Source organism: Pteropus medius, unplaced genomic scaffold, assembly GCF_902729225.1.
Source record: "Pteropus medius unplaced genomic scaffold, Ma_sr-lr_union100, whole genome shotgun sequence".
Taxonomy (NCBI): domain Eukaryota; kingdom Metazoa; phylum Chordata; class Mammalia; order Chiroptera; family Pteropodidae; genus Pteropus; species Pteropus medius.
Window position 1 is genome coordinate 288729 of NW_024342471.1, and position 135328 is coordinate 424056.

The following is a 135328-nucleotide window of genomic DNA, read 5'->3' on the forward strand; positions in this document are numbered from 1 at the left end:
CCTCTGAGAGGAGACCACACTGTCTGTGGAATGTTACTCCTTTTCTAATAAACTTTCCTTTTGACTCTTCCTCTGGCGTCTGTGTTGAATTTCTACACTCTCCGCCAAAGAATGTTCTCTCGGTGCAGGGCTTGGTCTCCCCACCAACTCGGGGAAATTTGCCCTGTCCTATATCTATTATATTGCCTCTGAGCAATTGATTCATTAAACAAATATCTATTAAGTGTATCTCTATTATGTTCCTATTGCTGCTGTAACAAATCACCACAAATTTAATAGCTTAAAATAACACAGATGTATTCTCTTAAAGCTCTAGAGGTCAGGAATTCAAATGGATCTCACGGGACTAAAATCAAAGTGTAAGCAGGGCTGTTTGCTTCAGGAGGCCTCAGGAGAGAATCTGTTTCTTTGCCTCTGCCAGCGTCTAGGGTCTGCCAGCATTCTTTGGCGCCTGGCCACATTACTCCAATCTCTGCTTTTGCCATCACATCGCTACACTCTTCCCTATTGGCCTTGTTACCTCTTTTTTAGAAAAACTTTTACAATTATATTGTAAAAACTTTTACAATTGGGGCCCATTCACACAATCCAGACTCAGCTCCCCATTTTAAGATCCTTAATTTAACCACATCTATACAGTCTTTTTGCCATTCAAGATAACATACTCAGAGGTTCCAAGGATTAGAATGTGGACATTTTGAAGGGTAATGATCGGGGTGGGGGGGAGTTATCAGCATCCCATAGCATCTTACATGGAATGCTCAGTTCTGGACACTGGAGATTTAACTGTAAAAAGGAGGGATGAACCTGTGACTTCAAGGAGTTTGCATTCTAATAAATAATAAATAAACATAAATAGTAAAATATTTAATTTCAGATCCTTATAAGTGCTCTGAAGACAATAAAGCAGGATAAGGGGCAGAGTTGGGGAAGGAAGATGCAGTGTTAAATAGGGCTGCCAAGGAAGGCCTCTCTGAAAAGGTGTCATTTGAACAGTTTTTTGAATAAGGAGAAAGACAGCTATAGTTAAATCTAGGAGATAAGTGTTTTTTGCAGATGAAGGAGCAATTATAAAGGCTCTAGAGCTAGAATAAGTTTTATATCTTCGAGCAAAAATATAAACAAAGGGAGAATAGTTGGCGACGGAACATGCAGTGTGTCTGTAGTAGGAGCTACAGATTGTGTAACATCTTGAAGGCCACCTGGTAAGAAGCATGGAGTTTATTCCAAGTGTGATGAAGAGTGATTGAAGGGTTGAAAGCAGAGGAATAACATGATTTGACTTAAGTTTTTAAGTTCAACTTCTGGTCATCAGTTTAAGTGAGAGGGGATGGTGGTTTAGATTACAGGTGTTGATTAGTAATGGAAATTGGGGTATAATTTACTATTAGCCCAATAGAATTTGCTACTGGGTTGGATATGGAAGGTGAAAGCAAGAAAAGAATTAGTAATATTTCCTAGGATTTTTGCCTGAGGACTTGGGTTAATGATACATGAAGATGAAATTATTGGATTAAGCTACTGTTATGGACTGAACGTTTGTGTCCCCCAAAAATGATATGTTGAAACCTTAACCCCAAAGTGAATGTATTTGGAGACAGAACCTGTAAGGAGGTGAAAGGTTAGACGAAGTCATAAGGGTGGGGCCCTGATCTGATAGGGCTGGCACCCTTAAAAAAGAGGAAGAGAAGAGACACCAGAGTGCTAGTTCCTCCCTGCTACTCCCATCTCCCTGTCTCTCTGCCACTTGCAGACGCAGCGAAGAGGTGGCCTTTTCAAGCCAGGAAGCGAGCTCCACCCAGAAACCAAACCTGCTGACTCCTTAACCGGGGAACCACCCATCTCCAGAATTCTGACAAAAGAAACTTCTGTTGTTTATGTAACTGACCTGTGATATTTAGTTATAGTGTCACAAGCTGACTAAGACAGCCTCAAACATTGACAGTGAAGATAATTCCATCTCTCGATTCCAGAGTGCTTCCTACTGGCTTATATGTCAGAGGCAAATACACAGGTATGAAATAAATGCCTCTGTGTTCATGACCTTGCAGAGAAATTTAGAGAACCTATTTTAGTATTGCTTGTGCTTTTGAAGTATAGTCATTTTGAGACTTCTTGAAGTAGATCAATAGTGAAGGAGTGGCTCATTTCCAGAAAGCTGACACCTAAAAATCTAGACATACAAACACATTAATGTGAGATGCTCATTTAAAATTATTTACTGCTTGTTTAAGTAATAATTCACTGTGGTGCATTTGAACAAGGATTTTATTTCCAAAATTTCAGACCAAGCTCAGTATTTCAGAAGTGCAGCAAGATATCTCTGAAGATGCATCTTCAAACAGCATAACAGGGATGGGTAGAGTCTTAGCTATTCTGCCCCCTTTAGCAAAGAAGTGCTGTTCAGAGCCAGAAAAATGACTTGTCAGACAGTTGCAAGTCGAACAATAACTGAATATTTAATGACCTAAAGGAATTTTAGGTATTGTAATGGTATCATGGCTATGTTATTTTTTTTTTAAAAAAAGCCTTTATCTTTTACAGATACACAAAATGATATAATGTCTAGAATTTGCTTTAAAATAATCCCACAGGAAGCTGTGGGGGAGAATGAAAGAAATAAGCTTTCCATGCATTGGAAACTGTGAAAGCTAGATGGTGATTAACTGGAGGGAAGGTCATCATACTGTTCTCTCTACTTTTGATTCTGTTTAAAATTTTCCATAATAAAAAGTTAGAAGATAGCCATCCTATTGTTAACTGTAGTCTGGAAAAGAACTCAGGACTCAGAAGCTCAGCTCAGTGCCCTGTTCTCTTTATCAGCCTTTTCCAAACTTGTATCATCTTTAAAAATACATATACACATGTTAAAAGATAATTTTCATAAAGAGGTAAAATGACTCACACATAGATAAAAAAGTGAATAAATTAAAGATTTTATTTACCTCATAAACAATGAGAGAACCAGATAGGAAAAGTTAAAAAACAGTTACGTTTCTGGATCAGGAGCATTAGATAAATGTTTAAATGGAAGTAATACTAGTGTTTCTACGAGAAGGGGAGAGAAGTCTATTGATCTTGTATGGGAGAGGACTGACTTTGCTCATCTATAGACAAGAATTATTCTGTATTTCCATTAGATGTCCACAACTGATAGAGTTGTAAAAAGGATCAAAGAAGATGAGAGACTAAAATCAGATAACCTGGAAAGTTGTCACCTAAACAATCATTGGTTTTCATTGAAGTACATATTTTTTCCTACATATATTTCTGTCAAGGAATAGCTATCAGTGATCCATGGAACCCACTTTGGGAAGTGACTTTAGAAGCTACTGCCTTTCTGTATGTGTGCCAATCACAGGAAACGAAAAGAAGGCAGATATTGAACTTGAATTCCAAGTACTGCTCATTTTATATATATTTAAACATTTTGAGAACTTACATATCCTCTATGGGTAGAAATTATTTAATATTTAATATTATTAAATGTTGATTTTTGGAGCAGTAGGTAGTAACTCCAGACTGGAAGAATAATAAACACTTTTTTTTATTTCCGCTGAGAAATATTGGCCTAAAACAAATGCCCACATGACCATAATTTTAAGTCAATCATTGTATATTTCCTGTACTTTTTAAACTTGGTTACCCTTTGAGAAATTGTTTCCTGCACAATGAAAATGATGCAATCTCCTTTCTGGAAAATGTTGGTGTCTATCAATACTAAAATCTCATTAGCAGACACTTTCCTGCTACTGAGAGCTGATGGGCAGCATAATTTGTATGATCCATATCCACATGATTTCTGGAAAATCCTATTAAGATAAAAGGGCTGAGAATTATGGAGTTGGCCTGGTTCCCAGTGTTGCCTAACTGAACTGAAGAGATGAATGTGGATACTAAAAGGAGAAAACAGTAGACACAGGTATGCTAAGGACTTGGGAGAAAACATCAGAGACAGATTTGTCACTGTTTTCAAAAGTGACATAAGAGTTCAAAGGGGACAAGTTTTGAAAGCCACAGGATGTAGAGAATGTTAAGATAGATTCTTCTAGTTTGTCATTCTGCTGCAAATTCACCATATTCTTTTCAAATATTCCTATCTTTTGTGTGTGTGATTTTTCCCTCTCTTAGGCAAGGAATACAAAGATTCTTAAACACACATGTATTTAACTTTCAGGAGTTATTCCATAGTGAGTAAAGCATGTCTTAGAAACAAAAGAACTACAATGTTCCATTATAACATTATCTCATATTCTAGCTTAGAAAAAAAGCCAGCCATGAAAAAACCGTGATTTGTCTTTCTACTCAAGAAGCTGCCCATCACCAGAACTTTATAGAGATGTGAAGAACTGAACGCCTGAAAAATTGTCTGCTTTTATTTTCTGTAATGAGCTGACTGGTGGACTTTACTCAGGTGCTACATGGAAGGTGAAAAGCAACCTTTATTTTCCTGGTTATAATAAGGCTATGGCCAAGAGATAAATTTATAATAACCTACAGAACCTTGGGAACATTCTGTTGTATTTATTACTGAGGACAGAGGTGGGATAGTAAAGGTCTCGTTCAATAGACTGAGAGTCTTTCTTTGAGCTTGACAGCTGCTGGATGGGTTCATTAAGAAAGAAAGGGCAAGTACCCAGGACAAGATCACATTAGCTACCCTGCTTCAGCTGTGAAGGGTTAATGTCCACCTGGGTTGCTGAGGTGCAAGGTCATGGTAAATGTCTTGTGTCTACTCGTACAGAACAGAACATTTCTTCAGCTGAGATTTTAAAAAAGCCAAGTGATCTGGTTTAGTGGTCAATTATATATTTTATGTGTTTCCAATCTAAGAAATAATGAGGTGCTTCAGTTTGGGGGCATGTGGCTTTAAAATAGTAGTTGGTAAAGAAACTGGAGAGGAATCGATCATTCTATTGTCGTCACATCAGAAGCGACAGCTGAGCGCTATGAGTGTTCTCGTAGTTTCTGTCCTGCCCTTGTCAATAGTGTTTGATTACATGAGAAAGTTTCAGTTGATAAGAATTAAAACAGACTCTTCAAACTGATAATTTTCTTTTAATGTTGAGTGTCAAAATCACAGAACATAAATATACATACACGCACCCATGCTCATCTCAATAAATTTGTAAAAAAGAAAACAAAGCAAGAAGAACCAACATTTTAATGAGTATTTCTGGGATTGTGCTCAATGAGACTCACGTCAGTAACTTCTAATGTCTCTAGTTCTGTAGATACTATATTAAGTTACATTTATTTTTCAGTTAACTATAAATCACAGTTAATCTTACATAAACTTCAATTCCATATATTTGCATATATACAAAATATTGTGTCTATATAGCATATATATATATATATATATATGTATATATGATATGTTATATATCTTATTATCTTATTACTGTTTTTTTCCTGGGCGTTCCAATGAACTGAGGTCTGGATGATTGAGGAGCTGTGTTTGGAAGCTAGCAAAAGACATCCCAAATGTGAAGACCTGAAATAAGACAAAGGATTACGTTATATTATATAAAGGAAGGCAAGGGAAACAGGTGATTTGGAGTTGGATGATGGCTTTATGGGCCTGGGGACCCAGGCTTCTTGTTTCTTGCTGCCTTCCTACCTTTATCTCTAGTCTCCATCCTCGTGTCACCTCATTGTCCCAAGATGACTGTTGGAGCTTTCTGAAGAAAAAAGGTGGGAAGGACAAAGAGTGGGCCTGCTAGCTTAGTCAGGGGTATTTAGAAGGGAGGGCCATGTGGAAGATGAGAGATGAAAGGAAGGGTTTTTTAAATACATAAAACACATACCAGTTGAGCAGCATAGTGTACTACATGAAATTTAACCATCGTTCCTGTTTTCCATGACCTGACAATGTTACATTTAATAAGAAAGGAACAAATACTTAAAAGATCTCTGTGATACGTATATTGAATATTATCTTTTAAAAATAATACTCGCTAATATACTAATATTGGAATTACCAGTGGAGGACATTGCCAAAGCACTCTCTACACAGACTAGGGTAGTCGTTCTAGTTTTGCACCAGTAAAAAAAGGGGATGCCTTATTGTTGTTTCCATCCCCTCTCATTCCAGTTGGACCCGATGTTTCTAAAGAAGTGACCACCATGAAGAAATTACTGTTTTCTAGTTTTGCCTTAGCCTAAGATCTATATAAATTTTGATAAGTGAACTTATCATAATATTTAATATTAAAATATCATATTATATATTATATTGTATATGGTATATAATACATATCCATATAATATTGTTGAGCAAATATATTTATAGTGAAAAACAAAGAGACTATATTATTATAGCTTATAAAGCCTGTATCATATTGAAGTATCAATATAAAAAAGCGCTTTCTAACCTTTTTAAAAAACTTTTAAAAAAATTCTATCAACCTTATCACTATCAACAAAATGAGAGAGGAGGGATGAAAATTCATTCAATTGTTACTTTTCCCAAGTTCATTTGCTTTTAATAAATTTGTGTGGTCCCCACACACATTGCTCATAAAGATATCCTCTTATTTTAGCAATTCCCAAAAGGTGTTGGCCACAACAATTTTCCAGTTTTCAAAAATGCTAACAGTTTTTTATTTGACATGTACATGCATATGTGACTTTCAGCCTTTAGTGATCAGGAATGATTCACAAGCAATATGCTGTTAATACTCATCTATAACATTTATAGGAGTGTCAAATAGTTGAACACATGTAGGAACACTACATGCATCTCTGTCTCACCTGCTAGACAAGGTGCTTGTAGGATGAGAATCTATTCCAGGATGTGCATCCAAGAGCAGTAATTTCCTTTCAGCATCACTTTTTAGATAGAGCTATCATTCCTGTCTAGGGTCAATTTATATACCTGAAGAACTACGTCTTGTTTTAAATGTCAAGAGCTTTTCCTCCTAATAGATGATTAGAGTCTAAACAAAACTGCAGTGTTTGAGGTCATTTCAATTCTGATTCTTAATCTCTAAAATCAGAGAGAGTGACATTTCATTATTGGCCAGTTTACTTTTGCTCATGGATTCTAAGTGTGGCTGTTTTTTTTAAGAATACTCCCCTCTGGAGGTTCCTGGTATACCTTTCTGTACACTGCATAAAGCGTATTTTTCTAGAATTTATTACCCATCCTTTTTCCATCACTCACCTTGGGAAATACTGTTATTTCTGGCATAAAGTTATATATAGCTGCTATAAAGTCAGTCTTTTGTTAATCAAAAAGAAGTTTTAGGTTCTATTCCTTACATGCATAGTACGAAATATTTTGTCTTAAAAATAGTATTAAATGAATGGCTATTGAAAGAGGCTATTCAATAACTGATGGTGAGATAATCAGTTATTTGAAAAATAAATTTTTACTTTAGTCTATATATATATATATCAGTAAGATTGGAATACTGTATGCCACTTAGAACAACAGAGTTATAATTTGTGAACACAATATGTGCCCATAATGTGTTGCCTGGGACTCTCTCTTCTCTTCACCTTTAGTCTATGACCCAGGCTGACAAAACAGCTACAGTTAGGACATCGTTGGCTGCTGTGCCAAGAACAAGTGAAACAGGAAGGATCTTGCATGGGCAATTAAACACTCCAATGCCCAATTCACAGTCATCACTTCTATTAACTCTTCATTGGCCAGAACTAGTCACATGGCCCTTGTGTTATTGTGATTTATAAGAACTATATATTTGGTCATTCAGATGACCAAATATATATTACTCATCTGTATTTGATCTTTTTCCACAGTTCCTAGCTCACAGCTCCCAAGTTCTTTGGAAATTCCTGAGCAATAACAGCAATGGGAGCGTCTTTTGTTATAATATTTGGTCTTTTGTCCCCAGTTCCTGAAAATGCCTTGAAGCTATAAAAGTAAAATAGGTATCTTCTTATTTATAACAAACTCCTTTCTACCACAACTGGGTTTATGTTAATGAGGTGACTTATGGAAATCACATAAGGATGGGAGCTGGTTACCAGGCATACCAACCATGAACGGGGGAAGGGGTGGAATTTTCAGTCCTACCTGATTTCCAGAAAGAGAAGAAGAGCTGGAAGTTGAAATAGCCACCAACATGCAATGATTTAATCAATCATGCTTACTCAATGAAGTCTCTATAAAAATCCAAAAAAAGAGAGAGTTTAGAGAGCTTTAGGGTTGGGAAACAAAAATGTTTCCATGTGCCACCATGCCGGGCTCCATACTCCTCAAGGACAGAAGCTCTTTGTTTGGCAAGCCTTGTGGATCTCTTCATTTGTCTGCTTATTTGAATCCTTTAATATCCTTTGTAATAAACCAATAATCTAGTGAGTAAATGAATTTCCTGAGTTCTGCTAGTGCTCTAGCAAATCAATCAAACCTGATTTGCAGGACAGGGCAAATTTCCCCGACTGAGGGCAGACTAAACCTTACACTGTGAGAAGACAGTCCTTTGGTGGAGAGTGTAGAGAGAATTCAACACACATGCCAAAGTTAGAGTCAAAAGGAAAGTTTATTAGAAAAGGGGTAACACTCCACAGACAGAGTATGGTCTCCTCTCAGAGGCAGAGAGTGAGAGGGACCTTGGGTGTTCAGGGATCAGTTTATATATCATTCTTTAGTTCTCATTTGCTTTAATATGAACATACAGTGAGGAAGGGCAAGAGTATGTAGCAGGAAAAAGTAAGAATATGTACAGTGAAAGCCCTGCTGGCAGTTCCCAGCCTTTAATCCATAGGTTCCCCATGGTTTTAGTTATAGGAAATGAACAATTTTATTTGCGTAGGGAGCCACTTAAAGACTCTTTTGTTCCTGTTTCCCCTTCCACAGATGTAGGGAAATGGGTTGTTGGCAATCCCAGCAGAAATCTTCCTTTGTTTTGCAGGTGTCCTCCTGGCCTGGCTGCAGGGCTGATCAGCATATTACAGTCTCTGAATGTAGCTTGATTAACATTTTAATTCACTTGCTTTCTCCCTACATTACAAGGAAGGGCTTGCGGGAACCTCTGATAGCCAGATGGTCACAAGCACAGATAACAAACTGGGTTTATGATTGGCTTCTGAACTGGAAGGAAGTTTTATGGGACTGGGCCATATATCTGTGGAATCTGATTCTATCTCTGAATAAATATTGCCAGAATTGCATTGAGTTGAATCGTAGGACACTCAGCTGGTGTCCTGACCCTTGCTTGGTGGTGTGGGGGGAAACGCCCCCATGCACACATTGGAATCGGGTATCAGAACCTAAGCAGCCCAGAATTAGCAGGGCCCCTTCCACAAAAGATCAGGGCACGTAATATTTCCATGTGCCTTGGAGGGATGAGCTGAATATGTTTGTTGAAGCAAATATTTGGCCCATTTTGCCTCCTGATGCAAAATAACATCATTCCCTTCCTAAGACAGAAAAATAGAAAGTCCCATTTAATAATGGCATTTGGCTTGGCGTCCAGGATCTCCTCTCTGTGATGTGTGGGAGTTTTGACGTCAGAGGTCATGCATGGAAATTTCTACATTAGTTTGGAATACGGCTTCTCTTTTTCTGGAAACCAATGAACTAAAAAAAGCAAGTTTCCTATTCTCTATAGTGGAATTACTCAGATTATGGAACGGCAGTGTCAAATATTTGAAATGAAAATTCTCAGACCCCATACTAGATCTACTAAATCAGAAATGCTGTGGGTAGGCCTGAAAAGTTATGCTTAAATCTCAGGTGATTCTGATAAAAGTTTGCTAGGAACCATCCTACATAGACAGTACACAGTGACAGAACAGGAACAGAATAGTCACTACAAAGGAGAAGAATGGAGACCTTCAGCAGGCACTTGTTTGTAGTAATTTTGAAGTCCTCTCTTGTTTTTTAATAAAACACATCTTGGTTCTTAATAGTCACACTTAAAATATACATATAATTTCAATTTTTGGACACTGTTCATAAGCAAAAATTTATATTTATATTCCCCAAATACAATTGAACTTTTTCAAAAAAATGATGCAGGTGAAGTCTTGCATTATGCTCTGATCACAATTTGTGAAATGGCAGAAGCACAAGCAAATGTTTTAAAAAATGTGCTGAGGGTCTACAGGATATGTGGCTTCTTAGTGCATACAAAATAACTGTTTGTTAACATCCTTTTAAATTGATCATTGGGAAGTGATGTTTTAAGCATTTAACATCCTGATGTGATAGTTCAAAACTTACATGTAGATGTTTTACTTTATTTTAGTTCTGTTTTTAGGAAATGAGTTGAGGATTGAGTGTTGGCTTTTAATGTATTATAATTTTCCTCATTTACATAATAGGAAATAGGTTCTCAATTTGCACAATTTCTGATTTTCAAGAATGGATTACTGATATTTAAGGGGGAGATGCTTGCATTTCTTTACCTTTTTACTCCTATGCTGCTCTTTATCTTCCTTTTGACTTCAGTGGACATATATGTTGGTCTTAAAATGTGGCCCTAAGTTCTCAGATACTAATTTCATTGAGAGTTGAAGCTTCTCTTCCCTTTGAATCTAGGTGGACTTGAGACCGCTTTGACAAAAACTAGAGAAAGCAGTGCTATGTGACTTCCGAGTCTGGGTTGTAAAAAGCCATGTAGCTTCTGCATTGTTTTCTAGAACATTTGCTCTTGGAGTGCTAAGCCATCATGTAAGAAGTGCAATCACCGGAGGCTGCCACACTGTGAGGCAGTCCTGATGACATGAGGAAACTTCAGGTAATAGGTACTCTGGATGGTAATTCCAGACATCCCAGCCAAGATGCCAGATATGTGAGTGATTAGTCTCTATATGATTCTGTCCCCAATCCATTCATGTCATATCATCTGAGGCCCCACATCACGGAATAGAGTCAAGTCATCCTTGCTTGCCTTGTCCAAATTCCTTACCTACAAAATCCATGAATAGAATGAAATCGATGTTACTTTATGTCATTAAATTTGAGATGGTGTGCTATGTAGCATCGGATAACTGGAACGGCATACCTTGGGCACAACAGCCATGTGTTTTTACTCTCTTCCCCAAGTCATCTTGTCTAGATGAAAGAATATAGTTAGCATCATGTTCTTATTTTGGTCTTGCTCTGAGATGGCTTACTTTATTCAGCTGTGTTAACAGGTAGTGTGAGGGCTGTGGCCCAGATTTGATCCTTACAAAGAACTGAGTTTGAAATGGCCTTTATCATTCAATCATCTTTTAAAATTTATATTTTATCAACTGATTTGGTAACCAGTAGCCCCTGCAGGCATTTAAAATCCTCAAATTTCTGGATTCTTTCTTTGGAGCAGCTTTTTTTCCTGTCTATAAACCAGCCAGGTCTTTATGAGCTTATTTATTTTTCTTGTAATAATTCACCCAGATGCAGCTAATAGTAGCCAACTTGTGCTACATATCTTGCTTTCCATTTCCTTTTCTTAGGGGTATATATTCATTAAGTATATGATCTGCCTTCCAAGTTTTTGCAAGTGACATGAATAATAATGGTTTTATCACTGCACAGATGAATTTTCATCCTTCTTGCCTTTGACAAAAGTTTTCCTACCACTCAACCCCCAACCAAATGCCCCAAATATTTTCCTTCCCTAATACTATTTTTTGAGTTAGTCAGGGTGGGTCGTATTATTCTTCAATAATAAAAACTTCAAAATTTCAGTGTCTTGAAACAACAAAAGTTTATACTTGCTCATGCTACATAGCCATTTTGGGCTGACGAGAGGTTAATGCTCCATGATGCCCACATTTGGGAACTCAGGCTGATGGAGCAGCCACTATTTGGAACTATTGCTGGTTATTATGACAAATGAAAAGAGAGCCCCAAAGGCTCTCAGTCCACAATTAAATTCTCTGTCCCAGAAGTGACACTTTACACTTCCACCGACGACTTTGGCTAGACCAGATATCATACTCTGATCTTACCAAGGGCAAATCAGGACATACAATCCTAAGACGGGTCTGGAAGACAGAGACCTATTTGTTCAAGAGCAATTATGAGTACCACAGTGCACGAAGATCAGTCCCAGATGGAGAATGACTTTATGACCTTGGGAGGGTTTTTCTAAATAAGACTGAAGAGCTCAAATCATCAGTAAAACTGTCAATATGACTACATTGTAAAATTTAAATTTCCACATGATAAAAGACCCATAGTTAAAGAAAAAGCATAGATTTCAGTTTTTGAAAATACTATGCATTAAGTTTACTAAAAACTTCACAAACACCTACACATGTGTTACCGAAATGGCAAGAAACTAATACATATTCTCAAGAAGCCGAGAAAGTAAACAACCACCCCCCACAAAAAAAACCCACCAAAAAACTCAAAACCAAATAAAAGCCCAACAAGCTGGTAAATGATACTGAAACTGAAGACTGCCCCCAAGACATCTACTAAGCCCTGTGCATGGAGAGTTTCAATGTTTGTGGAGGCATGGGGTGAGAAGACAAAGCCATGGAGACTCCTGCATAAAGGTAGGAACATGAAGGACCACGCCCTCAGTAAAAGGATAGTGGGGAAAAATATCCCCTCCTGCTAGGAAAATGGCCTGTTTCCACATACTGGATCTGGGATAATAGGATCCAGTAATTCATGACCAGTAGTTAGTGGTCAAATGATTTGCTGCCCATATTTATACTGAGTGATCTAAAATATGTCAATTCAAATCATCCTGCTGAAACAACTTATAGTTATTTTAAATATAACACACATATTTCTAAAGGCATCAAAGTGTTTATAAAACAATAGGAAGTAAACAGATCAAATATCGGGTGAGAGCCAGAGAGCAGAAGAGTAAGGAGAGTCCCAAAGCTACTTTTCCCCCGAGAGCATGTGCCAAACCCTGTATTGGAGCCCTATTTTAAGAGCCTCCTGGACGTCAGGGAAACAGTAGACAAATCATATCACTTTCAAGGTGAATACTCAAAAGGATGTTAATTCAGGATAGTGGAGAAGCTCAAGTAAACTCCTTGGCCCATCATCTCTCTCTTCAGAACACCCCCAGAACACTGTTTGTAAAGTCCTGCCTTGTTGCACGGCATGAAAAAGGGGACCTTTCCAGAACTTTGTGACCATTGCACATCCTTTCATCCCAGCATAAAGCTATGACTTCAAAGGACAAGACATTTAGCAGGGGAACCCAAAAGCAAAAATCCATCTAGCTAGAGGCAACTTGCCTGTCTAGGACTTGGCTTTAATCAAAACAAGGAATGGTAGTGGTGGTGGTGGGGGGGAGTGAAATAATAATAAGAGAATGGGGAGGAGGAAGAGGAGGAGGAAACAGAAGAAGACAAGGAAAATTAAGTTAAAAATGAAAACAAAGAGAAAGAAAGGAAGGGAGAGTGGGAGAGAGAGAAGGTGGGAGAGAAAGGAAGAAGAGAAAAAGAAAATGGAGACTGACTAACCACATGCTATTAATCACGCAGCTTTGAGGCTGACATTGGCATTATTTGTATGTGAAAAAATTTACCTTATACATGAATAAGGATCTGTGTCCAATGTATATAAGAAAATTCTATCAATCAATATCAACAAAAATCTAATATAAAAAATGGCCAACGACATGAGCAAGCATTTCAGAAAGAAGAAAAATAAGAGGCCAATAAACATATTAAAAGGTCATCAAAGTCATTATGTAATCAAACCCGCAAGTTCGTATGCCCAACACTCTATAAGATTGATCGCTAAAACACTGAATACGCAGTAAGGAAAGAGTTTATTTCAAGAGGCAGTCAAATGAGGAGAGAGGGAGAAAGCCCAAATATGCCTCCCCAATTCAAGATTCATGGCAGGTTTTTAGGGGGAACAGGTATGTGAAAGTGCTGAGGGGGCAAGTTTTAACTGGAGGATCTTGGAATTTGGTCATTTATGGCCTGGGGCTTCAGTACCACATCTTCCTGAACAATGGCCCCTTTGCTTCTGGTTATGTCTCTGTCCTTTGGTTCCTCAGGGCGGCTAGATGGGGTGGGCTTGGGGGACAAGATGTGTTCGGGGTGCAACTGGAGATCAAAATTCTCTCCTCTGCGCTGCTTCAGCCGCATGACTTGCGTTTTTGGTCTGTTGTCTCTGAAAAGCAACTACCTTGTTAGAAACAGGATAGGACCATTTTCAGCTGGCTCTGCAGTTACAACCAGTAGTCAGGGAAATGCAAAGTAAAGCCACAATGAAATAATTTTCACCCTTGTAAGAGGCATTCTCGTGAGTTGTCTGGGATATCCTGGTGTTTCACTAGACATCGGTGCTTGTAATGCTATAAACATTCCCTTCTAGTGCTTGGAATAATAGAAATGACTGTTTCCACCAGCCCCACACCTCATTGAAAATGAAGAGCCCCTGAAAAGGATAAAAACAGGAAATAAGACATGCTTCAAGTGATATTCTAAATTACATCTTAAAACAAATGAGAGCGAAGATCCAATCCAGTTGAGTATTTGGGGTTCTCGTTGCTTCATTCTAGCATCTCAAGTTTCCCTTGAGATGAAGGCGAGAGAAGAGTTCCCACGGTTTGGAAAAACTCCAAGGTTTGTGGAGATGGTGAGGCATTTTATTGGGATCTTAGGGAGGGTTGGAAGTGAATTAAGATTTTATTAAGCCTAGGGTAAAAAAAAAAAATCCCCCCCCCTTTTTGTCACTATGAAGGACAGTGCTCCAATACAACAGATGCCATCACATTGGCATATACCATCCTGATTACCAAACTAGCAGGTGGGGGTGGGGAGAGCTGGCACGCACAGCCTTTAGCAGGTTGAACAAAGCAGAGCTTCTTTTTTCATGTTATGCCCTCAGGACCTCGCTTTGTCACTGAACTAACTGAACAGAACCAAATGAGGGTTTGCTGTCCGATGGACAGCAAAGCCAAACACTCAACAATGAGGTTTGCAAAAGAAGAAACTAAAGCTGTTTTATTTGCAGGGTACCAAGCAAGGAGAACAAGAAGCTATCACTTAAAACCCAAACTCTCCGATGGTTTTTAATCAAGGGTTTTTAAAGGCAAAGACTGCGGGTTAGGGGTTAGGGGGGATAGGCTGACTGCAGAAGCCCTGGACGCCCAGGTTTTGACTGGAGAGCTTTGCAACTTGCCATTGATGGTAGGATATAAGAGTCTTCCTGCACAGTGAACCTTTTCTTTCTGAAAGGGGGCTGGTGTTCAAGGTCTGGCGGCGTCCCCATCCTTTGGCTCCGGAAGTGGGGTGGGGAAATCTCGGTTCCGGGTGCGGCTGGAAGGCGGGGTTTTCTGTTCTGCGCATGCTTCAGTTCCGTGACTTGCGGTTTCGGTCCCTCGTCTCCGAAAAGCAACCCAGAATCTCATTAAACAGACGGGACCGTAGGACCATTTTGAGCTGATTCTGCGGTTGCAACTTCACCGAGGCCTAGAGAGGAGTTTTACTGAAGGTACTGTCTTGAATAAACATCTTATGAGGTGTTTAAATGATGTAATTATCACGAATTAATAAAACTGTTCTAAACCACAACCACTTCTTTCAGTTCTCTCTACCAAGAGATTAATTATGTAGTGTGGGGACTATATAATAGTGTATTGGCTAAGATGGTACTCCGTATCAACTGTTGGGCTGCAATAGTAAAAAACGAGAGTAGAATTAATTTACTTAATTCAAACTTCTTTAAAAAGCAAATCCTCCTTTACTTTCCATCTTGCCAAAGCAATGGTTCTCAAACAATATCCTACATCAGAATCGCCTGGAAGGCTTGTTACACTGCACAGGGCTGTAGAGTTTCTGATTCAGCCCGACTGGGTTGGGGCCTGACATATTCATTTCTAACAAGTTTCCAGATGAAACTGATGCTGCTGCTCTGGGCCACACTTTAAGAAGCACTGGCCCTTATTTTGCTTAGTTTTATTTGGCCTGTTTAAGGTTCATTCTAGAATATTAAGTTGCCTCTTCATCAAAATTACATTAGCTGCAAGGTGCTAACAGTTACAATAATTATTAAAGTTGCAAATGAATGAATATGTAAATAAAAGATTATGGTTTTAGTATGTAAATTTTGATTCAGTTCTTAGCAACAATTAAGATTCCTTAGATCAAATTGAACAATGATTTTTAACTGAAAAATTGAGTTATATCTTACAGGATTCCCTTATCATATTAACAGAGTTTTGCATTCCAATAGCAAGTTTAATGTCTTTTTACCTATCACCACACTGATGCCAAAAGTAAGCATTTTTGCATTTTAGAAATAAACTGTGGATAAGTCAATGCCAATCCTAGTATTATAAAAGTTTTTTAAATTAAATTAAGGGGTAGGGAAGTGAGCTTGAAAGGGAAGGCAGCCAACATAGGGTGGGTTATAAACCAACTAACACTGTGGCCGAGTGAAGCCTGCAAAGTAGAACATGCACTTAAGGAGTCACCCACCAGAGGAGTGTGGGTTTGGGGATATTTATGCACCAGCTCCCTAAGTCCTTGGTTGAGGGCTGTTCTAGGGAGCCTTGCTTCCACGTTAGCATATTATACTCATGGAGAAGCAGGTACCTAGTTCAAGAGAAAATCCTCCTACAGGTGTAGGCATTTGGACATCAGCTGCTGAACACGTGGTGAGCAGCTTTAAGTGGAAGGTCCTAGATTGAAACCCGGGTCCGACAGGTGTCAAAGCCATTGCTTTCTGAATCATGTCTTACTAATGCTAATTTCTCCACGTGTTCCATGATTAAATGAAATTTTAGATTGAAACCACAAGGTCTTTGGGAATGGCACCTCCTTATATCCTCTCCAGAGCTAGATAAGACCCTTGAAGAATTAGCTATACATTTGACCTTAACGTTCCTTCTTAAAGCCAAAATATTTATAATCAGCTGAAATTCATATTGTGTAGACACTCTGTTTGCTGCCTGCCCCACTCATTTCATAAGCTCTTTTTCGCATGTATGTGCATGATCTAAATGTGGAAGGAAAATGATTCGCAACCTGTTTTGTGTACCAAGTCAAGAGCAAAGACACATACGGTGTAGAAGAAGCAGCTTTAGGCAGAGCTGAGCCAAGAGTGGTTTTATGCAAGTAGTTCTCATTCTTCTGCCTTTTTAATGTGGCATTGTTGCCTCCTCAACCCAAATTCTCGTGGCTTAGGTGTTGCTTTTCTTTGGCAGATAGCTACAAATGAAATTTCAAAATCTAAACATATGTTTGTTCACCTAATGTAATCAATCACCAGAGAACTAAATCTAGACTTTGGAATAAGTCTATTAATAATTGACGAATAACAGAATTGTCAAGATGTAGAAGGCAACACAGGAAGAAAATACAAACAATCTGAGATTGCAGTAACCCATGAACATGTTCACCCGGCTACTGTGTATCAGTGATTATGAACAACATGCTAAATCAGTACTTCAAAAGTCTATATATGACTATTACAGGTCAGGGGCAAATGATCAGGAGACTTTGGCTGATAATATTGCAGCATTTTCCAGGTAAGAAAACTTCTTTATTTTAAAATCATGTTTTAAAATTACCCCAAAACGTTCTATCAAAATAGGATCTTCTAGTTTCAATGTGGAATTTTTCATGTAGATACACGCTTAGTAAAGAGGGGAAAATTCTTGAGGCTGTGAGAAATCTTGAGTTTTTAAATTGTTTTAAATTATTCTAAGCCTGGGACTATCGAACAAGTGACTGAAAAAGCCAACGCTGTTTCCTCACTTGGTATTATGTGGCTAATTAATTTAACTATATTTAAAATAGTGATAAGATCTGATGACCCCATTTTTTTCTCTGAGTATGTCAGTGGGGGTTATGTTTATGGTGTGGGAAACAGCATTACATGCAAGTTAGCCGTCTTCCCTGGTCGAACCAGAACAGATTATTGCCTCAAATATTCCCATCCTGCTAGCTTTTTCCCGTATTATTCATTTTGATTACTGTTGTCTAAATGTTCACTTTAGATTTCATTTTTTCTATATAGCATTAATCTTTCAACTTTGATGTTTCATCTCTATTCCAAAGAGCTTTATCTCTCTTCCCAGGTTAGTTTTCCCTTGACTTTTGTATTTCAAAGTACAGGATGGTGGGTGTCATGATTTACGTTTTCTGCTTATAATAAAAATGAGACGAAATAACTCTAAAGAAGTATTTTATGTCTCAGCAGTACGAAAACAGTTTATTTGCTGTAGTCGTTCAGGCTCATCCATTTTACATTATAGCCATTAGTAAAGCCAGTGAATTTTGTGTGTGCTCATTGATGGTGATAAATTAAAGAAAAAAAGGCAGAAAATATCCAGGGTAAAGAATCTGCATTCTTTCCTGATTTCTTCTTTAGTCTAAAGCAAAATTACTCGAAATCACATTTCCATATGTAAATTAAGAGGAAATAAAACCTTTCTAACCAATTCATTCCCTGGCAAGAAGCATGAATTCACCCGCAAATCAGTGTAGGAGCCTGACAATGGGGTGAAGGTTGGAGCCTCCTCCAGACCCCTTTGGACTTGACTTTGTCTCAGATCTTCTCTAGAAACCAAATGAGCTGAAAAAATGCTGGAAGAGCCATGGGAGGGAAAAGTTGACTAACAGTGGAGAAGCTTAAAATTCTGCATCTTTCCAATCATCAATGTTTTGGGCCCCTTCAAAGTTTTCTGCTCTTGAAATGCCCCTTCTTGGGCCCACGTCTACTCTGTTCACCAGGTAATGTGGTTTGCCTATTAGTAATCTACTGAAGAAGACACCTTAGCCCCAATAGGTGTCTTTAACCAAAGAAATTTCAGGCCTGACAGGCTTATGGGATTGGTGTCTCTTAGCATTCCTTAGATCACAATGCTCATGTGACCACCTGTTCCATTTATGTACAGCCTTCCTCACCCCTTAACCCCCCTTAACTCATGCTAGTTAATTAATTTACCCACACTTATTAAGAATCTCTATGAGCTAGACTATACTGCATGCTGAGGTGAGCCAGACAAAGTTCCTGTCCACAGGAGCTGACATTCCAACGGATACACATGGAACCGGCCTCCATAAGGCTGGTGGGTTGCGCTGATGCAAAACGGACCCAAAACAGTTGGTCCGGTGGAAGCTTCCGAGAAGAGAGCAGAGGGGTGCAGCAAAGCAGATGGATGACCTCTGTAACCCTGGGAATTTGAGAAACTGTGGAATGTAGAAGGCTGTGGTGACTTCCAAGCTATAACCTGGAACATCTCGTGTGAATTACATAGTGCTCCAGTGAGTCTTCTCAGCCTGTGTCTGTACTGAGTGATTAAGGGACAGGACACAGATACTGTGGATAGGTTTATACTGCCACCTATTCACAAACTTCGATCATTCTCATTTGTTCAGCTTTAAAGCGGGGGAAGGGGAGGGAATATATATATTTTCACTTTCTCTGGAGAATGGTTCATGCTATTAACCACTTGAGAAGTTTTTATTGCAACATTAGGGATACTTACCTATCTAACATCTCAGTTCCTCTTTTGTTATGTAAGTTGCTGGATGACCCTTTGTCCCTCACCCTGTGTCATTGAGCTGATCATGTGGAACTAAGAATAGATTTTCTGCCAGGGTTGTGGTGGCTTTGCGTTGATATGATGAAGGGAAATCAGTGTGAAATCTCTTATTCTGATTCAGATGAAGACTGCAGAGAAACAGACCTCAGATAACCTGTTGTGACACAATGACAGGGCATTTTAAACACATTTATGAAATTTATGCACCTCTCCCTTCTACAAGTACAACTGAAGGTCATTCACAGTGACGGTTTTTATCTCTTTGCACTCAACTCTGACAACCACATTTTGGAGTTCTGGGGACATGGGCCACTTATGTAACCCAGTAGTTGCCTGGAGACATTTTTGGGTAAGACTTGGGATTCTAATATTATTGTGCCACCCCTTACTCCAGCAAAAGTCAAATAGTTGGAAACACCCAGAAGAACATAGTTTTCTATTGCAAATAGTCAAATAGTTGGAAACACCCAGAAGAACATAGTTTTCTATTGCAAACATGACAGGGACAGCAATTGTCAGCTTGTTACATTTTACATGGTCTGACCTGATTGGACTCAATTTTAAAAAGAACAGTAATTTGATTTTCTTACACATTAACTCAGTATATCCTTCTTAACCATGGTCTGCACGTATTTTATTATTGGTGGAAAATACTTCTACAATTTAGAAGTTTCATGATATTAGAAAAGGAAGCTATTCTCATTCTTGTTGCATCATTTATTGACAAATATCAGATGGTAAAAGTGATATCATTCTCTCTAATATTTGAGAAACAATATAAACTCACCAGTGGCATTTTCAGCATTCTTCTCATAAGGTGTAAATGTCACAGAATCATTCAGCTAGTTTGCAAAATGGGTAAGTAAGCTGCTTTTTGCTCTCGCTTTATGAAAAGCAGCTAATTGTCTCTTGTTTTTTAAGAATCATATGGGAAGAGATTTCATATCCCAGCTCTATTTTTTTCTTCCTCCTTCTCCTTGTCTCCCTCATCCTCTTCCCCTTTCTTTGTCACCTTCTTCCCCCTCCCCACCTCAAAGCTGTGGCTTCTTTATATACACACTCATACACACACACATGCACACACACTCACCATTTCAAGAGATTCATGGGTCTTCTGAAACCATTAAAAAATGAATGGTAAAATATAAGATTACAAAAGTCCTGGTATATTTTATATACACATATATTTTATATTTTAATGCTTAGAGTAAAAAATAATGTGGAGAAATTGGCACACAATATGATCATCTTATAGAACTTACAAAATATTAATTTGTTGTGTTCAGTCGGTGGGATTCAGTAACAGCGTGTGGCTAAAAAAGCTGGATGATGTGTGTCTTCCTTCAACTGAGTAGCCCCTCTTAGGGAGAGAGTGTATATCGCCTGCTTTTTTAATTAATTAATCTGAGGCCCTTGTTTGCTCTGAAGTGTGGGTCAGAAGCTCTGTTGAAGAGTCTCTGGCTTTACTACCTTTCCCCTACTTCCTTTACTCAGGCATCTTATTTTCCATCCTTTAGAAAAAAACAGTCGAACAGTTTGTTCAGCTGTTATGTCAGTCTTCATATTATTTTTCCAAAGTGGAGGTTTCAGAAGAGCACAGTCAATGGTTATCGTCAGCTTCTATTTTATATAAGATTTGGGCAAAAAACACAAATTGGGAATGGAGCCCAGAGGGGCTTAGGAAACTATTGGAACTATCTGACAAGGTTAGTTGTAATTGCTCTTTGGACTTTTTAGATAACATATATTTCCCCACTCCATTGATTTTATCTAATTTTGCCTAGGAATTGCATTTTGCACATTAGTTGACAAGTCTCTGCAATGTCATCCTCAGAGCAGAAAACAAGGTGTGTGGTGAAGCAAAAGCACACAGTTATTAACGTGATGGTGCCACCATGTGGACAAGTGTAAAGCTACTGCCTGGAGATACTAAGTGTTGAACCTTGCCTTAGAAGCAGGAATTGGACATTTAAAAATGCCCCTTCTGCCTCATAGACAGACACACACACACACACACACAGCTGATGCCTCGAAGCTCTGTGTGTGCTCTTTATAAAAACTTCCATTGTTTCCTCAGCTCTAAGTCAATATTAATGCCTCCCAAGGCCTGCATGCCAGTGGCTGCTATTAAAATCTTTTTCTTTCATTCTAATAATACACTTAGAGATGATTGGTAATAAAAACTCTCTTCAAGGCTTCTGCCTCTCCCCCTTCAAAACAGAGATCAAAGAGTCATGCTGCGAGGGTCAGTGGAGAAAAAAAGACTTCCAGCAGCAGAGCTTGTGGTATGACAGAAAATAATGACAATTATGATGTTCAAAGGAATTACAGAGAAATCACCCAGTAAAACTTCTTTATTATGCTTTTCAGGGGGCTGGATGTTTTTGCTTCATTATGTGAGGAAGGGTTAGATTACAGACCCTTAGCTGTTCCTCAAAGCAACATGAAGACAGAATTTCTTCTTCCGCTACAGGAAGTAGGCTTCAATTAAGACTTTGGAAGTTTGATTTATTTTGGTTATTTCATTACTAAATCACACTTCACTATGTTAACTAAAAATCTTGATCTCTCTGGAAGCAGAGTTAAACCTAGGTAATGAAAGGTAAATACTGGTTAGGTATGTATACTTGTCTTAGTGCTCCTAGCACTCATTAGAAATATAGGGCTGTACTTCCTTCCATTTAAATCAGTTAGTAATGAGGAGAAAAATAATCCCAAATAAATAGGAGATATAAATTTTGCTGAGAGGGAAGAGAACTTGTTCTCCTGTTAAGTTTTACTAGTGAAGTTTTGGTTCTTGGTTTTGGTAGTTTTCTTTGTGATACAAAAGAATCACAGAGAAAGGCATTTAAGATCAATAGTCAAAAATTCTTTAAGTCAAAAACTCCAGTCTCTGCCAAATAACATTTTTGAAGAAAATACTCAAACTGAAAAAGGAAATGATCTTCCTTCATCGTCATACTTTAATGGACAGAATTCAGTTTAAGGATTTTGAAAAAGAAAAAAACATTATAATTTTAAAAGTAATTGCCTGGAGCTAGTCTGACTTTATATACGTACATACACACACACACACACACACACACACACACAATAACAATAGGCAGTAGCCATAGTGTATCTTCTTAAATTAAAATCTAACTTTCATGCCTTTGTATACCCTCCAAGTGGCTTGGAGAAAGTGAAATGAATACTGTGTTCACACAAAAAACTTTAAGCAAATGTTTGTAGTGGCTGTATTTATAATTGCACCAAATTGGAAACATCTCAGATGTCTCTGATCTGGAGAATGGTTAAACAAACTGTGGTACCTTCTTACAGTGGAATATTATTCATCAACCAAAAGGAACAATCTACTGATGCCTGCCACAACGTGGATGAATCTCACATTCACTCTGCCAAGTGAAAGAAGCCAGGCTCAAAAGGCTACATGCTATATGATTCCATTTATGTGATATTGTTGTAAAGTAAATCTATAGGGACCAAAAAAAAAAAAAAAGATCAGTAGTTGTTAGGGGATTGGTGAAGGTCGAGTTTCACTACAATGGGAAATGGGGAATTTTTTCAGTATGGTGAACTGTATTAGATCTTGATTGTTTTGGCGGTTATGGGACTGTACGTTTGTCAAAGCTCACAAACTTTACACTCAAATGGGCAAATCTACTGTATGTTAATTATACCTTATTAAGAACAATGGCTTGAGAAATTCATTATTATCGTATTGCTAACTTTACATCTTAACAAATGTTAAAATGACCGCTTTTCCTTTATCTTTGTAAAGTAAGTTGCTTCATGGGAAAAATACAAGAATATATTCTCTTTTTAATTAAAATGGGAATGCCAAAGCTCTAGCTAAGCTTTTGAAATTTCAAAACTTTTCTTTTTTTTTTTTTTTTTTAATTCTAGATGGAAGCTGTATCCACGGATGCTCAGGAATGTTGCTGAGATAGACCTGTCGACTTCTGTTTTAGGGCAGAGAGTCAGCATGCCAATATGTGTTGGGGCTACCGCCATGCAGTGCATGGCTCATGTGGATGGAGAGCTTGCAACTGTGCGAGGTAGGTAGAAAGTCTTCACCCAGGACAGAAGTGGATACTATTTAGTGACTCACTTACCTGTGTGCATCAAGCAAACACTTCCCTGGCTGTTCTCACACTCACAAAAATTAAGTTCATTGACTCTGCCATCAAAATGCCTGATCTTGCACATCCTGCTTCTCTACTTTCTAGCTGTATGACTCTGGAAAAGATACGTTTTGTGTCTTGGTTTTATCAGGTGTAAAATGGGGATAAAAATAGTACCTCTCTCTTTGGGTTCCTGTGAGGATTAAATGAGTTCACACATATTAAGTGCTTAAAACAGCACCTGGCACAGAGTAGTGCCTCAATAAATTTTAATTATTTTATGAGTGTTAGTATTAACATCTCAGAAAATAGGGGTCTGAAAAATTGACTCACCCAAAGTTATACAGCTAGGTAGTGGCAGAGGTAGGATTCACTCTTGTGGCTACGTTATTTCAAAGCCCTTCCTGCCTCCCCCAAACCTACGTTATTCTCACAATGAAAGAGCAAATGCAGTGACCTGGTTGGTTGTGTTTTCTGCCATGATTTTGGGCCATTCTTCTTTTTTACAGATGGATTATATTCCCAGTCGAGCATTTCCAACTGGGGAGTGATGAGAAATCCAAATATGATGTAAAGAAATTCCTTATTAGGGCTAATTTATTAACTTTCCAGTTTCCTAGCAACTATGAACATTTGAGAGGGTATGCATGATGATCAGTCTCCCTACATTCTGCTTCAGAAACTCATATAAAAGTTGATAATGAATTCTATCTGACTTCTTGATGCTAAGCAGGGCAGGAAATTCAGGGCCAAAGAGCACACATTAAATACTATTTTTAAGCATTTTAGTTCTAAGAAATGAGGACCTTGTAGATTCACTTCCCTCCCTGAAACATCTTCCACAGCATTCTGCCAGGAGGAATATCAGCATGACACATGGTTGCTCTGAACAGACTTAGGTCAGTGCCTGGAGCCTCTTTAATTCTAGCACCACATGCAGATAAGTGGTCTTGGGCCCCAGCCATTTCTTTATGGTAATTCTGAAATATGGGCTGGGAGAATAGAAAAAAAAAGGCGGGGGAGGGGAAGAGAACTACTAAATGGATATCTGTCTATTTATAGTTAAGATAGTAGAGGCGTTCCCAAGCATGCCATAGGCAACAACCATTAAAACAAAAGCAAACAAATCCACATACAAAAACTAAAACTTGCCCGCTCTCAAATTTCTATAAAAAAATGAAAACAAATGGCAAACAAAAGAAAATTGAAAAAATATGACACTGCAAAGGGTTAATGCCCTTTCTGTGTAAATAGCTCTTATATTTGAGTAAGAATACATAACACAAAATAAATGAAAAAATGTAAGCGGAAAAAGACAAATAAGAAATTTATAAATAGACATTAAAATGGCCAATAAACATGAAAAGTATTCAATTTCACTAACAATCAAATAAAAGTCAATTATAGCCATATATTTCATTTTCTGAATATCAAATTAATATTTTAAAATTATACAGTATAATCAGGAAAGAAGGAAATGTACATTTTCAAAACTAATGGAAAAAGTGTAAAATGGAATATTTCTAGAAAATAATTTGGCACTGTGTATCAAAGCTTTAAAAATGTGAATTCTCTGTGATGCTGTAAATTCCTAAAAAAATTTTAGGAATTCGAAGAAAATATTATTTTGAGGAAAAACATTTCTGCAAGAAGATACATGCCTCTGTACTTTTAATATTGCAAAAAGGAGAGTGTATTAAAAATAAGATAATTTTTTAAAAATCAGATCATAGAAAGAATATAGTAGTATAGAGAGATGTGACAATATAATAATTTTTAAAAAGCAGTTACAAACAATAGTAAGGTCCTAACATACATTTATTTTATTTTAGACTAAAGACTAAGAATGCAGACTACATTTTACAAGTATTTATTTATAAACGATGGGATTACTCCTGACTTTATACTCTTATTTTTGGTCCATACTTATAAAATTTCCTTTGATTATTTTATGAGAAGGAAACAATAAAAACTAAATTTAAAAGAGAGAAAAAGGGAAAAAAAAGAACATGAAGAGAATGGAAATGACAGAGAGGAAGTAAAAGAAGGCAGTAAGCAGAGCTCACTTGGTAAAACACCCTGAGCCTGAAAAGTTATACACACACATATATAAAACTTTTTAGTTTGTCTGATTTTTGACAGGTGTCACTGTCCCCATTTTGTGGACAAAGAGCTGGAGTTCCAGAGAAAGCAGGGTTTCATAGCTAGCAAACGACAGGACTTACTCTCCGCCTCACTTCTGATGATGCCAAGATCAGTGCTCCTTATGTGTGGTGGGGGTGGTGTAGAAAGAAAAATAAGAAAGCTTACTTAGAAACTAGGTAGGGCTGCTTTATACAACATGAATTTCTCTGTGCACTTACCATGAGGCATTATTAAATACTTATTGTATCGTAGTATTCCTTTACATTTATTTATCAAACACTTATAAAGCAATTACCATGTTCCAGGCACTATTCTAAGTACAAGTATTAAAGCATTTAATCCTCAGAGCAGCCTCAAGACATAGTACTATTATTAAGTCCATTTTACACATGAGAAACTGAGGCCCACAGCAGATGAATAACTTGCCCAGGGTCACACAATTCATAAATAATAAAGATGGGATTAAGACCCATGCAGTCTGGCTCCAGAGTCTGGGCTCCGATGCATATGTGCAGCCTTTAATTTCCATAAAATCCTATAAAATATCATGAGGGGAAACCCATTAATCTGTGAGTTGTAATCTCCTAAAAGTAATTAATTTATATGCATACAAAACAGGTCCCCCAGAAGAGTGAGATACTTAGTAGACATTGGGATAAGGTGGAACAAGGAAAACAAAGGTGTGGTGACTCTGAGGGAATTGGCAATACCCTCAAGAATCTTAGATCCAGGATCTGGTACCTGTAAGGGCAGTGAAATCACAGTTTATGATTTAGATTTGTGGTAGCAACATCCTTCAAGGATTTCAACATTCTTACCGTTTTCTGTATTCCATGTACCCACCTATGGAGTTGATGGTCTATTTAATATTTAGATTAATGTTGAAATCCAATGGTAATTAGCTCATAACGAAGAGTATCCCTCAATTGGTATGTTTTGGTTGTGGGATGGATCGGCGATGTGGAAGGAAAGGGTGTGTATCTGGAGCAGATGCTGTTGGTGCCTGGGGTGTATTCCCTTGTCACTTACCATTTGTACCAGTACTGGCATCTTTTTGCCGGACATTTTCTCTGGCAACAGAATGACAAATGTCAGGTAGGATGGGTTGGGAGTGTGTTAGTGGGAGGACTGCTCAGCCAATGATATATAAGATCTAGTGAATAAATACCTGAGCTCTCTTTGATGAAGGTAGCTGAAGCATTTCCTTGTACTGTCACCCAGGGTTCCCAAATGGGATTAAGCCCCAATTGCCCTCAAGTTACCTGCCCATTAATACGCCCTTCATTGACTGCCCTCCTACTCCTTCAGTTTACCTTGTCATTCCCCCAAAAAGACTTGAACTTATATCTTTGTCCCATTGTTGGCTTTTGATAGGATGCAAACCAAGACAGTGTCTAACTGAAGATTATATATAGCTGCAGGCAAATTTAAGTAAGAGTGTGAGAATATTCACCTTTGGTAGAGACTGCTTTCTTTGCTCAAAACTCAGTAAATCAATATGGAATTATGCAGCAGATATTTCATTTACTCTGTTGTTTCAAAATATGGAAATTGTCTCAAGCAAACCTGATCCTTGGGGAGATTGTGAAATCTATGGACCTTGTTGTAGAGGGTTTTTTCCTCTACCTCCCTAATTATCTGGCCCTTAATCAAGGTTTCCTATATCCAGGATCTTGGCCTTTAGCTGGAAGGGGCCACGTTCAGAGGACAGGGGTTACTGAGCAGTTCTCTCTGGAGAAAGTATCCCCATCAGCCTAGTCAGTAAGTATGGGTGAGGGTTATTTAAATCCCCAGAGAATGGTCTGGCCTGAATAATTAAAATGAGCATCTAGAAAGTTCTGGAAGTTGCTACAGTACTGTAGTCTCACTTTCACAGTTGGCTCTCCCGACTGGATCACGGAGCTCTGTTTCGAAGATCTTCGGGCCTTTCTTCTCGCTATTGTGGGGCACTTCCTCAATTATAAACTGGGCCCAAGAACAGAGCTCTACTTTTTTACACAGCTACGTGGTTATAAAGTGACCAATGGAGCTACTCTTTTTTCAATTTCAAGATGGCCAAATAAAATACAGGGAGCCAGTTGTATGTGAATTTCAGATAAACAAAAATTATTTATAATTGGGTATCCTGTATGTTTATTTGCTATATCTGGCAGCCCTAGTTAAATAAGAGCTCTTACCGTTAGGGGTTCTTATGAGGATTACATGAGATAAATGCTAGGGAAATCTTCCCAAAATGGCTATGATTTTATTTGCCCCTCAGAATCTGGAGTCCCCCAAATCTTTTTCTTCTACACATGAAAAGCCACTTTCAGAAAAGTATACTCCATTAAGATCTTAGTGGGAATGCAGATTACTTTTTACTAAAGAGACACACACACACACACACACACACACACACACACACACACACACACATTTTTGCTAAACTTTATCCAGGAACCTTAAAAAATGGCTTTAGGGCCAGGCTGATAACAATGTCCAGATAAAAGCATCCAGAGAAGGTTGAAGTTAAGAAGACACCAATGCCAGCTCAGTGGTGGACACTAGCAGACCTGAGATTGCAGGTTCCATCAAAAGGGGGGCAGTTTGACAATCGCCAACTGTTGCCCCAAGGGAGTGAGGATGTGGGATGCCAAATCTTCAAAAATTTTAAGAGAAGCCAGAAACCTTTATTTTTATGTGCAATCTACTGGTTTTTAAATGTTGGCAAATAAATCAAAATTCTCTGAAACACTGTTTGGGGCAAAAAGGTATGGGCCAAAGCAAATACTTTTGTGGGCTACAACTGTCCCATGGGCTGTCCGGCTGGGACATCTGATTTATGTGAAAATTCACCACTAACTAGTTTCACTTCTTGTGGCAGGTCATTTTCACTCTCTAGGATTATGTTTCCTCAGTGATAGAGTGGGCTCTGCTGAAGCAAGATCAGTGATTTGCTTACCATGTCCCAAAGAGGCTGGGGTTGTTCCCAAGGGTCTCAGGAAAATTAGGTGTGTCGCTGAGCACTCAGCGACTTGTGTTGCATGTTGCAGTTCAAAAAAACAGTTCTTTAAAGAAAGAGTTCTGCTTCTAAGACAAAAACAAAGGAAGAAAGGCTCCACATGGGGAAAACTCAAAAAACAAAAACAAAATTCTCAACAGTAGTATTTAAAATTTTATCAAATACAAAAAGAGGTCATTCAAAGTAGAGAACTGACTTTCCTTATATTTCTGAAATCTCATCTCTATTCTCTATCTTCTATCTTTTATGCCAGCTCTTCTGTGTCAGGTGAAGTAAGCATTTGTGTGCCTTCGACTTTCATTTCTCATAGCTACATTCTTGGAATAGAGGAGAGCAAGCAGATAGGCATTTATCTCTGGATCTTCCTGAAAATACAAATAGATGTTTAATAAATGCTACATAAAATTTAAAAAGTGATAGTCCGTGGAAAATGATGATAGCCAACATTCGTTTAGCCATTAATGTGTGCCGGGCAATTTGAATTTATTAACTCATCTGTCCCTGACCACCATCTTACAGTGTGTGATCCCGAAGCTGTAAGGATCTTTCTCCAGCTCCTGTGGATGTGGAAATCGAGGCTTGGAGAGGTTAAGTACTTTCCCCACCGTTATCGATAATGTGCGCAAGGCTGTCTGTAATATCCTGGTCAGTTACTGATATATCCAATGTCATTAACTGCAGCAAATGCTATGCTATAGTCTTAGAGTATTAACTGTGAATGTTCTATGTTTTTACAGTTTTCTTCCTTCAGTTTTGAGAGGATGGAAGGAATAAGCTAAAGAATATGAAACTCATTGGGAAACGTGAAACTTTTGCAAAATTCAGGAGCAGAAATTAAGGGGTTTGAATTTTAAACAAATGAAAATTAAAACTCTTAGAACTCTTAAGCTAGAAAAAAAAAACTGGAAAACACCGAGTGGAGAGCAGTGTGCCATGCATCGTGTTACGAATAAGAGATTTATTGCAGTAGATGATTTAGTCAGCATTTTAATAATTGACAATTATAATATTTAAGCAGCCATATAAATGCTTCTACTTATAATGGCACATTCATTTGAAACTATTAGATTGTGTTTTTTTTTATATTTTAAGTTTTATCTTTCATATAAGCAAGGATGAATATAAAATAATTTCTATAAATAATTAAAATATTGAAGGACAAAGCAACAATAAAAATAAACGCTAGCAGTGTATAAAAGAAGTGGTCTTATTAGGTTAAATTTCTGTCTTGCCAGATAAGTAGAGCGCCTGTAACTTCTCAAAGAACCAATGAATAAAATGCCTACTATTCACTGAGGCTTTTAGGACATTATCGTAGAAATCTCTCTGGTTTTACACATAGCGGCTGTAATAAAATTTTATTTCATCCTCCATGGAACTATATTAGTTATTTTGCTCCATTTAAACATGGAAAGTGAAAAAGAAAGAGAAAAAGATTAAATATTCATTTATCCTTTTGCTTCTGACTTGTTATATGGACAAGTGCCACATGAGGGAGTGCTGGGACCTCAAATAGAGAAAAATTAAAACTCACCTAATGTGTTCCAGGAATGCTCAGCATATTAGCAAATTCTTATTAAACTGTCAAAAGAAAAAAAAAAGTTTTTAAAAGAAATTCCTGCCCCTGGATGCAATTAGAGGCTACCACACAGGATTCGATGGACCATAAAACCATTAAATCTAAACACTTTCTTTTTGAGCCTAAAAGGCCAGAACATTCCGAAGTGAAGTTTCGGGACCGAGCTGTGACTTGACCGCCTATTAAGGTGCAGGTGGAACAGATTGCAGAGTAGCACAAAGAGTCATACAGACCCCAAAGAACTGAATTAGAGTGTAGGCGAGAGCTTTAGCTGTTGAATTTTCTGGATTTTCCGAGATTAAGTGATCAACCTTAACATTGAGTGAAAGACCATTCAGCAAGAAAAATTGTCACTTCCTTTGCTCCAGACCCAAACGATGTATTTTTGAAAGCTTTATTGATTTATATATCTATATGTTCTACTAGGTGACTGAGTAGATATACGTTTCAGCATAACTATGAGGAAAATATCCCCATTATTCTTGATTTTACCTAAATCCAGGAAAAGCACCCAATTTGCTTTAAATGAAACTTTTACTCTTTCTGAAGTGAGTGTCTTTTATGCACCAGGAGCTTGAACTTTACATTCCTATCATTAATCCTCACAGCAGACCTTCAAGGTGATTATCGTTTATCATTTTCCTCACACTGACATGAAAGAGGACACCCTTGACCAAGGTCTAGAGCTGGTCAATGGTTAAGACAGGGTTTGAGTATTTAACTTTGGAGTCCAACCCAGTTATTTGTCTCTGTTTATTATTTCATCCATTTTTACTAAAATGAAACAAAAGTAGGAAGGAATAAAAGAAAGGACAGTTCACTCAAACCTTTTCCAAATTATATCAGTTAAACATTGGAAAGGTAATACCTCTTTGTATCATTGTAGTAAAAAAAAAAAAAATCAATTTACACCTTTTCTCACCTTTATTTTCAACCTACTTCAGCTGTTTTATGTTTTGAGCCTTCTTTTCCAGCAATCAAAAGTCAATGGATGTGCTCTTTCTGCATAGACTCGTGCACATTACGTATACATATACACGTACATGTATATATATTAAAAATTACGGACTTTACAAATATGCATAGATGTATTATATATAATGTATAATTCATATCTAACATTTTTTAAAAGATAGATTGTGTTTATTTTTTTAAATTTTTTATTTTATTTTATTTTTTAGGCAAGGCAACCCTTGGTTGACCTCACAGATTGCAAGGACCTTGTCAGCTTACAAGCCCTTATTTTTTAAATTTTTTAAATTTTACGCCTGTAGCACCTGATTTTCCTAGGTGGTCTTCCATCCAAGTACTAACTAGGCCCGACCCTGCTTAGCTTCCGAGATCAGACGAGATTGGGCTTGTTCAGGGTGGCATGGCTGTAGAGAGATTCAGGGTATAAATCACTTTGCAATGAGACAAACTTCAAATCAAAAATAGCTATTAAATTAGATTCTAGCTATGTAAAAGACCAACATTATATGTTATGATTTCTAAGATATTGCACAATAATTTAAGCTATTGGGCAGCTTTCTTGAGAGCATGAGATTGCTTATTCTCGAAATATTAGTGTTCCTGATGACTTAAAGTGTGACAGTGAGAAATCAGAAGCTCACGTGTATCCCAATGCTGAGGTTGTTAAACTGAGGGAAGTTGATCAAAGTCATCATGTGCAAACTTGATATTTCTTGAAACCCTTTTAAAAGGCATCTTACTTGTAGGGTGGTCTCCATGCGATCTGCCAGTTATGCCCGGACCAGACAACTCAATAAAATGGCAGAATAATAACCTGGAATCATTACAGTACAGCTAATATTTTAGTCTATTGCAGAGTTCTGCCCCAGAGATAAAGTGGAAGCAAGGAAGGGGAACTAAGATGTCATTGGGACTAACCGTTCCTTGAAAATATTCAGTAAAAAAAGAGTTCTTGCGATGTAGCGACAACATGATCACTTATGACTTTATTGCTCCAAATTCAGACAAGGGACCATCATGAAAGCACTAGAAAGTTGAAGTCTAGTTTCTTGGCCTTAATTGGCAGTGTTTAAATTGGTTAAGTTCCCCAAATAGTAAATTAAGATTTGTTTGACCGTTCCTAAATATTTCAAGCATAATTGTAGTGCAAGGTTTGTTCTTTTCGATTATTGACTTCAGAACATTCTTTTTCAGAGTAATCTCAGTGGTAATTTTAGACAGTTATAGCATAATGTTAATTGTGTCTTTAACAAACCTGTATCATGAAAGTTCCTGTGCAAAGAAAGGTTAACACAGTCAATGAATGTGAGGGTGCACATTTATGCCAACATTTCAGGGTATAAGATCCTGAGTTTAGAACCACACAACTGTTTGGTACTTTGTCATTGCATATTTTCCCCATTACATAATGACTTCCTGAACAGATGACAGAATGCATTTTCTTAACAAAATTTCAGCACAGCTGTTTTGGTGACTCAGTTTTACAGGAGCTTTTTAATCAAATGCACCTTAAAAAAACTTTAGGCCCTTTGAATATATTACCCCTTTTCCTTCAAACACATAAGTTTGGAAACTTAACTCACCTTCTCCCTAAAAGAGAGCTATTTTCAAAGAAATCATTTGGACCCAAAGTGGCACATTGCTTCATTGTTCTGGGTATGTGATTTGTCTCACATGAATTTATGTTCCAAATAATAGACATCTGCTCCCACTGATAACTAACATATTTTCCTCTGATGCTGTCGTAGTGGCTGTGGATGAACATCATTCTCAACTACATTATAATCCCCTTCCTTGTCAATCCTGCCATGGTGAACTTTAGTTTTACTTGATGATTCAGCGTCTTATTTATTTGTGTAAGACTGTTGGACCCGACATTAAACATTTGGAAGCTATTTTATAATTGGTAAATTGTGCCTTCTCAGCTTTGAGTAACCTCTCTCTCATCTTCCTTATCTTCAGCCATTTTATTTTTGTCATTTTTTTTTTTTTTGCTTCTAATCTAAAATCTAGGAAGCTGGGCAAATCCTAGATAAGCAACCTTTTAAAATACATCTGATAATATTTAAGTGTGCCGAGGGACTGTTACTATAGTACAATTTAATGCCTTGACTTTAAAACTGGTAAGAGATGAATGTGGCAAAAGTACCTGCGCCTCTCTCCAGAGGGACACCAGTGGAAAAGAAAGACAGATTCATCATCAGGATGTGACTGGCAGTTGGCAAGCTAGGCACCAGCCACTACCCATCCTACTAAAAGAGACATCTGAAAAATGCAAAGGAAAAGGCTTGCAGAAATGACTGAGTCAGTGGGTTGTAGATTAACCACACCCTATAGATTTCTGAATGGTCTTCTGGAAACTTGTTACACCTACAAGAGAAAGGATCTGTAAATAGATAGGACTGATGGTCTGGAAATTCCTTTCCCCTTGTAACCCCCACCTGAAACTCCCTCTCGACCATCCTGAGTCAGGAAGTGCACGTAGACCCTCAGACAAGGAATCACATGCCCCTTGCATGGAACACTAGCGGGGTATATAAGCTGTGAAATCTAACCAGAATGAGCTCATGCCTTTTGCCTCACGAGCTCCGCCAGCGTAATAAACTCTCCTTCCTCTAACAAAGTTGTCTGAGAGTCCACATTCCTCTGACAGATGTCGCTTCCTGCAACACTACCACCACTGATACGTTTCTCCCTCCCATTTTCTAGAAGGTCCTGTCTTTACTCAGGTCATCAGATAGCTCTCATTAACTTGGATGAGTCTTTGTGAAAGAAAACATCTACCTTGTTCTCAAATTACAGTTCACGAAACAAAAGCATCAGTAACATTGGAGAGCTTGTTAGAAAAGCAGAACCTCAGGTCTCACCTTAGACTTACTGAGTCAGAATCTGAATTTTATCAACATCCTCACGTGATTCCTGTGCACATCAAGGCCTGAGAAGCACTGGAAAGAGGCTGGAATGAAAGTTCCTGGTGCTTCCTAGTCAAAGGCATCATCGTTCAAATCCTCAAAGATAAAAGAGTGTTAGATATAGCATTCCCATCTGAAGACCCTCTAAGATCTGAGAGCCAGCTGATTTCAGGACAACTGCCTGAAATGTAGCAGGAAGTAAGAAGCAGACTAGATAAATGAGAGAGGTGTGTACAAAGTAGTTGTCGATTAAGGAACTGGGATGGGCAGGCTTAGTGTCAGTCTCTTAAAACTTAAATCAATAGTAGTTTTCCTATCTTCTCTCTTCCATGTCCACATTTCCTTGATCAGAAATAAACATTCCATTAAGGCTTGGGGTAAAGTGAAACCCTGCCAACATCTAGAAGCACAATTGGATTTCTTAGCCGTAGGAAGGATTCTGCCAGTTCATGGTGTTTTGCAGAGTTATTTACCTGCTCTAGCCCATTTAAATCACTGTACACTGGAGCTTCGGATTTGTATCAGACCCAGAGGTGGCTGCATTTATGTCTGATAGGAGTTGATGTAAACTTCTGTAGTGGATTACAGGTTCCATAGCATAGAAAACTGAGTAAACTCTCTATTGAATGGCGGTTTGGGATTGCTGAACTGCACTGGATCTTATGCCAGATTATTAATGCAGTTTAATGCCTTGCTGCATTTCCCTACCCTAGGGCATGCGATGTAACTCTAATAAGAAACTTTATTGTGAGTGGGACTGAGGGTAGTTTTTACTCTGTTAAACATACACCAACATTTCCCACTTGCCCATAGCCCCTTTCAGAATGGGGGAGAGGAGTTACGGGTGATAGTTAACAATGGCATTAATCTCATTTATTTCCATGTAATTATACTTATGATTGTATTGCACATGAAAGAGTTATTGAGTCAGCTTCAATTCCAACCCTTTGAATGAGTGACGTCCACAATGTCCTGTCCTCAACAGCCCTGCTCAGCTCCTGTAGATACATGCCTATGGCTTGTTCTCTGCTCTTCCCCAGTAACTGTTTGAATGCTTTCTGACCTGGGATTCTCACCTTTCAGCACTCTCACTTGTTTCATCTTAGACTTTCCTCCTAAGGTTTGCAAAGTAAAAGAAAGAAAAAAAGAATAAGAAAATGCATCAGTGGTTTAACCATTGCCTTCTGCTGTACATTGCGAGGGTCCAATGTACATGTGCTCTGATCCATGGCATTGCCATAACCAAACACCTAAGAAATGTGAGTGCCTCAGTGGGGAAACGAAAGGGTAGGGAACAAAAAAAGTAGTGAGAATTTAAATTTTTTTCTTTCAGGTATTATTGTTTGATGGATGGACTAGGCAAATACTGACAGCCCTTTAGATCTACCCTGCAGTTCCTTCCATGGAAATCTCTAGACAAATAATGGGTGGGGGAAAAAGGTGGGGAAAGGCATTCTTTTAATTACAATTCTTAGATTATTTGCTGTTGTCTTGGCCTTGGTTTTTCAATGGAATGTGTACCCTGGGAAAGTAGAAATTATCTCCTTTGATATTCTCTCCCTGTATAGGACCTATCAGGGAGTTCCTTGGCCTGGAAAAAATTACTTTGTTTTCTCAGAGCTTTCTTCCTTCGGATAGGGTAGTAAGCATTTCACACTGTATTTGCAAGAGAAAAGAAGAATGGGTGTCTTGAGCATCAAAACCATTGTAGAGGAAAGCTGAATGTGGAGAAGATTATAAATAATGATGTTGAGAAATCCAGGTCCTTGGCAAAATAGGGAAAATTTTAAAAGCTTTCCGGAACTTCTTTTTCCAAATAGTATTAGGCATTCTCTCACATAACCCTTTACAGTTGCATGGCTTCAGAGTTTACACAGAAAATGTTCACGAACATTGTCTTAGTGGACTATTTGGCAATGCTGTGAATAGACAGGGCAGCATCTGTGTTTATAGCTGTTTTGCAGACAAAATGTACCTTGTGGATGGAAAGGCTAGGACTGTAGTCCAGGCTTTCTGAGTCTCAATCCATTATATCCTATTGTCTTTCTGAGATAAAGATATTACCTCCTGGGTTATACATATGGCTCACCTTTGATGCTTTAATGCCTGAGACCTTACTGGAGTCTCTTTTAGTGATGATGTGTGTTATGCATTTTTCTTATATCGCTAGCATAACATATTACTGTTACCTCTAATAAAGAAGAGAAAGAAATGTCAAATACAATCTGAATATGTCATGTAGAGCATTAAAAGTTTAGGTATCTATCTTCAAAGTTATATTTTAGGGATGACAAAAGAAGGGATGAGTGAAGTATGGAAACTAAGAAAATAGAGTCCTGTCATATGGGATCAATGTTTACTGGACTGTATAAGCTCTTGGATATGCCATCCATGATACATAGACTTAGATCAACATTAGGGTCCTTTATCATGGGCAAGAGCCAGGTCTTGCCTTTATAGTAATATCACCTCAGAGCCGATCTCCAATTTACCAGCAGTTGCAAAAATGCAAATTGCATCAGTCTTCTGTTACTGCCCCACAAATTTAGAACAGGACCCCATGCAAGCTGACTCCTGTCATTGGAAAAATAGAATGTTCTGCTTTTCAGAACAGGAGGTCAGAGTTTCATTGTAGAAAATGAATAAGGAGAGAAAACAGACTTCAGAAAACATTAGTGCTTTCAAACACTGGACTAGGATAACTGTCATTAGAATTTCTGAACAAAGTCTGACAATGCTAGATCATTTATAAAATTTAAAAACTTGTCATTTTTGTTCCAAAAGAGTGACGTGAGTTAGAAGGGTATATGTTTATGTGTCAAACAAAGATGCTATTGGAAATATTTAGCAACCAGTACAGTGCAGCACTTTGACCAATTAGAAGAGATGCTCAGATGCTGTCTCTGGAGCTGTAACAGGGTTCCCAATGTCCCCAGCTCTGCCAGGCATTAACGTTGAAATTGCTGGATTTGGGAGGATGGGTCCAGGGAATCCTTGGGAAGAGACGGGAGTGATGACACATTGAAGGAACTCTGGAGGGGGTTATTTGCTTCAGAGCCACGGTAATTTACCTATTGGAATTCAAGTATTTCAATATCTTAACAAGCAGAATAGTCATTCTGATATGTACCAACTTAATCTTAGATCTACCCTTAGGCAAATTTATGGTTATCTATCCAAATGGCTCTTGCAAACTGCTGGGCTCCCTTGTCTCATTTTAACATAAAGGTGTTCTGAAAACAATGGATGTATTCAGCAATAATTTTCCTGTATCACAGCAAATAATCGCAAGTGAATGGGAATCACAGTGATCAGTAATATATGTTCCAAGGAGCATGAAGCCTTCTAAGTTTCCCTTCTGTTTTCTTCTGGGAGTAATATCTTAGCCTCGACTCATAGTATGTCAGCACAGACTCTGATATCCCCCCTGCATCCAGGGAGAGAGTCTCATTAAATTCATTAAATCGCCAAATATTTATTGAATGCCTACAACCGGAATGAGCTATAACTTAAAATTTTCAGGGGTCTTCATTCAAAATTTCATGATTTTGAAATGATTTAGTGTGATTTAGTCATTGGAAAATAAATATTTAACAGCAATAACATCAAGAGCCATTAGTATCAGAGCCGAAGGACTCAGGAAATAGATGGCCTGGCCTGGCCTTGCTTTTCTCTGGACATATATACGAAGAGATCTGGGCAAAATGTTTGAGGACTGACATCCCCTCCAAGTTTTATGGTTTAGGTGAAATAGATATGACTGATGCATTGGTGTGTATAGCATTTTAACAGCCTGTATGGAATGTCTAGATATTTCTTATGAATTAAAGGAGATCTTTTTGAGGATTTTTGATCCTTACTGGCGGAGCTGCTACTTGCTTCCATGATGCCTTTTTATAAGCTACAAAATGGTGCCTTATCATCTGACGATCCTTTTAACAGGACCACTTTGTGTAAACCACACTCTGCACCTGTAGTATATGGCAGGCCTTTCCCACTGATTTCCAAGTTTCCATGCCTTCCCAGACCTGTTGGCATGATAGTGTCCCTCAGGCCTGTGGCAACCCTGCTCCCTCGGGTGTCATGGCCTTGAGGCTTGGAGGAGTGCATTTACCTGTGTTTGATAGCAGGAGAGTCTTTTGGGCATCTGGGAGTTCTAGAAAGATCATTGCTCTGGGGGAGTGGTCAGATATGCCGGGTTCTTCTGCCACTCTGCTGCCCATCTCTGTGAGACCTTTGTTAAGTCACACCATCCTCAGGACATAATTTCTTTATGGGAAATTGATGGTTAGGCGATTCTGACCGAACAATCAGTGTCCCCCTGGTGTTCCTGTCTAACAGCAGTGGATGGCCTGGAGCTAACTTCCGTATTTACAGATCTTAATGAAAATCAGACAATGGTCCAGATGTTCATATGTGTTATTACTTAATAAAATGTGGTTTGTTGAACAACATTTTGCCAGCCATGAGTCCCTATGAGAGAAAGTCTAAAAGGAATACTCAGAGAGAACAGATTAGTGACCGGTAGATAATCTCTGGGTCGATATAATCTCCAGATAAGCTTCTTTATCTGGGCTATGACCTGAAGAACAGGGATGGAAAACACCTTCAAAGGCATAGAAAAAGTAACATTTATCAAAAAACAAAATCCATTTTACTGCTATTTGAACTTAGCATTTTACTATCAAAGGATAATGCTACTAGTTAAAAGTCAAAATATAGTCTAAGACTAGCAGTGTCACCCAGAGCTGGTTGGAAAGATAAGTTCTTGGTCTCCAACTCAGATTTACCCAATCAGAAACTCCGGGGGTGGGTTTTACAATCTGTGTTTTCACAAGCACTCCAGGAGATTTGGCTGTCCGCTAAAGTTTGAGAAGGATGGAAGCTTTTTAACTTCTCAAAGTTGCTTTATAAACTAAATATCACTTGATTCTCATCATCACCTTATGAGTGTCACTTAGACAACTACTTTTACTCCCATTTAGTATATGGTGGACACACAAAGTCGAATGACCCAGGATCATATAGTCAGTTTTATATATTAATTATTTATCTCTTGGCATGTTTGGTATATGGCATATAAACATTGTATCAGTTTCTCTCTGCTAAAGCTGACCCCAATTTTACTACCTGTTTTTGGACGAAAGCTTAAACCTATGTTCTTTCAAATTCTCTAAGTGGTTAGATCTACCTAATTTTTCATCTGTTTGCTCATTTTTTGATATCTTGCTCAAAAGGATGTAAGGAAACTGCTGTCTAATTGGGATGTCTAGCATATCTATTTTATAAAGTTTTAAAATACCACATAAATAGAATACAACTTTAACAAAATTTTTAAAGATAAATTTCAAAAGTTAAAAAGGAAGAAAAAATTTAATACCCACAATTCTCCCACATATCATTAGTAATTAATTTGTTTAGGTTCATATACCAATAATCACATTTGTACAAATGTGGAGTCATTTTGTAGACTTTTTTGCTTCCTTAATTTATCTTGAACATCTTTTTTATTTTCATTAATATTCTCTTATACCTATAATAGTCAGAAACAGAATATATAATATATAGAGAGAAAGAGAGAGAGGAAGGATTATCTATCGATCATTATCTATCTATCTGTCTATCATCTATCATTATCATCTATCTGTCTATGTCTAGTGGGCTATTTAGGAATTAGCTCACACAGTTCTGGAGGCTGGCAAGTCCAAAATCTTCAGGGTAAGCTGGCAGGATGGAGACCCAGGGATGAGTTGATGTTGCAATTCAAGTCTGAAGACACTACTGATAGAAGTCCCTCTTCCTCAGGGAAGGTCAGTCTTTTCCTTAAGGCTTCAACTGATAGGATGAGGCCCATCCAGAGTATGGAGGATAATCTTCCTTACTCAAAATTTACTAGTTCAAATGTTAATTTCATTTATAAATACCTTTACAACAACATTTAGACATTTTTGAGCAAATATTTGGGTATCGATCACGGCCTAGCTAAGTCGACACATAAAATTAATCATCACAAATATATTACCTTTAATAGATGTGTACATTTCATTTTATATATGAACTACATTTCATCCAGTCTCTTAAGGTTGGATATTCAGATTGTTCCCAACTTTTTCACCTTACATATAGCATATCTTTGGCTATTTATCTCATTTTTGTCTTCAAGATCAATTCACAGAGTGTGGAAAAGAATGCGCATTTCTAACTTTATAAAGATTTGACTTCTTATTGCCAAATTGCCCTTGTAGATTTCTTTACCCTTTGAACTACAACCGAAGTTTTTGAAGTGGGGAAAATGCCAGGCTCGCCTTGATCTTCCTTCTCTTCCTCAGCCTGCAGGTCACTGGGAACCGGCATGATGCTGAGTTCCTGGGCTACCTCCTCAATTGAAGAAGTGGCAGAAGCTGCTTACGAGGCACTTCGCTGGATGCAACTGTACATCTACAAGGATCGTGAAGTTACCAAGCATCTAGTGCAGCGGGCTGAGCGGATGGGCTATAAGGCCATATTCGTGACAGTGGACACACCTTACCTGGGCAACCGCATCGATGACGTGCGTAACAGGTTCAAGCTGCCACCCCACTTCAGGTAACCATAGCTCTCCGATCCCCTGAGTCCCTGAGATGGTTTTCTAATTCTCTTTGCTCTGGTCATGAGCCTGCTCCAAGTGGGAGCCCTGGGGAGTTACATCTTCACAGAATGTTGATCCTGAAGTATGGTTGAAAGGGACCTTGTCTAGGAATGATAAGATGTGGGTTCTAGAGATAGTGTCATTGTCAAATATCCACCTAATCTCCAGCAAGTCACACCCCTTTTGTGGATGTCACATACTCAAGAAATAAAACAGAAATAGGAATTGCCCACATACATATAAAAGTCAAATGAATTTATGAACCAGAGTACATTAAGAATTTTTATAAGTATGAATTGCCATATAGATGGAAGATACTTAATATAGCCCAAACAACAGTTTTATTGTGATCCTAATACCCTAGTTCTGTTGAAATCAAAGAGCCACTTTTTAACTTTATTTTTCATTGTATTTTGAAGAACTATAGCTAGGAAGACTGAAGAAAGCTTAAAGAGTAGAGACAGAAGAAGCTGCATATTTGATCCCTCATCTTCTACCTCTTCTTTCAGCAATATTTCTCTTTAATTGTGGATCAAAATTCATTCATTCATTTATTTAGTGGTTCATTCATTCACTCATCTTAGCAAAAACAATATATCAAGTAATCTGTAATTGAACTATGATAGTTTTTTTAGGTCATTCAACTTGACCATTAGCAGGGAAGTCTCCTTTTTCCTGGGATAATTTAGGAGTAGAGTCATCTTGAGTCAAAGCTGGGAATTCAGTGGAATTTACTGAGAAAAACCCCAATCTCCCTAACATAAAAACCTCTTTTTCCTTTTGATTTTTCCTTCCCCCTAAATCTGCTCTTAGTTTTTTCATACTAATGTGTGACTAATCTGTGATAACCTTCAGAGCTAAAAGTATTTGAACAGGAATCAAAATCTTAGTTTCAACAGAAGACATTTTGATGATGGTATTTCACAGCATACATGGGAGTATATGAAATGACGAGGGATGCCTTCCTTGGATCCTAGACCCATTTCACATGGACCATTGCTTACTCTTTCTACTTATAAAGTTGACCCTTCTAAAAGATCAAAAATCTGAAAGATTTAAAATCAGGTCAGCATTCCATATAAGGACAAGAAGATGGTTGGAAGCCAGGAATTCATATAAGTCATAGAGTGGGATGTATCTCAACTATCACATAAGTCCCTATACAGCCTTGTGTATCACTTAACTGTCATATAGCTTTGCTGGGTGTCTGCCTATTTGAGTATAAACTATTGTGCATAAAATCTTGCTGTTGAGCCAGATGTAAATTAGCTGTGTGATTTTTATCTCTGTAATACTTCTGGTCAGGTTTAAGATATTATTTGTATATGTGGTACCTTCAGTGGCCAATGACAAGCGAAAGTGCTCCCCCTGTCAGACCTACTAGTAAACCTGCTCCTTGTATGCCAGACACAGGATTACCAAAACACCCTGCGTTTCTAAGAAAACAAAATCAAAAGGTCCCTGACATAGTCCTATTTCTTGCCAAATTCATCAGAAAGTAGATGGCTTCAAATTTCCCTAATAGGAGATTTGTATTTACATTATTTCTCTGTTTTGATTACCTTATGTTTTAGACTTTCTAAAATAATTAGTTTCCCACTATTTAGGCTTCTGACAGGGAACATTCCTCATTATTTCCTTTTGGCCATTTGAAAAGGAGTTTGCTATTTTTTCCTCTCTGCCTGTTAATACTAGTACTAACAATAACAACAATAACAATAAATAATACAGTAGGGTTTTTTTTTGGTTTTTTTTTTTGCAGCTTAAGAAGCATCCTTTCTTGCTCTGTAACTAGAAGGTGTTCACAGTGGTATCTACTGAGATGGGGAAAATGGCACAGTTTTTAAATTCTGGCTGGTATCTCTTACTCCTTTATTGCCAGGGCCACTCAGTCAGGAGCAGGAAGGTTGATTTGATTTTCCCCCTTTTCCTTTGCTGCTCCCGGGCTCCCACCCAGATGACGCGAAAGGCCACGAGACAAAGGCTCTTTTCAGCTGTCGATGTGCACAGGAGTGGCCACAGCTCCACAGCTTGTCACATCTCCCATCTGAAGATGATCAAATAATGAGCAACACATCCAGATTACTGGGAACATAGGAAACACCCCACAGCCCAGTGCCCCTGGCCTGCAGAGCGCATGCTGGCTTTGTTTGTCCTAGAGAAATTCTGGGCTGGCCAGCACCTTCTGGTCAGCTCCTCCGTGTCAGCCCACAGTCAGCAATCGAAGGCAGAGCACAATTATATGAGCCCTAGGCTTCCGCCTGAGGCCACATATAGCCGAAAAGCTCATCTGTTACAGCCTGATAGGAAGTCAAGTTTCTTTCTGCAACTGACCTGACTCATAGAAGGTGAAGCTGGGCTTCTCAGAAGTGAGATTTGGCAGGCGAGGGAGGCAGGAAATCCAGAGGAGAATGAGTCCATAAGGCAGTGGCTCCTTCCAGCCCTCGCTACTTCCTGTGCCTGGGTAGGGGGAGGATCTCGACTTAGCATCTGGGACCAGCCACAGTTCAGGAGTTTGGGAGTCTCTGCTCGGTCTATATGCAAAACACAGGTATGTATGTAAGTTGTGAATGGCACAGAGATTCCTGAAACTGAGGGGTAGTAAAGAGAATGCTCATCTGCTCTTGGAAGAAGCTAGGAACGAAGCCAGTTCACAGACTGATTCCTGAGGCTTTGAGGCAGGGACCTTTTTCCTTCTCCATACCCCATGGAGGCGGTTCATTTACCCCGGATAAAAATTTGGATATTCGATGTAGTGCCAGAGCGATTGAAAGAGAAGAAATATAATCTCTCATTAATGGCTAAGTTCAAGGTAAATCATCACACCTACCCTTGCCTGGGGACATGCTTCCTTAAGCTTGGAAACGATTTATTAAAAACAACAGCCAGAAAAATTACACCAAAAAAAGATCAGACTGCCATTGTCTTCCCAAGTCTCTGATGATAAAAGTGGTCTGCGAGGTATTACATGAGCGGGTCCCCCATTACCTCTCTGGCCTCCTCCTCTTGCACCCTTGTCTTCGCTCACTCCCCTAGCCGCTCTGGCTTCTCTACTCTTCCTTCAACGTGCCAGGCCCGTTTGCTCCTTAGAGCTTCAGAATTGACTCTTCCCTCTGCCTGTAACATTCCTTCCTCAAATCAATGCACTACTAACTTCATCGTTTTCTTTGCATTTTGATATCAAGGATGAGTCTACAGGTTTATGCCAGGAAACCACAATAAAAATAGACTAAATGGTAGAGATTAGAACAGAGACATAATATGTGTGGGAAGAGGTAGTGGAAAGAGAAACATTTTTGAAGGACTTGGCACATGGTCCAATAGCCTCTGAATTCTTTGGTTAGAAAAACATCCACATTATGATCGTGTTAAACAGAATAACGACCTCCCAAAGATGTCCATGTCCTGATCTCTGGAACCTGTGAATGTGACTTTACATGGCAAAATAAATAGACTTTGCAGATATGATTAAGGACCTTGAGATGTGAAGACTGTCCTGGATTATCTCATAAACTTCATGTAAGTAAAGGGTCCTTATAAGAGAGAGGCGGGAGTGTCAGAGTTAGAGAAGGAGATGTGATGATACAAGCAGAGGTTGGAGGGATAGCATTAGGGGGCGTTTGTGGTATTGGATTCTTCCTCAGAGCCTCTGGAACAGCTCTATCCACACTTTGAGTTTAGTCCATTGGGAATCATTTTTAGACTTCTGACCTCCAGAATTGTAATATCATAAATTTATGTCATATTAAAGCCTCTAGGTTTGTGGTCATTTGTTATAGCAGCAACAGGATACATATACAATAACCCCGCTCTGCTAATTTCCTCTACGAGGTAACTTCTCAATGAGGCCAAGTCTGATTATAGTATTTTAAAATTTTAAGTTAAGCCTCTACTAGCTTACTTGCTTCTTATTTTGCTCTACGTCTTTTCTTTATTTTTTTATAACACATATTCTAACATGTTTCATAAATTACTTATTGATTATATTATTGTTTATTTTCTGTCTCCCCTTGCTAGAATGGCAACCCTATGTTGCCAGGGATTTTTGATTGTTTTATTTACTAGATATCCTAAACATCTAAAACCCCGGCACACAGTAGGTGCCCAGTAAATAATGTTGCATAAGTAAATAAAAATGTACTAGGGTATATGAGATTTACCCAATAAAACATGACTAGTAAGAAGCTGAACAAGAGTTTGAACTCACACTTAATATCCATACCCTGACCCTTTCTTCTAGCTACCCAGCCACATTGAGGAAAAAATTAGCAGGGCTATACTCTCACTATAAGTGTTTTCCTGACCACTGAATTAAATGCTAGTGGCCCATGTACAAATTCCTGTGTCTCTATCTGTGTCTCTCATTGTGTTGATATCGTGGGCTCTACTGGTTGTTATTTCATATTTTATTTCTCACCATGGAGACACATAGCTTTTATCTTTAATATCCTATCAATGCCTAAAATAAATAATGTTATATATTTCTCAGTAATATTTATTATTATTAGTGTTACTATTGGTGATTTAATAATGTTTAACTTTCCTTTAGTAGTTGTTACTATTTTTATGATGCTAACTTACTAAAAGCTAAAATAATTTTTAGATTAGATTAAAAAGTATGTTTGAGGAACATTCAAGGCACAATGAGTCCTTTACAAAGAAGAAATTCTAACCCTTGCCTTTGGGTCATTAAATAGATTGGGATTCGGAGAATTAAGTCATAACTAATCATGTTATTATTTTGATGTTGTCCCTTTCCTTCCTTATGAAATGGAATACTTTAGTTATCAGAAGGTGCTTTAAATGTTTTTTTGTATATATGTCATAATTCAAATAAAAATAGCATTCATGGAGCCATTGGTAAAACACTCCATCGCGGGTCTCTGTCAAGATATCTGAAAACTTTTTCTTGGCTTCTGGCTTTGAACAACGTTTTAGAGCAACAACAAGGCTTCATTGTGCGCTGAAATTTCTGTAAGGCAACATTCATTCAAGTGTTGATCTGCATTTCACCGTCCAAGAATAACAACAGTTATTTATATAATTTTATCCATGTTTCTGTTTTTTCCTATCCATTTCACCCTTTCACCCCGCCCCTGCTGAAACACTGTAGCTTGTTTGGGAGGGGGTGGGGTGCTACGCAGAGTATATACACACATGCAGTAGTGCTTTCCCCCCCCCCCGCCTCTGATCTTGCTATGGGAGAGACAGACTGGACCTTTGTCTTATTAACAATATTACTTAAAAGTTTGGAATTTAGTATCAATTAATATCATTTCTAAGTATTTGGAATAGGTTTTCATAATCAGGATATATTTATTGACCAAAAAGTTACTTTATTCAAGTTATGATGACAGCAGAAAGCCAGTCTGTGATACAATATACAACCCTAAGTGGTTTGATAAAAAGAGATATCCAACTATTTCAGCTAAAATCCTTACCAGAGCTCAATGAATGGGTACCAGTGTGAGTGTAATGAAGTTGGAATCTTCTCTAATCTGTAATAGCTACCTAAGTCCATGAAAGTATAGGGCTATTGAATTCTTATTGTGAAAACTTTACCAATGGCTTAAATAGAGTTTTGTAAGATGTAAATATTCATGTCCTATGATAATATATGCCACCTAAACTACCCGACCAGCCCTTTTAGCTGAACATACACTAAAATGTAAAAAGCATTAAACCTAATTTTGTTTTAATGGAAATGTTATGATTCTTTAAAAAATAATTTTAAAGTAGTGGGTCTATGTACTTCTAGGTTTATATAAAAATTGTTATACATATGGCTCCAAGATTCTTTCTATAATCAGTGGCAGAGCGAGTAAAAGGGAAAAAATTGCTATGACTAGTCCACAGATAAATATACAGTTGTATTTTTACCCAAAGAGAAGTTTGGCCAGCAGGTAACTTATAATGTGCAGAAGAACACAGTGAATTCAGGTCATTGTCACCATTCAGAGATAGCCATTCAGAGAAATGAAGTTCACAGTTGGATTTGGGACTGTAGACAGCTAAGTCATATGTATAGTGTCATTGTGTATCCAGATGGCCATCCATCCAGCTAGTGGTCAGAGTTGCAGGCAGAAAAGACTTTATCCTTAGTTTGGAGAACTGCCAAAATCTAGTCAGGATATCAGGACATTAGACCAAGAGAAAAGACTTCAGGTATAGAGTGAGCCAGTAGCAGCATCTTACAGGTGAGTTAGAGAAATGCTGGTCTAAGCTGAGTTAATAAAATTCGACTTAGGGGAGGGCAGCAACTCAATGGAGCTGTGACTCAGTTTGGGTTCTTCTAGTAACAGAATGGAGCCAGTGATTTAAGTGCTGGCAGTTCCTTTAGAACAGAGTCCCCAGCCCCTGGGCTGTGGGCAAGCACCAGTCAGTGGCCCTTTAGGAACTCAGCTGCACAGCAGGCGGTGAGCAGCAGGAGAGCAGTATGTGCAGTGGCATCTATCTATCTATCTATCTATCTATCTATCTATCTATCTATCTATCTATATACACACACATACATATATATATACATATATATATACACACACGTATATCTATATATACACGTATATATATGTATGTATATATATAATGAAACATTACTTGAACTGTATGTGAATATCTTAATAGAGCTATTTAAAAAAATAATCACCAAAGGGATAAAAAAGCAGCCACAGAAATCCAGGGAGCTGCCTGGGGAGTAAGGAAGGGACAAAAGTGAGAGAGAGCCTCACATGATTATGGAGGCAGAGAAGTCTCATGAACTACTGTCCATAAGCTAGAGGGCCAGGAAAACCAGTGATGTAATCCCAGTCCCAAGCTGTAGGCCTGAGATCCAGGGGAGCCAATGGTGTAAGTCCTAGTCTGTATCTGAAGGCCTGAGAGACCAGTAGCATAAGTTCTGGTTTGAGTCTAAAGGCTTGACAATCAGTAGCTCCCAAGTCCAAGAGCAAGAGATGATGGATGTCCCAGCTCAAGTGGAAAGCATAAATTTATCCTCCCTCACCTTTTTGTCCAATTTGGGCCCTCAACAGATTGGATGATACCCATGCACATTGGTGAGGGTGACCATCTTTACTCGGTCTATGAATTCAAATGCTAATCTCAGCCAGAAACACAGAAACACCCAGAAATATTTTACTAGCTATTGAGGCATCCCTTAGCCCAGTCAGGTAGATACCTAAAATTAACCATCACACCACAGGCAAAGAAATGAAGGCCTTGATGATCAGAAAGCTCATGCCCTTGGCAAGATTGTCTAGAAGATTGGGAAGTCTGAGTCAGCAGGTAGAGAGCCTCAGAGAGAACAACTAAGTGGAGAGGAGAGAAGCAAGAGCTGATAACTGCTGAAAAGCACCCCCACTTCTCCCTACGCCCACCACCACAATAATAGTAGGCAGGAAGAAGACTACAGTGGTGACAGAAGGTGTTAACATGTTATTGCAGTTTCAGTCTCTTCTAGAATTTTCCACAAGGACGTTGGAAGGTTTCCTGAAGTCAAACGCAATTGCCATGATGCAACTGAGATCTGAACAAAAAGAATGTAATTAGGAGTCAAGAGACCCAGTTTGGAGCCAAATGATGCCTTAGCTAGTTTTATATTTGGGGCATTTCTTTCAGCACTTCTGGTTTTTATTTTTTATATAAAATAGGAATCCTAGAGTATCAATTTTATTTTCTAAAGTTTTTCAAAATTATGATAATATTGGTATATGAAAGCCCTTTATAAATCATAATGCACCATGCAAATGTTCATCATCATGATAAGTATGCATTGCTGGCTGAAAACAGGATTAAAAAATCTATTGTCTATATTCATAAACTAGCTTAAAAAGGTAGTTCTATTTGAACTTGGCCATATATTTTTCCTTGAAAGTGATGTATTTATATAAAAAATAGCCTAAGATGAAAAATAAACTTTAAGTGACCAATTAAGTTTACTAGATTGTGACATTATAGCCTGGAATCCTACATCAAAACATGGAAAATAGGCATGCGACCCCCTATAGGTGGTTGAAGAGTGAACAGCCAATTGATTTGAAAAGGGTGACTTTTCTTTTTTCATTGAATGAGTCATTGTAACGATATCTCTAACTTTGGTAGGTTTCTCATTTTATATATCTCTTTATTTCAGAATGAAAAATTTTGAAACCAATGATTTAGCATTTTCTCCTAAGGGAAATTTTGGAGACAACAGCGGACTTGCTGAATATGCGGCTAAAGCCATAGACCCATCTATCAGCTGGGAGGATATTAAATGGCTGAGGGGGCTGACATCACTGCCAATTGTTGCCAAAGGCATTTTGAGAGGTTTGTTTATTTCTTTACTTGAGTTCTTACTGATTTTATGGTTCTTTGTGAATACAATCATGCTATTTTTAAGGGAAAATCGGGAAAAATTAACATGGAAATTAAAAGAGACATTCTATCTCTCAGTTCTCCATTTTGATGTTAGTGAGTAAATATTCCCTCATTCTTAGATAATATACCGAAGGAGAGTAGGACTCTCATGAAGTAAGGACTTACCCTTTTTAAAGCATTGGGTTACTGTTGCCTTATTTTGGAGCTGTCACCGAATTATGGAGCTTGGCAAGATCTGTGTAGAAGGTTCTGCTTTGGCTGAAAGCTGCAACATTTGCCCTCAGACAAATGAGAAGCTCCAAAGGTGATATTATGATAGCCAGAGCAGTTTTAACATCCTTTTCTATTTTTCTCCTGTTCTCTTCAAGTACCTATGACTAGGACTGATTTTTGAGTGTGATGAATCTCACATCTACTTCCCTGTAAAGAATAGTTGAATAGAACATTAAAATCTTCGATTATCAAGATGGGTATTAAGGATCTTGACTACTTCCCCGGTATTCAATACTACATGTATTCATTCCTACCGGGAGGTACCAGTGATTGTAATAATTTGGAGTGTAAATGTGTTCACTCACAAAAATGGGTGAACATTTTCTTGCCTTTGAAAATACATATTTTTAGTACAGTTAAATAGATAACTACCACTTATTATTGTAAATGAAAATGTTTGAGTAAGTGGCTCAAGGATGAGAAATTCTATTATCTTATCTCAGGGTTAACAATGACTTAGAATCAAAACGTTTTTATAAGTTTTATTTGAGTATGTGTCACATGACCTTATTTATAAAGCTCCAGGCATGCCACTAATTTTATCTGTCTAATCTTATGCAGAATGAAGCTAGTAAAAGTAAAAGAATGAGCCCAGGGAAACTTTCAGGTAGTGGAGATGTGTTTAAATACAGATGTCTTAATCTGTGCTTTAAAAATAATATTGTTATACTCTTTCCTGTTGATCATTGTCCTAGTTCAAAATTTCTGAGAATTATACTTGAATAAGTATATCCTGGTGTTATGAGCATCTTTAAACAACAGTTCGACTTACCTTACATACATATTGTCATCCATGATTGTTAGTGCCACTTCCTGTAGGTTCTCAGAACATTAGCCTGAAGGTTCTGCTCCATTCGTTTATTCGCTCACTTATTCATTCTCTCAGTCATTCATTACATAAACATTTATCATGCTTACTGTGTACTAAATTTAAGTAATAATATGATAATAATAACTTGAGGTCCTTAGCCAAAAGAAGGTCCCATTCTTGTGAGAGATGGACAAATAAACAAGAATTTGGGTCCAATAACATATTACAGGAGCTGAGATAGAAACGTATGAACTATAAGGGCGGGTTTAAAATAGGATGTGGACAATTATAAGAGTAGGTTAGGGAAGATTCCATTTAAGAATGAAAGATGATGCTTAAGTTTTGCTATGACATCAGGTCAAATGACTCTCAGACTGCAATAATGACAAAATAAAGCAGTTATGAGTAACAATTTATTAAACATGTAAGCCGTATTAGAGAATATAGACTTTAAGATGTTTGAGAACCACTAAGGATCTTGATCAGGGAGTAAGCAACCTCATCAGATTAGTATTTTAGAAAAATCACACTTTGTATAGTGGACTTAGTGGATAGAGGTGGCGAAATTGAGGTCAGGGAGTACATTTAAGAAACTGTTGTTGCTAAGGCAAAAGAAACCTGAAAAAAGTGAGAGGATGTTATTGAATTAGAAATTTAATGCAGTTTCAAACATTTAATTCACTCTCATCACAGAGGTAGCCCAGGGCAACTGGCTTGAAAACACAAAGGAAGAATAAAACTTTAGTATAATTTCATATTTGTGTGTTAAATAGGGAACAAATATAAGAATGAGTTTATCTAATTTTTAACCTTTTTAATTTAAGATTTCCTATATATAGTTTTCTACAACTTTGTCCTATAGGATATGCTAGAAATCCATTGAATTAGACTTTACTATCATGTGTTATATTAAAAAATACTTTGGCTTCTAGAACTTCATTATGTGGTCATCTTACCCAGGACCACCACCTTTCATCCATATGGATCATGTGAACTTGTTTCTACACATTTTCATAATGTTTTGCATGTAGTAGAGAGACCAATGTTTAGTAAGTAAAATCCTCAGTGAAAACTATATGAGTCTATAAACTAGAGAGAGCTCAAAAGCAAGAGAAAGAGATAAAACATTTGGCATTTGAAAGGAAATGACTTATTTATACATGTACAGTTTATATTGTCTAGTTTTTCTGTAACTATTTATTTCATCTATTTAACAAACGAAAAACATCTCTGTGACAACAAATACATCAGGTAGTGCCTATGCTCAGTCTGCATGGGGCGGTAGTTCATGGTTGGTGGGGCCAGTTCTGGCATGTCTAGTGCTCACTATTTCACAGATCTTTATCCAGAAGTCACATGGATTGACTGAGAGTCACTCATCCTTTTTCATTTCCTTTTACCAGAAAGATGCAGATTATGTTGCAGGCATATGAAATCACGGGCAACTGGAAAGATATCAATGAAATATTCCCCCTTACCACCATGTTAAGAATTTCATTTTAATGAATGCAAATTGGAGTGCAAGATATAATCTCTCACTGTGGTTAAACTCTGCCCTTGGAAAACTTCAACACACGCTCCAAACGTGTTATTTGAGACAGGATTTGGTCTTTGCCAGAACTCACACTAACAAGAAAATGGCTTTATGAGCAAAGGCATAATGCTTTTTAGAGTTTTTTTTTTTAATTAAAAAAATTTTTAACTAGGTTATAGTGGCTTTTTGTTTTTCAGAAACTGTTTTCTAACTAACCCTTTTCCTATATACATTTTTTCCCCAAAATACTCCTAAAGAATATTCACTCAGTTTTCCTGGACTGTGTTCAAAACCGCTGCCATATATCTAGGATTGAGTTACTAAACTCCAGTAAGATAGTGCAGAGTCCTGGGTCAAAAGCTCCAGTGCCTGGAGGGTAAATCTTGAGTATTTACATTTCACTTTTGTATTTTAGATTAAATACAGAAATAGTATATTAGTAAGATATCAAACAGTACTATTTCATATTGACTATTGCATTTGTCAATCAATTAATATAGAGACTGGTAAATTAACAAACATGGAATTCAATGTAAGTAAACTCTAAGGATTAATGAAAATATTAAAGATTCATGAACATTTTCCTAAGTCAGAACATTTTGACCGTCTCATTAAGGCAAGATTTTTTTCTTTCTGGGTTAAAATTAAATGTAAAACTGTGGACATTGTTTCATAAGTAGCTAAGAAAAAGGGCTCATATTTAGCCACTAATTATTGTTACTTTTTTTACTTCGCTAGATACTCATGATCCTATCTTCTGAGCAAAGCCCCATGTCATTTCCCCCCACATTCCTAGCACTGCCTGGAAGAACCTGGAATACCACTTGATATGATAGAAGATAACAAACTTACTTAAGACGTACTTACTTCCAATGAAAGGCTCTTTATAATCTTAATCTTTACTAGAATGAAAATTTTTTGTTATAAGCAAAACTCAAACAGACTTGCCAAAAGCATCCAGGAAACGAATCTTCCCCCATTTATTCGTCGTCTTAATTTATACTTCCTACACCATCAGATAATAATAATGATAGTTAATATTTACGTGATGTTATTCTAAATACTCATTTGATGCACAAACCAATCTATGTGGCTTTTTATCCCCATTATGTGGGTTAGGAAACTGATGTACAAAGAAATAACTTGACATTTACATAACCAACAAGTAGCAGTTGTGGGAGTCAAATCCAGGTGGTCTGACTACTAAGCCTAAACAGTTAATCACTTTTTCATACTGTATAGAAGCTGTTTATTGATAATATTCAGTTTCTCAAAACACAGATTGTAGCTACATGGTCACAGACATCTGAATATAAAGTAGAGCACTGCATACATCCTCAATCACGGGGTTCATAAAATATTATAGTTCATATATTTGACTTTTTTTCACTTTTGATTTAATGTTTGAGAATCACATACATAACTAGATAACCAGAGCAAACCATGCCAATCCCAAATATATTTTAAATTTTTTGTTAAGATTGTTTATGGATACATTAGACTTTTAAACAAACACCATACTACATCTCTTTGTTAGAATAGATAAATTCAAACAAACATTAAAGCTGGTCTGTCCAATATGGCAGCCACTTGCCAAATGTGGCTAAGTTAATTAATAAAAGTGAAATTTCAGTTCCTTAGTCACGCTGCCACATTTCCACTACTCAATGGCTACGTATGGCTAGTGGCTACTGTTTAGGACAGATCAAGAACATGTCCATCATCAGAGAAGAGTTCATTTGAATAGCACTGTATTAAGGCCATATATTTAGAGAACCATTTTCTAAACATTTTAAATAATGTGTTATTGTTATGTAAAATAATATTTTACATTATCATATATTGTATATTATGTATGGGCTTCTGGTTCAAAACGCTGGACTGAGTACATATGTAGTCTGTTACCTAAACCTCCATTGAAATTAAAGTATGGAAATTCAAAAATACATAAGACTTATGATAGCAAAGCAAAGGAAGATGAGGGGCATGAACAGCAGAAAAATTTCAAGAAACTTATGAAAGAAAGAAAACGTAAGGGAGTCTGTTGATAGGAGGAACATACAAAAAAATTGCCCCTCAAGATAGGCTTGGAGGGAACCCTGGAGGAGGCAGGGGGAAACTATATAATGGAATGCCCGAGAGGCTCTAGGGGTCCAGTCTGAAAGTGTAATAGGGTTGAGGACTGAGAAATAGAGACTAGAAGCACAGGGGTTAATTGGAGTTCTATTTGTGAAACTATTTCACCAGCCGGCAATCCTCTTTTACCTCTTGTGCAATGATCAGCAACTTAATTAACATAGTAGCTTAATCCTTTCCCAGGAAATAAATGGATTGCTGGGACAACCTATGAGGAAATAACGTTTACAATATGGTACGATGCTATCCTCATTCTGACCTTGAGGAGCTCATAGTCAAATAGCCCCTTAGTTGACATTCCTTGTCTTGTCCCACAGGGAGCTCCAAGAAAGAATTTCTACTCTAGGCAAAAACTTGGAATGAATTAAATTGAGTTACGAAAAAGCCCAGGAAACCTATAATAGCTCCCCAATCTTTCTTCCTTAAATATAAATGAAAAATTTAGCATCACTAGGCAGATCAGAAACATCAAAATGTAAAAGACCAAGATAAATCTACAGAAAAGCTGATCCTAGAGTAAAAGGATAAAGCAAGAAAAAGAACTTAAAAAATTCCAAATGATAGACTCAGAGAAATTGAAAATATACCTAAATAAGAAAAGTCTACCATGAAAAGACAATCAGAATACAGAAAGGAGTTACCAAATATTTAAATAATTTGATTTCTGGAATTAAAAGTGAAATTATTGATTGAACAATAGAGTCAATGACATGTCCCAAAATGTCAAATAACAAAACAAAAAGAAGGAAAATATGATTAAATAAAGGAGAAACTTGCAGACCCTTTAAAATGTCCAACATTCAACTGATAAGATCTTCAGATAAAAAAGTAAAAGAAAAAGGCAGGAGGAATTTATTAAAGATAGACAATGCCTCAATGCTGGAGACATAAATCATTATATTGAAAAAACAGACAGCTTATTACATCTCTTGAAAAATGTTTTTAAAGAGAGAAAACAAGCATAAAACTGGTGAATTACAAAGGAATGGGAGTCAAACTGGCATCAATTTTCTTGTCAACAGCAGTGGGCACTAGAAGACAATGAAGTAATGTCTTTAAGGTTCTAAAGAAAAGGATTTTTCAACCTAGAATATTATATCTGATCCAATTATCATTCACACACAAGAGAAGTTATTTAAATTACCTATAAGTTTACCTCTTCTTTTAGGAAATTATAAAGGATGTGCTATAAACAGATGATAATGTGAACCAAATGAATATATAACCTAGACTACAGTAGATTCAACCCAGAGCGAGTAGGAGAAATTCTATAGGATGAAGGTCATCAGTAGGCCTTGAGAATAACCAGAGCAGGATAGAACAGGATCGTAGAGGGCTCAGGGGGATGTCTCCATAGGGAAAATAAGGTGATTTTTAAATGGATTAGATAGAATAATTAAAACGTTCGAAGAACTCAAAGATACTTCAAAGTCTCTATGATAAATGGAGAAAAAGGGAAAGAAATGAAATGCAATTAGAAATCCAGGAAAAGAAAGCTCTGTAATAAAACATAGGTAGTTCAAATATGAAGCAGTATTAAAATATAAAATATGAATCAATCAATGGGGTAGAGGCTATAGCCTTTTCCCTACGAGTGACTAAAAAATTACCAACTAGATCTTGCAAGATGTAATGCATACTTGGATTAAAGCAGGTAGCCCAAAACAGTCTCATGGAAACACTTAGCTTTTATATTTAATATAGAATATTGATCATTTATTAGGTATATAACAAAATGCATAACAATTCAGGCTTATAGGTGAATAGATGACATACAACATAGTTAGTTGGTAAACACTGATGTTTATGTATCAGAATATCTTTCATGCGATTTCATTGCATTTTAGGGTTTGTCATAGCATTTCTTAAAGGTAGATTCTACCAACAACAACATGATGACATGATGTCTTAGTCATCTTGGCTGCCATAACAAAATTCCATAGATTGGGTAGCTTAAACAGAAATTTATTTTCTCACAATTCTGGAGGCTGGAAATCCAGGATTAAGGTTTCACCATGGTCATTTTTCGCTACAGGCTCTTCCCTTGGGTTGCAGAAGCTGCCTTTTTAATGTGTGCTCACATGACCTCTTCTTTGTGGGAACATGGAGAGAGAGAGAGAGAAAGAGAGGGAGGGAGGAGAGAGAGAGAGACAGACAGACAGACAGACAGAGAGGCAGAGAGCAGAGCACGAGAGAGTAAGCTCTCTGGTATCTTCTTATAAGGGGACTAATATCATCACAAGAGCCCTGCCCTCATGACCTCGTTTAACGTTAATAATTCCCCAAAGACCCCATTTTCAAATACTGTCACATTGAAACTGTGGCTTCAACATATGGATTTTGTGGGAACACAAACATTGAGTCCATAAAATATGGGTTTCACATTTTCATATACCTGTAATTTTAGAAGAAAAATAATACTGGCATCATTTTTCAAATGGGACTATTTAAAAAGTAGTATTTTACGAAATGCAGTTTGGAAATGTTTTAGCAAAATAATTGAAAACAATCAGAATTACATATTCTCCTGTGAATCTTTTATTATTTTTAGTCAGGTTTGCCCTTCATTTCCATTGCTGAATTATAAATATATACAATGTTCTGTATCCATCTGCTTAAGTTTCCAAAATCTGATTTTCATTACAACCTTGGACCAACCATTTTTGAGTGTGAAACTTGAGAACTCGTATTAGTTTCATTATTCTGTTAGCAAATGGTTTGTTATTGGGAGCATGCTGAAAATAGTAGTTTAAAATATAGAATATAAAAAATAAGTTGGAAATCGATTTAAGAGAACAATCTATTTTAAGATTTTCAGAAATCAGTAGTTTGAGAAATCAATATACTTTGAAGCATGATTAGAGATATAATTTTAATATTACATTTTGAGATACTTCAATGGGAAAAATATATTTAATTATAGAACAATATAACTTAAAATACTTACTGAAGTTATAACTTTGTATTAAAAAGTGTTTTTGAATTAGACTTATTCATTACCTGTTACATTCAAAGTTCTTGCCACTTATATTATTTAATGCTATCCAAACTGTAGAAGAGTAATTCTGCTAAATGTTAAATGGCATGAGCTTATTAATAGAAATAAAAAATACTTAGCAGGAATACTTCCTTATGAGGATAAATAAATTTTAACTGCATGCCAATTTACTATTTATTGATAATTTTATTTTATAATTAAATTATAAGTGCTAATTTTTTTGGCCAAGATACTATCATGGCTATTCTAGATCTAATGCTTGGGTGTATTTCTGTGCTAATGGTTTCAAGCAAGGTACATATGTGTGAAATCAGGCTCCTTTTGACTGTGGTTTTTCAACCTCCAAACCCAAGCCTTCTGTTAAGCTGCTTTTTCATGTTATGGTTAATGATTGTCTTGCTTTTTCTAGGAGATGATGCCAGGGAGGCAGTTAAACACGGTTTGGATGGGATCTTGGTGTCGAATCATGGAGCTAGACAACTTGATGGGGTGCCAGCCACTGTGAGTTGCAGCCCACGCCAGGATTTCTCTTTGGAGTTTTTATTTCCATCACAGATTTGATTATCTCTGTGTCTGCCTCTTCTCTGTGAATGTTTTGGTGTGAGTGCACAAGGGAAAATTTGTGTGAATATATAAGATCTTGGATTTGAAGTTTAGTGGCACATAACTACCTAAATTTGTCATTAATTAGTCTAATACATTTATTTATAAACTTGTAAAAGCCCCCATTAAATAATAAGTCAGTCGTGGGTAAGGATTATTTTTGTATTCATTGGTACACCGATAGGCATAATGTAAATTGGAAATGATTATGCCATGAAAGTCCAAAAAAAGAAGACCGAATAGACAGTCGTAGTAATTAAAAAAGGCTTCAGTGGAGTTTGAGATCATTAGTACAGTTGTGACAGGAAGTCAGGAGGAGGGACAGACTGAAATTTCCTGTGGATGTGGGTCTGAAAACCTGTAGGGATAGGGAGGGGACGTGAGAAGGGAGATGGAAATCCTGTGGCCCAAATGAGGGAAGGTCAGCTGCAAACAGGCTACGCTGCTTGAGCTGTGAACTACCTTGCTGCATGTGAGAATCACCTGGGGGAACTTTAAAGACTCTCAATGCCCAGGCTGCACCCCAGATCAATTTATCAGAATCTTTAGGGATGTGGGACTAAGGACTAGTATTTTTTAAAACTACTCAGGAGATTCCCAGTGTGCATCTATGGTTTTTATACACTGTACACATTATGCCAGGCAAACCAAAGTCCAAAATCTAGATAAAAAGATAAACTGACTGGAAAGATGTGGGACTGAGTTAGAACTGTATAGGAGAGAAATTAACCTCAAGAGGGCCAAGAGCCAAGAAGACCAACAGAGTCACTGGGGCAGATTTTAAGATCAAGGGGTCAGAAATAGATCAAAAGTCATGGAGACAGACACATATCCAGGGGTGGATTTTGTGGATTCACCATCCCAAATAGGGGGCCAGGAGCTGTACGTGGTGTTGGTGGAGTATTAAAGAGTAGTTCACTTCTGTGCTGTCCACTTGTGGGGACTTGGCCAAAATTCTTTTAGATGAGGCAATGGTTTTGCAGTTGCCTTTCACCTCTGCTTTGTCCCCATGTGAACCCCATATGTGAGCCTAAATACGGAATGGGAAAGAATGAGAAGTGCTTGGGGAATTTCAAGTAATCTATTTTGTTTGCAGTGTCTGGTGGTGGGAGGAGGGTCCTGGGAAATATGCTTACATGGACAGGTAAGGAAGAGTTCTTTAATATGATAACATTGGATATACAATAGAAGGGCCTTGATTTAGCAGCAGTGAGTCTTATAAATTGGATTTTGGCATGACAGCAGGCAGGAAGATTAATTAGGTCACCTGGCTTATTACGATAGCCAAGGAAGGAAAGAAGAGCCTGAACTGTGACAGGGCAAAGAGACTCAATTTCCACTCCAAACCTTAGTTTTCTTACCTTTTAAAGTTTAAACATCTTAGATTATTTCTTTGGTGCCTTTAAACTTTAATATCTTATAATCTAATTTATTCCAGGTAAAGTAAGCTAGCATCATGTAACAAAACTTTAAAAAAATTATTTACCCAATAATGCAGATGGACTTTTTAGACCCCTATCTTTCTACTGGATCATCATATGCATTACCCCTTTTTATCAGAATTATTCAGTCATAGTTATTAAATGGATGGCTTTAGTTGGGATGACCAGTTGAATTTATTCAAACAACTTGAAATAGCATAGAACAAATAATTTAGTCAAGTAACATGGACTGTTGCTTCATTGAACTAGCAGGTTAATTTACATAAATCCATATACCAGTTTAATAGGTCTTAAGGAAGACTAAATGACTACAGGGCATATTGGATGTCCATATCTGTACTCACGGTTTTTCCTAAAGCACTAATGGTAGAAATGAACCAAGTCTTTGCACACTTCAGATTATGCTGTTAAGAATTTAAATCATAAAACTGGATGGTTTCAGCTCTTTCTAATTCACCTCTACTTATAGAGACCCATCTTTTTAGGTGATATTAAATGTTGCCCACAGATAAAAGGAGAAGGAAGAGTGAAGACCTCTGGGAGAAGGAGGAGAAGGTGGTCACAGATCAAGGCGTTTTTGTAGATTATGCCTCTCTTGTATATGAAGACATAGACTTACTGTGCGGGCCAAATTTTTTTTTTTTTCCTAAAAATAATATATCTAAATCTACTGAAATCAAATCTAACTAGATTTTAAGAGAAAAAAAAATACCTAAATGGTGTGGTTTATTTCCCTCTGGCTAAGGGGATATGGAAATTTATCTAAAAGGCCTTTTTGAGCTGTGGTCTTGGAGACTGTTTTAAAAAAAAACAATGACCCTCCCCTTTGCGTGCTGTGTGCAAGAGAGGAGATGCTTGCTTGAGTTTTGCCTCATACTCTACAGCAAATTTAAGGCCTATGATGGTGAGAAAAATGTGAGAAAGGATTCGGTTTATGGTGAAGATATTTTTCCCTCGGTATGTAAGTTTTGAGGTGAGTGGTAAAAGACTTGAAGGAGGCTGTGGTGTAAAAATTTTCAGTAGATACACAGAAAGACTTGCTGTCCTGCAGATCCTATGATATCATAAATCAGAGCCAAAGAGGTAGAATGATGTCATGGGAGGAACACTGAAATGGAAATTCAGAGTCTTAGGTTCAATTCCTTGTCTTGCCTCTTCTAAGGAGTGAGAGCTGGGTGAGTAAATTGCTTAAACTTTTCACCCTGAGCTTCCTCAGTAGTATTGTGTGGATTGCAAAAAGAAAGAGGCTGGATTATGTCATTTTTGCATTTCTATAAAGCACAGAATTCCCTTGGACAGGGAAATACTTATCACTAGGTCTCCTAGAACAAGAATTTAACTTCAGTTCATCTTAATACCATACTACTGAGAGCCACTGCCAGACCTCTGCTATACCCAAAAGTAGTTAAAAATTAAGTTTGTGTCAAGTTCCTTACCCTCAAGGTAATAACGTGGCCATGATCAGTCTTGAAGTAATTGGAGAACAATGTGACAGAATCAAATTGATTTCCCAAATCATAGTATTGCAACATCTCAAACTGGGGTCTAAAGACAGATTCTCTGGAATCTTTGAACCATAGCAGCATTGTTTTTTCTTTTTTTCTTTTTTCATTTTTGTTTTGATGCCAATGGGAACCAAATTAACTTAAGCTTAAAAATACAGTGTTCTTTTCAAGTGAAAATTCTCAACAGTAGAACATTTTTATAAAATAAGTATTTGGTTTGTTAAAGTCAAGTATTTCCAAAATCAAGTCCTTGGCCATCTTCTATGAGATCTAAGAGGTTTTATTTTGTCTTTTAAAAGGGATCCACTTGATATATCAGTTAGCTTTTACTGTGTAACAAACAACTCTGAAACTTAACTGGCCAGCAATCAGTAGCCATTTATTTATGGCGCAATTTTGTGAGTTGACAATTTGGGCTGAGATTTGCTGGGAGGTGTTTCTGGCTGGAGTCACTCCTATGTATCTGTGGTCAGCTACTGGGTTTACTAAGAAAGGCTGGTGTAGGATGACCTCTGCAGGGACATGCTAGTTCTGCCTGTCTCACGTCTTGTACATTAGGTGGGCTGGTTCTCATGAATAGGTGGCAGATTTCCTAGAGAGTAAGTGCAAGCATACAAGGCCTCTTGAGATCTAGGCTTAGAACACACACACTGTCACTTCTCTCACATTCGGTTGATCACAATGGCTAGTTCAGATACCAGGGGTGAGGAAATAGGCTCTTCTGGTCCCATTTCTCTCCCATAATGGAAGGAGATAAAATGTCACACTGCAAAGAAATAAAGATAGGGAGGGAAATAATTGCAGCCATTTTTGCAACTGCAAATGATCAGCCAGACCTACATGGGCCAGTGATTGTCTAAGCCTGCTGAGTAGAAACCCCCCAAGGTCTTCCTGGTAAAGCGCAATGGACAGGGTAGAGTAGAGAGTCAGGGAAGGATTTATGGGCAGTGGCCTGGATTCTGTCTACTTGGCTTTAACTAAAGCAGCTCTGACTTTTATTTATGTGCAACTTCTTTGGTGTAAAACCTTTAAAGAGTTTCTTCCATGCCTAAAATGTCAGAAATCAGTAGTATAACAGTTGCTACAGGAAAGTAGAAACGTGAGAACTCCCAATGAGTGGAAGTTTGGAGAGACAGGGAGCATCTTGGAAGAGTGTGACTTGAACAGGATCAGGAAAGAGAAGTCTGTGAGTTGGATCCATGTGGGATTCTTCTCGCATTATCTGTGATTTTTTTTCTGGTGTAGTGCCTTGAATATACCAGATTTTCGATAGAGTGTTTGATAAGTCAGCGAATGGTTGGATAAAATGAGCAATGGCATATCGGCATCTTACCGTATTTCCCTGTAGGTTTACTCCACTGGAGTTAAGCTCACAAGAAGTTGTCTAAAGTACCACTAAGAAAAGAAAAGCTGAAATGAATGGTCTCTTAGATGTGTAGCAAGCTGAAAAGAAGGAAACGTAGCAGTCATAAAAGAATGGATTTGTCTATTATGTTTTTTATTTAATCTCCTCTGATCAGAATTATTGTCTGAAACACACCCACAGTAAAACTGCAGTAAAGGGAAGAAAAAGGGGGAAGGATAGGAATGTTCAGCAGCAGAAAGAACATCCTTGTCCACAGACACAGGAAGCACCAATCGGGGTTCCATTTTATAACTCAGGATTCACATTTTAAGTATCCTTATTAGCTTCCTTTCAGGCCAGATTGGGCATTGGAAACAACCTAAAGGGACTTGATTTGCGTGACTTAGAAAATGTGTATTGAACCCAAGCTAGCTAATATTTTTCTTTGGTTCTGGTTTCAAATGGGGAAATATGCTTAATTATAGCTTGCATCATCGCTTGAAAACTGTAGCATTTATGTATTGATGTAACTTGCTTGACTGTAAAAGGAGGACTATGTATAAGTAAAGGGGCATATGTAAATGGATCCAAATCATGGTTGGCAAGGCAGAAAAGCCTAAAAGAAAAGAGGAAAATCACATTACTTGCCAAACGTTTAGGGGCTGCATGCCAAATATTGCCTTCACTTCCTCCAAATCTGCTGCTGGGTTTGGTCTTCAGCCTTTTACATAAAACTCCTTTTAAGTTTAGCCTTTAAAACTTTAGGGGAGAAGTGGGAGAGACTGAGTGTTTTCAGCACAATTATTTCTAGGAAAACTGCATAGTAGCTTTTTCAGCGTGCATTTTAAATAGGGATTGGACTTAATTTTATATTTAAATATTTTGGTATGAACGTGAGTAATTTCTACAGATTTTGACCTACAGGTCACCTTGGGAATTGTTTCCATTCTCAAGTGCAAAGATTTACATCAAAGTAGCTGACTGCATCAGCTATTAGCTATTAACTATATTGGCTATTAGCCAAATATATTCGCTATTGCCACATGATGCTATAAAACAAGATTCCAAACTCAGTGATTTAAATCAAAAGTAATTTATTCCCATGAAACTTTGTGTGAACTGGGGGTATGTTGATACAGACTTCATACTGGTTATGTGGCTGTGCTCCCAGTTCCAGGTCCAGCTGGGCTTGGCTGGGCTACCTCTGCTTCCTGAATATTTATTCTGGGGCCCAGCTAAAGGAGAAGCATTGCCCAGGGGAATCTCCTCTCTTGGCAAATGGCACAGGTACAAGAGAAAGTTGATATGCATGAGGTTGCTTAAGGCTTACGCCCAGAAATGACACTCTGCCACCTCTGCTCACATGTTATTAGCCAAAGTAGGTTGCAAGGAGTGGGCCAATGTCAAGAAGTGGGCAAGTACACTCATTTATCTATCTATCTATCTATCTATCTATCTATCTATCTATCTATCTATCTATCTATCCATTCATTCATTCATTCATTCATTCATTCACTTAGCAGGAAACACTGCAAAGTTGCCTTGGAAAAGAAGTGGGTTCAGAGTGGTATGAAAGGAATAATAATGCAACCTACCAGATGAACCTCTATGAGAATTGTGTGTTCTCTGGTGATGATATAAGTCCATTATCAATTGCCAATCAAGGCAAGGAACTTCAAGATGCATGTGGTCATATTCCTTTAAAAGCAAGAAAAATATTTTCATGGAGACTTCTCTAATGTATGGCTGAATGCAAAGTGTTTTGGATAGGGAAATCAGAGACTAAGGTTTTCATTACTAGCTATGTTTGCATTTTTATATACCACTACTTCTACTACCATCAGCACAAATTTTAACAATTGATTTCATATGAGTAAATAATATTCAGAATAATTTATATGAGCAAGATACTTTATTTACTTTTATGCATTTAATGAAGAATAGCTATAAAAGGATAAGCGTTTTAAAATTGTGTTTATATATTTTTTAATCATGACCTTTGAATTTGAACATCAGTAACTAAAACAAAATCTTGGACTTTGAAAGAAAAATAAGCCTAGTTGTTCTTTTCAGTTACTAGCATTTGTACCTCTTTTTTTTCAAGAGGGAACAATTTTACTGTTGATTCCAAACCTACTTAGCTTCTTCTCCTTTGAGCCGCTTTCAGATGGTCATTGGTTTGTAGAGGTTGAGTTGAGTAACAGTTCATCATGCCTAATGTCCCATTATTGATCTCTTCTCTCCACAGATTGATGCTCTGCCAGAAATCGTAGAGGCCGTTGAAGGAAAGGTGGAAATCTTCCTGGACGGGGGTGTTCGGAAAGGCACGGATGTCCTGAAAGCTCTGGCCCTGGGAGCCAAGGCTGTGTTTGTGGGGAGGCCAATCATTTGGGGCTTAGCTTCTCAGGTAATTAGAGGACAAAGAAATAAACATATAAAACAGGATGATTTGACAGTGAAATAAATACATGAAACAAGTCAGAATGACTTACCCGGAAAATCTGTATCTTTTACCTGCTTAGGGAGAGAAAGGTGTTCAAGATGTCCTTGAGATTCTAAAGGAAGAATTCCGTTTGGCCATGGCTCTGAGTGGTAAGACTTGTTGCTTCAGTTTACAACTTTCTTTTCTTCTAGTGGTCTTTAAGCCAGGGTAGGAAAAAAAGTGAATTTGAGAAGCAAGAAGATGGAATCATTAAGAGGTGTCATTAAATTTGAAGTTGGCTCCCGTTCCACCTGCAGACTCTCCAAACTTAGTTCACGTTAATACCACGGTTTCAGTTGCTCTGCTCAAAATCTTGAGTCATTCTTGACTCCTCCTTTTCTTCATACCCTCACACCCACAGGGGCTCTATCTATAAAATGTAATCGGAATCTGACCTTGCCCACCACCTTCGCTGCCATCACTCTGGCCAGAGTCATCATCATCTCTCTTTATCTTGGATACTGTGACAGTCTTTCTGTGTATCCTCCTCCTCCTCATGTCTTTCCCCTTGGGTATTGCAGGTCCGTCTGTCTATCTTGCCTACCTCCTCTTCCCAGCCTATTCTGATCATGGTAGTCAGCAGGATCTTTTTAAATGTTATTTCAGACCATGGCTCTCTTCTGATCAGAGCCCTTTGATGGCTCTGAGTTTACTTAGAGTAAATGCCAAAGTGCTTGCAATACTGCACAAGGCCTTATGTGGTTTGACCTCTGTCGCCTCTCTGACCTCAACTCCTACTACTGTCACTTTGGCTTATTCTACCCAGGCCTCATTTATCTCCTTGCTATTCCTTGACTATGCCAGACATGTTTCAGCCAGAGGGCTTTTACACTGGCTATTCCCTCTGCCTGAATGCTCTTTCCTCCGATATATACATGGCTAACTCCCTCACGTTCTTCAAGTCACGCTTACATTGTACCTTCTCAGACGGTTCCATCCTGACCACCCTATTTAAAATGACTATTTTTTTCTACCCGCCAACTCAACTTTCAGTTTTCTTTCTCTCTTATTGTTTCATTCTTTTACCATAGGACCTATTACTTTCTATAGATGATCTATTGTATAATTTATTTTTTAAATTACATGTAATATGTGTTATTTCTTTCTAGAATGTAATAAGCATGAGGCAGGGATCTTTGTCTATTGTTTTCATTGAAGTGTTCTCAGTATCTAGAGGAGTCCCTGGCACATGAACAGTATTTGCTGAATGAACAAATAAATAATAAAGCTCTATTATTACTAGTAACTGTTTTAAATTTAACTCAGATGAACCTCTAGATGCAAAGAATGGCTTTGAGTTAATTATCGACTGTCCCACTTTTGGAAGTAATGAGGGTTTCCTTTTCTGTGACCCATATCACTCAGATTATCCCCATAGATAGAATCCTCAGTATCAGTGGTCTACTCACTGCTGTGCTGAGCCTGTGTGGACACAGCCTCAGTGAGAAGAATGTCATTCTGTGAATCCTTACTATACATTTTAATTTGCTATAGACAAATCCTAAAAGAGAGCTTTCAGCTACTGACTCTCTATTAAATGTGGCAGAAAGAATATACTCTTTGTGTTAATAAAAATATGTGCCAGTCATTTTGTGTTAAGGGCTGTTTAGGTAATAAAAATGGTCTCATGCCACATAAGATTTGGCAAGGCTACCTTGAATCATAAACTTTACATTTGTCAAGTTTTACATTCCTTGGGAAAACGATTACCTGCCTGATTATTATTGCATTCATTTCATATTAAATGTATGCATTATTTTTTCAGGGTGCCAGAATGTGAAAGTCATCGACAAGACATTGGTGAGGAAAAATCCTTTGGCCCTTTCCAAGATCTGACAGTGCACAATATTTTCCCATCTGTATTATTTTTTTTCAGCATGTATTACTTGACAAAGAGACACTGTGCAGAGGGTGACCACAGTCTGTAATTCGCCACTTCGATACAAAGGGTGTCGTTCTTCTCCAACAAAATAGCAATCCCTTTTAGTTCATTGCTTTTGACTTTTCAATGGGTGTCCTAGGAACCTTTCAGAAAGAAATGGACTTGCATCCTGGAAATATATTAACTGTTAAAAAGAAAACATTGAAAATGTGTTTAGACAACGTCATCCCCTGGCAAGCTAAGTGCTGAAAACAAAAGCTATCCTTCGGTAAAATTAGAAGTAGCTAACGCCGAGGGTGAAAAGATAATGATCTCACTGTTTATTAACCTGCATTGTGTTTAGATATCCTTAAAACAGTGTTCTGAAATTGTAAGTTCAGGTTCAAAAGGTTGGCCATGCCTGGAGAAACAGGCAACTTGAATTCAGAACACTGAGGAGGTAGCACTTGATACCTCCTCAAAAGATAGAATCGGGATGAATTGGTAGGAATTTGTGATTTTCTAGATACATTTTAATGCCCTGGGCTATGCTCCTTCTTTGAATGTAGATTTCCATTCGCACCTTTAGTGTCTGAATATTATCTGAATATTTTGTGATGTATATTACTTTTTAATTAGAAAGAAATAAAGCTTTTTTTTTGAAAATAATATATCTGGTTTATTTGGAACAATATGGAATTCAACCATTTTAATCTGTGAATGATAATTACCACCCTGTTCCCCTGACACATACCCCATTAATTCTCATACCTCCTAATTCCTCTTCTTCATTCTTTTGCTTCTTTCCACAGTCACATGCAGTGCCAACTACATTATTTGTGAGGATCATGTCAAATGAAAATGTTGACCCTTTGTTCAAAAAGCAGGAAAAAAGCATTTTCTTTTCCTCCATGGTTTCTCTCTTAACCTGTCATGGTATCTTATTTGCTATGCAGTGTCATGTTTCCTTGGGCACGGGGCTACTCACAGTGTAGACCCTCACAGATGTGTGAGGCACCATCTGTGACCTGCCCTGACTCCTCTGTGCCCGGGTCCAAGACCCTTGGGGTGGAGGGTGGAGCTGTCATTGGGCAGATGGGTGAGCCAGCAGCCAAGGACTTATTCAGAGGAGGTGGGGAAATGGTGAGAGATGGGACAATGTGTGATTCTAGGCTCCAAGTCCCCAGCACATGTCCCTTTAGCCATTACTTGTAAAACATGAACTGAAAGATAAAATTATTAAGCATTTCAAGCCATTAACCACAGAGCATTAAACTCAAGCATGAGGCCCCCTTCTGAGTGTGGAGTCCTGTGCACCTGCACTGGTTGTATGCCCACAAAGCTCGGGTCACGTGACTCTTAGATTCATTCCCAAGCCAGGCATATGACAGATTGTAGGTGAACTTAATAGCCAATGTAATTTTGAAATTGATTTTTCACCAGTTGTTAAACCACTGTGAAGTATTGAGTAAAACAATTGAGAGAATCACTACCTTAAAATAAGATTGTTATATTTTATTGTTTTATTATTATGGTTTTTTTCTCATCTCTCTCTCTCTCTCTCTCTCTCTCTCAAAATGTTAGGGTGTTCCTAAATACTCTGATGGACACAAATATAGATCTTTCTGAAATTATATCTAGGTCTGATAGAGAAGAATCATTTGGTCTTATGAAAAGTAGTTATTACCCCTTCACATTTTCTCCAAATACAAAGAGGGAATATTACTGTCACATTATGTAGTTGTTTTATGTTTCCAAATTAATATTAATCAATTAATAAGTACAAAATAAGCACTTCTTTGATTTTCCTCAGCTGATTCAGAAATTTCTTTGCTGTTGGCAAAGAATATCCATTTAGTCTACATCATAGTATGTGGTTGGATGGTGACTTGGCTAAAAGCTTGGTAACATCCCACAGCAAATGGAGATCCACATATTGTGTTATAAGTAAATTTTATTTAAGTTATATGAGAATGGGGATTTGTAGTCTTAATTTGTGAATTTCTAGGTGTTTTATGACCCTCAGAGCCTTCTTTCTCCTTGAATGTAGATTTTTTTCTTTAGAGTTATAATATAACAATGCTTTATGGTGTATATTGTTTTCATAATCAGAATGATATAAAGTTGTTTTTTACTTTTTGTTCTGAGAGTGTTTCCAGTCCATTTATAACAATACTAAAGCTATCTTACGGCTAAGATAGGAATGGGGTTTATTGGTTGTCCATTCATTTCTGGAGATTTTGTTGTTTGAAATTGATAGAAAGTCTTTGAGGGAGGAATCAACTTTTCTATTCCTGAGTTTCCTGAAATACATTGGGGGTAGGGACTTGATAGTCTAATACAGACCAAGTCTACTTTTCTTGTATGCTGTTTAATGTACGTAGTGCTCTAGAGCAATGTTTTTCAATCTGTCAAGTGCATCATCATCACTGGGGCGGCATGGGGGTTGGGGGAAACCTGTTAAAACAGGTTGCCGGGCCTCACTCCCATAAATTCTGACTCAGCAGGTGTAGAGTGAGGCCTGACAACCTGCATTTCTAACATGGTCTCAGGTGAAGCTGATACTGCTCGTCTAGGCATCATACTTCGGGCACTACTGGTCTGTTGGGCTAGTCTAGAGCAATGACCATCAAGTCAGATTTGCTAAGCAGATCACATAATGAGCTGGCTATTGGGTGTGAGACATGCCCCACCTACAAAGGCCAACTTCTCCTTAGCCAATTGATTCTTTTCACTGAATTTTATATTTCTTATTGAGATATAGACTACTTTATAGTGAGGTGTGTAAATGCTCTAACCTAAATGCGTGGGTGGATACATTTTACATATTCATCCATGTGACCACCACCACCCAGATTAAGATCTAGAACATTTCCATCATCCCGAAAGTGTCTCCTCTACCAGAAGTAAATTTATGCTAACTTCCATTGCTATTGATTAGTTTTGCCTGTTCTTGACCTCATATAGGTGGAAATATATAGTATGTATTTTTGTTTTTGGTTTCTTTTGCACAATGCATATGAAGTCCATTCATGTTGTTGAGTATATCAGTAGTTCTGTTTATCGGTCTGTAGCAATTCACTATAGGAATATACCACAATTTATCCATTTTCCTATCATTATACGTTTGGATTGTTTGCAGTTTTTCTTCTAGCAGCCGATTCCAACTAATTTTTGTGAAAATGCAAGTCTAGTATTATTTTCTGATTTTTCAAGGAAAATTAGACATCTACATTTTAAGTAAAGATTTTAAATGTTGGAGAATATTTAGCATTTGAACACTGAGAAGGTCATGTTAAAGATGGCTGTTGCTCAAGTTTGGCTCAGGAGTCTCAAGTTCTCTATGCCTATAGCATTTTGTTCTCACAGATGTTTCTCTCATAACTAAAATCACTCTAATGCCCTTACAAAGAATCATGCCTGAAACATGTAGCAGTGATGGGTGCCTGCCAACAGAATTTGCCAGAATCTCTTTTAAGTTTGCTTATATTCTGCTACCTGGAAGAATGTGGGTGTGAAATAAACTTCCTTCTCTCCATCAGGTTCCCAGGCCTGTAGGACTGAATCAAACGGTATAGATGCTTCTCAGTGTGCAGTTTACAAAACTGCATCTGTGTCATTGCTATGTTATTCATTCATTTGTTTATCTTGTCAAAACATTGCCATTTGTGAAACAGCTTTAGAGGGCTTTGGTGGTTAGTATGAAGGGAAGTTGTGGCTTGTTCTCAAACCGAGAGAAAAGACTTTTCATTGTAAAATTCATAATTTATTTATTGTCTGATGGACTGTACTGGATGTCAGTTGCATAGCAACAAAATAAAGTTTGTCTGTTTAGGAAAAGTCTGAAGGTTTCTTATAACATAAAGATAGAGGATGCTTTCTGAACTATATTTGCTTCAATGTGCACTCCATCACATGCCAATTATAGAATGACATCAGGATGAGAGTTTATTTTAGGTAATGTAAATGTTAACCCAAATGGTAGAAGGCTATTATTATATGTTTATGTGATGGAAACTCTTATCTATTTTAAAAGATGCAATTTCCTGTCCTTATCCAAATCTAACTTGAGCAATAGTTATCTTCTTTCCTTCCTAAAGCGGTTGCCCATAGTTGGTTGGAGAAATAAGAAATGCTTATTTTTATTCAGTTATCAGTTTCTCTACTGAAATCTTTCTGAATATTATTTTAGCTAACGAGCATAGGTTCAACTGGAAATTTTCCAGGATCTTCTGAAAACCAAGAATTGTGTTACCTTGAGTGATGCTAAAACAAGGACTGGAATTCAGGTGAGCAATAAATGTGATTTTGTTTCTTCCATTGATTCAGCATCATTGAGGAGAAGATTCTGGTTTACTCTCCTACTTGTATTTTCTGATTTAATCATCTCTTTAATGTTGATTTTTTTTTTCCCATTATGGTCAAACTCTTCAGTCTGTTTCTAATAATGAGATCTTCTTATTCATAGAGTTGTTTATGGTAATGTGCTTCAGATTATATGTTAGAGCTTCATTACTAAGCTCACTAAATGAAGGTCAAGGCCAATCTTGAAGATCTGTGTGACTGGCCAGGTGAACCATTATTTCCCCTTAGGACCCTCAGATTCTCAGCTGTGAAATGAGGACGTGGCATGGTGAAAAATGTGAGAATATATCATGAATTATACATCAATGCTTAACTTCCTATTAACAATAATTATTATCAGGAGAGATAATATAACAAGTTCCAATATGTACTTTGTTTTATAGTATTTATTTTAAAAAATTAAATTTTTAATAAAACTGGTTAAAGATTTCAAGCAGTTCACAGACTAAAAATAAAAATCACCACAGATTTTACTACATACAGATCATTGTTATTTGTATTAGGCTTAGGAATACCATTTCAGACATTACTATATGTGTATAATAAATAGTAGCTGGATAGATGATAGGTAGATAGATGATATATAGGTAGGTAGAAATGGCTTTACTAAAATAGGACTATACAATAAATGTTACATTTAAGTAAAATATTCAATTTAGTTTTACTTGAATTTAGAAGAGAAAGTTAAATTCAAGGAATTCTTTGAATTAAGGTAAATGCTCCTTTCAAAAATAAATATTATAGCTTAAAAGCACCTGCTCATTGTATTTTACAAGCTATGAAAATAAGAGGTTGAAATAATTTTTTGTTTCTGGCATACACATGTTTCAGTTTTGACAATATCAGTTGACTCATTGCTATAAAAAAATTAAAGAAATGAGCCTCTTACACCAACTCTTCTTTCTTTTTTCCTCCTCTTATGTTCTAATTTTGTTAATATATTATTTTTATATCATCAAAGTATAAAACATCCTCTTCTGTAACAATAATTTCCAAAATTGTTTAATAGTTTTCACTGAAATGGGCTCAGTACTTACTACAATCTTCAGAGCTTCTCCATTTCCTGGTGAACTTTGATTTCTTTCTTCTTGGTTCCCCAGATTTCATTGGTAAATTACATCATTTAAGATTAGCTATATTCTTTGAGTTTGTGTATGTTTAAAAAATCTGCTTAATGCTTTTATATTTGAATGATAGCTTAAATAAGTATGATATTTTGGGGTCACATTTTCGTTTGTGGACATTTTGACATTGAATTGTATGTGAATAATTAAAGGCCAGCCTGCTTTCTTTTCCTGTTGTTTACTGAACTCCAGCCTCCCAAACCTGAGGTCTGAAAAGTTATTTCTTTATCTTTGAATTTCAAACCTTCGGCTGAAGTAATATATCTCATAGCAATTATTTACATATATTTTTACAACATTGCCCTCTATTTTTCTGTAGCCTTACCAGCAGTGTTATAACAATGGTAATATCCATGGTTATTATAAAATTTTGGACATTTGTTCCATTAAAACAAATATTTAAGGATTCTTATTATCCAGACCAATGCTGCCCCATGGATGTTTTGTGATGATGAAAATGTTTTATATCTGTGTTGTCCAGTGTAATAGCCATTAACTACATGTGTCTATTGGGCATTGGAAATTTGCCTATTACTGAGTGCTTAATTTTATTTAATTTTAACTAATTTAAACTTAAATTGTCTCATGTGCCAATTTGGAGCATAGGTCTGTATGTTCAGAACAACCTTAGACACCAAAGAAACTTTATCTAATAGACTCCAGGCCAACCTTGCTACATGGTTACGCTGGTCAAATCAAATAAAGTCATTTCAATGTAGCTTTCCAATTTAAAAATAAAATGTTACATGCAACATCATGTATGGACCTAGAGGGTATCATGCTAAGTAAAACAAGTCATACAGACAAATACCATATGATCTCACTTATATGTGAAATTTAAAGAACAAAATAAATGAACAAACAAAAGAGAAACAGAATCGTAGATACAGAGAATGAACTGATGGTTGCCAGATGGGACAGGGCTTAGGGGGCTAGATAAAAAAAGGTGAAGGATTAAAAAGTAATCCAAAATTCGATAGTTACAAAATAGTCACGGGAACGTAAAGTACAGCATAGGGAGTATAGTCAATAATACTATAAAAGTAAAGTGCCAGATGGGTGCTAGACTGATCAGGGGGATCCTTTCAGAAATTGTGTAGATGACTAGTCACTGTGCTATACACCTGAAACTAACATAATGTTGAATGTCAACTGTAATTGAAAAATAAAAATACAAATGTTACAGTAGCTCTTATCTGTGTAGCAGGAACAGCAACTGAAATAATAAATATGATAATGTTTAAAATTACTTGGAAGGAAAATACTGTATTGATCTAAAGCAGCTTTGATTTTGTTCATTTTTCTTATTAATCTTTTCAGTTGTGGTTTATTGAGAGGATCCCAAGAATTTTGTTTAAAGTCTTGAGTTTATGACTCAACCCAACCTCTGAGTGAACACATCATCTTGAGAAAATAAACTTGAATGTTAATTTTTAACCTTTAGGCGGAATAGTGATATTACAAATTAATAGTATATAACAGTGAATAGCAATGACCTTTCAAACTGTAAGAAATGATGTATGCGTAAGCTATTGTAAAAATAATAAATAAAAATAAATGGCATGTAGTATAATGACTGACATCTTGGAAATCATCTGAAAAGAGTGAGCAAATTTGTTGGACATAGTGAAATATGTCCTGTAGAGTGGACAAAACTCTGTATCCTAAATAGCCAATTTCTACCAATAGAGAGTCTTTCTCTAAGGAACTTTGACATATCCTTGAACCAGGAGCATATAAATTCCTTCATCATATGAACAAGTTACCGTGCCCAAGTCAAGAATACACTTTTGGTAAACCCATGTATATATGGGCAAATAATTTTCGACAAAAGAGCTAGAAACATACAGTGGAGAAAAGAAAGCCTCTTCAACAAATGGTGCTGGGAAAACTGGAAAGCCACCTGCAAAAGAATGAAACTAGACTGTTGTCTATCGCCATACACCAAAATTAACTCAAAATGGATTAAGGACCTGAATATAAGACTTGAAACAATAAATCGCATAGAAGAAGACATAGGGACTAAACTAATGGACCTTGGACTTAACGAGGATCTTATAAATTTGACCTCAAAGGCAAGAGAAGTAAAAGCAAAAATAAATGAATGAGACTATATCAAAGTAACAAGCTTCTGCAGAGCAAAAGAAACTGTCGACAAGATAAAGAGACAACCATCCAAATGGGAAAAGATATTTGCAAGCAATACCTCTGATAAGGACCCAATATCCAAAATATACAAAGAACTCATACAACTCAATGATAACAACAACAGCAAAAACAAATAATCCAATTAAAAAACGGGTAGAGGACTTGAATGAACACTTCTCCCAAGAAGTCATACAAGTGGCCAACACACATATGAAAAGATGCTCAACATTGCTTGCTATTAGGGAAATGCAACTCAAAACCACAATGCAATACCGTCTCATGCCTGTTAGAAGAGCTATAATCAACAGGACAAGTAATAACAAATGTTGAAGAGGATGCAGAGAAAAAGGAACCCTCATACACTGCTGGTGGGACTGCAAATTGGTACAGCCACTACGGAGAACAGTATGAATGTTCCTCAAAAAAACTAAGAATTGATCTACCATATGATCCAGCAATCCCTCTTCTGGGTATTTACCCCAAAGACTTGAAAACCAATATCTGAAAAGATATCTACACGCTGATGTTCATAGCAGCATTATTCACAGTGGCCAGGACATAGAAGCAACAAAAATGTCTTATGATAGATGATTGGCTAAAAAAGCTGTGGTACATATATGCAATGGAATATTACTCAGCCATAAGAAGAGATGGAATACTGCCATTTGGGACAACATGGATGGACCTCAAGATAATTATGCTAAGCTAAATAAGCTGGACAGAAAAAGTTGAAAACTATATGATATCACTTATATTTGGGATATAAACCTAAAAGCAATAAACTAACAGGACAAACAGAGACTCATGGACATGGACAATAGACTAGTGGTTACCAGAGGGTAAAGGGGGATGGGGAGAGGAGAAGAAGATGGGCTAAAAGGGGTCAAATATGAGGTGACAGAAAAAAATATAACTATGGGTAGTGAACACACGATGCAATATATTTATATATGCCTTACTGTTAAATTGTACCCCTAAAAGTTACTGGATTTCATTAACCAATATCACCATTAAAAAAAAAAAAGAATGCACTTTGTTGTTGATTTCCTTTATCTTTGATACCATGTTATCTGGTTTTAATATTAATAAGCAAACCTTTCAGATTTTTTGAAAAATTCTGAATAAAGTAAATAAAAGCTTTATCCTAGTCAAGAATATATTTTTATTCAAATATTTGTTAATACTATAACCGTGCTATCTAGTTTAAATATATATGAACAATATCACCCTGATTTTTTTGAAAATTTCTGAATAATAGTAATTTAATATAATGTGTCATGATGTGAACATCCCTGTTTCAATTAGTGAGTTTTAAAAAAATGCACTAAAAAAGCAGTCAGGATGAAACTTTCAAAAAATTTTCTCAATAATCTGAATAAAGATATACATTTCTATGACAAAAAAAATTCAATAACTCAACACACCAACAAAAACAGGATTCAGGCATTAGGAAATGGTTATTCTCCTAACCATTTTTAATTAAAAAAAAAAGATTTAATTTGTGCAACTATTAAATATTCATGATTATGAGGAAGTCAGTGTATATGAAAGCTAGAAACCATAAATTTGAAAATGCAGTTATTGAATCAACTGGTGGTTTTGTCTACATAATTGCACTAACAATGTGTCTACTTTCCACTAAATTGACCAGATACTTTGTTGTCATGTAAACACAGTCTAAATGAAATCCACAGATTTTCCTGCAAACCTTATTTTTGCTAAACGTTTCTTGGCTAATCTTATTCCCGGTCTGTTAACAATTTGTCCAGAATGATTTGATTGGCTTTCAACTCTTTTGCCATCTTTCGTCCATTCTTTATTGGGCAGGCGAATGATGGAGGAAATGATGCAAGTGCAAGCAAATAAACACAGAAAAAAAGGTCTTTGGAAAACAGGACACTCCCCACAGTTGTTGGTCCTTTCTCAGGAAATGAGTGGTTAAAAGGGCAAAAGAGGTTAATGCCCAAACTGCCTCCCCATTTATGTTGCCTCCTCTTGGACTTCAGGAATGAGAATCTCCTCTCTACTAAATATCCCCTTCATTAACACTTCTACTTCCAAAGTTCTTCAAAGCTTCAAGTAAGTAAAAAGTAGCAAAATATGTTTTTTAAAGTTAATTAAAAACAATACACGGTGAAGTGATTAAAATTATTTAGTCTCTAATAGTTTTCATTAATGTTGACATTCCTGTTGCTTATCCAAACCTTGCTGATGATGAAGGTTCACATTGTCTGCTAATATTTTTTACCTTGCCCAACAGAGGAGAATGAGAGATGACTGAGCTACAACAACAAAATAAGCTCATATCATGCAAAAATACAACTTCATATCGATTTCAATTTATTTGATATGCTGACCCTTCTGGTTTTTGACTCTCATTTAGAAATAAAGCATAAATCATGTATTCTCAGAAGTTCAATCCGATATAAGAGCCAACATGATTTCCCTAGTCTAGATTTATTTATATTTTTACTTCCACCAAACTAAGGGTTAAGAATGAAACCGAGAACTATCAGACCCTGTTAGAAAATACTCATAATCAGACCTTATCTTCACTATTGAAGCAGTTCAGTAATTACATTTGCCACCAGCTATCACATGATAGCATATCAGCTACTAAAACAATACATTATTTAAAAAAAAAAATTTAACCAGTTTCATGCAGAGGGTGCAAAGGTGTAGGCGAGTAGAATTTTGTGGACATGACCTTTAATTTCCTAGAGGATTTCTAAATGCCATTAGACATTTCTCTGAGTATTGAGAAAATACTCAGAGAAATGTCTAATGGCATTTAGAAATCCTCTAGGAAATGATGAATACCGGACTAAGAGCTGACATCCAGATCTTTGGGCTCCTAATGGAGACTTCTTTATGTTTTAGCACACTCTGCCCTGCTCTTTGGTGCTTTCAATATTTATCTCAGGGAGGACAGAGTTCTATTATCACTAACTGTAATATTAATTAATCCTCTTTTATATTAACAGAATATAGTGTCAAGGACAATAGAAAGAGTTTCTCTCAACTCTATTCTTCCTACCCATGTAGCATTGCTTCCAGTTCTGACCTCACTGAGTACATTTAAGGGAAAGCAAAGAACATGGTAAATATGCCTAGATATTAAGTGATGCTTATAGAATGTTCCATAGTCTTGGAGTTGACACATGAAGATCTGTACTTTCTTACATACTGTTAAGTAAATATATTAGTAAACATACAATGTCCTAAGAACAAAACAAACACCAATAAGGAAAAATTTTGAAGAAATAGTACTATCAGCTGGATTATGTCCACGAGAGCAGAGAATCTCTGTCTTGTTTTTTTGCTGTATTTCCAGCACCTTACATGAAAATGGTAGTTAATGAGTAAATATTTGTTAAATTAATCAATGAACATTTCTCAGAGATATTAGAGGTTTTTTTTAGAACCAACTCTTAAATGTGCTTGGCATCAAATATAGAAAATCTTTAAAGATCTCCATTAAGAAAACTTAAAATTATAGTATTTAATGGAAAAATTTCAGAATGCCGATTTTATACATGAGAATTTCATAATCCTAAGTGCTATTGTGAAATTGTTTTGGATTTTCAAAACAAAAGATATGATATTAAAAAGTATAATTTTCTCAAGGATAGATTTCACCATTTAAAAATTTCTTTGATTATATTTTTATAGTAAATAACTACCAAACTAAGATTGAAAAATTGTCGAAATGTCACAAAGTTGTAGAATTTTAGAGTTGTTTGGAATATGTTAGATCATGTGGCCAAATGTTACTCACATACATTCAGTAGCCAAGTCCTATGATCTGCTCTATGAATGATGGGTTCCTGGCCTTATTAGTTGAGTGATGTGGGTGTGTCATATCTCAGTTATGCAATAATTAGTCCCTAAAAAGTGGTAAGTAATTAATATTTCTTTAGTCCTTCTGAGAAAATTTTTTTTTGTTTAAGCATCCTAAACAATGTCTCACTGAGATTTTATAACTCACAACACTTTGTTGAAAAGAACAAAACACAACTTGAAGGAGGTCAAACAAAAGGAGTTTTTGAAGTATGGAACCACAGAGCCACAGGAAGAACACAAATGCAGTTGGGCCTTGGGAAATTTAGGTGTAGGAATTAGAAATCAACAAAGACTCATATTTTTTCCCCTTTGTTTCTCCCAGAACGTTGGCTTTACTGCTTTCCCACCACAGAGCAGCAACCTCAACTTAGCAGGTCACATATCTACATGCCGCTCCCTAGATTCACATCTCCCAGCTCTTCAACCAAGAAGAATTTATGTTCTTGTTCCAGCTTCAGTTCAAGATTATCTGAAAAGAGAACTCATTTTTTTTTAAGTCACTTGCACACCCCGTGAGCAATCAAACATGGTCAGAGAGAAAAGGTACAATACAAATATGGAGATACTGTGAATCCTAAATATTATATCATGAAGAAGAAATTGAAGAGGTGCTGCTCTTTCCAGAGTAAGTTTTATTGGGAACAAAACAATAGATGTTCCTTATAGATACAATAAACACTTTTTCTTATAAGTATATCCCATGCAATATTTTGGACATACTTAACCTAAAAAAAATTATCGTTTATCTGATATTCAAATTTAACTGGACGCTTTGTATTTTTTGTGTGTGGGTGTATGTGTATGCTAAATTTCTGGGCCTTCTTACAAATTAACTAATGTTTTCTGGTCATATTTTCATATAAAAAGAAACTTAGAAAACATAGAAGTCCTTTGACCTTAATTTTGTAACACCTGAAGGATACAGCTTCACTTGGCAGCTGGGAAATTCGATGCTGGCCAGGGAGTTGCCTCGGATACCACTGTGAGTAGTGTCTTACTTTGTTTGCTTGACCACACATCAGTGATCCAGAACCAAACTGTCAGTTTAAGACCACAGAATGTTTGATGTAAGTTTAACATGTTATTTCAAAGCTAGCGTGTTCATTCTTGCAAATTTAACTTCTTGATTGCTTTATTGTTGAAGTGCATAAATTAATCATATACATTTAAAGTTGTCTTGTGATCTGATTAGACACATCTGCCTATTAATATATCTCAGGTCTTATATTAAAGGAATCTACCCTTTTAAACCAGGTATTTTCTATAAATATACTTATAATTTATATAAGTATATATAAATATGTACATCTACAATTAATATAATAAAGAAGTAAAGTTCTATGAAATGCAGTTTGAGGAATGCTAAAAATACAGACCTTACATCTTTTGTTTTTTGGAAACTGACACAGAAGGATTATGATTTACCCAAGGTCAGTCAGTTAATAACAGAGCTGGAGAAGATTGATAAGGTTTTAATAACAAAATAAATCAAAGTTTACTGGTAAGAAATTAAAAAAACTTGGTTAGTACAAATCCTGGTCAAAATCCTTCTCATCGGTTAAATGGTATCTGTGGACTTCAGGTAATTATTACTTCAAAAAATTATGAACTTTGAAGTGGAACAGTTTTATTTTCTACATAATAATACCGAAGGAACTTTCTGAAACAAGAGATGTACAGTGGGTTCTCAAGATCACCGAACAGTAAAGGAAATTCACCACAGAGGAATTGGAAATCCTCTGGTATCATGGAGCCTTTAAGACAAAACTAAAGTATTGAAGTTGCCATTCTATCAGGGTATTTTTCTCTGTCATCTATGGACACTGACCCCATGGAAGTAGTCTGAGGCCCTTTTATACATTGTTAATTATCTTGATCCTGCTATTGGAAGCTGAGCATACTTCAGAATAGAGAACCAGCAGTTAGATATCCAGTATCCACCAATACTCTTTCAGATTACCCAGCAAGGAAAATAAACAATTTAATCTTTCATTTTTCTTGAGGTGGTACTGTCCTTATATACAGGCAGAGAATACAGTTGTTTACATGTTATGCTTTAGAAATCATTAAAACCATCAAGGGGAAGCCAGAAGGTAGATGACATTTTCTGAAGATATTTCAGGAGGATGCACGATGAGTAAAGTGTATTGATGATAACCTGGCATAGCAGTCAAATTAAGTGACATTAAATTTCCTATGAAAGAGGCAACTCATTATCCAGAGAACAAAACAAACCTTTATTTTTAACTGAAGATAAAAGTGAAGAGACTCATCTAGAAGGCTTCAGGTGTAAGGTGATCATATGTTTCAGTTTGCCCACAACAGTCCCAGTATAATACTTATTCTCCTAATGTAATACTCATTTTTCCAGTGTAAATGCCCCCATTTACTTCCAAAGTCTCCCAATTTGAATTATAAATTACATGGACCACTTTGATGGAACAATATGAACTATACTTGAAAATTCTAGCTGTGTGCTTGAAAAGATGAGGTATTGGTGGGGAAAATACAATGTTTCTGGAGAATCCAGAGAGATAAAAGGAAGGCTAAAACCCAGGGAATGGTCATTAATATGTAAATAGTCCTTAAGGGACAAAATTCATAAATAATAATTAAAAAAATATCTTTGATTACTCGTGCCCAAGATTAAAAAATACAATCACTTGTACACAACTTTTACAAGCCACTGTCGAATCAGGTTACTTTCGTCCCTGATACCATAAGAGTGATGAGTATTTATTGGAATTCTTTTTGACGTTGTGATCTGATGTGCTTTGGATAAAAAAAAGAGTTTCATAGTGAAGGATCAACATGTAATTCTCCTGTCTACTTCCAGGTCAGAAAGCTCAGTATTAGGACAGGCTGAGAGGGAGAGGAAACGTTTTCCTGCCTGCTCTAACTCATCCGACCTCCCAAATGTCTCTGAGTGTGTGTGATGATTATTCCTGTCCATGGCCTCACTTTTTCCTGCAGGAGGTCATTGCCTTTGTCTCCCTCCAATAGCAGTTCATCAGGTCTTATTCAAGAGAGGGCTAGAGCCAGGGAGAATTCAGTTGAGCACTTGCCTCTGGCTTCCATTCTAGCTCTGGTGAGTCTAGACTCCAGGATGAAGACAGAGACAGGAATGCAGCCATGAGTACCTGCTCCAGTCAGCTTTCTTGCCAGGCTGGGATCTAGTCCTTATCTGAACACCTGAGATCTTGTTCTTCTTTATGGTTTGGTGGTTTAGACAATTATTTCTACAGTCAGCTATGGATAAGATGACGGAACCCCCCAAATACAGAACAGTGCTGATAAGAGATTTTAATGTGCAATTGTTAATTCAGATTCAGAGCAAGAGAACATTCTGAAGAAGTATAGGACTTGGGGTAACACTTCTTAAAAATGATCCTCCTGTCCTAGAATTATACAGCTAACTCATACATGTAGGTGGAATTTTTACAGAGACAAGGACAGACCAAATGTTGGGTTTTGAATAAAGCACATTGATGAGCAAAGTCAAAAAGAGAACATTGCACACTGACAATATTTATCCTATATCTATAAAAACATGTTATATTTATGTTTATTAACTACTGGGGATTGATTCATTGATTGGCTATTTGCTACCACACAGTCTCTTGTTTCCATTTACAACTCACCTTCTACTTAGGTTTTGCTGAGTGAGAGGCCCTGGAAAAATTTTAAAAATCCAGATTCTAAAGTGATGATTTGTTGGAAATCTCATTTATAGGAAGACCAGCCCAATTTCAGGCCCTATGACAGGCCTAATTTTCATGTTTTTATGTCTCAATGTCGAGGACCTATTTGAAGTTGTCTTATTCAAAAGTGTTTTCCAACATCTCTCTCCAACACCTGCCCAGGTAAGTAACAAAACAATAAAAACAGATCAAAGCTGTGGTTATTTTCCCTGTTCTTCACACAATAAATGCCTTAGGTATATGTCTGGTAATATAAAAAGAAAACCTGCAACCATCAAAACCATTGATATATGCTACCAATATTTTGAGCTACTAACACATTTGCCTGCTATGTCAAGGCATCTGAAAGTTTAAAGCTTGGCAAAGTAATGTTTTTCTTTTTCTTCTTCTATAATCCCAGGGTAAACATTAAGCAGACAGCATTTCTGCTTTGAGCATTAAAGAAAAAAAAAAGAAAGACCGAATTTGAAAAGCCTACTAGTACACTTTGGGGATTTTGGAAAGTGTCGTTTGGCTGGGAACTGAGTGGAGAAGCTGCCATTCTGTAGATGGCAGAGGAGGGCAGCCGCATGGCCTCATTCATAACTTCACAGCTACTGCAAATATCAGCTGATGAATATTTATGTTATCCCTGGCTTAGACCCGAAAGGCAAACAGGGGAAAAAAAAACGAAAGTTAGGAAAAGGTCGTCTGAACTCTGTGGGACTTCTTACCAACACTTTCCATGCGCGAGCAGTAGCCCTGAATGAAGTCATTCTGTTCGGGGGCCCTACACAGGAAAACAGTCTGTTCATTAGTGGCCCGCACTTTGTTTGAACCTTGTACATTTATGGGGACCTGGAAGGGAAACCCTTTTCCTTAAATCAAACATACAGGATATAGAGCTACGTTGTTGTTGTTATTATTATTAGGTAAATTATTGCAAATTGCTCCTCATCCTATAATAACTTCAAAGAGAGTGAAGGAGAGCTTTTAAATAGATATAATAAAAGGACAGTCCCAGACCAGGTTAATATTTTATTGAGTTACAGTTTCAGAAAAATGTCTAAGTATATTTAAAAATATAATTACATAACTCTACTAGATCATAGTAGAAAAATTATTTTCTTAAAATGTACTAGAGATTTTAATTTTATTTTAGGAAAAATACCCGTTGAGTCCCACTCTATTTAAGAAATATTCAAATCTTAATCAGTTGAATTTTATTATTTAAATTTCATATCTCTCCTTTTAACTGTCTCTTTGCCAATCAAAGCCACCTTTATTCTCTGCTGCCATTTCTGACATTTTTACCACCTCCAAGTTGATCCAAGGCTATGGAAACAAGAAAAAGAAACACACCAAAATGAGAGAGTTTTCTACTTGCCATTATCTCTATTATCAGCTTTAGTTTGGGAGAGGAAGCTGAAAAATTTGGCCAAAGTGAAATTTGTGACCACCTTGTGGATTTCCATGACAGATACATCCTGCGATTTTCCGACACTTAGGGAAAGGCATTTGTCTTCAGTGGGGATATCCAGAAGTGTTTCCCTGAGATGAGGAAGGAGCGAAAGTGGTTTATGAAGGACGTGCTTCTAGGAGACATAGAGAAGTTGGGGGTGGGGGGATAAACAAGACAGAAAGGAAGATGCCAAGTAAGAGAAATTTCAGCCTCAGCTGGATCATGCAAGAAATTCTGGAGCATAATTGTACCTGAATGTTTGTCCCAACTTGGGGCAGGGAACTGGGCTTTTATACTTCTGCACTAGTCAGATATTGGCTGAGGACTGCCCACTAGTGGTGTTGGGGTGCATTGGATGGCCAATCATCTCTTTGCCTGAGACTGTCCTACTTTTAGCACTGAAAATCCCACATCTTGAGAAATCCTTGCATGAGAAATTCTCATGCAAACTGGGCTGGTTTATCATCCTTGCAAGATGTAAATTCCCAGGCACTCTGGCTTCTCTGAGCAGCAAAGAGGCTCCTTCCTATAGTCCAAAGTCAGCCTCTGATGAGAATAACAGATGCAGGCCATACGAGGCAAGGCCCACTGAAAGGCACATAGACATGTTATTGGGAATTTAAGGGCCTTTGGATGGAGCTCAGCTGTGTCTCCTATAGCAGTCACTTCTTATAACTAGTTCTCTAAGCAACAACTGAGTATTGGCAAAGATTATTTTAAGTGTGAAACTGAGGGCAGGAATTTCAGGTAAGGTATTTATTTATTTCATCCTCCACATATATAAAGTTCTTAGCTATAGTGGGACTTAAGGGCTACAGTATATAGATTCAGCACTAGTCAAGATATACAAGCAGATTTATGAAGAGAATATTAGCACTAAAATAAAATTTGATACCATCCCTGAAATTAGAAGTTAGCAGAGTGGACTTGAACAAAATATCCATAGATATCATGTGGGTAGGGTATAATAAGTGAATCTCCTCCAATATGTTACTTTCTTTCATGATGCTGTGATGTCTAATTCTGAAGGTGCATCACACATATATGATGAAGACAGAAGGCAGATTTCTCTTGTACTGCCTGTGATTGGTGGAATCCCATAATTCTTATGATTGAACTTATAAGAGTTAACAATAACTGCCCCAAATAAGTGTGATTAACCTGCAAAATACAACTTTTTCTTGTGTTCTGTTCATGGGTTAAAAACATAAAACATAAAAGTGAGATTATTCTTCTTGTGCTCCTCTCTTGGTTTATAAAGATAAAAGAGAGTAAGTGAGAAATTGGCCAATTTACTAACATGGCAGGTATTACTTAGTAAATGGTATGAGTGATTTAAACTTTGTGTGTTGCCAGTGACAACAGCCCCTTCTTTTAAATTTGGGTCTTTTGTTGTTTTTCTCAGCTTTTCAAGGCCCTTATGGAGCAAGTCTACCCAGAGGATTTATTATAGGAGTACTTCCTTCTGCTTGAAGCAATGAAAGGATGTCTTAGATAGCCCACCTTGTATCACTGCTTCAGAGAAACAGTGACTCGAAGAAAAGGTTTCCAGGTAAATAGCTGTAAAAGTATCTGGCATAATATAATAGGCACACAAAGAAGAGAAATTGTATTCCTACCATTGCTTAGTTCACTGAAAAAAAACAAAACACAATCAAGGTTCTGGTAATTCTTACAATCTTTTTAAATGTTAACCAGGTTGCTATTTGTTCATGGGTTTAAACTTTCAGAAACATTACCTCAGCCTTTTGCTGAATTACCACCACAACTAAACATCAGAAGCTCTTTGGATAATGGGGGAGAGTGAAACCTGAAATAAGGAGGAGGGAGAAAAACCAAAAAATGTTATCAGGAAAATAAATAAGGGGATGCTATTTCTGAATTATATATTATGAATGTTTTGGAAAGACAAAGACTGATGGTTGAGTATGGACAAATTCACTAAAATTGAGAACCATAAAACTATGACCAAGCTTTTGAAGCTATAGAGAAGTGAATTTATGGCATGCTAAAGGAATAATATTTATTGAAACTCTATCTGAAAAAATGGTACAGATCCAAAATATGGCTAGGTTTGTGACATTTTAGCCCTCATTTTATTATTGGTTTTGAGGTTTCAGGGAGAGCTTACCTAAGCATTTAAGCTACCAGTTAAGTAATTTTACGTGTATCTTCAGACTTTTATATGACTGATGAGAGCAATTACTCAAGAGCATAACACAAATGAGGATTATGGGTCATGGCACATTGTGGGCACTAGATAAAGATTTTTTGAATGAATAGTTTTTCTATGAACAATAAGCTTCTATGCAAAGAAATAGCAAGACTAAATGTGCAAGATATTTCTATTGCAGGAAATGCATAAAAGTAAGAGATTACTATCGTTATTTCTAAAATGACATTTATCAGAAACTATTTTGGTAAGACTCTCCCTCCAAGTGCACAGTTTCAGAGCTAGCAAGGGTAAAAGTACCTGTTTATTGCTTTTTACTCAACTGATAACATTCTGTGAGAATTTAGTTGTCGAGCATGAGTCACTCTAATGCCAAAATATTTTCCCCAATTAACGACAAATTAATGATAGAATTTTCTCAAAATTAGATTTACTCTCTGTGTTTCCACTTAGCATCAACTGGGTTGCTTCAATTACATATATACAAATCAATTAAATTTGAATTTTTACAAAGGTTTATTGAGTCTTTACATTTTCTAAGCATTTTTGTGTGTGTAGTAAAGCTTTAATTAAATGATTACAGAAAGCTACTAAATTCTAAGCCCTTAGGATTTTGCTCATATTTTCTTCTCTTACTGCCTATATTCCCCAGTAAACCTGGTTAATAGATGGTGAATAGGCATCAAACAGGTCAATGCCTATACTCTCATAATTTGTTTTTTCTTACCAACCATACCTCCCCGGTTGAGAGTCCTGCTTTAAAGAATCTGCCTTCTTCCCATATACTCCTTGTATTCTATCATAACTGTGATCCTATTTTGCCATCATTTTCGACTTTATGGATCTTTATCCTCCCAAACATGCTGAGTTGTCTTAAGACAGGTCCTTTGTTTTTCCGTTTGCTACTATATCCAGAATTTGCTTTATCACCGTAGCTTACCTAGCAAAGATACAAAAATAATTGTTAAATAAATGAATTTAACATAGCCTGAGAGTCATATTAGTAGATGAAGGATCTAAAGAGGAGCAGTGATCAACTACTGATGAAGTAAATGGTAGTGTGGTAAATGGCCTTTGATATTGTAAGGGTCTTAATACTCCCCACCCCATCTCTTTTGTTTACACTCTTGGCATCATAAATCCAATATAATAAAGGTTCTGCCAATAGGTGGCTACCTTTGAAATCTTCTCTTTGGGGCTGAGAAGTCATCTGGGTTGTAAGAGCAAATGTGTCACTCCAGAAGGCAGATAAAATGTAATTTGGAGCACTTGAAAAGAAAAGGACACTACTCAAAACTGTGTATTCATTTATTCATATAATGTAAGCTATCATAAAGAATTTATGAAGGCATTTTACACAGATAACCATTCAGATTAAAAGTGTACTCAAAGATTGCATGAAATGTCAGAACAATCCACTCTCTATAATGCATTTTGATCATTAAAATATGGACGATGTAGCTATTTACATTACACTGAAAACTTACCAGTTCATATTCTATTATTTTAAAATGTAGGATATTTTAGACAAGAGCCAGGATTAGTTTTTATTTAGCAAGTATTTTCTTTTAAGAATAAATTCATTAGTTTAAACAAATAGTGTGTAAGGGTAGTAAATACTTTTAATTACATCTTTTCAATACATAAGTCATATATTGGGCTACAGGTTAAATACTTTTTTACATTTTTTATTAAGGTTTAATTTACATATGGTAAAACCCACTTTTTCCATTGTACATTTCTAAGAGTTTTGACAAATGCATCGTCATATAATCACCATCTCAATCAAGGTACAGTACAGTTTCCTCACCCCCCAAATTCCTCTATGCCCCTTTGTAGTCACCTTCTCCTCCATACCAACAACCACTGATATATTTTCTGTCCGTATAGTTTTTATTTTTCTGAACGTCATTAAATGGTATAATGCAGTATGAAACTCTTTGAGACTGGCTTATTTCACTTAACATAATGCATTTGAGATTTGTCCATGTGGCAGGTGAATCAGTGGTTCCTCCATTTCTTTCTTCCAGGCTATCTCATATTGTGAATAATTCTGTAGGAATTTTCTTCTAGTCTTTTTTAAAGAGCAGTTTTAGGTTCATAGCAAAATTGAGAGGAAGGTACAGAGGTATTCCACATACCCCTTGCCCTATACCTGCATAAGCCCCCCCAGTTATCAACATCTCTCACCAGAGTGGTACATTGACACATCATAATCACCCAAAGTCCATAGTTCACATTATGATTCACTCTTGGCGTTGAAAATTCTGTGAATTTTATTATCCTTTTAGTGTCTCTGCTTCATTTCTGTGTTCCTTCACTTTTATTGCTGAGTAGTATTGTTATATCACAGTTTATCCATTTACCTATTGAGTAACATTTGTGTTTGCTTCAGGTTTTGGTGATTATAAAGAAAGATGCTATAAACATTCTTATATATTTTATTCTAATCATCAATTTTCATTTCACTTGGATAATACCTAGGTGTAGGATTGCTGTGTCATATGGCAAGAACTTGCCAAACTGTTTTTTAAATGGCTGTGCCATTTTTAATCCCCACTAGTAATACGAAAGATCTCCTATCACTTTGCTTCCCTTGGTATTTTTAGTTATGTTAAAATTTTAGACATTTTAGTAGATGTATAGTGGTAATTCATTGTGGTTTTAATTTGCCTTTTGAGTATTTATATTGAACATTTGTCTATTCAAGTGTTTTGACCAGTTTTAAGTTCAATTGTTTGCTTTCTTGCTATTACGCATTTTGGGTACAAGTTCTTTATCAGACATGATTTGCAAATATTTTTCACAGTTTGTCTTTTTATATTCTTTAAACAGTGTCTGTCAAAGAGCAGAAATTCTTAATTTTTGATAGTGTTCCTTTTATAATTTTTTTCTTTATCAGTTGTGTCAAATATAAGATTTCTTTGTCCAACCCAAGGTCACAAAGATTTTCCGCTATGTCTTCTGGAAATTTTATAGTTTCACAGTTTTTATTTAGATTTATGATCCATTTAGTTAATTTTCATAGACGGTGTGAAGTATAGGTTGAGGTTACATGTGTATTGTATAATTGTTTTAGCACAATTTGTTGAAAAGACTACCATTTTTCTATTAATTGACTTTGCAACCTTTTAGAAAATAATAGACAATGTGTGGGTCTATTTCTGGATTTTTTTCCCGATTCCTTTGAACTTACAATATGTCTATTTGTTCTCCAGTACGACAGCAGCCTTGTTGTTTTTTAATCTTCGAAAATGTGAAAGCAATTTTTCTTACAAATAGGTGACCTGAGAAGTTTTTCGCACCCTAGTGAATTTGACTAAACTTTCTGAGTTTAGTTTCTTTATCTATGTAAGGAGAACTTGGATTAGTAGAAGTTTAAAGTCCTTTCTTTTTATTCCCTTCTGTTCCCTTCTCTTTCCTTCCCTTCCCTTGCTTTCCTTTCCCCTTTTCCCTTCCCCTCTAGCCCTCTCATTCTTTTTGACCCTCTTTCCCACCCGTCTCTTCGTCTCTCCTCTCTCTCCCCGACATTTTTTCCTTAACTGGTCGGTAGATGGTGCTGTGCCGCAACACATATATTCGCTTGTTTCTTAAAAATTTTAAGTATCGTCATCTGTTAATTCTACGCCTTATGCCTATACTTTAAGAAATGATTGTTAAATTGTTAATGGAGCAATGATGTTCACACCCCTCCCACTCTGAAAAGTGAAACCCCAGGCATGGATCAGGTCACCTAAACTGGGTATACTACTTTACTGGAAAACTTGTCAAGAGATAAAAGCTTGTGATTAAGAAGGAGCGTTTTTAAAAAGCAGCGGTGGGTAGCGGCCCTGAAAACCCATAATATGGCTCAGCCCTGTGTGACATTTGAGTTGGTGTTTGTTTATTCAAGAGTAAAAATATGGATGGCCGCTAAGAACATAGGATAGGAAGCCCCTTTGCTCAAAATAAAATCCCAAGGTTAATTTGTTTGTGATTCACAGAGCCAGCTGGCTGTCCTGGCCCAACTATGACTTTTGTGGTGACAGCTGTTTCTACCAAGATTTGACGGGTGGGAGCGAGGGCAGAGCTGGTGGTTGCGAGATGGAATGGCAATGGGAGATGAACTGAAAGAATGGGCTATGGTTTCTTTAAAAAGAAAATCCATGAGCTTCAGATATTCTCAATTTAACTCATATTTCCTCTAGCTGGACATAATGTTCTAACTTCCTGGGCAAGAAGAGGTGGGTATGCATCGTAGTTGTTACTTCATGTACCCTTAAGTTATGATTTAATGGAGGGTGTTTAATTTTCCAAAAGTTTAGCAAACTATGAAGGTTTCCAGAAAGGGTACTATATTTGCTTGCAAATAACCCAGCCTGTACTCCTTTGGCCCCAAAACCCTGAGGGGCTATGGACTCTTGTATGTTTTCTATAGCCTGGTTTTCCAAAGACCAAATAAAAGGTCCTTCTTGGGGTTGATGGCATCATACTGGGATTTCCATGTATAAATAGTAATAACGCTCACTTTATAGTACTTTATGGTTTCGCAAAGCGATTTTACAAACATATGTAATTATCCCTTTCCTTAGAAAATGGAGATTTGAATTAAGGCATTGGAGCTCCGAGCCAGAGAAGGTCAGTGAGGAAGAAATGCATAGGTTAACAATGACCTCTAGCCTCATTTACATTTCTACTTGGGTGTTTTAATTTAACAAATCCAAAACTGAGCTTCTGATATCCATCCTCAATCTGATCAAATTCCTGTCTTCTCTGTGTCAGTAAATTGCAGAGTCATTTTCTCCGTGTTTAGCTCCCAAACTTTGAAGTTGTCCTTGACTCCCCTCTTTCTTACTCTCCTAATATACAAGCAAAACCTGTTGGCTCTTCCTTTAAAATATCTTCAGAAGCTGATCACTTCTCAACACCTCCCTCTGCACACCTTGGTCTGACCACCACTGTCTCTTGCATGAATTCAAACAACAGTTTTCTAACAGATTTCCCTTTCAACCATTGTCTCCACTTCAAATTAATCTCAGCATAGTAACCATAGTGAAGATGTTGAAAGGACATCAGATGTTATTCTTTGCCCAGAACCCTCCAGTGCCTCTCCATCTCACACTGAAGAAGATGTGGCCTTTTAACTTTGGGCCTCTGTTTTGCGTCACTCATCCTCTCATTCAGTCATGGCCTCCTGCCTCTTTCTCAAACTTGCCAGTAATGCTCCTTCCTTGGGATCTATTCACTTTCTGTTTTCCTTGAATGCTCCTTGCCAGATACTATTCTCATTCCCTTTAGATCTTTACTCAATGTCACCTTCTCACCGTGGCCTTCCTTGGCAGCTCTATTTAAAATTGAACTGTTCTCTAATCACTTCCTATTCCTTTCCTGGTTTAATTTCTCCCTTCAGCACTTATTATGAATATATTATAATCTGTGCTTAGTTATCTTGCTTATCATTACTCCCTAATTTTATAGAGAGCACAGAGTCTTGTCCATTTTATTCCCTACCATAGCCCAAAACCTAGAATAGTGCTTGACACGTAGGGAGGCATTCAATAACTGTGACTGCCTGATTGACTGAATAAATGAATGATGTTCCCCGACTCACTTCCATGGTATCAGCCCTGACAGAACGACAAAAGCAAAATACTACAGCTTGACTAGATTCCTGGGTTTGAAAGATTTCCTGGTTAGAAGGACTATAGCATAAAACTCAATGCTCCACAATCACTTTGTGAAAAATATAGTTTTGTGGTCTTATGTCTGGATATTTTGATGCAGTAGGGTTTAAGAATCCACATCTTCTTCAAATGATTTTAATTTTTTAAAATTATTTATTATTATTTATGCCTACAGCGCCTGGTCTTCTAGGTGTTCTCCCACCCAAGTACTAACCAGGCCCAACCCTGCTTAGCTTCCAAGATCAGACATCAGGCTTGTTGAGGGTAGCATAGCCATTGACCATGGTCGGTGGCTCCACAGGGCGTGAACACAGGACCTTCTGCGTGTAAAGCAGACATGCTAACTGCTATACTATGGAACCATGTCCGTGATTTTAATTCTTAAACAGATTTTGAGACCCATTATCCTAGAGGATAGTTTCTTATTAGTCTAACAAATATTTATTAAGCATATTCTGTATCCCGAAAGTATGCCAGAAAATGGCCCCAGCCTGATGCCTGGTAGGAGAGACAGATGTATAAAACGATACTCGTAATATAGTAGTATAATTAATGCTTTCTTGAGGCATCTGTTAATTGCAGGAGTTGCAGAAGACAAAGGAGGGATATATCTGGAGTGGCCAAGAAAGAATTTTCAGAGAAAATGACTCCTGGTAAAAAGGAAGTGACAAGGCAGGTAAAGGACAAGGGAAAACAGCTTGGCTTCTGAGTTCAAGGCAACTGCTAGGTTCCTGATACCTGTTTTCAATATCTCAGAGTCCAGAGTCATGCCTTCCCCAGTGAAAAGGGCAGTTAGGCAACCTTCCGTTTTCCCAAGATGCACCTACATTTCTTTTCATAGCCCTCTGTTATAAGTGTCTAGGATTCTAATTGTCTCTGAGATCATAAAAATACATTTCTGTCTTGTTTATCTAGTTTTCCTTTTAAAGGGGTATAATAAAGGCCTCTCTTAATATGGAGTAACTGATTATTTTTGATAAACTCTTCTCTGGGATATTCGCATTTCAACAAAAGTGAGGCAGGGGCAAGGGAAGCAAAAGAAAAAATAAACAAATGGGAGTACATTAAACTAACGAACTTTGCACAGTGAAGGAAATCATCAGCAAAATGAAAAGACAGTCTACTGAGTGGGAGAAGATATTCACAATGATATATCTGATAAGGAGCTAACATCTGAAATATATAAAGAACTCATACAACTTAACACTAAAAAAGCAAACAATCTGACTAAAAAAATGGGCAGAGAACCTGAGTAGACATTTCTTCAAAGAGGACATATAGATGGCCAATAGACATGTGAAATATGTTCAACATCACTATCATTAGGGAAATGCTAATTAAAACCACAACGAGATATCTTCATACCTGTCAGAATGACAATCATCGATAAATCAACAAGCAACAAGTGCTGGTGAGGAGGCGGAGAAAAGGGAACTCTTGTATATCGGTGGGATTGTAAACTGGTACAGCTACTGTGGAAAACAGTATGGAGGTTTCTCAAAAAATCAAAAATAGAACTACCTTTTGACTCAGCATTTACACCCCTGGGTATTTATCCAAAGAAACCCAAATTACTAATTTGAAAAGACTTGCATCCCTATGTTCATAGCAGCATTATTTACAGTAGCCAAGATATGGAAGTAACCTAAGTGTCCATCAATAGATGACTGGATAAAAAAAAAAAAAGGTCTGTATGTATAATGGAATAGTACTCAGCCATAAAAAAGAATGAAATCTTGCCATCTGCAACAATATGAATGGACCTAAAGGGCATTATGCTAAATGAAGAATGGGTGAATAGGGAGAAGGAATTAAGAAGTACAGATTGCTATTTATAAAAACAGCCATGGGAATATAAAGTATAGCATAGAGAATATAGTCAATAATATTGTAATAACTATGTGTGGTGTCAGATGGGTACTAGAATTATCAGAGTGATCACTTCATAAGTTATATAGAGGTCTAATCACTATGTTGCATACCTGAAACTAATATAATATTGTATCTCAACTGTAATTGAAAAATTAAAAAATTAAAATAAAAAAAATATTAAATAAACAAACAAAAACCAAAAGTGAGGCATTAGCAACAAGCCATCAGGGAGATATTCTTTTAGGCTGAACCCCTAATTTTCCTGAGGTCACTTTACATGGGGAAGATCTTGTGGTTGGTACTAAAATTGATCTCTGGTGCATCTCATCTCAGTATTGGGGGAAATGGCAACCACTCTTCCAAGCTTTGATATAAGCATAGAGTACTATGTTTTTCCCATTTCTATTAGGAAACTCTTTGGTGACTGAGCATCTAGCCAGTCTCTGACATATGATGTATCAGGTAGCGGGTTCATTCTTTTTGAGACAATGGACACACTGCTGACTAGTCCCAACCTGATCAAGTTCAAGAATGTGCTTTTATAAAACACTACTAAACAGATTTTCTAAATGGGAAAGTTTGCTTATGATGATTCTGGAAGGTTCTATACAGATCAAGAGGGAAGCCTTTTCAGGCAAAGATAAATGTTCTCCCAACTAGATGATTGAAGTACAACATGCTGCCCACTGGTAGTGAATAGTCATTACTGATGGCACAGATAAATACTACTCTGTATTAACTCAACTTTGAAATGTCAACTGGGAACTGAAACTCTTCTGTCAATCGGTTTCCTTTCTTCTCTCCTTCCAAAGTCTCTAAAGATGGGTGAAAATCTTGCCCTGAAAGTGTATATCCAAAGATCTAATTATACCATCAGCAATTCAGTTTGTGGTAAAGTATTTGTTTCTTTGACTCTCCAAAGACCTCCCCTTTAATCTACTGTGGAACCAGAAACAAAGGGTTCTTTCAACAGCCCTGCGAATTAAGCAGAGCAAACATTTGACCAAAAATAAATTTAGGAAAGTCTTCTTATATAAGAGTTATAAATAATCTCACAATCTTAGCCCTTAAACTCTCATACTCTATGATTGTATGATAGATTTAGTGAGGAATGGCTCCAGTTCTCCAATCTACCCCTTGTATCTGGATTGGCCTTGTGCCTTGTTTTGGCCAACAGAATATGGCAGAGACCTGCAAGTTTCACTTTCTCTCAAACCCTGCTGCAAAAGTCAGGTAGAGGATAGGAGATAAAATGGAGAACAGTTTTCCTAGCTGAGGCCTTCCTAGAAAAGCCAGCCCACCAATGTCTCCAGAGCCTGGCATAGATCAGCAGAACAGCCCAGCTGACCGGCAGATTTTTGGAGTTGTTTGTTACTTAGCAATAGCTAACTGACAGAAGATATGTCAATTATGTTTTCTTTTGATTGTAAATAAGAAAAAAACTTGATCAGAGAGGCTTAGAAAACAGGAATTTATTAGTCTTGTATAACAAAAAGGTAGAATTAGGTACAGGGCTGGTATAATGCTTTGGAATGACATAAATGACCTATGTATCACATCTTCCACTCCTCCAGCTTTAGTGTGTTGGCTTTCACTCTCTCACTGGTAACTACATGGTTACAAGCTGGCTGGTTCATCTCCAAAATCATAATGGTGTTCAAAGCAGTTCGAAGAAGGAAAGAGAAAGAGCAAAAGGGTGCAACAGCTGTCCCTTTTTACCAGAGAAGTAAATGTGTTTCATTTGAACAGATTTCTGCTTCTGTGTCATTGGACCGAACCAGGTTACGTGGTTATCCTTTGGCTGGAAGGTGTTTAGGAAGAAGGAAGTTATGTCTGCCACAGGGAGGAAACAGACAATGATTAATTGATGGACTATCCCTCTTGGGGGTTATTTTTTCAGGGAAAGCCTCACCGAGGTAGTAACTGAGTTTGACAAAGGGCTTCTCAGTAGACAAGATGGGAAGGGCATTCTGTTAGGGAGAGCTGCAAATACCAAGATACTTAGTAATGAAAGAATGTACCTATTTCAGATTCAGAAGCTGTAACTGAGCCCTACAGAAGGACAGGTATTTGCCAAAGGTAATAAAGCTAGAGATCAAATGAGCAAAGGACATCTTCAGATCTGTAGTCTAGGGTCTTACCACACCTTGCAAAAGTAGAAGCAATTCATATGATGTCAGAGTCTCTTGCACATATCCCTTTATCACATTGAAATATAGCCATCTTTTTACTAAAGAATAGACCTGAAGGCTGAGTTATTATTAGTTTGTGGGCTTGTGCACATTACTTAACCTTTTGGCCTTAGTTTTCACCAAGAGTACCGCTAACGGCATCACTCAGTTAGAAACATCACCTCTGATTCACTCTTTGTGAGATTTCCCATATCTGATAAGTTGCAGAAATCTATTCATTTTACATCAATAATATCTTACATTTATCTCACTGATAGCAGCCAGTTAGAGCTTTCATTACCTCTCAAAGATTGTGTAAGAACCAAAATATCTACCTGTTTCCTAGGACCCCTCAAATCCATCCTGCATCTGAATTTTGTAAGGCTCTTTCTAAAGCTTAGTTAAGCCAGGCACTGTCCAGCTCAAGATCCTCTCTCTCACCACTGCCTGTCTAAATATAAATGCCTGAAAGTAACCCCAGACACCTTTATAACTTTTCCTTTAGAGAGACCCCACACCCACATTTGCCTGAAAAAATCCAGTTTAAGCCTCTTGTCTTCATATTCAGTTCAGTTTAGCATTCATCCTGCCCCCTTTTCCTCTCGAACTGAACCAGTTTGGATGGTAAACTACATGATCACTCTCTATACCTTTAACGATTTCCTGCTGTGGCCTTTGTCATCTTCTGAAAGTACTAATCTTATTTTTTTAAAGGACTGATATATACATATCATACTGATATATACATCCTTCTCAATGCTTGAGCTTCCCTCTTATAAGATTTAAAATGAAATGTGTATTTGCATGTTGAGGCAGAGTGAGAGGTGTTAACCAGCAAGCATGAAGCAATTTTAAACTTTTATCCCACTGATAGAGATGGGGCACTAGTTTATTTCTTATTTAAATTTTGTGATTGTTTCTACATTTGCTACTTATAGTCCACACGGCTCCTGTTGTTGGTAGATGTAAAGAAGGGCTTTGCGATTCTTGGCTAAAGGAAGCGTGATGATTCTCTCACTTCTTTTGGGGGTTGACAAAGGAGACAAATCGATAGAAGCAGTGGAGGGAAAGGCGGATTGGTCCTGGGCCCTCTTGGGTGGCAGACACAAGTTTGCTCTGCAGGTTTACCTAAGAGATTTGTACTGGCAGGAACCCTCACTCTACAATTTCTCCTACTTGAAGAGACAGATCTACTGGAACATCTCTGTCTCAAGTCATGGAGCATGAAGAGCATCCAAGAAGAGTTTCGGGACCCTGCGTTGTTAGAACACTAAATATCTCTCCCCGAGGAGGCCTGTTGTTACACATGGTACTTGGGATCTTATTAATTAACCCCTGCTAATTTTCTCAGCAATATTATGGATCATGAAGGCCTAGCTATATTTTATCATTATACAAAATACAAACTGTGTTTCTAGTTCCACATAACTGACTCACATTCATACCTGAGTATTGCCTGTTCCAGCAGTGGGGCGAAGAAACTCTAGGTGAACATGTGACAGTCCCTCAGGGCAGTCTATCTTTGCAGAGAGGTGGATGCCCCCACCTCAGCAGATAAGCTGGAGACATTTTAAAATTATTTCTATAGGACATATTTGAAAAATGGCCAGGAGGAATCAGAGTCATACGTGGTATTGAAGATCATCCTGGATTAGAAAATTAAGCATGGATGTACGAAAACGAAAAATAAATGTTACTGGTCATTATCTGATAAGAAACCCCTGCTTTTTCCTACTCCTGGCATCTTTACTTATGTCCACATATATGTATGCATGTATGTATGTATGTATGTATGTATGCATTTAAAGTGAAAGGACTCAGGGCAGACAGAAAACAGATACATAGGAAAGAGGATTCACTAAAGATAACATTTTTCTAATTTCGAAAGATATAATAAGGTTGAAATATGCCTTTCAAAACTAGCGATATGCACAAATTATCACCTTGAATGCGTTATGGGCGCTTGGGGATTTTTTGTCCATTTAATATTTTTTGAAGTTTAATATCTCAGCAGTGAAAGAAAACAGAAGCAGCTAATTCTGAATCTAAGGGTTTTTTTCCTGACCCCTTAGTACCTTGGCATAATAGGGTGGGTGAGTTCAGGCCTGGGTAAGGTCGTAACTCCTTGTTTCCTGCCTTTTGTTAGTTTTAGTCTGACACTTAAACATACTTCATTGTGGACTTCTGTGTGAGAATGCTTTTGATTTTTTTTTTTTTCCACTCCCAAGGAATGCCAGCTAAGAGAAGGAGAAAAATAGAATAAAGTTCTCATCATATGTGATAATGTGTCTTAAGAAGTGATGTGGTGCCTTTTTTTATTTTTAATCTAAGAGCTAGACTGGTGACATTGCAATGCCCTTCTCTCTGAGGGTATCTGACCTTCATTCTTAGGAGAAAAGTGTACTGCCAGTCTGTCAAAGTGTGCATATCTCCTTGAGAAACTCACACTGCATGGGCAATGAGCCACGAGACTCCTGGGGCTACAGCCTGTCCTCGTGGATGGAGACTGAGCCTGGGGTACTTGCGTTTAGAAAAGTGAGAACTTTTCCCATTCCAGGAAATGGAATAGACAGCCCTACTAAATACACACATCTTCTGGGTGTGTGTGTTTGGGGCTAGGGTGGGGAAGCTCTTGAAATGAAATGGCCCAATGAAATGCTTTATCGGCTTAGTAAACCCTTTACTTGAGCCAGTTGACCCAGTTACCTGGTCAGTCATTTCAGTGGATCATCAGTTGACTATGACTAATGGGCCATTCGATTTTTTGCTTAATGTGGTCTGCTCAGCTGCCTTTATGGGGAAATGCTCCTATTTCTACTTGAATGAATGGGACCGTGTCTGGGGGGATGATACATAGGCCTCAGCTAGGGACAATGATGGAAAAGCAAATAACAGGCAGGGGTGAGTAATAGTGATTAAAAGAGTTAAGCAATACAGTTAACACTGTGCCCTTATGACCACATGTTTAATAGAGTGTGATACCGTACTTGTGATGCAGAAGCCTATAAACTCAGAATTACTGAATGGAAAATATATTGGCCACAATATATCAGTCATATTTAACACATGTACATGTGTTTAATGTACATGCATATGTCTATATTACACATATTTATATACTAGAAACCATCTGCTTTAAAGGACTCTATTGTATTATTCTGTTGGTGTTTTCATTTAGTGTTATTATCTTAACAGATATATTCATTTCACTTTCATATTGCCTTACAAATATTACATTAAGCTGTTTAATAAAAAACATTCTTTATATTCTATTAACACACACCCAGCCTATGCTATTTGGTAGTTTATGCCCAGATACATTAAATTAAGATATTCTGTTATCCTGTTAAAGTATAATTTTCAAAAAGGTGAAGTCATGACTCATACAAATAGAAAATGAATGCATGTCAAAGATTTTATTCAACTTATTGATAAATGAGAGAACCAGTAAGATGTTAAAACAGGTCCAAATGAGAATTTGACTTACTGGGATTTATATAATTCATTTGTGTTTCTGTGAGCAGGAATCATTCACACTATTACTCATTTTCTACAAATTAATAGCCACCCCTACAGAATTTAAAAATAGCCAAGAAGTGATTTAAAAAATTATTTCCAAGTCTTGGATAAATTTTCCTGACAAGAGTTTTTATTGCTTTACTCATTTATCTGAGTATTTTTCAGGGTCTGTTATGAGCGTGTGTTAGAGACTGGTATACACAGGTGAACATGAGAAGGTGTCTGCTCTTTAGGAGCTAAAAATTTAGAGGAGAAGGATGTACTCAGATAAGTAGAGTTTGTTTGATAAATGCCAACAGAATCTTAAATGAATAGTTCTCTTATGGAAGGGCATTCATAATTCCACAGAAGAAAGAAATATTGTTTGAGCAGAGTCTTGCTGGTTGAAAAGCTCACCAGGAAGAAAAAGAAAGATGATGTTTGGGGGTTGAAAACCAAGCTTTCCCATTCTACCTAGAGGGGATAGAATATGAAAAGGCTCCAGGGGTGAAAAAGCAAGGCACATTCATGGAAACTGCAAGTATCAACAAAAGACCAGGGCACTGGGGAGGGGTGTGGCTGGGAGGTAAAGCTCCTGAGACAGGAAAAGCAGACTTAACTGATAAACCACATTAGTTCTGATTTTTAAGCAGGTGAGAGCTAATAACTTCAGTATTTCAGTGCTACTCTGAAACAATGTAAATTCGTATTAGGAAAATCAGTTAAAATGCTTTTAGGATAGCCCAGGGAGGAAGAGGATCCGGGCTCCAACTGCCCTACCCCTGTAAACATTGTAACAAGTTGACATGCCAAATGATGTTTGTTTCTAGAAAAGGGGCTTCCCTTTTCTTCTGCCTCTTTTCTTCGCCCCCAATCTTTTCCCTTTCTCTGCCCTCCTTCTTTCTTTTATGTGTCCCTCCCTCCACATTTTCTTTCTTCCCTCCTTTTTCTCTTTCTTTGTGACCCTATTTCCCCGAAGCTTAGTGCTCTCGGAAACACCTGCTCCCCGGGCAAAGTACTGCGATCTCTCTTGGAGAATCAGACTAATTCTGGGGAGTGCTCTGATTTTCGAGACAGTGTTGCACAAACACTGACACATTCCTGCTCTTCCATTCCCTTAAAATCAATTGCTAAAGCACCATGACATCATCCTAAGAAACGTAAAATACCTGCTGTTTTCTGCTTTGTAATTATTACATGCCAGTTCAGGTTTCCTGATCCTTCTCAGGATTGGAAACTTTTGCTTCCAATGACAAGGCACTTACAGGTCACCTCCCAAGATGGGTTATTTCCACAGATGGCTAATTTGGTCCATTTGTCTTGACTCGTGCTAATTTCCTCTCTAGGGGGTGAGATTTTTCTGACAATATTAATTTTTTTAAAAAGTAATTGTAGTGGGGAAAGATGGAGGAGGGGGTGAGAAACTTCCTATGAAACTTCTAATATTCTAAATTTATTACAGTTCCATCAGAACTCCCAACTCATCCAATGAGTGATTTTATCCGAGTATCTGGATATATTTAACCCAGTTAACACAATTCACATTAAAATGTGAAATGATCAATAACCAACCCATCTAACCTTTATTTTTCTTTTCAAAAATAGATTCTTAACCAGAAAGAATCTCAAATTGAGCAAATTTGCAGTATTAAGAAAATAAAGCAGCTTTTCAGAAAGGTGTTTGATTAATTAGTATCCACTGTACCTAAAAATAAAGTCGTTATTCACCCTAGGACAAGAAAAGAATACTGAGCTGGTCTAGAACAACAACCTCGTGGTTCTGATCACTGTGGAATTATTGGCCATGCCATGACCATTCTAGGCGCAGCTTGAAATGAGGAAGTTCGAATAGAGTAAGGATAAAGTTGAGCTGTGAAAAATTAGAAAGCTACTATCATATTATTCCTTTTCAAATATGACAATAAGAAAAAAAAAAACTAGCTGAAGAAATAAAGCTATGCAGGTAACACAGGCTCATGATGAAAAACAAACATCCTAAATCCAACAAAAGTAAACCATAATGATACAGTGTTCGACTGTACAATGTCTTAAAAGGTAATAATGGAAGTTACCCTCTCCACCGTCAAGATCCAGTCCCACTCATTTCTCAGAGGTAATTAGTGTTAATTTCTTGTATATCTTTCCAAAAATGTTCTTAGGGCATTGCATTAGTTAAGGTTCTTTTGGTTTCAGGCCACAAAAATAAACTCCGGCTGACTTAAGCCACAAAAAAGAATTTACTGGAAAGATGTTGGGGTATTTTGCGGAATTGAAGCAGGATTAAATCCCTAAATCTTTGGAAAGGGTAGGTTAAAGGAAAGTTATGAGACATCCCAGCACCATATGTCAGACGACTGATATTAATGTGACTTGGCTACAAAGATTCCCAGCCTCTAGTACTTCCGTTTTGAATTTCAAGTATGATTGGCCAAGTCCTATTGTGCCAGTTATCTGTAGTGTGGCTGAATGTGTTGGGGGAAGAAGGGTTAGGAGGTGGGCAAATCTCATAGTGTGGAAAGCTGGGGAAATTTTCTGGACACGTTAAATGGTAGCTTGCGGGACAGCAACCCCATTAAGTAATGTGTTGCATGTAAGTTTGTTTAAATTTACTTACATAGAATACACATGCTTACACTGTATATACTTGGTTCTAAGATAGATATCTTGCACATTTTAATTATTTATGAAATCTCTCCAGTTTGGCATTCTAGTAACTTCTGTATGAGTGGAAAAATTACTGTTTGTTCCCGAGGCAGGTGTGAGTTACAGGCATATTGAAATTGCATACCTGGAACTATCTTTAGAAATTCCTACAATAAAAAATTTGGTACCTGAAGTTACTTTCATAAAAAAGCCTCTTGACCATTACAATTAAATTCAACTTTATGTAAACACTAGAGATCTTATTTTAGGGGCAAAGTACAAAGCTAGGTGCTGAGGATTAGAATAAAATGAAGACTCTGTTTTTGCTCTCAAGATAATTACAAACAGACACCTTGAACTTTTAGCCTCTGAACTGTGAGAGAATAAATTTAAGTTCTCTTAAAGCGCCATGTTTATGGTAATTTGTTACAGCAGTCCTAGAAAACATATACCTTGGAAGAGGTCATATAGTGCTTTAAAAGTACCAAGCATAATGAGGTATATTGGATCTTTTTTGAGATCTGGTTTTGGTGGCAAAACGTTCAGCAAATGTCTAAAGCTGTGGATCTTTAGCAATTTAATTCACTAAATATAGCCTGAGTTTCTGTTAAGTACATGGCTGATGGGATTTCTCCTTCTGGCTAAGATGGAGTAAAAGGAAATATGTTTACCTGATAACCAAAAAAAAAAAAAAAAAAAAAAATCAGGCAAAATATATGAAAAAATTAGTTTTTAAGACATTAGTCATCGGTAAAGCAGGACAAAGATACCTAAAGGATAGAAAACAAGTGTGATGGGCCCTATGATTGTCCCAGTTTACTGTTTTGAGAGAGTCTTCAGGCTGAGATTCATGGAGGGAAAACCCAGGCAGAGCTTGGTGGATAATCTGAGCAGAGGAGAGAGAGCTGGCTCTGGGAAGAACTGAAGTATTAAGAGGACAGAGTACTGAAAGAGAAAGGGATATATGCATGATAATCATGCATATCGATATGTATAGCTCTAGTACATTAATTTTCATCAAATGCTGAATAGTCTTATTCAATGTACAGTTCTTTACAGTAATTCATCAAGGTTTAGAACTTCTATCTGGAAAACCTGTTGCATACACTACATGTTTTTTACATTATTTCTACTTTTTACATTATTTACATTATTCCTATTTGATGTTTTAGTTGGTATGACACTTGGATGGTTGGCTGCATTATTTATATGTACTTTTTACATTATATACCAATGTACCCTACTCTGATACATACAATACACAAAATAAGATCCTTTAGAACAGTAATGCATGAGACATGCAAAGTTGGATTTACACACTGGATCCCAGGATGTGATTGACTGGAGGTAAAAAAAAGCTGGGCTAGGCATGTAGGGTAAGCCATCATTGTAATGGATAAGAACTGTTCCTCTGGACATGTTCAGTCTCTCACAGCCCCTGCATGCTAGAGAGGACTCTGGCCCCTTAATTTCTACAATCTGAGAAGGGTCTGACCAATCCTTCTGGAATTTGTAATGGAGGACCACAGCATGACTATAGCAGAACAGGACCTGAAAGCTGAGAGGAGGGTAAGTATTAGCAATAGACAGTCCATCAATGATCATAATAAAGCGATGAAGTGGTGAAGAGAGGAAGAAAGAGTAAATGTCTGTAGGACAGGAGATTTAGAAGAGAATATGCTCTTATTATTTAGAAGAAAATGCCTTGGGAGTGGCTTCCATGCTTAAACTAGTGAATGAATGAGAGCAGAAAATGGATTTTTTTTTTTTCTTAAAGTATTACTGGAGACTCTCTGTTCTCTTCAAAGTGTTAAAAATACAAATAAAGAATTTAGGTTATTTTGACAATTCTTGTTTTTGCATAAACTGTGGCCATTTAACTGTTTTCTAAGCCTGAATTCATAGACATACATAAAATAGTCTGTCTTAGGACTTCAGAAAAACTTTAGTCCTTACTGTTTAATCGGGACTTATAGTTCCCTTACTGTGGGACTTTAGAAAACATTTAATCCTGCTTCAAGTGACATATTAAAGACAGAATTATAAGAATTTAGATTGTCAGGGTATTCTCATCTACCTCTTTCTTCTGTAAAGTCACATTTAATCAGATTGGTCTTTTCTCAACTCTTTGAATTAATGAAGTTTTCTCGCTATGTCTTCCACTTCCTACTAGACTTTCTCATTGATTTATTGCTTCTGCCTCTTTAGATTCCTAAGCCAAAGCTCTCAGATAAGGTTTCTAATGCTCAAATACCAAGCCACAAGTTCTTTAGTTTGGTTCAGTTACTCTAAGATGGATCTGTCTGCAGGATGGCTGACATTCAAATGTTCAGAATGGACACATAGAGAAAGACTGAAGGGCATCTCACCTGAACCAATTGGAAAGGGAGAAATGAACTTATTTGAGCCTGGTGATAATGAGTATGCTGTCTTCCTTCTATGAAAATTTGGTCCTGAAAGTCATTTTCAACTAGGTTTTCCAAGATCCCTTATACATGCAGGTGGAGCAGTATTAAAACATTATTTATATTAGTAATTCAGTGTTATCTCTCATAACTAATATGCTGCAAATATTAAGCTGGGGAGCAGCTGTGTAGCTGCTCATATCTGAAATAAACAAAGAGCTAGTGTCTGTGAAAAGAAAGAGCTCAATTCATAACAAAATTGCATATATTTCTAATATAGGAAATCTAGTTGCTTTGCAAAGTTCTCTCCAGGACAGTGGGAGATGTTATTTTACACACTCAGCATTCACCAGTTTTAATTTTCCAAATAGAACCTATTTCAAATATTTTAGGGATTTGGTTCTGTTTTGTTTTTACTTTCCTTAAATTGGATGGCCGTAGATTGCCTTCTGGAAGTCAAGCTCTTGATTGACAGCTGAGCTCAGGTCTGAGCAATCAGAAGGCATCAAGTAAAGTTGCAGACAGGAAGAAAGAGAGGAACATCAGGTAGAAAACAGGCCGGGGCCCTGGGCCTGGGAGTCTTGCCACATGTCAGAAGTGAGATTTTAGGAGGCTGAAGATGAGGTGGATGAGAGCCAGAGAGATAAATGATGGCGGGGGGTTGTGAGGGAGACAGAGTAGTCGGGAGAGGGGCATATGGAATGTTGGAACTGTATGGGGCAAGACAGACGTTTTCTGTTGAGGTCTGCATGCAGAAAACTTGCCAAGGCTCAGTCCTAAACTTAAGAAACCAGGTTGATTGAAGGAAAAACTATGAAGGAGGCAGGAGTTGTTTCCAACATTCTGCCATTAGTTTTCAACACTCTGTAGCTCTTTTGGCAGAGATTCTCTCCATTCAGGTGTTCAGACTCCCACCCTTCTTTCCCCTGAACTGCAGCGTACAGGGTCACCCACATTGGAGTAATCACTGGACAACCTTCCTATTCCAAACTTTTCTTCCCAGTTTTTCTGCCTCCCCATTATCTGTTTCCCCATTGTCTATGCCCTTGATTCCTGCTGGAGCAAATTTGACAATTCACTGGAGCCAGGGTGTCGATGACCGATATTGTCTCAGTGTTTCCTCCCTCTTTGTATTCTTCCTAACACAGTAAAGAGGGAATTCCAGTGGAATTGGGCAGGAAAGAGGCAGTTCCTTGATTCCTTCAGATTATAACTTACTGTTTTGCCTATGAGTAAGGGCCAACACTGAGAGTGTGAACTTGGCTGCTAGAGTAGCTGTGGCTTAGGAAAAATAGAAGGAAAGATGGAGATTACTTGGGGGAGATTCAATCAGAAGCTTGATAGAGAAAGAAGACATGTGGGGTCAGGGCGGGAGCTAGGTTAGTGAGTATCTATAGGCCAGTTTGGGGAGATAAACGTGAAACATTTGAAGGGCCTGGTGAGTGGCTGAGATAATTCCATAAATTCATTTTTTATTTTAAACCATGGCTTGAGCTAATGGATTTGTCTAGGACGGTTTCTCCTTTCTTCTACTCTGTGAGTAAAGCCCAGCCTTCCGTTCTGCTAATGTTCATTGGTTCTGTTCCTGAGACTGGGGATGGAAAAGGTTGCTTAGGTGTCAGCCAAGACACTCCCTCTGTTTGGGGGAGAGGGAGCTGCCAGCCCGACTATCCGCTTCCTGCCAGCTTAAGGAGCTTATGACTCAGATTCAAGCAAAACACTGAGCTGAAGCAAAAAGAGAGGGAGGGAACCTCAGCTCAGATGATGGCTCCAGTGCCAAACTGCATCACTGAAGCAGTCAACTCAGGAACGCATCACACAAGAGGGCTATGTGATTTTGTGTTCATGCTCTGGTTTAAAAACACACATATATTCATGTGTGTGCACGCGCACGCGCGCACACACACACACATTTCTTTTCTCTCTCACACAATTTCTCCCTGAGTTGAAATACTGAGACTATCATACCCTCCTGTAGAAAAAGCTATTCTTGGCAGCTGGAATGATTATTATGCATCTCTCAGGTTCTGTGATAGCAGAAAACTTATCACCAGGTATTACGATTCGGCTGGTGTGTCTAGTTGCCCCTTTGTGCCATGTGTCACCCTAGTTTCCATTCCTCATAGAGGGAAGTGTTGGGGGAAGACTACAGACATTTCTTGGGAATAATACTGAAACTCAGGTGCATGTGTTTCAAAGTTCTCTGTGGTTCTGGTAGTTTCCTGGATATTGTTCTGGTGGCTGAATTGTGCCAGTGTTGACTTGCTGGTCATTTTGGAAGGCAAACTCTACCCCTGAGGAAACATACTGGGTGAATCAAAGAGCTCTCCATTTTTTCTTTTCCTTCCTCCTTTAATTGCTCATGCACATGTCCATTTCCCTCCCTTTCCTCTCCCACTTGTTCCTTTGTGAATAAATGTTTCTTAATCATTTCCTTCCAAGTGTTTTACCTCCATGTACTGAAGAGAAGTGTGTGATCTCTTTGAAGTTCAAAGTACCAACCTATATACTATTGTGATATAGATTACAGTGTGACTCCTTCCTGTATGAGTATATACAGCATGCACAATCTCCCTAATATTCAAATTGATCTATGTCACTACCTTTTAAGAAACCCTAGAAACTCTCAATTGTCAACTGTTTAGGACCAGATACCTTAATGCCCTTTGGTAATCATCCTGATCTGGATCCAGCAGAAGTTTCCTGTTTCATTTCACCTGGCATTACTACTCCTCTTCAAACTGGCTGCACTGGTCTACTTAATCTACTAATCCAAATTAACCACACCTCTCTTTGAAATTTCCTCTTTTAACACCTGTCTAATCCCAGCCATTCTTAAAACTCGGACCCATGTCAGTTAGTTACCTTTATTGGAGGAGAAAGAGGAGGATAAGAATGAGGAGGACAGAAAGAAAGAATAAATGTGTTGAAATTTGAGAGAAAAGAAGCTGGTTGTGATGTGTGGTGTTCCTTGGGGAATTCTGTCATTAGCCTCAGGAATTTATTATAGGTGCCCCCTTCCTCCCTGCAACATTTCTGAGAAGGCCAGGAAATGGGCCTTATCGGTGCATTAAGAACTGTCAATCCCAGTCAGAAAAACACATTACTTTCATTTTAGAGTGGGATTAAGTTTTTCATACTTAATAGTGACAGATACATGGGAAGTCAAATTTGAATAGGAAGGTAGTTTAGTGGGCATGGATATGGTAAAAGTGGAATTAGCTGGAAGAACTAAATGCTGGCTACGATCTATCCTGATAGTTATCGTTTCTATTCTTGAGAATCTCTCTCAGAGGGTTCTCAGGGTTGTACCTCTGAACTTCTGAGGCTCACTAATGCTGTTCTTGTCAGACACTTTTCTTTCTTAAGTATGCTAACACCGTGCATTTGGTTACTATCCAGACAGAGGGCTACTCTGCCTCTCTAAGAGGACTCCGCCTATCTCTTCTTTGATCCATTACCTGTGGGCTTTACTGTTTAATAATATTCCCAGGTATAGGGAGGACTTCTACCCACTGCCCCATAGCTGGTTCTCAATGAGGCCTTAATATTAATCAATTTAATATGTCACTTGTCTCTAGTGGCTTCTCAATAAGTATTTGCTGGTTAATCATTAGTCTGTCTGTTAATTGGGTAGGCTGTTGTAGATTCTTTTGCCTGAGATAGGCAGCCAGGTACTTAAATAGTGGCTGACGTTTTCTGAAAAGCTTCAGTATTCAGATCAAAGATGAAATTGTTGGAGAAGAGGCAATGGGCATGGCACACCTTTTTTCTTTCACTTTAAAAATAGAATTAGATTAAAACTTTATATTTTTATTAATGCAAAGCATTTTAGAGATACCTAAATAAACCATTTCTTATTTTATAGGTAAACTAACGCTCAGATTGATTGCCTTATTTGGATTCAAACAATATGTCAGTGACAAAGCGGGACAGAAATATACATCTTCTAACTTTTAGGTAAGTGGAAATCACCCGATAAAACCAGAATTAAATTATGGAGTCTAACTGAGGACCAAGCTTACTTGTTCTTTGTATTTCCCTATGATCTCCCAGGAACCAACGGAACAACAGCCACCAGAGTGAGACCATTTTATTATTGCTGCCAAACATTTATGTCCCATGTTCTTGATGTTCATTATAAAAGTTAGTAATGAAGTAAACATTGCTATAGTTACCATGGAGTTAGACTAAAATTTCAACATATGTGGCTTGAAGGGATTGATCTAGCCACTTCAGATGTAATTTCCAAGGTAAAGATTGTGGTAAGGGTGACTCCTATGAAGGAGTCAGCTCTTGTGAATATTGTACTTCCAAGCTGCAATGTCATCTCTTACATTTATTCATTCTGGGCTGGGTTAGAGTTTGGAAATATTGTATGATAAGACTGGTTGATACCATGGAGGTAAACACAAAGAGAAACATTAATTTTTTTCTCTCAAGAGGATATAGTGTGTACGAACTACTTTTATAGCAATTTGGGGGGTAAATTTTCTCTTTATCCCCAAATGTGAATCAATTAAAGAAATGTTAATGTTAAATGGTTTGGAGAAATAACTTAACAGTTTCAAGAACAACAGAATTTGTTTAATAATGCTATTTGGTTGGTGCCTTTTATGCAGTTAAAAGCGTTTTCAGATAAGAGTTTTTAAAAGCTAGACTTGGGGGTGGCTCCATAGTGTAGTGGTTAGCACATCTGCTTTACACGCAGAAGGTCCTGGGTTAACTCCCCAGGTGGAGCCACGGACCATACCCCAGGTACGCCAGGCTCCGGGTATGCCAGGCCCTGGGTACGCCAGGCCCCAGGTGCATGCTGTGAGTGTGTGGGAGGAGATGCCCCACCTTCATAGGTCAGGGGTGGAAATGGGGGCAGGGGAAATTAAAGAGGGGGAAAAATTAAAAAATAATAATAATAAAAGCTTGATTTGACTACAGTGAGTAGCCAGAATTACAGGGATACATTCTGTGTCCTTTCAGTTGCTTTTAATATTTCATTCTTTTTAGTGGACTTTTTCTTCGTAATTATGAAAGGCAAAAGAAAGCCATAACCTTATTCACTGTTTTGTTATTAGCCCAGGAAAATGACTATTTGAAATATGTTAGTAATTTTTACTTTGAGTTGGCATTATTTTTTTTGGCGAAGGTAAAGAAGATCTTTTAATTGGCTTTATCGTTGAAGATAACACACTGGAATGGCCAAGAACTCACAATACCAATAAGTGCTTCAAGGAAAATACAAGAACAATGAGGATAATTCCTGTAAGTGATTATAGTTAATTAGATTTCATATAGATTTTTTTCCTCCAAACTTAAGATGTACTGTGTTTCAAATGACCATATTTTCCCCTGTGTCCTAAAAACCTGAATAATAGATTGGCTAATAGGATAAAGTAAAGAAACACAGCTCAATGTACGCCCAACTGACATGTAACCACAATACCACCGGGTGTGAGTCATTTTTGGTATTGTAAGTATTATGTGTGTTTTATGATAACAATTCTAAGACAACACATATTTGTGCAATATTTAGTCTGGGTGGTAAAGAAGATTTAATTATATTTTGTGGGACTTTTTTTTCCTTCTCAAAGAGTAAAGAGTAAAGGATTTGCAGATGGTATGGCTAATTGCAGCAGTGAATATAGTAGTACCTGTTAGAAACAGAATAAATTTTATTATGATAAGAATTTGTTTCTTATAAGTCCTTACTTCACAAAATGATCTAACTCTTGTAACATAAAGACTTTCGGAGAACTTTTTTCCATAACAAAAGCAGATGAAATTGAAAGTATAATAGAATTCTCTGAATATTATAGACTATGTCAATACAAAGGAGGGGTAGGATAAAACTATTTTAGACCTGCAGACAAGCCTGAATCAAAAAGGAAACATGAAAGTATTTTGTAATCATTATTCTTATTTTTCTATAATATCTAGATCCTTGATATTTAAAGTGTGACCCATGAACTGGACACATCCACATCTCCTAGAAGCTTGTTAGAAATGCAGAATTTCAGCTCCTATTGTAGAAATTGAATTGCATTTTAACAAGATCTCCAGGTAATTCATAGTGTACTAAGTTTTGAGAATTCTGATGTATAGAGCCTTTTCCCCCCTATAAATGCCTATGGAGGTAAGCATATGAATTTCTCTGTTTGATAGTGTAGTAAAGTGAAAGATCCCTCTCTTTCCTGCAGGAGGAAAGACAGATTTCACGGCATCAGGGTAGAACTACTAGCAACAGTCCAGATGGCAAAAAGGAGTCCTTTTCTATAACTGTGGTGACTTTTGTAACATAAGCCACATTTTGAAGGAGTCAGATGTGCCTTAACACCATCATGCTGAGGTTATATATTTATTTATTTTCACAAAGAGCAGAGTCAAGTTCGTATTCAGAGGAACTTGTTTTCTCATGTTAGATGAGACTGTTGTTTCTGGTAAATGTTAAATTTCCCTTTGACAAGATGTGCTCATATCTTAGGTAGTTAGTGAGGAAATTAATTGCTGCACTTCACAGTCAAGAGCCTAGAGTGGATTCACACATTCTACACTCTTCCCTGGTCTTGGGACTAGAGCCAATTTCTACCCTTTAGGGGTCTGTCAGGGGCAGTATCTTGGGTTTAACTGAGTTAAGTAGACAGTGAAAGGGACTAAGAAATTCTCCAAATTTTGTAGGGAGTGACGAGTTTTCTCAGGTACTGAGTGGGTTTAAAGATAATGGGTTGTGAGAGCAAGATGGAGAAATTGAGGAAGGAGAGAGGTCATGAGAGAACATTCAAAAGGGTCTTCCTCTATTGTGGTTCTCAACTTTCACTACACATTAGAATCACCTGGGAAGCTTTTAAAACTTTTGCTTCTTGGGCTACACCTTGACCAATAACAGAATCACTGGTGGGATCTAAGTATCAGTATTTTGTTTTTTTAATCTTCAATCATTCCATTTTGTGACTAAGGTTTAGAACCATCGAAAGTCTAAGTTTGTAAAGGTTCCTTCCCTTCTGTGGTATGTTTTGTGTAGGGAAAGCTAGTAGGCAAGAAAAGTTCCAGCATATTGATCATTTGAAGAAAGCTCAAGGGGTGAATGAAACATAAGGCTTTCTTTTGGGATCACTAGGCAAAATATGCTCAGCCACAAGGTATGGTGTGACTAAATTCCTCTTGGTAGTGTTTTCTGCTCCCTCTTCTGAACTCTTACAATCTCGCAAGAAACACTGCTGGCTGAGTGTGGTAGCCAACTTCTAAGGTGGCCCGCAGTGGTACTTGTCTCCTGATAGTCATACTCTAGGGTAGTCCTTTCCCACGTTGACTCACTCAGGGCTGGCCTGTGTGACCAACAGAATATGGTAGAAGTGAAGGTGTAAGAAATCCAAGACCGGGTCATAAAAGGTAGTATAGCTTTTGCTTTATTATCTTGGATCTCTCACTCCACTAGAAGCCAGCTACCATGTTGTGAGGACACTAAAGAAGTCCCATGGAAATGAACCAACTTGCCAGCTCTTTGAATGGGTCACCTTAGAAATGGATCATCTAGTGTAACTGAGTCTTCAGATAACTGCAGCCCCAGCTGACATTGACTAAAACCTCATGAGAGACCTTGAGCCAGAACTGCCCAACTTAGCTGCTTCCAAAATCCTGGCCTACAAAAACCATGAGAGATATTTAGAGATTACTGCTTTTTTAAGCTACTAAATTTTGGAATGGTTTGGTATGCAACAATAAATAATACAGCAGGGCTCATCTAAACTCTGTTACTCATTAAAGCAGTTAGTTCGGGGGCACAGTTATAGATGATTTCTAGACCATGACAACAGAGCTGGATATTTTAGCAACGAGTTGCATTCAGTTCTACATTAAATTATACTGACTACTTTATAAGCCAAATATTAATGTTTGTGGCAAAATTAGTGATGTCATTAAAACCTGAGCTTTTCATTAGGTCTTAACAAGTAGCTAGATAACATTTGCTATATAGATCAGCACTGTTGAATAGAACTTTCAGCACTTATGAAAATGTCCTGTACTTGTACTGTCCAATATAGTAGCCACTAGGTATAGTTGACTACTGCAACAGAGGGGCTGAATTTTTACTTTTACATAATTTTAAATTGTGACTACCATTTGACAGAACAGTTCTTTGGAAAGAAGATAGAGATGGCAAAAATATCATGCCCTAGTCTGTAAGCTGTGAAATGAGAATAGATGGAAAACTCAGTAAGGGGAGCAGTTCGTCTTTGTTTATTCAATTAAAATGCATCCCCACCCTTTTAACCCCTAAATACATATCTCTTGGAGTGAACAATGACAAACCACAAAGAAGCAGATCATAAGAGATTGTGTATATCTAAGATGTAATTGATTTCAGGATTTGTAACAACAAAGAAGGTTATACTGAAATTTGAGAGGAATTTTGAGATGTTATCAAACACAATTGTCTGTGTGGTGCCTGTTGAGCTGCTTTCCAGAAAGTTATTGGCTCTGCCATCTACCATCTTATTGCCTCTGATTAATCTTTTGCTCAGGAAGATTTCCAAGTAATGTCCTGCCAATATAAACTATTTACAGTGTTTATAATCTGAAGATTTTGTTGTTGTTGTTGTTGTTGTTTGTTTATAGTGGTGTAAAGATGATGATGATGACTATTAAATATCAATTATTGTGTTTGAATCAAATTAATTTATTAAGTTTTCTTAGTATCCTGGATTTTTTTTTTCTTAATTAATCAGAGCAAAAAAAATCAAAATCAGGGCACTGGAAATAAATTAATAGAAACTTCCAGCCCCTTTTTTGTTCTCTGCCTTATTCAACCTTTTTAAACATCTTATTTGTGGGAAATTGTAGGTGAAATAAATTTTGAAGCCTAAATTGTATTTAAAATACACATGAAATAATCCTATTTTATGATCATCTAATTATATTTTAATAGTCAATATAATGAGAACTTATTGTTAAAGTTCTGGTGGTTGTTAAATTGTTAAAATTATTGGTGGCGGCCATGTTTTTTGAAAAAGTGAGTATATTTTTGTCATATAGGTATCTAATGAATAGTATTTCTTAATTTATCTGCTTTCTTATTCTGGATATTTGTTTATGCCAACATCATACTTTTTCAATTGTTTATTATTAAAGAGGTAAAATATGATTCTCTTTTTGAAAAAGAAAATCAGACACAGAATTAAAAGAAACAAAAACTCACCCCAAATCCTACCCATCTGAATTATGTTTACACACACATTTTTATAAAAATGAGTTTGTATTATGCATGCTACTTTGAAATTTTTTTTTAACTTTACAATAAAAACTAACGTATTTTCATGCGATTAACTGTCCTATAATTATTTTATACAATACTGAAATTGATAGTTACTTATAATTATCAAGTCTTTTTAGTGTTTGATGTACATTTTAGGCAAAATGGAGAAAATAATAGATATAAAAGTTGGATATGCACAGATGTTCCATTTAAATCTGTGTCACCCTGCTGCTATGTCTGGGGAAAGTCAGTCTTCCCCAGAATGTTAAAGGACAGAGCATGACTTTGTTTGGAAAAGTAGGAAAAATGCTAGAAACACGAAGTTACAGAAACATTTGTTTCTCCATCAGGCTCTTAAGGTCAATCTGAATGACTGTGCCAATTACAAAGATTCAAGGATGCATTCGTCAGTGTTGCATATGAAAGAGTGAAACTCTTGATTTAGTTTTTGCTGGTCTTGCTCGCCCAGCTTCCCTCCCAGGGTTGCATAAGGCCACCTCCAAACTGCTTGCAATTTGAATACTGCTTCTGAGAGAACCTGAACTAAAATACTTAGTTTTGAAAGAATATTTGGCATAAAAATAACAATAAATTTGGTGTTTCTTAGAAATACATTAACAAGTGACAGAGAAAAGTGAACTCCTACTGTGTATCAGCTTTCTTTATTAAGGAAAAAGTTTTTCTAACTGGGAGGGCTAGACTGAATACTGTAATATTGAGTGAGTAATGGAGTTTCAGACCTAAGGCTTCAGCTGATTAAATCTTATTCCTTCATTCAGCTCTGTTTTAGGCACTATGGTTGCAGTACCGAGAAAGGTAGACGAAATCCATACTCATGAATAGGGGATAGACAGTACTGTGAATAGAGAACAATAAACAAACAGAATAACTTCATAGAGTAATGTTTTATGAAGAAAATAAAACCAAATAATGGAATAATTCAGGTATCTTTTCATCCATTTATTAATTAGTTCATTCATTTAATAAATATTAGCTGCTAATATAAAACAGAAACACTCTAATTTTTAAAAAATATCAGAAAAGATTTCCGATAGTAGTCTGAACTGGAACATTATTATCTTGGCCTTAAAAATGGTAATAAAGACTTATTATGGGGATTATTCCCTTTTCTTTTTTTTAGCTTAATACAATATTCTATAATGGGTTACCATGCATGTAGTTTACAGCCTTGAGATAATCTCTAGGAGCTAGAATACTTTCACTCAAGATAAAGCATGCTAAATTCTTATTTGTTAGAAATAGATTTGTTAGAATCTCTAGGGAACAGAAAATTCCATGGTTAAATGCATTTCAACAATTTTAATTGCATCAATTTTAATTACATCACATCTGATGATACCTTTTGCAAGAACATCGTGACTACGAAGTACTTCGAATGTTAGAGCTGTTGATATTTAGTGCCCTTTAAACACATGACTGCTATGTGCTGGTAAGTAGTTCTGTAGTTTTCTAATGGAATTTGACCAGGCTATACTCTTAGTCCTGTTGGCTCAATATTTCTATATATAATTTTGGTAGAGTTTTAGAAATGAAGATGCATAGGTATGAAGCAAAGTGAAAACTATAGGTGACACACCCAAGAATAAAAGTGATGTCAACTGACAGACACCCTGGCCCAAAACCAATGAAATGAAATTAAGCAGAAATAAATTTCAAATTCTATTTTGGGTTCAGAAAGTCAGCTGGATCAGAGTGAACTGGCGTGGCTACAGTACAGATGGTAACATTCTGAGACTTCTGTTTTGTTTTGTTTTTTTAATTATAAAATTAACATGTTTATTGCCAAATAATCTGCAAAATACAGAAGTTATAAAGAACCAAATACTGATCATCTGTAATCTTATCATCCAGAGATAATCACTGCTAGCATTTCAGAATATGCCCCCTTGATTCTTTTTTTAAATATTTTTTTATTTTTTAATTACAGTTCACATACAATATTATATTAGTTTGAGGTGTACAATATAGTGATTAGACATTTATATAACTTACTATATGATCACCCCAATAAATCTAGTAGCCGTATGACACCATGCATAGTTATTACAATATTGTTGACCTTATTCCTTAAACTATAATTTATATCCCCATAACTATTTTGTAACTACCAATTTGTACCTCTTAATCCCTTCCCCTTTTTACTACCCCCTAAACCCACTCCCATCTGACAGCTATCAAAATATTCTCTGTATCTATGAGTTTGTTTCTATTTTGTTTATTTTGTGTTTTAGATTTTACATATAAGTGAAATCATATGGTATTTGTTTTTCTATGTCTGATTTACTTCATTCAGTATAATATCCTCTAGGTCCATCCAAGTTGTTGCTGATGGCGAGATTTCATTCTTTTTTATGGCTGAGTAACGTTCCATTATATATATGTACCACTTCTTTATCCCTTCATTTATTGATGGACACTTAGGTTGCATCCATATTTTAGCTATTGTAAATAATGCTGCAACAAATATATAGATGCATATGTCCCTTCAAATTAGTTTTTGGGGTTACTTCATATATATACCCCAAAGTGGAATTACTGTGTACTTCTTTGTCTCTTGTTGTAGCCTTTGTTGAAAGTCTACTTCGTCTGGTGTAAGTATTATTATCCCAGTTTTATTTTTTCAATTCCATTTTTTGAGATATTTTTTTCTATCCCTTTACTTTCAGTCTGTGTGTGTGTCTTTTGACTTGAAGTCTCTTGTAGGCAGCGTATGTAAGGGTCTTGTTTTCTTATCCATTTAGCCACCCTATGTCTTTTGATTAGAGCATTTAATCTATATACATTGAAAGTGATTATTGATAGATATGCAGTTATTGCCATTTTATTATTCATATTTTTTATCTTTTTTTCCTTCTTAAAAAAGTCCCTTTAACGTTTCTTATAATCCTGGTTTGGTGGTAATGAATTCCTTTAGGTTTTTCTTGTCTGGGAAGCTCTTTATCTCTCCTTCAATTCTAGTGATAACTTTGCTGGGTAGAGTGGTTGTAGATCCTTGCCTTTTTGGGTTTAACTGGTTTGAGACTCTCTGTGCTTCCTGAGCTTGTATGTCTATTTCCTTCACCAGGTTAGAGAGGTTTTCCATCATTATTTCTTCAAATATGTTTTCAATACCTTGCTCTTTCTCTTCTCCTTCTGGTACCCCTATAATGTGAATGTTTGTACACTTGATGTCGTCCCAGAGGCCCTTTAAACTATCCTCATGTTTTTTTTTTTGGCTGTTCTGATTGGGTGTTTTCTGCTACCTTATCTTCTAAATATTCTGTCTTCTGTTTCATTTAATCTACTGTTGATTCACTTTAATGACTTCTTCATTTCAGTTATTGTATTCTTCATTTCTGACTGGTTCCTTTTTATGGTTTTTATCTTTGTTGAAGTTCACACTGTGTTCATTAAACATCCCTATAACCAGTGTTTTGAACTCTATATCTGGTAATTTGCTTGTCTCCATTTTGTTTAGTTTTTTTTTTTTTCCTGGAGATTTGTTCTGTTCTTTCATTTGGGACATATTTCTTTGTCTTTCCACTTTGGTTGCCTCCCTGTGTTTGTTTCTATTTCTGTGTCTCTTGGTCTTAGTAGAGTGGCCTTATGTAGTTGGTGTCCTGTGAGGTCCAGTGGTGCAGTCTCCTTGTTCACCCAAGCTGGGTGCTCTAGGTGTGTCCCTGTCTGGGTTGTGTGTGCGTTCCTGTTGTAGTTAAGCCTTGGTTGCTCTTTGCACGTCAATGTGAGAGATTGCCCCTCAGGCTGTTTTGTTATGAGGACTGGCTGTGACTATAGTGGAGGAGCTGGTGTGCAGAGGCTGACCATACAGAGCAAGTTTGCTTTAGCAGGGCATAGGTGCTTGCCTAGTCTGCCCTTTTGGTGTGTTGTCTATGGAAGTGGCTGGGTGGTGCTCTGGCTCAGTCCGAAACCGGCCACTGGGTGTGCTGGCCTTGGGGCCTCCTGGGACGAGTTCTTGTGCAGGCCAAGTTCAGCCACAGCCTGTGCCCTGCCCAGGGCCACCTGCCATGAGCCACAAAGTGATCCGTAGATGTCTTAGAGGTGCCTAGAATAGGCTAAGCTGTGAACTGAGGCTGACTATACTAGTGTTGGGCTAGGGGCTGCTCAGCAAGAGGTAAGGGGCATGCTGAGGCTAGATGCTGCTTGTTTGGGGTTTGTGAACCTTCAAGAGATTTTAAGAAAGTCCGAAGCATGAGTCAAAACAAGTCATTTATATGGGAAAACCACTAGAAGTGGTTTGGGTGGGTCTGCAATTTGGACGGAGTGGGGTGAAATAACCAGTGTTAACCAGGTTGATGAAGACTCAGATATGGTGGCTGCCTGTATCTGCACACCAGAGGAGGGGGGGCTCAACAAAGAAACACTGGTTTCTGCCAGCACTTCTGTCTAGGAGAAAGTTGCTCCTCCAGCCCTTGCCCTGAAGCCAGACAACTGAATTCTTCTCTGTATGTCCCTGATGCCTTTCAGGCTGTTGCCCCAGCACTTGAGTCTGTCAGTAGCAAATGGGATTTTTGCTTTTTGATGACAACCACAAAATAAGCCAATGATATGCTGAGGCTGTTAGAAAAATAGACTAGCATAATCATAAGTTGCATTAATGAAATACTGTGTCTAGCATGACAGAGGTTATAGGGAAAAACAATTTCACCAAATTCTCTACTAGTGAGATGACTTATGGAATAAAGCATCAAAGTCCTCGCATTATATTTTAAGACAGACTTCCACAATCAGAGTATGATCAGAGGAAGGCACATGGAATTCTGAAAATCATATCTTTTGAGGAAATTCTGAAAGAATAGGTACTGCTTTCCTGTAGGAGAAAAGATTAAGGAGATATTTGCAGAGTGCTTTTGTCTGTATGATAAACTTTCATGTTGAAGAAGCCAGAGAAGATTCGATTATATAACTAGAAGGTTAATGTATAATATTAGTTTGAATTTAGAAAGAGAAAGATTTTGGTCTAATATGAAGAGCAAAAATAAAATGATCTGAAACATGGCTAACACGTAAGTGGGAGAATGCTTTTGACTAGAATCATTTAATCCAAAAACTTATTCCCAGAGTAGGGATTTTGGATCAGATGGTATACCAGTTATCTATTATTGCATAACAAATTATTCCAAAACTTAGAGGGTTAGCTCAATAATTTTATTTTGCTCATCCTTTTATGAGTCAGGAATTCAAGGGCTTGCTTGCCTGAGCTGTTCTCATTTGGGGTTTCTCATCGATTGCATTATATACCAACTGCATCCATATGAGGTTATGTACTGACTGCAACCCTTTACTGGGTTGGATGTCCAAGATGGCTCACTCCCTGGTTGGCAGGTTTTGTTGGCAGTTGGCTGAGAGCTCAGCTGGGGCTGCCAATTGGAATACATATTTGTAAACTCTTTATGTGTTCTTGACTTCCTCACAACATGGTGGTTACTTTTGGGTAAGTGAGCTTCTTTCATGTTGGCTCAAAGATATAATAGCACTTGTCCCAGAGCTTGAGGCAGAAGTTGCATTCTCCCTTATGATACAAACTTAGAAGTCAAAAAACATCACTTTTCCTGCATTGCGTCTGCAAGTGAGACAGAAATCTGTGTAGATGTGTGAGGAGGAAACATAGATCCCACTTTTGATGGAAGGAGTGTACACAATTTGTGAACATTTAAAAAGAACTACCACAGATGACCTCTTAAGTAACTTTCAAGCCTCTGATTTATAAACCTTATTGGCTAAATGGTAAGATTTTAAGGTAAATAGGGTATTTTGATATTTTGATATCTTCATAAAAATTTGGAGTTGATAGCTGAGATCTCTTGAAATTATTCATTTGTATTTCACATAAAAGATTTTTTAGTTTGACTACACACACATACACAGTGGATGTTATGAGAAATACACGACTAAAATTATGAGTTTTCCCAAGTAATTTATTGGAAAATATGAATATAAAACTATAAATAGGGCTCTAAACCAGTATGATAAAATACAAAATTTTAGCTAGTTTAGGCCAGTAGAGAGGCCATGATAAGACAGGCATGTAATTGATAAGCTCAGATAATTAGAAACTTCTACATTCCTGTTTCTTTAGGTAGAACCCTTACTGAAAATACAAAAATTTTGAATTTAATTTCATTTTGAGTTGTGTTTAGTGACAGATATACTTGGAGTGTCTTACCTTATAGGTACATAGAGTTATGTTTATCAGGATAGAGACCTAACATTTAGCAGAATCTCAGTTCAAATAACTTCTGAAGACAGTTGTTTATGTGCTAGTTGTTGTTACTCATGTTCTTGTTAACTCCTCAGGCCTTGACCCAGAGCTAACTATTGCTCTCATTTGCCCATAAGAATTTGGTACGCTTTCTGAGGTCTGACCCTGGACACACCCTTGCTTTACTGCTGCAGCAATAACTAGATTTTTAGCAATCTGTCTACTTCTTAACGGCATCTGACCCCTGATCTCAAACTGGCTTTCTGTTGGTGTTTTCATTGGGTGCTGACAATACCTATCCTCATCACATTGCTGAGATCCACCTATTGTAAATCACCCTCCTTTTGGCAAAGGGACTTTTCTTCTCATACTCTTTTGTTTGTTTTTCTCTCTAGAAGAAGAACATCTATGTTTTCACAGAGCAGCTTGTAAGTTATTGTAAATATTTGACAGAGCTAATCATACTTTAATCTTTTCTTGATGTTTCTCTCATTCTTTTTCTTTATTCTTAAGATGAAAGAAAATAGAAACAGAAGTTGAAGACTTGCCTTTTCCAGCTACTATTTTCCCCATTTGTTCAAACCTTCATTATCTTCTTTCATGTTGATCAGTGCTTTTTGGAAATATTTGTGGAACAGCTGGCTGCTGCTTTATTCTTGCAAAATAAGTAAAGATTCATTTTGTAGCCACCCCGAGAAGATTCAGACAGTATTTTCAAAGATCTTATTTTGGAAAAAAATGTAATCTACCACTCTATCTAGCAAATACTCTTTGTATTTTGACCTTCATTTTATTTCAAATCCGACTTCCATTCACCAAACCAAAATAGGAAATCTCTATGTGAGAAGAAGCACCAGCTATAGCTTCCCATTAAAAAAAAAGAAAAAATCAAATTATTTTCCATCACAAACTGCCTCTTGGTATCCAAAATGCTGTGAAGAGTGATGAGAGCCAAAATGGCAGATGTTAATGGTCCTATGGATAGGAATTCATAAGTGGTCATTTGGATGAATAAAATCCTGAGTTTCAGGTATTATAATGAGACTCTTATCTCATTGTTTAACTGTATTTCCCTTTAAGAACAAAAACATACTCATTTACAACAAAGCAACAAAAGAATTCCTGCAAGAAGTGTAAATCTACTCCTTTACCAACATACTTCCCAGTGGACCGTTTCCAACCTAGGCTGATTTCAAACTTTTTCAGGCCTTTCATGTAAGGCCCAGTTTGTGGTAACCCAATTGTGTCAGATGTATCAACCTATCCAGGTATAAGCTCAGAGTTTGGGCCAACATTTGGCTAATGTCTGCAAAGTCTGGTCAAATAGATTATTTATTTTTTTGGAAGCTAAAGAAGAGATGAAATATGGTTTAAATTTTTGTGCCAAATGTTTTCTTGAAAAAAAAAATCAGAGAATTTACTACTATAAAATGTCCAGTGATGGGGTAAGAACATAAAATAATGCAGCTTGTTCTTCAACTTTATGTATGTTCTTATTATGGCATCTGATACATATGCTGTGTTATTCTTGATCTGTTACTGGCAATATGACCATTCTATCACCATAGCCAAAAGAATGTCAAAAAAGTGAGCGCAGAGCAGGTTCTCATGAGGTCATTATTGCTCAATAAGTTGAGGGTGCTTCACTGGACTCCAGAATTGCTACCTGAATAAAACTTGGTTACTTTGGACGGAGTAACAGTTTGCCATTTCACTGCACCAGGGCAGCTGGTTATGTACCCAGAACCTGAGTTATGGGGCTGCTCACAGCAAGAGGTAACTGTAAAAATGAAAAGAAATGTTAGACCTTCTCTAACTAGAAATGATGTTTGAACTAGTGGTAAGGTAAACACAGTTTTCAGAATATGCAGATAGATTAAAACAACAACAAAAACATGTTAACTTTTACATACTTTACAGATTAAGAACAAGTGTAGTTATATTTACCAATGGAAAAAAGAAAAGGTATTTATTTTTGAACAGTGATAAATAAAGTCATGACTAGTTAAAAAACAATTCTGTTCGGTGACTCCATAGTGTAGTGGTTAGCATGTCTGCTTTACATGCAAAAGGTCCTGGGTTCGCGCCACAGGCCCAGCCCAGGGTGTGCCAGACCCCCTGGGTGTGCGAGGCACCAGGCAACCGGTGCCCACAGTGAGAGCATGTGGGAGGAGACCTCCCCTCCCCCGCCCTTCAGAGATCCAGTTCTTAAGAGGAAACGGCAACATCCATAGGTCAGGGGTGGAAGTGGAGGCGGGAGGCGGGGGGCGGGGAATTAAAGAAGAGGAGAAAAAACAATTCTGCTGAAAAAGAATACATATTCTTTGCAGAAAATTAGCACATGAATAAAGCACACATAGTAAGAAAGAAAACAACAATAAAAGTAAAAAGCAAGCAAACCATGATCCTAGATTAAACGAGAACTCCTAGATTAAATGAAAACTGATTACAGTCGACACTTATACAACACGGGTGTGAACCTGCTCATGTCCACCTATACGGAAATTTTTTTTTCAATAAATACAGTTGGCCCTCCTATCCCCAGCTTTGCATCCACATATCCAACCAACCTCGGAATTTTCAGCCCACTGTTGGGGTCCACGGATGTGGAAGGAGGACCAACTGTATTCATCATTTTATGCCATTTTATGTAAGGGACTTGAGCATCTGCAGATTTGGGTATTTGTGTGGCGTGGGGTGAGGATGCGGGGCTTCAACTAATCCTCCGTGGGTACTGAGAGACAACTGTAGTTAAGTTTTAGTTTTCATTTCTTATAAAAGGATAAAATATTTTCATTGGTTCATTGGTCATTTATATTTCTGGTGGCCTATTCATATTCTTGGCTCAATTTGAGTTTGGTTTCTATCACTTAAAATTGAAAAAGTCCTGAATAATGTAAAACAGTGGGTAAATTCAATTTTGTTCTACCCTGTCGACATTGAATGCTTTCTTTAGCTCTGGATCTGTGTCCCTCTGCAACATTTTCTGCAACATTCTAGAAGTGTCAAGATCACTGACTTTGAGAATATTAAAGCTTTTGAACAGCTAGTGATAAACTAATGTTTTTATTTTTACCTCACTAATTTTCCTTCTGTAGGGTGTCCTCAGGAATCCCTCAAGGAGGTCCACATGACTGACTGACAGGACACTGTTTGGACATTCTAGAGTCTACAGCTGTGAAACCATCAAGTCGCCAATTCTTTAGAATCTTGATACAACACATTTTTATCTAACTATGGATTTTACTTGTGAAACCAGGTAAACTCAATTATGTATGTACAACTCGAAGCCATTGAAATAATAGCCTGATTGTTGTTGTAATACTGATAGCATTGCATTCCAAGAATTAATTTTAACCTAATTGTTTTCTATTCTCTGACAACTTAAAGTGTGAATGAATTTAAAATAATAAAGTTATCCATGCTCTGTGGTTCCCACGCCTTGGCAAATTGCACCCTTTCTTTCTATAAGGGTGCCCTCTATAAAATTTACAAAAAGATCAGTTTTCTTTTAAGGTTTTACATCTCCAACTTTGTGATATAAATCTTATTCTCTTATATTTGTAGCCAAAGTTAATTTCACATGCATTCTATTTCCTAGTGAAAATGCTAATTGTTTTTCCTTTGGTAACAAAATGTATAACATATCTCCCTAATCTGACCCTAACATCTGCCTGAAAATCTCAGTGGAACAACCTTTGCAATACTAACTTTCACTGTAGTCTTGCTCTCCAGAAAAAAAGGAAACCTTTTATTTTGTCTGACACTTTTTTCCCTCTAGAATTTAGTTTCGTTCAATTAATTGCTCTGTTTCAGTAAAATTAAACTGCATTTCCAGATTTAGACTGCACAGTCTGTTATAGAGATACATCGAAAGAATTATTAATAAATATCTCCTATATAATATACATTGTTTCAGAAAGCAGATACCTGCAGAGAGGAATGACACAGTGTCCCTCATATTTATTTAGCTTTCTTGGTGTGTGAGTGAGTTTGTCTGCCATGTCACCATCACAATATCCTTTGTTTCGTGTTAGGCTAGTTTGCAATATATTACTTTCTATTTACCTCACACATGTGCCACAGATGGTCACTTTTAATTTTAGAGCTCAAATGTAATAAATTCAACACATTAATATTTGGCTAAGATTAAGTGCTGGAGGTTACCACAGAAAACCCATCAATCAAGTTCATCTCTAACCAGGAAGTTGTGATTCCATTGCTACAAAATAACCCTTTCTTGTGCCTTCTCCTCAGACTCACAACCCTTTTTCTTTGTGAGTGAAAAGTAAAGGTAATCCACATGCTAACATTCGCTTACTAGCTGTGCAAACAACTCAGAGTTTTGGTGTTTGATTAAAACAGACCTTTCAGGGAGACATTCTACTAGTTGTATAAGTCATACTGGGTCCCGGGTTTCTTTTTGCCCTCTGTTTGGACTCTGCCTTTATTTGACTTATTTATTTTGATTTTTATTGGATTCAGTAGAAGGCAGTCAAATCATCATCAGCAACTCCAGAATAACTGTGTTGATGGTGTGCTATGAGAGGCTTGGGGGAAATCTGATTTCTGTAGTTAGGCCAAGAAAGAAGACAACGTCCTCAGGTGGAGAATGGATAAGAAAATACCAAGTAAAGTTGGACAAAACTATCATAGAGATCCCACCCATCCTTCCTTGCAAAATGTTCATTGTTTCTTTATGTTTCTCTATTCACAGTTTATATTCCCAAGTCTATCATTTTAATAACGTCCTGGCTAATAGCTTACCTACTTGCTCTTCTTCTGACCAGAATTACCTAGTAATATCTCAATCCTTATTGACCCCAGGTATTTATCTTCTCTGTGTGTGCCCTTGAACAGATAAATATCACAGATAGGTTTTGCTATTTCCTGACTTACACATTCTTGGTTACAAATCTCAACAGTTCTTCCATATGCTCAGCCATGTTGTTACAGTCTATGGTCAGCTCACTCTCTCACTCGCCATAATAGCCATTTCAAAGCTTTTTCACTCTCCTCTATTGTCCAACTTCTCCTTTCCTTTAGTCTCAGAAGACATCACCTGCTGTTTAGGTCATACCTTCCACCCAGCTTTTGTATCCCATCTTTTCCAGCTATCTGATTAACTTTAACTATTTAATCTTTTCTCCCTTGAATATATAACCACTTGCTCTTATCTGGATCCTTTCCGTTGTCCTTTAAACAGATGTGTAGACTTATGGACTCTCTGATCTGTTCCATTGATCTATTTGTTTATTTTTGCACCAATACCACACTATCTTAGTTTCAGTATCTTTATAAGAAGACTTGCTTTCCGGTACTGCAAGTCCCCTAGCATTCTTCTTCAGGATTTTCTTTGCTATGTTGCATTTTCTTATAAATTTTAGAATATGCTTGTCAACCCAAACACATACACACACCTATGCACCACACTCATATACATGCAAACACTATTCTGTTGAGATTTTGATTGTGATTTTATCAACCTGTAGATCAGCTTGGGGATGGTTGGCACCTTTACAATATTGACCCTTCTAATCCATGGGCATAATTCAGCTCTCATTATTGTGTAGATCTTCTTTAAAGTCTCTGAATGTAAATTTTATCATTTTTTTCTCTAGAAATCTTGCCTATCTTACATTTATGTTTTAGTATTTTTAATTGAAATCATTCTTTTTTTTAAATTTCTTTTTCTGTTTGTTGCTTGCAAACAATAAAATTTCCCTTTGCATTCAGTAACATTCCTAAATTCTCTCATTTATTTGAACAATTTATAGGTAGAGTCTTTGGCTTTTCTACATACAATCATATCATCATCTGTTAATAATATCACTTTCTCTCTTTTTTTCTAATCCTGGGCTTCCTTCTTTCTTTCCTTCCTTCCTTCCATCCATCCATCCATCCATCCATCCATTCTTCCTTCCTTCTTTTCTTCCTTCCTTCCTCCCTTCCTTCCTTCCTTCATTCCTTCCTTCCTTCCTTCCATCCATCTCTTCTGCCTGCCCTCTTTCCCTCTCTCTCTTACTCCTTTCCTCTCTCCTCTCTCCCTTTCATTACTGAATATTACAGTATAATATTGAATAGAAACAGTTAAAGAGGTCTTATTTTTTCCCTGATATAATATTTAATATTGCATCATTAAGTATAATGTTTGCTATATTTTTATAGTGTTTCTTTTTTAAATAGAGAAAGTTTCCTTCTAATTCAAATCATAACTGCTTGTTTTAAATATAAATAAATGTCAAATTTGTCTTATGTTTGTTCTGCATTTGTTAAAAATAGTCATATGATTTTCCTTACTGATCTATTAATGTGATGAATTATTAATTAATTTTCAAATGTTAAACTATCTCTGCTTTCCTGGAATAAGTTTAATATAGCCACAATGTGTTATTCTTTTTACACATTACTAGATTTGCTTCTCTGATATTTTATTTGGGATTGTCTTTTGAATCTATTTATTTATAATTTATTTGATATTCAATAAATTTACTTATATATTTTATTCAGATTATTATTATTATTTAAAAAATGTTTTCCTTATCTGCTGGTCTGTATTTTTCTTATACTGTTTTTGTTGGACTTTGATATCTTAGACCCTTTTCAAGACCTTGAGAAGAAGCCTAGCAAATTTGTATTCAGAATTTTTCTCTACTTAGAAAGGTGTCCTCAAAACCAAATAAGTTTAAGAAAGTACAAACGCCTGTTTCACCTCTGAATTTAATGATTATAATGGAAGAATAAGCACAATTTTATGTGTTTACTTTTCAATGATTAGGGAAATAGCAATAGGTATGGATAAAACAAATATGGAAAAATGTCAACAACTGATGATTTTCTTGGTGGATATTAGTGTTTATTGTATTTTTTTTTCTCCCATTTACAGTTGATTAGTTATTCTATTAAAAGACAAAGACTGACAGATTGGAAAAAAATGTGTATGATGTTTGTAAAAGACTTACCTAAAGCAAATATGGGGAAAGGTGGAAATTAAAGAATGGGGGAAAAAAGATTAATCATGCAAATACAATCAAAAGAAAATGATTTAGGTACAAAGGTATCGAACATAATAGACTTTAATATAAAGAGGGTCAATCCCAGGAAGGTAACATAATTCTAAGTGTATAAAATGGAATTAATATGTTCAGTTTTTCCGTTAGGTACCATTTTCGCAGTAAGAAAATTGTCTACTAGATAAATATCAAAGTGGTAGACAGAGTCTTAGCTTTCATTTTATAATTATGAATGTCATTACTTACTCATGAATTTTTACATACTCAAAGTATTTGAATTATAGGCAGGATTATTTTTGATGCTTAAATCATCTCAAATTTTACCAGTATGAGCCTTGTTAAATGTTCGATCTTTTACACAAGGAGTTTAAATCAATTATCACTTTTTTTGCTTGGTATTTTCCAAGCTTAAAATATTTTTGTTCTGCCTTCTTTTGTGCCTTCTTTTGAACTGATTTTTATTTTTCCAGGAAGCTCACCCATGCCATGAGTCTAGGGTTTTATTGTGGGTCATTTATGTAGGAATGCAGTACCCATGTGACTGACCTCAGCTACTTGGACTATAGCCCCCTAGAGGTCAAACTGACATGGCATGGCCCAAGGCCTGAGGCATACAAAAACACTTTTATCACACAGGATATTCTAAAGATTCAGAAATTAGCACTCAGGATCTTGTCAGGACCAGTCCTGAAGATAGGCCTTTCTTTGGAATGTGAGGAGTTGAGCAGCCTAGGCCTGCCAAGTTAACCCTTTCTTGCATGCAGGCTGTGGAAAATAAATAAAAGTTCAGCAAGAATTTTCACCATGTTCTGCCTCATGAGTGGTAACATAATACCTTATCCCAGAATTATTCATTAAAATATTTCTAAAATTCATCCTTCTCTAAAATACACCTGTAAGTGAAAATCCTGCTTCTCAGCTTTCCTTATCAAGAATCTTCTCCAGGATGAATCCTCTAGCTATTTGTTTTACACATTGCAATAATAACACAATTGTTACCAGCCTATGAATATAAATATTGAAATTGTTATTATTAATAATTAAAACAGATGTTAGTGTTCTTGACCTCATCAATTTAGGCTGTACCTCCACCCTTTCCCCACCTCAATTCCCATCAAAATCTCTTCCTGCTGAGTCTAGGAGGATAACTAACCTTTGAAATGTTGGAGTGGATTATGTCCTGGGGAGACTTCAATGAGTACCGTTATCTGTGGTTCCATGCAGAGATGGGGAGAGAATGTTACTATATAGTTTATATCACATATGATTCAAGTGAGCTCCAAAGCATCTCTACTTGATGCCTAATCTCTCACAGTCCTGGATGCAACCGGGCTTTCGTATTCTTTCTGTAGCTCTAACAGAACTTACGTATCTTTTATTTCCCCAAGAAAGAATGTTATAAAGTTCAAGAAAGTATGTTACAAAATACAGCTATCATCTTCTATTAATTCATTCATCACTACTTATAGAATACACGTAAGTAACTGCACAGTTACTTACTGTGCAGAGTAAATAGAGCATACTTTAGGAATAAAATAAGTTATTTAAATAAAATAAATTGAAATTCTTAAAAAATGTGTTTCGTTTTATCTCAGGATGGTGAAAACTCTGCCATGGACTTGTGTAAAAACCAGCACATGACTGTCTTCTCAGAGGCAATAATTGTTTTGGTAACTCATGTCTTTCAAGGGCCTAACTCAGTGTCTCGTTTAGTAAGTATTCAGTCATTGGACAAAATAAATGTAGAGGTGAAGGAAGCAATGTATGGGTGGAATAATAAGCAATAAATTGCTGTTATTTTACCAATTATTTTTAATTCTCAAACTCACAATAATAGTGAGTCGAATTGTGACCCCCAAAGGAAATGTCTACCCAGAACCTCAGGATATGACCTTAATTGGAATAAGAGTGTTTGCTTATGTGATTAAGATAAGAATCTCTAGATAAGATCATCCTGGATTAGGATGCGCCCTAAATCCAATTAGGTGTATCAGACGTAAAGGAGAAGATATATGGAGACACAGAGGGAAAGGCATGTGATGATGGAGGTAGAGATTGCAGTGATGTGTTTGTAATCCAAGGAACTCCAAGGATTGCAGGTAACCGCCAGAAGCTAGGGGAGAGGTATGTGTATAGATTCTTCTGGAAAGAACCAACCTAATTGACAACTGTGATTATGAACTTCTGCTTCCGGAACTGTGAGGCGATACATTTCTGTTGTTTTAAACTAGTAAAGTTTTGGCAATTTGTTACAGCTGCCCTAGAATTAAATACAGTATCTACATATAAACCTGCAGTTACCTTTATGTATTCAAAGAATTCCTAGACATGCATAGGCCAGAAATGACATAAAAGATCAGTCTAGAAGCCTCAATATAGTGCAAGTCTTATTAATGACTCATTTATAAAATTTCAAATATCTGCAAGGCAGGAGGAGACGCTTTTAATTTTCTGCATCAAAGAAGAAATTAAATTGAATGCAAATAATTATTCAAATATATCCATTTTATAGTAAATAATTAAAAAATTATTTTGAGTTTTCAATTATCATTGTACAAATAGCTAAGTATATTTCAAACAGAAAAATCTGGATTAGAATTTCTAGAAATCCTGAGATAAAAGCCCATGATTTCTGTGTAGTTGCTTATAGTTTGGTAGGAGAAAGAGGCAAGAAAACAGGCAGTTAAGATGCTGGGGCCTCTGAGAACCAGGGAAAGGGTACTGTCAAATACAAAGAGGCGACTCTGGCCAAGTATATGGCTAGATAGGGAGCTTCAAAGCAAAGACAGCAAGGAATTGAACATTTGGGAACAACAAGTTCATTAATATGATTGTGTGGTTTTATACTCTGGCAAAGAAAAGTCAGCTTCTTCTCTTTTGATTTTTTAACTATTTTATTGAGAGTTAATTCACATAACATAAAATTCATCCATTCGAGTGTACAATTCAGTGTTTTTTATAGTCAGAGTTGTGAAACCATCACTATTCTCTAATTTTAGAACATTTCATCATCCCACAAAAAAATTTCTATACCCTTTAACAGACCCTACTCATTTTTCCTCATGCCCACGATTCCCAATGGTAGGCAAACACTAATCTACGTCACGTTTCTATAGATTTGCCCGTTCTAGACTTTTCGTATAAGTGGAATCATATGATATATGTCCTTTGCATTCTTTTGCGTGCGGCTCCTTTCACTTTGCATGTTTTCAGTATTCATCCATTTATAGATATATCAGTACTCCATTACTTTTTATTACTAAATAATATGCTCTTGTATGGCTATAACAGATTTTATTAATCCGTTCATCAGTTGAGAAACATTTGGGTTGTTTCTCCTTTCAGCTATTATGAATTGTGTTTGCCATGATTCATAGCAAAACTTATTCATAAAAATGCTTTTATGAATGTTTTTTTGTGAACATATGTTTTCATTTTCTCTTGGGTATATTCCTAGGAATGGGAATGCTAGATCATATGGTAACTCTATGTTTAATCTTTTGAGAAACTGTCAGATTATATTCAGATAACATTGGCTGCATCATTTACAGTTTACCAACGTATGAGAGTTCCAATTTCTCCACCTTTTTGCCAACAGTTATTACGGTACGTCCCTTTGATTGTAGCAATTCTTGTGTGTGTGTGTGTGTGTGTGTGTGTGTGTGAAGTGGTATCTCATTGGGTTTTGATGTGCATTTTCCTAACAAATAATGATATTTTCATGTGCTTTTTGGCCATTTGTATGTTTTCCTTAAAGAAGAGTCCTGTTCGTATAGTTCTCTTTTTTTTACTGAGTTTTTATAGTTTTTCTATAATCTGGGTACAAGTCCCTTACCAGTTAATATGGTTTTCATTGGTGAAATACAATTTAATCTTCATTATGTGTGCAAAACTCATCAGGATAATGGCTTGATGGGGGAGAGTAGACCCTATTCCACAAGTCTGAAGAATCTGATGCCTGAGGGCAGGTGTGTGGGAGCGAACTGCGCATGCGCTTGCCCCGTGACTCAGCAATGAAGTTCCTCGGAATAGGTCCCTGGGTTCTGTCTTGTAGGGATAGCCAGAGCCACAGGCAAAGATTTCGGAGGCACACAGTGCGCTGCCATATTCCAGCCCTCTCTAAATCAGAGATTCCTGTTCCTCAAAGCCAGATCTCACGAGATCTCCTTAGCTGTGCCATCCTGCGCAGTGCCGCGGCTGTGCACTGATGAGAGACACCTGGGAGAGCTGACTCCACAGAGGCTGTGTGTGTCTTCCCTACACAGGGCCAAAGAGGTCTGACTCAAAAGAGTCAGCCCGTTCCATATCAAGAGTTCAGTGCATGAGAACTGCTGACCCCAAAAAGATGGCCTGCTAGACAGAGGCTCAGAGATCCTGAACGCTCAAAAGCAGGTGCGTGGGGCTAGAACTGCGTACGCGTCTGCCGCACCATCTCAGAATCCAGAATCTCTGTAGCGGGTCGTGTAAGTATAGGCCTGGCCTCAGTTGGGGACTTCTGGGGAACACACCCTGCTGCCAGGGTCCATCCTGCCCCCTGAACAGAGTTGCTAGTTCTTTTCATGCCAGATCGCGGGGTATTTCAGAAGCCGTTCGGGGCACGAGCAGGGAGGGAGGGATACCTGGGATGAAAGACATTTGGAAATCACGATAGCCAGATAAACTTAAAGTTCTATAAGGAGAGTAGAGCCTTATGAGGTCTGACTAACCACCATTCAAGCATTCATATCACGGGCCCAGTTTGGGGAACCGCTGGGCAATGAATGATGGCTTGGTGGGTGAGGGCAGGGCCTATCCAACATGCCCGGAGGGCCTGAAGCCTGAGGGCAGCTGCGCTGGAGCAAACTGCGCATGTGCGTGTGGTGTGACTCAGCATTTCGGCTCCAGCCCTTTGTTCCCGGGTTCAGTCGGTGTAGGGTGTAGGGTGTAGGAATAGACCGGGCCACAGGCTGGGACTTCCGCTGTGCATGACGTAAGGTAGGCATCCAATTTCATTATTTTTCATGTGGCTGTGCTGTTGTCTCAGCCCCATTTTTAAAAAGACTTCTTTCCCCGTTGCCTGTTTTCAGTAACCCATCAAAAATCAGTTGACCACAAATGTAAAGGTTTACTTTTGGGCTGTAAATACTATTTTATTGATTAATATGTGATTTTATGCTGTCTTAATTACTATAACTTTGTAATAAGTTTTAGAATTGAGAAGTGTGAGTCATCTCGCGTTTTTCTTCTTTTTCAAGATCGTTTTGGCCACGTTGTGCTTCTTGCATTTTCATATGAATTTTAGGTTCTGTTTTTCAATTTCTAAAAAAAAAAAAAAAAATCCGAAATGTTGATAAGTTTGCACTGAATTTGTAGACCCACTTTATTTATTTATTTATTTACTTATTTATTTATTTATTTATCTATCTATATTTATTTATTTATTGGTGATTGTAAATACCCTCAGTATGCTGAGGAATTGTAAATATACCTAATCCAGACATGTTAGAAATTTTAGAGTTGTATATCTAACTGCCCGCTCAGGTCATCTCTCAGGCATCTCAAACTTATCACAAAGCAGCTCGTGGTGTTTTTCCCCATCACCTGGACTTCCTCTAGCCACCCCCTCCTAGTTAATGACACCCTTGTTTACCTAGTGGATTTCACCGTGTATCGGATCAGATTCTTTTGGCTATGGGTAGACGTAAAAAGGTTTATTTTCTCATGAAAAAGAAGTCTGGAGGTATGTATGCATGCCTAGCATGTGAGTGCCTGCCTTCTGAAGAATCTGGCCATTGTCTTCCTGGTCTAAATTGACTGCTAAAATTATAATTTCACATCTGAGTTCCAGACACAAAGGTTTAGGTAGAGAAAAGTAAGGCCATGCCATCTTTCTTTTAAGGAAACATCTCAAAAGGCCTCAACACGTCTACTTATATTTTATTAGCCAGTGTTTAGTGACATATACAGTAACCATGTATAGCTGAAAGTGATACAGAAAAATATAAATCTTATCTGGGACCCTTGGCACACCAAATAAATTTAGGGTTATATTGTTAAGATGGAAGTGAGTTGATGGATGTTTTGGGGTAGGAAATTAATGTAAAATCATCCTGTAAATGTCATTTCCTTTTTCCCCCCTTCACCACTCAAACCATCAAAAAATTCTGTTCAGTTTACTCTTCAATAGTATATTAAATTACTTCACTTTCTATCTCCAGTGTCTTTTATTCAAGTCATCATCATATTTTGCTGGCAGGAGTATTCTGTTATCTCTGCTGCTACTCTTTGCCCCTATATTCTCCAAACATCTGTCAGAGTAACATTGTACAGATGCAAATCTGATAACATTGTTTCCTAGCTTAAAACTTCTTTATAGTTCTCTTTGCCCTTGGAGCCCTTAGAGTTACCCCTATAGCTTTGCATGTATTGGCCACTGCCTGTATCTCCAGCTTAACTCATACCATGTTCTCTTCACTTTCTTCGATTCGACCACATGGACCTTTTCAGTCCCTCACACGCATTGTGCTTCCTGTCGCAGAGCACACGCCACTGCCTCTGTTGAAATGCATTTTCTTCCCTCTTTGACTAAACAAATACCTTTCATCCTTTGGATCTCTTTTATGAGGTCATATTCCCATATTATAAGCTCCAACAGCTTCTCTCTGTAGTGCTGAGGTAATTTCACATTTATGTGATTTACTGTTCTTCCATTACCCAGTAAGCTCCATGAGGGTAGACATATCTTTATTTTGCCCGTCATTGTATTCGTAGAATAGCATTTAGCATTTAACACAGCCAGTAAATCTTGGTTAAATGAATTGGATAATGAATTGAAGAGATATGAGGTGGGTATCAGTGTTTTTGAGCTTCATAATTACAAAATTACGACTGACAAATTGGATTTTTGGAAAGCAGCATTGTTAAAAGAAAATAACATTATTATGTGTCCAGTGCCCAACAACTTTTGGGCAACTTTTCTTGTGATTGTGTGATCTCATTCATTCATCTAACAGATGTTGAGGACCCAGTGCATGTCCTGTCACTTGCTGTTTGTATGTGGATTTTATTCAATAAGTACATATAGTACCGTAAATGTATTTTTTCTTTCTCTTTTTTTTTTTAGGTGAGGCAGCCCTTAGTTGACTTCATAGGTTGTAAGGACCTCGTCATCTTACAATCTCTTTTTTTTAAAAATTTTTTTTTTATGCCTACAGCACCTGGTCTTCCTAAGTGGTCTCCCATCCAAGTACTAACCAGACCCACCCTGCTTAGCTTCCGAGATCAGATGGGATTGGGCTTGTTCAAGGTAGCATGGCCGTAGACTGTATTTTTTCTTCCTATTGATTTTCTTAATAACATTTCCTTTTCTCTAGTTTACTTTAATGGAAGAATATAATGTGTAATACATATAACCTACAAAATATGTGTTAATCACCTATGTTATCGGTAAGGCTTCTGGTCAGTAGTAGCTTATTAATAGTTAAGTTTCTGGGGTGTCAAAGGTTATATGTGGATTTTTGACTGCACAGTGCTCCCTATCCCCGAATTGTTAAAGGGTCAACTATACATATTTATTAATATTTATCATGTATACTATATAAATTAGAGAATATAAATAATACGAAATATATTAGAATCACCATTTTGGTCACTCAAACTTTATAGATTTTTGTTTTCTCACATATAATATGTGTAGGTTGTACTAATCTTGGAGGACTTCCCTAGATTACAGTGTCTGGAATTCTGAGTCAGTTTGAATTCTACCACTAAAAGACTCTAAGAACACTCACAGGAATTATAGAGCTATGGATGAAGGATAAATGTAACCTTCTCTCTAAGCGCCAAGAAACCAATTAGTCCTAGGAGTAGTCCAGTTACAGTAAGAAAAATAATCTTCAATTTCCACCGAAAACCAGCCTTAGTGTTTTTATTGTTTGAAGTGTTTTTTCCCCCATTGTTGTTAAAAACATCTAAATGGGAAGGGCCGGTATCTGTTTTCTGGTCAACTTGAAGGGACAAATAAAAATTTTTATAAAACACAGTTCAGTAGAAGAGAAGAATCCAGAAGGTAAAGTGGATGGGGGATCACCCAGAATTGAGAGGTCAGTGATCCGAATTTTTAGAATCTGAGGGCAAACGGAAAGCGCTGTGCATAGAGATAGTTTGGGAAAGATGTATGTGCATTCTCTCTCAGAGCTTAAACCCATCTCTAGGTGAGAGTATTCTACTCCTATCTTCAGGATATGTTTCCTATGAGCCTGAGACTCTAACATCCAGTTACCCATTGGGCATTTCTACTCGGATGTCTCATAGGCATCTCCAGCTTAATATGGCCAAAACAGAGCCCTTAATTTTCCCCTCAAGCCTGGCTCACATCAGCCTTTTCCATCTGTCGATGGCACCACCATCGACCCAGTTACCAAAGCCAGAAGCCTGAGAGTCATTTTTAACTCCTCCCATTCTTTCATCCCCTACATCCAGTTCATCAGCAAGTCCTGCCAGTTCTCTCTTCAAAATATACCTCATCTCCATCTATTTTTCTCAATCTTGAGAACTTCCACTCTATTGAAATCACTATCATGTTTTACCCATGATGGCTTTTGCAATAGCCTGCAGATTGGTTTCTTCAGTTCCACTCTTGCCTGTACAATTTCCATTCACATCACAGCCAGAGGGATCTTTTAAAAACTCATGTTACTTGTATGCTTAAATTCATTGTTCTTAGAATAAAAACTGTGCTCCTATCTATGGACAGTAAGTGCCTGCATGATCCGGTTCATTCTCTGCATCTCCAGCTGCTGTTCTCTCCTTTGAATTATCCAGATCTAACGTCTTTTTAAATCTCAAAACCACCCTCTTATTTAGGCCATAAGGATTTTCTCTACTTTTCCTCTACCTGGAATGTTTTTTTCCTCCATGGATCAGATCTAATTGTAGTTTGCCTCTACTCTCAATCTCTTAGCTTAAATTTCTCTTCATCAAAATGACCTTACCATGCCCACTCTGTTGAAAATTGGACCTTTCTCTCATTCTGTATCATGACACCCTGTTAATTTTTCTTGCAGCATTATCATCAGTTATTGTTTATTGATTTATTTAATTGTGAATAACCTGTCTCACCCATGTGTACCTGAGCTCTCAGAAGACATGACCTTTGCCTTTTTGTGGTATCCACAGCCCCTACACAGTGCTGGCTCATAATAGGCACTCGATAAGTCTTTGTCAGATGTGTGGATAGATAAGTGGACTTGGGCCTCCACCAGTGAGAGATCCAAACATATTTTTGACCATGGCAGGATCACAGGGTGTGGAGTAATGTCTTTAGAAGTGTCTACTTTGAAAATTATTCTCAATTGACTATATAACCTTTAGAAAGGTTAGTTGAAGTAAAAGTGTCATTAGTTTGTTATCAGATCTCTGCTTGTATATTACCTGCTGATTGGAATGGGCTCCAGATCAGAAGTGACAGCTAATCTTTCACTGGCATCTTCTCAGAGGATTTCTTGGTCCACCATTCTGCCCCTGAGACCTGTGTCAGATATGAACCCTGCTTACTATCCACTACATGGAATCAGGATTACAGTTCTAAATTCAGGTTTTCCCAGAAGTGTTGATGTAAATTCAGCTGCCAGTGACTATCCAACCCTCAATTTTCTTTCTTTCCCTCCCTCCCT

At 37.1% G+C, this 135328-nt stretch overlaps 1 protein-coding gene, 2 long non-coding RNA genes and 2 pseudogenes across 3 annotated transcripts; 3 read left to right on the plus strand and 2 right to left on the minus strand.

Annotated features, from left to right (window-relative positions):
• The first annotated feature begins 17229 nt into the window (after positions 1-17229).
• HAO1 (hydroxyacid oxidase 1) lies at positions 17230-66212 on the plus strand. Its single transcript, XM_039863741.1, has 8 exons — positions 17230-17420; positions 23349-23500; positions 40505-40760; positions 48932-49107; positions 57320-57411; positions 64054-64212; positions 64328-64397; positions 66053-66212. Exons 1-8 carry the CDS (start codon positions 17278-17280, stop codon positions 66121-66123), a joined length of 1119 nt encoding a protein of 372 aa, XP_039719675.1. The 5' UTR covers positions 17230-17277; the 3' UTR covers positions 66124-66212.
• LOC120604197 (uncharacterized) lies at positions 31557-31675 on the minus strand (annotated as a pseudogene).
• Positions 66213-68587: 2375 nt separating the features above from the next.
• On the plus strand, positions 68588-78894 carry LOC120603407 (uncharacterized). Its single transcript, XR_005653005.1, has 3 exons — positions 68588-70437; positions 75613-75864; positions 77736-78894. It is a non-coding gene; the product is annotated as an uncharacterized LOC120603407 (long non-coding RNA).
• A 22604-nt stretch (positions 78895-101498) lies between these two features.
• Positions 101499-107858, plus strand: LOC120603408 (uncharacterized). The gene is made up of 3 exons (XR_005653006.1): positions 101499-102359; positions 107064-107155; positions 107252-107858. It is a non-coding gene; the product is annotated as an uncharacterized LOC120603408 (long non-coding RNA).
• A 25001-nt stretch (positions 107859-132859) lies between these two features.
• On the minus strand, positions 132860-132977 carry LOC120604060 (uncharacterized; annotated as a pseudogene).
• Positions 132978-135328: the final 2351 nt, after the last annotated feature.

What these genes read in the sequence shown, in the direction of transcription:
- HAO1 (XM_039863741.1), top strand. Translation starts at nt 17,278, where the DNA reads ATGAACATGTTCACCCGGCTACTGTGTATCAGTGATTATGAACAACAT. An exon ending in AATATTGCAGCATTTTCCAG is followed by an intron (nt 17,421 to 23,348) that starts GTAAGAAAACTT and finishes TTTTAATTCTAG; the next exon opens with ATGGAAGCTGTATCCACGGA. An exon ending in TTTGGGGCTTAGCTTCTCAG is followed by an intron (nt 64,213 to 64,327) that starts GTAATTAGAGGA and finishes TTACCTGCTTAG; the next exon opens with GGAGAGAAAGGTGTTCAAGA.